This window comes from Chiloscyllium punctatum, chromosome 46 (assembly GCF_047496795.1).
Source record: "Chiloscyllium punctatum isolate Juve2018m chromosome 46, sChiPun1.3, whole genome shotgun sequence".
Lineage (NCBI taxonomy): Eukaryota > Metazoa > Chordata > Chondrichthyes > Orectolobiformes > Hemiscylliidae > Chiloscyllium > Chiloscyllium punctatum.
The window spans coordinates 18,853,891-18,998,069 of record NC_092784.1 but is presented as its reverse complement, the minus strand read 5'-3'; positions in this window follow the sequence as shown (position 1 = coordinate 18,998,069).

The following is a 144,179-nucleotide window of genomic DNA, read 5'->3' as shown; positions in this document are numbered from 1 at the left end:
AGGGTAGTGAGTGTGCGGATGAAAGTGAGCGTAATGGTGAGAGAGAATGCACGCGGATGAGCGTGATGCAGTGGACTGTGCAGTAGAGTGGGTGTGATGGTGCTGCAGTGTACGAGCAATGATCATGACGGTGGGAGACTGTGCGGGGTGATTGAGTGGGATCGTGGGGTAGTGTGCGCGAGACTGAGTGCGATGGTGGTGAAGTATTCTGCGGAGTGAACATGAGAGTGTGGGCATTTGCAGGGGAGAGAGCGTGATGCGGTATGAGTGTGTAGGGAGGGAGAGTAATGGCGTGGGGGTGTGTGGGGGAGTGAGTTTGACGATGACGTCGCATGATGGTGGCGAAATGTGCGGAGGGGTGAGGGCTATGGTGATGGCGTGGGAAGGATAGAGCGTGTCACAGTGGAATACAGTGTAGGGGAAATAAATATGATGATGAGAGACTATGTGGGGGAGTGAGTGTGATGGTGGGGAGTGTGCAGCAGGGTAGACGGTATGGGGATGAAATGTAAAAGAACTGAGCATAATGTTGGCGAACTGCGCGGGGGAATGAGCATGGTAATGTGGGCATGAGGGAGGAGAGAGAGCGTAACGTTGAGGGGAGAGGATGGGGAGGCAGTACGTTGGTCGTTGAATGCAGGGTGAGCGTGACGGTGACAGAGCTTGTGGGGGAGTCAGCTTGACAGTTTGGAAGTGTGCAGGAGTGTGAACATGATGGTTTGGGCGTGTGCTGGGAAGAGAGGGTGATAGTGAAGAAGAGTGTGGAGGGAGTGAGTGCGATGGTGGGGGAGTGTTCAGTGAAGTGGTGATGATGGTGCAGTAGTATGCAGGGGAATGAGTGTGACGGTGATGGAGTGTCTGGGGAATGAGTGTGATGGAAGCAAGTGTGTTGGGGAGATCGTAAGACAGTGGGAGAGAGAGCTGTGGAATGTGTGTGACGGCGGGTTTGTGCGTGGAAGAGTGAGCGGGACAGTGGGAAGGAGTGCAGGGGAATGTGTGTGACGGTAGGACAGTGTGTGGGGTATTGAGCATTATAATGTGGCGGTGTGTAGGGAAGTGAGCATTCGGTGGGGGCGTATGCTTGGTCGTGTGTGTGATTTTGGGAGCGTGTGCAGGGGAGTAAATGTGACCATGGCGAATTGTGTGGGGGAGTGAATGTGACCGTGGTGAATTGTGTGGGGGAGTGAATGTGACTGTGGGGAGCATTCAGTGGAATGAGCATGATTGTGGAGAATGTGTGAGTGAGTGAGGGTGATGGTGGGCATATGTGTGGGGAGTAGGATTGTCGGTGAGGCATTGTGTGGTGGAGCGAGCATGACAGTGGGGGAGTGTATGGGGGTGTGAACATGAAGGCGGAGGGATTTGAGGATGAGAATTAGATGTTGGGCAAACATGTGGGGAATAATTGGAATGGTAGTGGACTGTGTGAAGGTGTGAGTTTGACAGTATGGGAGCTTGCAGGAGATTAAGCATTACGATATGTGGGTGCAGGTGGAGTGAACGTTACGTTGGTATTTGTGCATATGAGCGAGCCTGTCCATAGGTGACAGTGCAGCAGAGCAAGTGTGACGGGGGGGGGGGAGTGTATGAGTGCATGCATGCCATTGGCAGAGTGTGCGAGGAGTGAGTATAATGGTGGGGCAATATGTGAGGGAGTGAGCGTGATGGTCGGGGCGTGTGTGGGTGAGTGAGTGTGATGGTGGGTGTGTGTGCAGAGGAGTGAGAGTGAAGGTGGAGAAGTGTGCAGGAGGAGAACATGACAGTGAGGGAGAGGAAGGCGGAATGAGCGTGATGGTTTTGGGAATGTGCAGGGAAGAGACAGTGACTGTGGGGGAGAGTATGTGAGAGTGGGTGTCCAGTGCGGGGGAGTGTAGGAGTGAGTGTGAAAGTGGGGATGTGGGCAAGGCAGTGAAGATGACTGCGAGCGTGACAGTGGACAAATGTGCAGGGAGGTGAATGAGAGTATGCAGGAATATTTGGGAGTGATTGTGGTGGTGGAGTGATTGCGGGAGTGTGTGTGACCATGGGACAGAGCGAAGGGAGTGAACATGATCATATTGGAGTATGCAGGGGAGTGAGTGTGATGCTGATGGAGACTCCTGCTGAATGAGTGCGACATTGCGGCAGTGTGAGGCAGTGAGCGTGACCATAGAGGGTGTGTCAGGAAGTAAGCATGACAGTGGTGGAGTCTGCGGGGGAGTAGTGTGACGGTGGAAGGTTGTGCTGGTGAGTAAGTGTGACAGTAGGGGTGTGCATGGAGAGTGAGCGTGATGATGGAACAGTGTTTGGGAAGGGAGTGTGACAGTGGCAGAATGCATTGGGGAATGAGTGTAATGTTGTCAGGATTTGTGGGGAATCGGCATGTTGATGGGCAAATGCGTATGATGGGAATATATGGGTGAGACTGATGGTGGGTGAGTGCGTGGGGGAATGGACATAACAGTCGGGAAGCAAGAGAGACTGCGTATGATAGTGGGGGATTGTGTGAGGGATTCATTCTGTCAGTGTTGGTGTGGGCGGAGTAGTGAGCATGATGGTGAGGGAGTGTGCAGCAAGTAGGCATGACGGTAGAGGATTGTGTCAGGAAGTCAGCGTCAGGTTGGGAAATGTGGGAGGAGTAAGCATGAAGGTGCGTGAACGTTTAGGGTAGTGACAGTGGGAGATTGTGCAACGGCGGGTGTCTCATGGTGGGAGTATGCAGGGGGAGAGAGGGTGACGTTGGAGAAGTGATTGGGAGCGTAAGTGTGATGATGCTAAACTATGCAGGTGAGTGAGTGTGACGGTGAGGGAGAGTGCAGGAAAGTGAGTGTGATGGTGGTGGAGTGTTGAGGGAATGACCGTAATGCAGAGTAGTGTGCGGGTCAGTGAGTGTGATGGTGGGGGAAGTGAACATGGTAATGAAAGCTCTGTAGTTGTGTTTGTGGGAGGGGAGTGATCGTAACGGTGGGGCAGTGTGCAGGGGAGTGTGTCTGATTGGAGAGTGAGCATGACCGTGGGGATGGATCCGGGACACTGATTATGATAGTGGGTTTGTTGTGTCGTGGATTCTGTGTGACGGGGGAGGGAACAATACAGAGGAGTAGGTGTGATGGTATTGGTGTGGCAGGGAGGTGAGAGTGACTGGGTAGTATCTGACGGGGAGAAAGCATGATAGCGGCAGTGTGCACGGAGACGTGAGCGTGATGGTGGAATGAAAGTAACACTGAGGCAGTGTGCAGGGAATATGAAAATAACAGTGAGAGAGCGTGCATGGGTGTGAGCATGAGATTGTCATGTATGTGGGGAGTGAGAGGGACTGTGGGGGAGTGAGTGGTGACGTGAGCTGGACGGTTGGACATCAAGTGTGGGAGTGAGCTGCACGGAAGTGGACCGTGCAGGTGACTGAGTGTGATAGTGAGTGAGTGTGCGGGGAAGTGTGCATGATGGTGGGTGAGTGTGCTGGCAAGAATGTATGAGGATGGATGAGTGTGTTCAGGACTCAGTGGGATGGTGCGTGAGGGTGTTGTGGTGAGAGTGTATCTGTGGAGGAGTATGCCGGGGAGTGGATGCAAAGGAAGTGGTGCGTGGGTGGAGGGAGTGTGATGGTAGGAGAGTGCGTGGGAGAGTTTGTGTAATGGTGCAAAGGTGGATCGGGGAGTGACAGTGACGGTGGATGAGTGTGGTGTTAACAGAGTGTGACACTGTGGCAGTGTGTGGGAGAGTGAACTTCAATGTGTGGGAGTGTGTGGGAGAGTGAGCGTGAGGGTGGGAGAGTGTGCGGTTGACTGAGTGTGACGGTGCAGGAGTGTGGGGACCAAATGAAAATGACATTTGGTGAGACTGCATGGGAGTAAGTGTGAAGGTGGGGGATTTTGTGCGAGAATGAGCATGTTGCTGTGGGTGTGTGTGGGGCGGTGAGCATGATGGTAGGGGCGTGTGCGTGGGGGTGCGATGGTTGGAGCGAGTGGGCAAGAGAGCGTTATGGTGGGGTTGTGAGAGTGTGAGGGTGGGGGAGAGTGGGGGAATGAGCATGACTGAGGGTCAGTGTGCAGGGTGGTAAGCGAGAGAGCGCGGAGATTGCAGGGGAGTGAGTTAGATAGTGGGTGAGTGCGCAGAGCTGTAACTATGACGTGGATAAGATTGTGGGGAAGTTAGCTTGATGCTGGGGGAAATGAGGCAGATGCTCGGGGAGTGTGCAGAAAAGTGATGGAGATGGTAGCGAACTGTGTAGGGGAGTGAGCATTGTGTTGGGGAGTGTGCCGTGAAGTGAGAGTGATGGTGGGCGAATGTGCAAAAATTTGAGCGTAACGGTGGAGGCGTGTGCAGGAAAGTGAGCATGACGATGGGGGAGTATCCAGGGGAGCGATCGTGATGGTTGGGGTGTGTGCCGGAAAGACAGTATGATGGCGGGACACCACTTGCATGAGTGAGAAAAAAACTGGGGAGCAAACAAAGAAGTGATCTTGATGGTGAGGGATTGTGCAGGTGAGTGACTACGACACTGTGTGCATGTACAAGAGAAAGAGTGTTGTGGTGGAATCGTGTGCTGGGGAATGAGTAAGAATGTAGGAGAGCGTGTAAGGGGATGAAATTGGTGCTTAGCAAGTGTGTGAGAGAGCGAGCCTGAGGGTAGGGAACCATGCTGGTGAGTGAGCTTTACAGTGAGGTATATGCACGGGAGTGAGCGGCACATTCGAAGATAAACCGTGAGATTGAGCGTGACGTTGGGATATCATGTGGGTTACTGATGAGGGAGCACAGTCGTGACAGTAATAGTGGGGGATTGAGTGAGGAAATGAGTGTGATGTTGCTGGGACGTGAGGACAATTCTGAGTGTGACAGTGCAATGAAGTGAGTGCGAATGTAAGCGAGAATGTGACAGAATGAGTGTGAGGGGGACAATGTGACAGTCCGAAAGTGAGTCTGAGAGGTTCAGAGTTACGTTCACTGAGCGAAAGAGACGAGGTCAGGGTGAGAGTGATGGAGTGAGTGTGAGGTGGTCAGGAAGACAGTGACAGAGTGACTGTGAGGGGGCAAGGTTGACGGTGATAGAGTCAGTGTCAGGGGATCAGGCTAAAAGTGAGTGTGTGAGTGTGAGGGAGTCAAGTTGACAGTGTTGGAGTGAGTGTGAGAGGTCAGGGTGTCTGCGATGTAGGGCGTGTATGAGGTTCACAGTCATGGTGACAGAATGTGCGTGAGGAGTTCAGGGTTACAGTGATGGAGTGAGTGTGAGGTGGTCAGGAAGAAATTGACAGAGTGTGAGGGGGTCACGGTTACTGTGATGGAGTGAGTGCATGGAGATCAGTGTAGCAGTGACGGAGTGAGTGTGTGGTATTCACGGTGATGATGACAGAGTGAGTGTGAGGTTGTCTGGGTGACAATGAGGGATTGGATTTGGGGGTTCGGGTGACAGTGACGGAGTGAGCGTGAAGGGGTGTGGGTAAAGGTGATGGAGTGAGTTTGAGTAGGTCAGGGTTCTCATAACTGAGTGAGTTTGAGGTGTTCATGGTGACAGTGATGGAGCGAGCGTGAGGTGACCAGGGTGACAACTTGAGTCTGAGTTGGCAGGATGACTTTGAAGGTTTCAGTGGGACGGAGCCAGGATGGTGGGGTGGACTGGGTGTGATTGGGGTTGTGTGACAGAGTGAATGTGTTGGGTCAGTGTGATGGTGACGAAGTGAGTGTGAGTTTGTCAAGGTTACAGTGATGGAGGGATTGTGAAGTAATCGGGTGACAATGAGGGATGGAGTGTGAAGTGGTCAGGATGAAGGGAATGGAGTGAGTGTTAGGGGTCAGGGTGACGGAGGGAGTCTGATGGGGACAGAGTGAGTGTGACAGACTGAGTGTAAGGAGGTCAGGATGAAAGTGATGGAGTGCATGTCAGTGGGTCAGGTTAGCAGTTACAGAATATGTTTGCGGATGATGGGGTCAGGGTGATGGAGACAGAGTGAGAGTCAGCGAGTGAGGGTAAAAGTGACTGAGTAAGTGTGATCAGTTTAGATGACGGTGACAGAGTGAGAGAGAGGCGTTCAGGGTGACAGTGACGGAGTGTGACTGAGGGCGTCAGCGTCATGGTGATGGAGTGTGTGTGAGGTAGTCAGAGTGACGGTGATGGAGAGAGATTGAGGGTGCCAACGTTACTGTGATGGCATGAGACTGAAGGGTTCAAGGTGACCGTGATGGACAGAGTGTGAGTGACTCGAGATGATGGTTACAGAGTGAGTGTAAGGGGTTCAGGGTGACACTGATAGAGTGGGAAAGAGGGGGTCAGTGTCACAGTAATGGAGTGAGTGTGAGTGGCTCAGGTTACAGTGATGGAGTGAGTGGAAGGAGACATTTGTGCTGGAACGGACTCAGTGTGATTGGGTTAGGGTGAAAGTGACAGAGAGGGTGTCAATGTGTGTGTGGACCAGTAAAAGACTGAGTGTAAAGCGGTAAGTATGACGGGTATGGAGTGACAGCTAATGGGTCAACGCAAGGGATTGAGTGTGAGGGGGTTATGGTTGCAGTGATGATGTGAATGTGATCAGATCAGGGTGAAGGCCATGGAGTGAGAGTGAGGTGGGTAAGGGTGATAGTAACAGAGTGTGTTTGAGGGGGTCATAGTGATGTTGATAGAGTAAGCGTGGGAAGGTCAGACTGACAACAGCAGAGAAAGTGAGAGGCGGTCAGGATGACAGAGTGAGTGTGAGGGGGTCAGGGTGACAGAGAGAATGTGATGGGTGATGGTGACGATTATGGAGTGAGTGTGTGAATATCAGGGTGACAAAGTGAATATCAGGGTTTCAGAGTAATGTTAAAAGAGTGAATGTTGGTGAGTCAGGGAGACAAAGGTGGAGTGAGTGTTAGGGAGTCAGTGTGTCAGTGACACAGTAAGTGTGAGGGGTCAGTCTGACGGTGATGGAGTGGGTGCGTGGAAATTAGGGTGATGGAGAAGGAGTTATTGTTACAAGGTCTAGAAGACTATGCTAGTTTGTGTGCGAGTGTGCCAGGGTGATGGAGCAAAGGGGTCATGGTGTAGGTGATGGAGTAAGATAGAAGGCGGGCTGACAGTGATGCAATGAGTGTGAGTGGGTCTTGATGACAGTGACCCAGTGTGTTTGAGGGGAAGGAGATTAGGCTGAGAGTGACGGAGTGAGTGTGAGGGGATCCCGGTGACGAAGGCAGAGTGCTTACGAGGAAATCGGGTTGATGCAGTGAATGTGATGTGGCAAGGATGACACAGATGAGGGTAAGTGTGATATGGCCAGGGTCACGTCAACGGAGTGAGTCTGATGGGTCAGATAAATAGTTCCAGAGTGAGTGGGGGTGGGTCAGGGTGATAATGCCCAAGCCTGTGAGTGGGTCTGAGTGACAGTGACAGAGTGAGCGTGAAGTGGCCAAGGTAACATTGACGGAGTGAGTTGAGGGGGCAGGGTGATAGTTTCGGAGTGAGTGTGAGGGCGTTAGGGTGACGGTGATGGAGTGAGAGTGAGGTGGACCGGTTGACAGTGACGGAATGAGTGTGTGAGGTTCAAGGTAACTTTGCTGGAGTAAGTGTGAGGTGGTCAGAGTTACAGCGATGGAGTGAGAGTGTGTGAGTAGCCAGGGTGACATTGACACAGTGAGTGTGAGGGTCCGGATTGTAGTTCCAGAGTGAGCGTGATGGATTCACGGGGATGGTGAGGGAGGGTGTCTGATAAGGTCAGGTTGATAGAGATGGAGTGAGTGTGAGGGATTCAGGGTTATGGCGATGATGTGATTCTGAGGGGGTCAGACTGACGGTGAGGAAAAGAATGTGAACGGGTTAGGGGGACTGTGCAAATATGTCGGTTGGCAGCGTAGGGGTGATGAAGTGATCAGCGGGGGGACAGGGTGCCAGTGAGGGCGTCAATGTGACTGATGAAGTGTGAGGAGGCCAGGATAGAAGTGATGGAGTATATGTAATCACGTCAGGGTGAGGGCGATAGAGTGCATGTGAGACGGGTCAGTGATAGTGGGCTAGTGACAGTGAGGTAGTCACTGTGACAGCGACAGAATCAGTGTAAATGGTCAGGGTTACAGTAACGGGGTCGTGTGGAAGGAGATCAGGGTGACAGTGATGGAGGGAGAGTGAGCGTGTCAGGGTAACGGTGACTCATTGGGAGTAAGTGGGTAAAGGTGAACTGTTACAAAGCAATTGTGAGGGGATCAGGGTAATGGTGACGGATTGGGAGGAAGTGGGTCAAGGTTACCTGTGACAAATTGAGTATGAGGGAGACAGGGTAACTGTGACTCAGTTGAGTGTAGGAGTGTCAGGGTGACGGTGATGGAGTGAGTGTGAGGAAAGAAATGTGACAGTGACGGTTATGGAGTGAGTGTGAGCGTTTCAGGGTTACGGCGATGGAGAGAGTTTCAGGATGCTCGTCTTACAGTGATACAGTGAGACTGAGGAGTCCAGGGTGACAGTGATGGAGTGTGACTGAGGATGTCAGGGTGGCAGGGATGGACTGAGAGTGAGGAGGTCAGTGTTAAGGTGACAAGGTGAGCGTGAGATGGTCAGGGTGACAATGGCGGACTGACTTTCATTGAGGTAGTGTGACTTGACAAGGTGAGTGTCAGGGAGTTGAGGGTGACAGTTACTGCGTGAGTGAAGAGGGATAGTATCATGGAAATTGTGTTAGTGCGAGGGGTCAGGGTGGCAGTGAGGGAATGAGCGTGATGGGGACACAGTGACAGTGACTGAGTGTTTATGAGGGGGTCAGGTTGCCTGTGACTGCGTGAGTTTGAGGGGTTCAGAGTGACAGCGCCTGTGAGTGTGAGGAGGCCTGTGTGACAGTGACAGTGTGTTTATGAGGATGGTCAGTGTGATGGAGTGAGTGAGAGGTCTGCGAGTGTCATTGACAGAGGAAGTGTGAGGGGTTTAGGGGGATGTTTGGGGATTGAGTGTGAGGGAGTCAGCGTGACAATGACAGATTGACTTTGAGGGTTCATGGTGATAGGGAGGGTGCATGTGTATGACCCAGTCAGAATGATGGTGTGAGAGTGAGCGATTCAGATTGTCGGTGATGGAGTGAGGGTGATGGGTTCAAGATGACTGTGATTGCGGGAGTCTGATGGCGTCACGGTGACGGGGACAGAGTGAGAGTCAGTAAGTGAACTGGTACCTGGGACTTCGATGTTGTGGCTATTACCGAGACATGGCTAGATCAGGGACGGATTGGCTGTTGCAGGTTCCAGGGTTTAAATGTTTTAGTAGGGTCAGAGGTGGGGGTAAAAGAGGGGTGTGTGTAGCTTTGCTTGTCAAAGATGGTATTACAGCGGTGGAAAGGAAGATGGACGAAGATTTGCTATCTGAGGTAGTTTGGGTTGAGTTTAGGAATAGGAGAGGTGAGGTCACCCTGTTAGGAGTCTTTTACAGGCCTCCTAATAGTCCTAGAATCGTTGAAGAAAGGATTGCGAAGATGATTCAGGAGAAGAGTGACAGTAATAGGGTGGTTGTTATGGGGGACTTGAACTTTCCTGATATTGATTGGGAAAGCGAGAGCTCAAGTTCGTTAGCTGGGTCAGTGTTTGTCCAATGTGTGCAGGAGAGTTTCCTGACACAATATGTAGATAAGCCAACAAGAGGAGAGGCCATACTGGATTTGGTTCTGGGTAACGAACCAGGCCAGGTATTAGAACTAGAGGTAGGTGAGGACTTTGGGGACAGTGACCAGAATTCGGTGATTTTTACTCTAGTGATGGAGAGGGATAAGTGTGTACTACAGGGCAAGAGTTATAGCTGGGGGCAGGGAAATTATGATGCGGTGAGGCATGATTTAGGATGTGTGGATTGGAAAAGTCGATTCCAAGGCAAGAGCGTAATTGATATGTGGAACTTGTTCAAGGAGCAACTATTGAGTGTCCTTGATAAGTACGTACCTGTCAGGCAGGGAGGAAAGGGTCATGTGAGGGAGCCGTGGTTTAATAAGGAATTGGAATCCCTTGTTAAATGGAAGAGGGCGGCCTTTGTAAAGATGAGGCGTGAAGGATCAATAGGAGCGATTGAGAGTTATAAGGTAGTCCGGAAGGACCTGAAGAGAGAGCTAAGAGCAGCAAGGAGGGGTCATGAAAGATCCTTAGTTGGTAGGATTAGGGAAAACCCTAAGGCTTTCTATAGGTATGTTAGGAATAAAAGAATGACTAGGGTAGTAATAGGTCCAATCAAGGATAGTAATGGGAAGTTGCGTGTGGAGGCTGAAGAGATTGGGGAGGCACTGAATGAATACTTTTCGTCAGTATTCACTCAGGAACAGGACATTGTTGTCGATATGAATACTGAGGCACGAATAATTAGAATGGATGGCTTTGAGATACGTAGAGAAGAGGTGTTGGAAATTCTGGCAAGGGTGAAAGTAGATAAGTCCCCTGGGCCTGATGACAATTATCCTAGGATTCTTGGGAAGCAAGGGAGGAGATTGCAGAGCCATTGGCCTTAATTTTTGTGTCCTCTTTGTCTTCAGGTGTAGTGGCAGAGGACTGGAGGCTAGCAAACGTGGTTCCCTTGTTCAAGAAGGGGAGTAGGGATAATCCTAGTAACTATAGGCCTAAAGTCTCACTTCTGTTGTGGGCAAAGTCTTAGAGAGCATTGTAAGGGATAGGATTTATGCACATCTGGATAAGAATAATGTGATCAAGGATAGTCAGCATGGTTTTGTGAAGGGCAGGTCGTGCCTCACAAACCTTATTGAATTCTTTGAGAAGGTGACTAAGGAGGTAGATGAGGGGAAAGCGGTAGATGTGGTATATATGGATTTTAGATTAGATTAGATTAGATTATTTACAGTGTGGAAACAGGCCCTTCGGCCCAACAAGTCCACACCGCCCCGCCGAAGTGCAACCCACCCATACCCCTACATTTACCCCTTACCTAACACTACAGGCAATTTAGCATGGCCAATTCACCTGACCTGCACATCTTTGGACTGTGGGAGGAAACCGGAGCACCCGGAGGAAACCCACGCAGACACGGGGAGAACGTGCAAACTCCACACATTTAGTCACCTGAGGCGGGACTTGAACCCGGATCTCTGGCGCTGTAAGGCGTTTGATAGGTCCCCCATGGTAGGCTACTGCAGAAAATACAGAGACATGGCATTGAGGGTGAGTTGGAGGTTTGGATTAGGAATTGGCTGGCTGGAAGCAGACAGAGGGTAGTAGTTGATGGGAAAGGTTCATCTTGGAGTACCGTCACTAGCGGTGTTCCGCAAGGATCTGTTTTGGGACCATTGCTGTTTGTCATTTTTATAAATGACCTGGAGGAAGGGTTAGAAGGTTGGGTGAGCAAGTTTGCGGATGGTACGAAAGTCGGAGGAGTTGTAGACAGTGAGGAAGGATGTGACAGGTTACAGCGGGATATAGAGAAGCTGCAGAGCTGGGCAGAAAGGTGGCAAATGGAGTTCAATGTACCTAAGTGTGAGGTGATTCACTATGGTAAGTGTAACAAAAAGATGGGGTACTGGGCTAATGGTCGGATACTTGGTAGTGTGGCAGAGCAGAGGGATCTTGGTGCATATGTACACAGATCTCTGAAAGTTGCCACCCAGGTAAATAGTGCAGTGAAGAAGGCATATGGCGTACTGGCTTTTATTGGTAGAGGAATTGAGTTCCGGAGTCTTGAGGTCATGCTGCAGTTGTATAAGACTCTGATGCGGCCACATCTGGATTATTGTGTGCAGTTTTGGTCGCCATACTATAGGAAGGATGTGGAGGCACTGGAACGGGTGCAGAGGAAGTTTACCAGGATGTTGCCTGGTATGGTAGGAAGATCCTATGAGGAAAGGCTGAGGCACTTGGGGTTGTTTTCATTGGAGAAAAGAAGGTTTAGGGGTGACTTGATAGAGGTGTACAAGATGATTAGGGGGTTAGAGAGGGTTGACAGTGAGAACCTTTTTCCACGTATGGAGTCAAGGGGGCATAGCTTTAAATTAAGGGGGGTAGATATAGGACTGATGTTAGGGGAAGGTTCTTCACTCAGCGAGTCGTAAGTTCATGGAATGCCCTGCCAGTAGCAGTGGTGGACTCTCCCTCTTTATGGGTATTTAAGCGGGCATTGGATAGGTGTATGGAGAATAGTGGGTTAGTGTCGGTTAGGTGGGCTTTGATCGGTGCAACATCGAGGGCCGAAGGGCCTGTACTGCGCTGTATTCTTCTATGTTCTATGAGCGTGACATGAACAGAGTAAGTCTGACGATGATCAATGAGAGATGGGCGTTTACGATGACGATAACTGAGTGAGTGTAATGGGGTCAGGGTGTCGGTGATGGAGTGAGTGTGCAGATGTCAGGCTGGTATTGAAGAAGTGAGTGTGATGGTGTCAGAATGACGATGACAGATTGAGTGTGAGGGTGTTAGTGTGTGACAGTGACAGAATGAGTGTTAGGGGATCAGTGTGTCGGTGATGGAGTATGCGTGTAAGATGTTAGTTTGACAGTGATGGAGACAGTTTGAGGGTGCAGGCGTTACTGTGATGAAGTGAGACTGAGGGCGTCAGTATGACACTGATGGAATGAGAGTGAGTGCATCAGTGTGATGGTGACAAAATGTGCATCAGAGGGTCAGGGTGAAAAGAGCGGAGTGAATGTAAGGGGTTTCAGTGTGACGGAGTGAGTGTGAAATCATGACGGTGACGGAAAGAATGTGAGGGGGTCTGGGTGACAATGACAGAGTGAGTGTGAGGGGGTCAGGGTGACAGAATGAGTGTTAGAAGGTCAGGGTGATGGTGTCAGAGTGTTTGGGAGAGGGTCAGGATGACAGTGGCAAAGTGATTGTGAGGGGATCAGTGTGACAGAATGTAGTGGCTGTGAGGCTGGGAAGTGGAACAGTTACAGAGAGAGTGTGAGGGTTTCAGGGTGACAGTGACTGACTATGTGCGAGGGGGTAAACGTTTGCTGAAGGAGTGACTGTGATGGAGTCAGGGTGATGGTGATTGACTGAGTGAGAGGGGGTCAGGATGGCAGGGAGGACTGATTGTGATTGGGACTGGGTGACAAAGTGAATGTAATGAGATCAGGCTGACAGTGACGGTGTGAGTGTGCGGGGTCATGGTGAGAGTCATGGAGAAGTGTGAGGTGGCCTGGGGACAGAGGAAGTTTGAGATGGTCAGGATGACATTGAGGATTTCAGTGTGACAGGGTCAGGTGGCGGGGTGCACTGAGTGTAATTGGGTCTGGGTTATAGTGATGGAGTGAGTGTGAGGGGGTCAGAATGAAGGAGTGAGAGCGAGGAGGTCAGGGTGACAGCGAACGAGTGTGTGTATCGGGGGGTCAGGGTGACAGTGAGTGAGTGAATATGAGAGGGCGAGGTTGATTGTGTCCGAGTGAGTGCCAGGTATCAGGCTGATGGTGATGGAATGAGTGTGAGGGGATCAGGGAAACGGTGACAGGGTGAATGTGAGGAGTATACGCTAATTGTAACTCAGTGACTGTGAGGGGTCAGAGTGCCTATGCCTGTGACTACAGGCTCAGGCTGAGGCAGGATGAAGGGGTTATTGTGAGGAGGTCAGGGTGACAGCGAAGGGGTATGTGGGAGAGGGTCAGGGTGACAGTGAATGAGTGAATATGAGGAGGTGAGGTAGATTTTGTATCAGTGAGTGTGAGGTATCAGGGTGATAGTGATGGAATGAGTGTGAGGGGATCAGGGAAACGGTGACAGGGTGAATGTGAGGAGTATACACTGATTGTGACTGAATGTGATGGGCTCAGCGTGACAGAGACAGAGTGAGTGTGAGAGTGTTAGGGTGACGGTGAGAGACTGAGTCTGATGGGATCAGTGTGTTGGTACCAATGTGAGTTTCGAAGGGAGGATGACAGTGACGGAGCGAGGGTAGGGGGAATAGCTTGAAGGTGAAGGAGTTAGTGCGAGTGGGTCAGGGTGACAATACCTGAGTGTGTGCGAGGAGGACAGGATGACAGTGATTGAATGAATGTGAAGCGATCAAGGTGCCTGTGACTGAGCTTGAGAACGTCAGGGTGACAGTGACAGAGTAAGTGTGAGTGTGTTCTAGGTAAAGGTGATGGAGTGAATGTGAGAAGTTAAGGATGAAAGTGACAGTTGAGTGTGAGGAGGTCAGGTTGAGGGGATGGAGTGAGTGTGAGAGTGTCAAGGTAACCCTGACGTAGTATGTGTGAGATGATCAGGGTGACAGTGACAGAGTGAGTGTGAGGGGATCAGGGTGATAGTGGTAGAGTGAGTGTGTGAGGCTCAGGATGATGGGGTTATTGCGAGGAGGTCAGGATGACAGCGAAGGAATGTGTGTGAGAGGGTCAGGGTTACAGTGAATAAGTGAATGTGAGGAGGTGAGGTTGCTTTTGTCTCAGTGAGTGTGAGGTATCGGGTAATACTGATGGAATGAATGTGAGGGGATCAGGGAAACGGTGACAGGTGAATGTGAGGAGTATACGCTGATTGTGACTTAGTGAGTGTGAGGGGTCAGAGTGCCTATGACTGTGACTACAGGGTTAATTTGATGGAGTGAATGTGATGGGCTCAGCGTGACAGAGACAGAGTGAGTGTGAGAGTGTTAGAGTGACGTTGAGGGAGTGAGTGTCATGGGATCAGTGTGACGGTACCAATGTGAGATTCGGAGTGAGTGTGACTGTGAAAGAGTGAGGGTAGCGGGATTAGGTAGAAAGTGATGGAGTTAGCGCAAAAGGGTCAGGGTGACAGAACCTGAGTGTGTGAGAGGAGGACAGGATGACAGTGATTGAGTGAGTGTGAAGGGCTCAAGGGGCCTGTGACTGACTTTGAGGGCTTCAGGGTGACAGTGACAAAGTGAGTGAGAGTGTGTTATCGGTTAAGGTGATGGAGTGAATGTGAGAAGGTAAGGATGACAGTAACGGATGAGTGTGAGGAGGTCAGGGTGAGGGGGATGGTTTGAGTGTGAGAGTGTCACAGTGACCCTGATGGAGTGTGTGTGAGATGATCAGGGTGACAGTGACGGAGTGAGTGTGTGGGGCTCAGGATGAAGCAGTGATTGCGAGGTGGTCAGAGTGACAGTGAAGGAGTGTGTGAGGGGGTCGGGGTGACAGTAAGTGAGTGAAAATGGGGGGATGAGGTTAATTGTGTCCGAGTGAGTGTGAGGTATCAGTTTGATGGTGGTGGAATGAGTGTGACGGGATCAGTGAAACGGGGACAGGGTGAATGTGAGTCTACACGGTGATTGTGACTCAGTGAGTGTGAGGGGTCTGCGTGCCTGTGATTGTGACAACAGGTTTACTTTGACGGACTGAGTGTTATTGGGGTCGACGTGACAGAGACAGAGTGAGTGTGAGGGTGTTAGGGTGACGGTGAGGGAGTGGGTCTGATGGAATCAGTGTGACGGTACCAATGTGAGATTGGAGTGAGGGAGACAGTGACAGAGCGAGAGTGGGGGAATAGCGTGATGGTGATGGTGTTAGTGGGAGTGGGTCAGGGTGGCAGTACTGAGTGAGTGTGAGGAGGACAGGATGGTAGTGAGTGCGAAGTGGTCAAGGTGCCCGTGACTGAGTTTGAGAGCGTCAGGGTGACAGCGAAGGAGTGATTCTGAGGGTTTCAGGGCAATACTGATGGAGTGAGTGTGAGGGTGTCAAAGGGTATGGTGTTGGAGTAAATGGGACCAGGTAAGGATGAGAGTGACGGATGAGTATGAGGAGGCCGGAGTGAGGGGGATGGAGTGATTGTGAAAGTATTATGGCTACCCTAGAGGAGTGTGCATGAGATGGTCAGGGTGACAGTGATGTTGTGAGTGTAAGGAGAAAAGTGTGAGGGAATCAGGGTGATGGTGATGGAGTGATTGTGAGAGGCTCAGGTTACAGTGATGTTGTGAGTGTAAGGAGAAAAGCGCGATGGAACCGCCTCAGTGTGATTGGGTCAGGGTGACAGTGAGAGAGCGCATGTCACGATATGCATGGGCCAGTGACATTCTGAGCAGAAGGCGGTAATTGTGATGGCAGGGAGTCACTCTCCCACTGCAACTCCCAGGTCATTTCCTCTGCTCTGAAGCTCTTCAACCATGTTGTGAAACAAACTCGGTACCACAGCCACATTTGCTTCCTCAGTGCATGCCTCCGTAACCAACTCATCCCACACGGAGTCCAGACCACCTTTAAACCAGCAGAGTTCAGACCCGAACAGGACAAACAGTACAGACTACAGACTACCCCCTCATCTTCCGCCTCGGAACACTTCAACCCCAGGGTATCAATGTGGAATTCAACAGCTTCCTCATTTCCCCTTCCCCCACCTCATCCTAGTTTAAAACGTCCAGCTCAGCACTGTCTCTTTAACTTGTCCGGACTTGTCCGATCTGCCTCTCTCCTTTTCCGCCTATCCACTCCACCCTCTCCTCCTTGACCTATCACCTTCATCTCCACCCCCACTCACCCATTATATTCTGTGCTACACTCTCCCCACACCCACCCTCCTCCAGTTTATATCTCCACGCTTCAGGCTCACTGCCTTTAATCCTGATGAAGGGCTTTTGTCCGAAACGTCGATTTCGCTGTTCGTTGCATGCTGCCTGAATTGCTGTGCTCTTCCAACACCACTAATCCAGTATTTGCTTTTCTGAATCTGCAGTCATTGTTTTTACCTTGTTGATTTTAACCCTACTGCGAATCCTCTTGCAAGGATGCCTGCCTTGAAGAAGTTTTCCTCCTCTCTCTACAAGAATCTCAGGGAGTCCCTCTCCCACTGCAATTCCCAGGTCATTTCCTCTGCTCTGAAGCTCTTCAACCATGTTGTGAAACAAACTCGTTACCACAGCCACATTTGCTTCCTCGGTGCATGCCTCCGTAACCAACTCATCCCACACAGAGTCCAGACCACCTTTAAACCAGCAGAGTTCGGACCCGAACAGGACAAACAATATAGACTACAGATTCAAAAACACCAGCAACAGTTCTCCTTCAAGATCCTCCACTACCTGCACATCAACTAATATCATTTATTGTATCTGTTGCTCCCGATGTGGTCTCATCTACATTGGGGAGACTGGGCGCCTCCTCGCAGAGCGCTTTAGGGAAAATCTCTGAGACCCCCGCACCAATCAACCAAACCGCCCCGTGGCCCAACATTTCAACTCCCCCTCCCACTCTGCCGAGGAGTGCCTCAGAGGTGGATTCTTAGGACAGTTGGTGCTGCAGCCTAACAGGGAGAGGGCAATTCTGGATCTGGTGTTGTGCAACGAACCAGATTGGATCAGGGACGTTGAAGTGATGCTGCCATTAGGAGGTATTGACCATAATATAAGAAGCTTTAATCTGCAATTTGAAAGGAAGAGAGTACAATCGGAAGTGAACTGAAGAATATTTCTGTTGAATAAAGGTAACTATGGAGCTATGGAGTTCAATGTTGCAATACCCTAACAGTGATGGATGGCACTGGAGCCAGGTATTTCCGAGTATACTGCAGAAGATGCAGGATCAGTTCATTCCAAAAAAGAAGAAGGATCCTAAGAGTAGGCAGGGATGGCCGTGGCTGAAGAGGGAAGTTAAGAAACATATAAAGTCAGAAGGGAAAAAGTATAACATAGCAAAGATAATTGGGACAACGGAGGACTAGGAAACGTTTAAAGAACAACAGAGGATAACTAAGAAGGAAATACGCAGAGAAAAAATGAGGTACGAAGTTAAACTGGCCAAAAATATGAAGGAAGATGGTAAAAGCTTTTTTAGGTATATGAAAGGCAAAAAATAGTTAAGACTATAATTGGGCCCTTGAAGACAGAAACGGGTGAACATATTACGGAGCACAAAGAAATGGCCGAAGAATTGAATTGGTACTTCAGGTCTGTGTTCACTGGGGAACACACTAGCAATCTCTCAGAGGTAATCGTGGCTGAAGAGAATTTATATTAGGCAGGAAATAGAGTTGGAGAGACTGTTAGGTCTGAAGGCTGATAAGTCCCTGGGACCTGATGATCTGCATCCCAACGTACTGAAGGAGGTGGCTCTAGAAATCGCGTATGCACTGGTGATCATTTTCCAATGTTATATAGATACAGGATCAGCTCCTGCAGATTGGAGAGTAGCTAATGTTGTCCCAATTTTCGAGAAAGGAGAGAGAGAAAAGCAGGAAATTGTGGACCAGTTAGTCTGACCTCAGTGGTGGGCAAGATGCTGGAGTCAATTATAAAGGGTGTAATTACGACATATCTGGAAAGCAGTGACAGGATAGGTCAGAGTCAGCATGGATTTATAAAAGGGTTATACATGCTTGACTAATCTTCTGGAATTTTTTGAGCATGTAACTCTGAAGATGGACAAGGGAGATCCAGTGCAGGTAGTGTACCTGGACTTTCTGAAAGACTTTGATAAAGTCCCACATAGGAGGTTAGTGAGCAAAATTGGGGTGCATGGTATTGGGGGCAAAATACTGACTTGGATTGAAAATTGGTTGGCTGACAGGAAACAAAGATTCGTGATAAAAGGCTCCTTTTCGGAATACAATGCAGTGCCCAGTGGGGTACCGCAGGGATCAGTTCTGGGACAGCTGCTTTGTACAATATACATTAATAACATAGATAATGGTAGTAAAAGTAATATTCGCATATTTTATCGATGATACAAAGCTGGAAGGCAGGGTGAAATGTGAAGATGATGTTAGGAGATCACAGGTGGCCTGGACAGGCAGGTTAGTGGGCAGATGCATGGCAGATCCAGTTTAATGTGGATAAATATGTTGTTGTCCACTTTGATGACAAGAACAGTAAGACAGATTACTACCTAAATGGAGTCAGGTTAGGTAAAGGGGCAGTACAACGAGATCTTGGTGTTCTAGTACATCAATCAATGAAAGCAAACATGCAGGTACAGCAGGCAGTGAAGAAATCTCATAGCATGCTGGCCTTCATATCAAGAGGAATTGAGTACAGACGCAAAGAGGTACTTCTGCAGCTGTACAGGGCACTGGTGAGACGGAACCTGGAATATTGTGTGCAGTTTCGGTCTCCAAATTTGAGGAAAATCATTCTGGCTATTGAGGGAATGCAGCGGAGGTTCACGAGGTCAATTTCCGGAATGGTGGGACTGTCTTACGTTGAACGATTGCAGCGACTGGGCTTGCATACCCTTGAGTTTATAAGACTGAGAGGAGATCTGATTGAGACGTTTAATATTATTAAAGGATTGGACACTCTGGAGGTGGGAAGTATGTATCCCCTGATGGCTGAGTCCCGAACCAGGGGACACAGTTTGAAAATAAGGGGTAGGCTATTTATAACAGAGTTTAGGAGAGACGTCTTCACCCAGAGAGTGGTGGGTGTGTGGAATGCTATGCCTGATAGGGCTGTGGAGGCCAGGTCTCTGGACACTTTCAAGATAGGGTGGCATAGAGCTCTTAATGATAGTCGAAGACGTTCAAGGGTTATGGGGATAAGGCAGGAACATGATACTGATTGAGGATGATCAGCCATGATCAGAATTAATGGTGGTGCTGGCGTGAAGGACAGAATGGCGTGCTCCTGCACCTATTGTCGATTTTCTATTGTGACAATGACGGATTGAGTGTGATGGTGCCAGGGTTATGGTGATGGAGTGAGTGGGATAGTGTGGTAGATTACGCTGATGGAGTGAATATGAGGAGGAATGGTGATAATGACGGATGAATACCAGAAGGCCAGAGTGATGTGTACAGGGTGACAGTGACTGAGTGAATGTGAAGGTTCCAGGGTGACAGTGATAGAGTGAGTGAAAAGGGTACCATGTGACAGTGATGCAGTTAGTGTGATTGGGTCAGTATGACGGAGACAAAGACTGTATGGGGGCCGCAGAGTAACGGAGGCAAAGAGATTGTGAGGGGCACAGGTTGACAGTGATGGAGTGAGCGTGACTGGACCAGTGTTTTGGTGATGGCATGACGGGGATTTAGTGATTGTGAGCCGGCCCGGGTGATGGTGACTAATTGCCCTGAGTGGTCTGGCTGATGGTTATGGAGTGAGTGTGAGGCGGTCAGGGTGACGATGATAGAGTAAATGTCTGTGTGTGCGTGCGTGTGTGTGACAGTGACATAGTGAGTGTGAGGGGGTCAGGGTGATGCTGATGGAGTGACTGTGAGGGGGTTTGGTTGACACTGACAGAGTGTGTGTGCAGGGTTCAGGGTCATGGTGCTGGAGTGAGTGTGATGGTGTCAGGGTGACAGTGATCAAAAGAGTTTGTTGGGTTCAGGGTGATGGTGATGGAGTAAGAGTGAGTGTGTCGGGGTAACAAAGATGGAGTCAGTGTGAGTGGCTCAGTTTGATCGGGGCAGAAAAAGTGCGCGGGGAAGGGGTGACCGTGCCAGGGTGAGTGTGCATGACAGACTGTGATGGGGACGAATGCACCTGTGTGCGTCAGGTTCTATTGATGCAGTGGTTATGAGTATTTAGGGTGATGGAGACGAAGTGATTGTGTCCCTGCCAGGGAAATAGTGATGTAGTGAGTGCGAGGGTGTCAGGGTGACAGTGACTGAGTGAGTGTGAAGCTTTCCGCGTGTCAGTGACTGAATGAATGTGAGGATGTCAGGGTGAAAGTGACAGAATAGTGTGGGGAATCTAGATGACAATGATATCGTGAGTGTAAGAGGGTCAGGTGGGAGTGAATGTGACGGGGTCAGTTTGACGGTGACCAAGTGATTTTGAGGGGTTTTGGGTGACGGTGACAGAGTGTACCCGAAAGGGTCAGGGTGACAGTCATGGAGTGAGTGTGAGGCATCAGGGTGATGCTGACAGATTGATTGTGCGGGGTGAGCGTGATTATGATGGAGCGAGTGTGAAGGTGACCGGGTGCTGGTCATGGAGAGAGTGTGAGAGGGATAGGGTGAAGACGATTGAGTAACTGTGATGGGGTCTGGGATCAGGGTGACGGTAATGGAGTGAGTGTGAGCGGGTCAGAGCGCCGGTGATGGAGTGAATGTGTGTGGGTCATGCAGACAGTGATAGGATGAATGTGATGGTATCGGGTTAAGAGTGGTGGAGTGAGTGTGAGTGATTCAGGGTGACAGTGATAGGAATAGTGCAATGGGATCAGGATTGAAGAGATGGAGTGAGTGTGAGGGGGTAATTTTGGGAGTGAGTGTGACTGCGTCAAATTGATGGTGACTTAGTGATTTTGAGGGGTTTCGGGTGAAAGTGCCAGAGTGTGTGAGACGTGGTCTAGGTTATGGTGCTGGAGTGAGGGGGATAGGGTGACCAGGTAACGGTCATAGAGAGAGAGAGTGAGGGGGTTGGGGTGATGGTGATGGAGTGAGCGTGAGGGGATCAAGGTGACGATGACAGATTGTGTGGGTGACGTTGTCAGGGTGACAGGGATGCAGAAAGTGGGAGGGATTAACAATGACGATGAGGGAGTGAATGCCATGTAGACACGTTTACTGTGACAGAGTGAGTGTGAGGTGTTCAGCGTGGCAGTGAGAGTTTGAATTGTTCGTTCAAGGAGACAGGGAGTTAGCAAGTGTGACTGGATCAGGGTGACCGCAAGAGAATGAGGGTGTCAGAGTGACAGTGAAGGAGTGAGCATGAGGATTTCAGCGTGACAATCAATGATTGAGTAGAAGGAAGTCAGGTTCATGAGAATGGAGTGAGATTAAGGTGTCAGTGTGACTGTGAAGGAGGGAGTCTGATGGGGTGTGGGTGATAATGGCAGAATGAGTGTCAGAGAGTTATGGTGGTAGTGTCAGAATGAGTGTGAGGTGGTCAGGGTGACAGTGAAAGAGAGAGAGTGTGAGGCGTCAGGGTGACGATGATGTGGTGATTGTGAGGGTGTCAGGTTAACGGAGACTGAGTTTGATGGGGTTATGTTTACGGTGCGACTGAGTGAGTGTGAAGGTGTCAGGGTGAAGGTGACGGAGTAAGTGTGAGGGGTAAAGGTGGCAATGAGCGTGTGAGTGTGACGGGTTCAGCGTGACCCTGATGGTGTGAGCGTGAGGGAGCCAGTGTTGCAGTTGCAGTGTGAATCAGAGCGGATCAGGGTGATACTCAGTGTGTGAGTATGAGGGGTTCAGGGTGAGAGTGAGGTTGTGTGTGTGTGTCTACGTTTCAGGCTGACGGTACAGAATGAGTGTGAAAGTATCAGTATGACGGAGATACAGTGAGTGTGAGGTGGACAGGCTAACGGTGATTGAGTGACTGCGACAGAGTCAGTGTGACAGTGATCCAGTAAGTGTGAGGGGGTCAGGGTGATGGTGATGGAGTAAGTGTCTGCCAAACAGGGTGACGGGGACAAAGACTGTGTGAGTGTTAGAAATCTTGGAATCCGTTTCTAAGGAGCTCTGTGCATTCGACCCTGCCACTTGGATCGAAGAGTCTCAAGGTGGCAGCTCTCTGTAACCTTGCCCATGGGTGTTGGGGATAACAAATAAACTCTCCACTTGCTTGTGCCTTCCAAAACACATAAACGAATACGCTAAAATACCAAGATATTTTATGATTTCACGGTTTGTTCTGAAGTCTCAGAAACGGAAGACCTTGTTGTCTGAGGGTGACCACAGTGGCATCAGGAGCGTGACGTGACATTGAGGCAACAATCGTATGTGTTTTCAAACAGTCAGAGGATTGATTGTGCGATGTCAATGCGACTGAGTTCAACATTTTCATGACAAGTTATAAAAAAGCAACACATCATCGATATCGGGGCGTCTAATATGGAGTCTGAGTAATTTCTCATTTACTGTCCATCACCAAATACTTGACAGTGCTCTGACACGGTAGCTATGTTGTTCCCATTCACATTAGACAATTTGTCATAGTTCAGAAAGAAGAGAAACTCAGTAGGTGTGGCAACATCTGAATAGATAGAAAATGAGTAAACGTTTGACTCCAATTTCAGAGTGTTCCAAGGGGACATAAATTTAAAGTGAAGGGTGGAAGGTATCGGGGAGATGTCAGGGGTGGGTTCTTTATATAGAGAGTGGTGGGGGCATGGAACGCGCTGCCCGTGGGAGTGGTTGTGTCAGAATCATTGGCGACCTTTAAGTGGCATTTGGATAGGTACATGGATGGGTGCTTAATCTAGGATAGAAGTTCGGCACAACATCGTGGGCCGAAGGGCATGTTCTGTGCTGCATTGTTCTATGTTCTATAACCTTTTCACAACAGCTTCATACGAAAGTCGATATGTTAACTCTGTTTCCGTATTCAGGTGTAACCTCATCTGTTGCATGTCTCTATCATTTCCTGTTTGTATTTCAGGTTTCATTATGCTTCGTGTTTTGGTGTATTTGATGAGCCAAAAGTTTGAACGTGGTTATATTTGTCCAAAATGGTCCGTGATTTGAGCTGATGTGCCGGTAACACTTGTATTTCCCAGGAGGCTGTGTCTTCTTTAAGTTCCAAGGAAAAAAGGTTTTGTTAAAATCCATCTAATATGGGAATCTCAGGATTTCGATTTTCCTTGAAAAGGCATTTTTCAGACAACTGCACTTCATGAAACAGCAGGAATAGATTATTGATGATGCCACAATCTATGGCCCTCACTGAACAGGGTTGTCTCCTCAGACTCCGAATGCTTTAAATACATATCAGAGAATAACTACAGCAAAACGGATTGATCCTTCAGACAACTACCTCTGCATTGGCACAGAGTGAGTTATATATCTGCTGTAATTATCGTGTAATCTCCCTGTAAACAGACATATTTTGTTTTCTCTGCCTGTTTTAATATTGAATATCCTATGAAGACATGAGCAATCTTATCAACCTGTTACCCTGCGATGAAAAAAGTGTGCCTGTTAAAATATATTGCCTGAATTGCATTTACAATTTTCCTGTTCTATTCAGATTATCAATTGACATTCCATCTCCCAAATGTAATCTGGCTTCTTGATCTGCATTATATTTCATTCCATCTGTCAGAAAGAGTGATGTTTGAATACTGGTGCCTGGAGGACATCATTGTACACCCCTCCAGTCTCCACTGTCAAAACCCCGTTCCTCCGTATGTCCGAGGCAATGTTAAATTCATTCTGTCCCTGATCCCTTACTAAGTCATGTTTTAATAAGCAAGATGATTGTACATATCAGATTTAGCTTTGGTCTAAAGTCAAAAATGTAAATATTGCTGATTTAAAGCAAATAAACTGCAATAAGATATTTGTTTTCTTTTTAAAAAGCTGAAGCACATTTTGTAGTGAAATTACAAAGTTGTCTTTTTAAGTCAGTGAAAGAAACATTCAGGCAAATCCATACTTCCTGCGCATGCTCAGGATAATTATGCCCATTGACAGTCTATTGGTTGGCGGTTGATCAGAGTGATCAGCACAGGAACGACCTCTTGATTGCTTTTTTTGAGGAGGGCTATTGGATGTAGCATTGTATATGAACAACGTGACAATCATGAGCAAAAAGCAAACGTCCGTCATTCTCCCTCCCCCACTGACTTCAAAATAACAATTTGTTTTGGGAGATAAGACCAATAGCCAGCGATGCCAACATCCTGTCCAGTTCATTTATTGTTGTGAACTGGAAGCGCTGTATTGAAAAGGGGTTCACTGGAAATGTTTATTCACTGACTGTGGTTAATGTTCATCCCCATGGAATCTAATTGTGTAACTGAAGGCTTTCCCTCTCTGAATAGTAAGTACTTCTTTCAATGCATTATCCAATTGTTTCTGCAACTGAATCACATCGACCACCAACTGCAGTTGCAGAGACAGGGATAGGAGAGATCAGAATATGAGAACAATGGACGGGAATGTTCCAACAATGGATCAGAATCGAAGAACAATACACTCGAACGTTCCAACATTGGACAGGAGTTTATCCTTGGGGCTTAACTTTCTTTCCTGGTCTTTATTATCTTTTCGGATAGAAGGTGTACTGCTGATTATTCAGGCGGGTCACTATCCCATCCTCGCTATTGTTGGTGTTCCTGGTTAGTCTCTTTATGTCTATCTCCATTCAATCATTCCCTGAACCATGTTGAACTCCATTGCTATTTCTGTTGTCTATATTTGACAAGGACAGAAACTATTAACTTCAGTTTCAATTAAAAACTCCATTCATTTTCCACAAATTTCAGACCCCTGCTTCACAAACATCTGGTTCCGAGTCTGCTCACAACGTCGAGGCACCTTTTTGCCCTGAACCAATTTGTGTCTTGGTATTGTGTCCATCATCCAATCCGTCCATTGCAGGCTCCATAATATCACCAGACTCCACCTAGTATTTCAGTACTGTTGATGAATAAACAAGTATCTAAGCCTTGGTAAAATTCAGATTTTACTGTCGCAACTCTCTTCTAGTCATGCTTCCAGTTGCAAATACTTTGATAACAAACTTGTTATTGCCACGAAAGTGATTCCACCGCAAGGACAATGTGTCAGAGTATTAATGTCACTAGAAGAGTAATTCGGCGCCTCAAACTAATTATCTGAAGACACTCATTCATATCAAACAACAACTGATAACAGACCTTAAATTGAAATGACTAGAATTGGAAAAAAATTGAATTTCACTAATAACAACCACAAGTCACCCAGGATTTTGTCTAAAAACCGAACTGTTTCGCTAATGTCCTTTGGGAAAGAAATCGAACATTCTTATCTGTTTTGGGTTAAGTGTGCCTTCAGACCCAAAACATTGTGCTTGGCTCTATTCTGCCTTGTGGAATGGCCTCACAGTCAAGGTCAATCAGTGATGGTCATGAATAGCTGTGCTTCCCAGTGATGCCGAAATTACTTGAAATTAAAAAAAAGAGTTAAATCAATCAAAGGAAGATGCTGCCATATGTAAACAAAAAGAAGTGTTGGGGGAAAAGATGATGTTTTCCTGCCTGTGTCAAGACAAATACGGAGTTTGCATTTCAAGTCCACTGACTGTACGTGAGAAGTGAAAGCAGCTGGGAAATATTGTGCTTATTTTAGTGAGAGAATTGTTTGTGTTCAAGGGGAGAATGAGTGAGTTGAACAGAAGGGGGATGGAGATGGAGAGAAAAAGAAGAAACCAAAGGGATTGTTGATCAGCTGGAATGGAACTTAGATGTGGCATCATCTGATTTATTTTTCGCCTTTTCCATACTCTTGAAAATCATTCCAAGTCGCTGTTTAAACGGAGTTATGCCCCTCTCCCTCTCTTCCCAGAGTGTTTTCATCTCCTTATATTCACTAATGGGACATGGGTATCGCTGACTGGGCCAGCATTTATTTATCCCAGCCAATTGCCCTTGAGAAGATGCTGCTGAGCTGCCTTCTTGAACAACTGCAGGTATTTAGGCCCATTCAGTTTCATTTCTTTGAGACTTTGTAGTGATTGATGCAGCTGATTGGTTGACTTGGCCATTTCAAAGGGCAGCTGAGAGTCAAGCCTGTTGCTGAGAGTCTGGAGTCAGATGTAGGCCAGACCAGGTGAAGGTGGTAAATTTCCTTCCCTGAAGGACATTAGGGAGCCAGTTGGGTTTTCCTCACAACAAACATTGGTTTCATTTGATTCATAATTTCAGACATTTGATTGAATTCAAATTTCAACATCTGCCCTTGGCTGGATCAAATCTGGAGTCTCGGTTATTACCTGGGTCCCTGGATTAATAGACCACAGGCTGGAGCATCGCCTTCCCGGCTTCTCTAATCACATCTGCATGCAATAGTGGTGCTACTGTCATCGTGACTGAGGGACAGAAAATGGTGTAATTCTACTTCTATGGAGACTGGAATTGCAAATATTTCAGGTCAGTGGGACTGTGAAGAGATGTAACAGTTCATCAGCAACCAACAAGAATCTGACAGCGAAGGCATTTTCAACAAAGTGTTGGTGTGCCATGTATACATGTATATGACCTGCTCCTGTCACTGGATCATCAGTGAAGGTTCTCTAAATGATTTACTCAGGTTTGTGTACCAGCTGCTGCACTCATTCAGGGGCAGCTGAGGGTCTGGTGAACGTACTCTTTACAAGGTGCGGGCAGGGCATTCAGTGTGTCGGGGTTTTCAGCACGGCTAACAAATGGAGCTGAGACTGCAGAGAAGAGAAGCTCAGTAAACAGTAGCACTACAGTCTCCACTGTTGGATTTTCAGGAATATGTTCCAGTGTTGAAACTATTCCAGGTGCAATGTGTGAAGCCAGTTTGTTTAGATAATGAGTAGGTCACAGGGCTGTATCATTTACTTCTGGTGTCACACCAGGAGAGGACTGTGCTGATACTAAAAATGAAATGAATTGGTTTGATTCTGAAACTTTCTGTGCATCAATTGGTGTCATATCCACCACGTGCCATCGTGCCATCCTCTGAGGTGTTCACGTGGACTTTCTCTGTCCCCAGATGTTGGCTCAATCTCCACAGAGAAAGGATTCGAAAATCTTGCAGAAATATTAGGGAGCAGGGTGACTGGTGAAGATGAGGAAGAGTAGGAAATTTGAATTATTAAAGAGCAATTACTTGAAGAACTGATTGCATTGAAGTGTGGTAATTGCTGCGCCAAATGAGTAATGAATCTCGAGGAGTGCGGAGATGGGGCTGCAGAACGAGCATGCTAGCAGCTCTTTTGGGAGTCGGTATAGAGATGATGTGTCAGTGGCCTCTTTTGGTCCTTTAATTCCTTGATTCTATGAAGCATTTCCGTGACTATTGAGGGAAGTCAAAGTTCGTCAAATCCCTTTCAATTCTGGGAAAGTTCCTGGAGATTAGTGAGTAAATGCTATGGCTGCAAATATGTAAAACTTGATGCAGAGGGAATTATTTGATGTCAGTTGATAGAAGACATTAGGACGTTTTGTGAGGAATGTTGTCACTGGATAATTGGAGAGTAATGATATGATTTAGCAGAGCCAGCCTACATTCAGTAATTATCTTTAATAAGTCTGCTGACGTTTGTGGAAGACGTTGTTTGTGACATCAACAAATGAGGACAGTGGAACTGGAACATTTCTATTTTTAGACGAATTTTGAAACGCTTGCACACTGGTGAGTGAAGAAAGTTAGAGCCCAGGTGTAAGCGGGAGATATACTACACGGTTTGAGTTACAGAGTGAAAGACTGTATGGCCAGTTTAAGAAAGACGATGCAGGAACCATGCTTTAGATATCTGGCTGCAGGAGCATCGGGTGTGTAGATGGCAGTACTGCCAGTGCCACAATTGCCACCTGGTCACTGAGTGGCAATGTATCATTGTAGTGCAGGGAGGGCTCCACAAACAGCAGCAGCGGGAGGAGAAAATGTGGATAACCGGCCCTTCTCTGGGGGCAGACGCCAGAAACACCAGGCTCCTGCCACGGGGCAAGCAACAGGCCAGCTCCCCAGCCCACTGTTGGAGGGAGACACCTCTGTCTCGGATAGTTATGGACCCTCAAAGGGGCAGCAGGGTAAACGGGGCAGTGTCGACAGGAACAACAGTCCGTCTGCCCATGTGGTCCACACTTCCGACTCCTTTGATCATCCTCCTCGATACCTGGAGGATTGAACTCGGTTTATCAAAGGTAACTCCCCACTCTTGACACCAACCTGTTTTAATGCAGAGGTCTAGCCCCTCTGCTAAGTAAAACCAACACCCCAGGAAAGCTCGCCTCACCTCGTAATCTGGTGAAGAAAAGACTGAGGGAGTGATAGAAAACTGCTGAGTTCCACTGTTTAAGGAAAAATAACAATTTCCTTTTCCTAACTCTAACAGTGGACACTAAATAACAAATCTGAGCCCACTTCTTCTTATCTAATCATACTTGACTTCAACTCTAAATATTCTCCTCCAATAACACAATTATTCCCCATTAAAGTAACTTAATCCCTCAAAGTCTATACACACCTCTTGCGCTCTCTTCCTTCTATCCTTCCAATTTTGCTGTCATTTCCCTGGACCGTCTTCTGACACATTTTCCTGTTTTCATTGGAATAGGTATGTTTGACAGATAGTGCATTCGGAGAGATTTCTTTGAGAGGGTTAAGAGCCCCTTCAGATGACATGTGCTCTGACTAATTTTCAAAACGTCCTTTCTTTTAAATGTCCAAGACTCATTTGTTCAAATGTTGTCAACACAATTAAATTCAAATTCAATTTTTTTTGGTATCCTGGGCATAATTTAAATTCATTGGTTAAATTGAAATCTGACTGCCTTGAAATCAAAACACAACCCCAAGCTAACGGTTACATTTTATCAATTTTCAGCATTCTCTACACTCACAGGCACATGGGCTGTCACAATCTCTCAGCTTAGAAACACACCCTCTCTTTTAAAGTAACCATACACTCCTTCGACTTTGTAACTATTGAGATTCTGTTAATGGAGAGAATACAGACAGTCGGGTTCTGAACTGGACTCAAGGTCATCACTGATGGGGTATCATCTGTATCAGTGCTTGGAGCATCGGGACTCACAAAGCAAAGGGATGATTGGGTGTGGGCAACAAATACCATCCTTCTGATTTTATATTGATTAGAAAGTGTGAGTTTGGGAAGTGTTGTTGGTGAAAACGAGCTGAATGCCTTTGGACATAAGTCACGGAGAGAATTCATATGGGGCAGCAAGCAATAAGGACAGTTAATAATATGTTGTCCTTTGTCGCAATATGATTCGGGTATGGGAGTAAAGACAGCTATCTGCTGTTGTCGAGTGTTGGTGAGACAGTATCTGCGGCACTGTGTACAGATTTTCTCTCCTTTATGAGGAATGATTTCCTAGCCACAGAGACAGTGTAAAGGAGGTCCACCAGAATAATCTGACTCTATGAGGAGAATGTGAAGGAAAAGAGGATATCATCTGTCGTGTTGGGAGTCAATAAGAGTTGGTGGTGCTAAACTGGAGGGTTATGGCCCAGCACCCATTATGTCCAAACAAATGACACCGAAAGCGTGAAAAATTGTACATTAATTTCATCCATGTATGTGTTTCCTGATAGTTTACATACCTCTGCAAAACTTCCATGTTGGTTGAGAGAGAGAGCTCCAGGTTCAGAATTATCTCTCACCTCCTCAGTGTGTGCTGCTGTGTGACCCTGACTTGAAAGTCACGTTGTACACAAATCTCTCAGCAGCCACATTGCCTTCCTCCTGAAGGAGTTAGCCGTACCCCCCAACTTCTGACCTCCACCGAGAATGCCAGTCTGTCTTCTTGGAGATGGAAGCTGTCCCCTTGAGACTTGGCACAAACCATCCCCTTGCCCTACTCACCCAATGCAAACCTCGGGAAAGCAGCAGATGCGTACCAGTGTCAATGGTGCTAGGTGGGACTATGTGGAAAGTCTGTCTGTGCAGTATCTGCTTCATTGGTTTGTCTTGTTGGAGCATCAATGACATCCTGCCTTGTTTGTCTAAGCAGCTTGAGGGGCTGAATGGCCTCTTCCTGTTACTGTGTTAAGGACTCATGCAGTGATTTGGGGATCGAGAGTGTGGTGCTGGAAAAGCACAGCATGTCAATCAGGTCTGAGGTACAGGAGAAGCGACGTTTCGGGCAGAAGTTCTCACTTTCTCTTCAAGATGTGAGTTGTCCTTGTCCCATGGAAGAAGGTCAATGAGCTGATTGGGAGATCGCTGGTTCCTGTTTCACGACTAGATGTGCAGAACAGACCTCTTTTTCCAGTCTTCTTCTTCTCCAATAGTTTCAATGTCATTTTCCTGTGAAATCAGCTTGAGGTGCTGAATGAGATCCTCTTCCTCTTCATGTGGAAATGGGCAGAGTCTAACAGTCCTGTTGAATGAATGTTACAGGCACTTTAACAGCACAATGTGAAATGTTGTCCAGCCCTTGCTGCACAAGGCCACAGGAGCTGAGAGCTGACAGATTGTTTTAAACACTGTGTAATCTTCAGTGAACATCCCCACTTCTGATCTTTTGTTGGAGAAAGACATTGATGAAGCAGCTGAAGATGTGCCGAGAAAACTGTCCTGAGTATCTCCTGCAGAAATCTACCGGGACTGAGACGATTGATGTTCATAGATCACAAACATGTTCATTTGTGATCTGATTGACTCCAACCAGTAGGGAATTTACAACTCATTCCTTTTAGGTTTAAATTTGTTTGCTTTTTCTTGCTGTCATCCTCATTCAATGTCCAGATACTTGATATTAACCCGTCGCCTATTTTCTTAGGATCTGTAGCCCTCTGCTCCCTGCCCAATCATGCATCTGTCTAGCTACATCTCAAATCGCACTATTATTCCCTTCTCGACAGCCTCCACGAGCAAAGTGTTACAGGCACGCACCAACCTCTGTGTAAAGACCTTTGCAAGCATATCCCCTCAAAAGCTTTCCCCTCTCACTTTGAACTCGTGACCCTGAGTAATTGGGTTCCGCACTCTGAGAAAAGCTTCTTGCTATTCACGTTGTCTGCACCTCTCATGATTTTGTAGACCTCAGTTAGGTCAGCCCTCACCTCTGTCTTTATAAAAAACGTCATAGACTCATAGAGATGTACAGCATGGTAACAGACGTTCGGTTCAAACCATCCATGCTGACCAGATATCCCAACCCAATTTAGTCCCACCTGCAAAAACCCAGCCCGTATCCTTCCAAATCCTTTTCTTTCATAGACACATCCAAATGCCTCTTAAATGTTGCAACTGGACCAGACGCCACCACTTCCTCTGGCAGCTCATTCCACATCTGTATCACCCTCTGTGTGAAAAAGTTGTCTCTTAGGTCTCTTTTACATCTTTCCCCTCTCACCCGAAACCTATGCCTTCTAGTTCTGGACTCCCTGACCCCAGGGCAAAAATTTGACAATTTACCCTGTCCAATCCCCTCATAATTTTGTAAACCTCTATAAGGTTACACCTCAGACTCCGATGCTCCATGTAAAACAACCCCTGCCTGTTCAGCCTCTCCCTAGATGTCTAATTCTCCAAACCTGGCAACATCCTTGTAAGACTTTTCTGAACCCTTTCAAGTTTCACAACATCTTTCCAATTGGAAGGAGACCAGAATTGCACGCAATATTCAAACAGTGGCCAAACCAATGTCCTGTTCACACGCAACATGACCTCGCAACTTCTGTACTCAAAGCTATGTCTAATAAAGAAAAGCATACCAAACGCTTTCTTCACTGTCCTATCTCCCTGCGATTCCACTTTCAAGGAGCTATGAAACTACACTCCAAGTCTCTTTGTTCAGCAACTCTCCCGAGGACCTTACAATTTTTCTATAAGTCCTGCTAAGATTTGCTTTCCATAAAAGCAGCACCTCGTATTTATCTGAATTAAATTCCATCTACCACTTCTCAGCCCATTGGCACATCTGGTCCAGTTCCTGTTGTAATCTGAGGTAACCTTCTTCGCTGTCCATTACACCTCCAATTTTGGTGGCATCTACAAACTTACTAACTGCACCTTTTCTGCTTGCATCCAAATCATTTAAGTAACTGACAAAAAGTCGAGGGCCCAGCACCAATCCTTGTAGTACTCCACTGGTCACATGCCTCCAGTCTGAAAAACAACCCTCCACCATCACACTCTGCCTTCTACCTTTGAGCAAGTTCTGTATGCAAATGCCTATTTTTCCCTGTATTCCATGAAACCTAACCAGGCTCAACGGTCTCCCATGGGGAACCTTGTCGAACACCTTACTGAAGTCCATATAGATCACATCGACTGCTCCGCCCTCATCAATCCTCTTTGTTACTACTTCAAAAAACGTGAATTTCCACGCACAAAGCAATGTTGACTCTTCAGAATCAGTCCTTGCCTTTCCAAATACATGTACATCCTGTCCCTCAGGATTCCCTCCAACAACCTACCCACCACAGAGGTCAGGCTCTATAGTTCCCTCCCTTATCTTTACCACCCTTCTTATATAGTGGCACCTCGTTTGCCAACCTCCAGTCTTCCAGCACCTCACCTGTGACTATCGATGATACTAATATCTCAGCAAGAGGTCCAGCAATCACTTCTCAGGCTACCCACAAAGTTCTCTGGTGCACCTGATCAGATCCTGGGTATTTATCCACCTTTACCCTTTTCAAGACGTCCAGCATGTATTAGATTACTTACAGTGTGGAAAAAGGCCCTTTCCCCCAACAAGTCCACACCGACCTGCCGAACACAACCTACCCAGACCCATTCCTTCATATATCACCCCTTCACCTAACACGACGGGCAATTTAGCATGCTCGATTCACCTAACCTGGACATTTTTGGACTGTGGGAGGAAACCGGAGCACCCGGAGCAACCACAAGCAGACACAGGGAGAATGTGCAAACTCCACACAGACAGGTGCCCAAGGCGGGAACTGAACCCGGATCCCTGGTGCTGTGAGGCAACAGTGCTAACCACTGTGCCATCATGCACTTCCTCCTCTGTAATCTGGATATTTTCCAAGATGTCACCATCTATTTCCCTCCAGTGAAAATCTTCCATATTCTTTTCCACAGTAAATACTGATGCAAAATATCCATATCGTATTCCCCCCACTTTCTGTGGCTCCACACTGAGGCCGCCTTGCTGATATTTGAGGGATCCTATTTAATCCCTAGTTGCCCTTTTGTCCTTAATATATTTGTAAAAACCCTTTGGATTCTCTTTAATTCTGTTTGCCGAAGCTATCTCATGTACACATTTTGCCCTCCTGATTTCCCTCTTAAGTATACTCCTGCTTCCTTTATACTCTTCTAAGTATTCACTCAATCTACCCTGTCTATACCTGACATATGCTTCCTTCTTTTTCTGAACCAAACCCTCAAGTTCTTTAGTCATCCTGCATTCCCTATACCTACCAGCCTTCCCTTTTACCCTGACAGAAATATGCTTTCTCTGGATTCTTGTCATCGCATTTATGAAGGCTTCCCATTTTCCAGCCGTCCCTTCACTTGTGAACGTCTGCCTCCAATCAGCGTTTGAAAATGATTGTCTAATGCCGTCAAAATTGGCCTTTTTCCAATTTAGAAATTCAACTTTTAGATCTGGTCTATCCTTTTCCATCATGATTTTAAAACGAATAGAATTATGGTCGCTGGCCTCAAAGTGCTCCCCAACTGACAACTCAGTCACCTGCCCTGCCTTATTTCCCAAGAGGAGGGCAAGTTTGCACCTTCTTTATTTGGTAATCCGCATACTGAATCAGAAAATTGTCTTGTACGTACTTAAGAATTTCCTGTCCATCCAAACCTTTCACACTAAGGCAGTCCCAATCTATGTTTGGAAAGTTAAAATCCCCTACCTTAACTATCCGATTGTTCTTACAGAGAGCTGCGATCTCCTTATAAGTTTGTTTCCCTCTGATTATTAGGGGGTCTAGAATACAATCCCAGATCCCAATTCCACCCCAAAAAATTCCATGTATGTACTTTCGGGAATATCTTCCCTCAGCACAGCTGAAATGCTATCCCTTATAAAAAATGCCACTCCCCTCCTCTCTTGCTTTTCTTTCTTTCCTTCCTGTCGCATTTGTATCTTGGAACATGAAGCTGCCAGTCCTGCCCATCCCTGTGCCAAGTTTCTATAATTGCTATGATATATCAGTCCCATGTTCCTAACCATGACCTGAGTTCATCTGCCTTCCCTGTTAGGCCCCTTGCATTGAAATAAATGCAGGTCAATTTATTCGTCACACCTTGTCCCTGCTGGACCTCACTGTTTGACTCACTTCAGCCTTCATTTCTTTAGCTTTGATGCACTCTCTAATTAGCAATGCTACACCCCCTCGTCGTTTTCCATTCTCCCTGTTCTTTTTAAACGTTCTAAAACTTGGAACATCTCGCCACCATCCTTGCCCCTGTGAAACCCACGTCTCCATTATGGCCTCAACATCATTGTCCAAAGTACCGATCCACGCTCTCTGTTTATCACTTTCATTTCTGACGCTCCTGGATGGACTGGCCCTGGAGTCTGATCAGAGAACTTTCACGAGAATGGCCTCAGGAATGATAAGCTTAATATATGAGGAAAGTTTCAGGAGTTCTGAGGATGGGGGGAAGCTAATTGAAATTTGGAATACTGTATGTCCTGGACAGAATGGATGTTCGGAAGATGCTTCCATTGGTAGGAAAGACTCGGACTGACAGCACATCTGTAGGGTAAAGCAAAGAACTTTTAATGGAGTCAAGGAGAAACGGCATCAGCCAAATAGTGATGCATCTATGGAATTCACTGCCTCAGATAGCGATGGAGGCCAGGACTTTGAATATATTTAAGACGTAGATAGATAATTCCTTAACTGCCAAGGAGATCAAGTATTACAGGAAGAATAAGGATGAGAAACGTAGCCGCCATGATTGAATAGTGGAGCAGGCTCAACAGGCTGAATGGCCGAATTTCTGCTTTTATGTCATATAGTTTTTTTTTGAAAAATGAAGAACAAAATAAGCTTGTAAAAGTAACAGCATTGTGACATCCAGATGCACTGATAAAGATATACATAAAGATACACAGAAACACACACACCAACACACATAAACGCACACATAAACTTGTTCACACACAAACACACTGACTCACACACCATACAGATACACAGAAACATGCACACAGACACCCACTGCCTCACTCATTTCTGCAGATCACCGAAACATATACACACAGAGACTGTGTTTGCAGTAAATGACACTTGCCTAGGTTTAACCATTTTAAAAAGGATTTGAGTCAATCTGATAATTCCCCGATTTTCCTGATGAAACATCAGTGAGAGAGTGAGACAGTGCTGTGATGTCCCTCAGCTATTGTCAGGGAATGGGTGAATGTGTCTAACAAACTCATGATCAATTGAAAAATGAACAAACGTCCACTGGTACAACAGATCTATTAGTCTCTTTGTGTCCATCTGTGAAATAGTTTGATGTTCACTCTCAGAAACTCAGTAACTTGACGGGTTAAGTTTATTCCCCTCATACCTTGTATTTGTCTGTGTGGAAATACGACGTTCCACTGTGGGATAAGTCTGTGTTAGCCTTGGCTGCAGAAGACTGTTGCCTTGTCTGAATAAAAGCATTTTGTAGCTGGTTTAAAACTGCAATTTGTCTCTGTGTGAATTTCAGGTCTAGGGTGTGTGTGCGTGTTGTGTGTTGTATGTGTGTTGTGTGTGTTGTGTGTGCACGCACGTGTGTGTGTGAAAGAGAGGGATTGTGGGTGCTGCTGGAAGCTCATTCCAGATTTGAACTTTTACCAACTCGTCTCAGAAACAGACCCTGTCTGAAGTGAACCCCAGGCGCCGTGTCTATCCCTCATGGGAGCGTAGGAATGTCAGAAACCAGCGAGAGAGAGAGAGAGCTGGGACCCACAGTGACGGTGAGTATCACATTTACAGACGGTGTTTTTCCAGAACTTCTGCCTGTCTCTAGCTGATTTCCCATATTTTCTAACAGTGTCACTTTCTGTCTCTTTGTTTCTTACATTGTGTCCCTGTATCTTTCTCTCAAAGTCTCTCCTCCTTTCTCTCTTTTGGTCTTTCTGTCTTTCCCTCCTGCGTCTCTGTCTGTCACACTCTTCAACTCTTTATTTCATTCTGCCTCTGTATGCCCATTCCCTCTAGCTATGCGTCCCCCTACCACTCTGTCTGCATTTGTCTGTCCCCCTTCTCCAGCTTTCTACCCCTCCCTCACTCTGCATTTTTCCTGCGCCTCCTCCAAATTTTTTCGCTGTCCAAAATTGCGGAATATGACTCCTGCCAAATGTTACCTCTCAAACTTTGTGTAATCCAATCCTGAGATCACATACACCCCCATTTCACACCCTCCCCTCATCTTTTCTGCTCCTGCAGATGTTCACACAAAACGTTCAACTACATCCCACTTTTGCACTTGTCTTTACTCCACAACTTTGTCCCACCCTCAAAATAATTTCCCCATCCCAAAATCTCGAGTTACCCCAAAAGAATATTACCCTCCCTCAGGTTGCACTCCCGCGGCACAAATATTTCGCCCACCATCTGCCAAATATTGTCTCGTCAAATGTAGTGTTCCCCTCAATTAAGTAGTCCCCAAAATAACATCCCAAAATTTCCCCTTCATCTCAGTTTTGGTCCTTATGGGAAGACCCATGCCATTAGTGACCAGGTCCCCAAACCTCTCAAAAGATACAGCACTACCCCTCACAGAGGAGGCTCTGCTGAATCAGGGCCAAGCCCTCAGTCGGGTCATTAACCTTCACCATGATTTGATAAAGGCAGCGAGGCCCACACCCCATCAGGAGACACTTCATCTGTTCCAACCTGGAGATTAAGTAATTATCAAATTACTGGGAAAAAGATTCTCTCTCTCCTCAGTGGAAAGGTCCAGATTTGGTACCTCTGGCAAACCCGACAGCTGTCAAACTGAAAGGAAAACCTGATTGGACACACAGGACTTGCTGAAAGTGAGTTCCGCCCCCAAATGACAACAATCAGTCAGCACAGCAAACGATAAGTCCACACCTCGAGGAAAGCTCCAGCTAACGGCCACAGCCATCACCATCTTTATACTCCCCCGAATATCCTGCCACAGGATGACTGGAACCAGGATCATGCAGTGAGACACCTTACCATTCGCGAGTCACTGGATAATACATTCCTCTGTGTGACATGTGTGTGTAAGCTCAGAGGGTCATCCAGAGTAGTTGGTGGGTTTGTGCTCATGTCCTCATGCAGTCCCATGGGGGCATTCCCCTGAGACCGTTCCCCTTTAATGAATCAGACATGGGTTAATTGTGAGTGGGACGGGACAGGTCCCCTGAAGTGACCTCTCTCAGCCTAGCACCATGAATGGGATCTTACAGAGGTAATTTTACAGCCTGCTGGAAATCAACAGAGTACCCGTTAATCAATTTTACGGTATGGTTCTATCCCTCATACAATCAACCCCATGAACCCCCGGCCCTACTCCTCACAGACACTCCCGGACAGGGCACACCCATCGGATCGACCTGACTCAAATGCAGCCAACCATCCGGATGGAATGCTGGCTGGAACCGGTGCACCAATTCCTTGCTCCTCACCCTGCAGCAATTCAGTCCATAGCAGAGGGCAGGACACTGAACCTTCACATCCTCAACAGGATCAGGCCAAACCCCACTTTCACCACCACCTGGACAGTGACCCAAACCGACCGCCTGAGAACCTATAATGGCACTTTATGTATTTACAGCCACAAAGCCATTCCTTGTTTCCTGTTATCCTGGACCAGGAGCTGCTACTTTGGATACGTGGACCAATTTGTATAACATTCCCAAGTCTTCTCCCTTCACGAAACTACCGTCTCGCATGAAGTGAACCCTCAACACCCTTGGCCAGATCGTCTCTGTCTTTTCAGCCACCATTGCAGCCATTCGATTGGAAATAGAAGCCCAGCTGCTGGCCATCCCCTTGGAGGATGTAGCCAATGCCACATCCAAAGCGTTCACCCAGCTGAATGCGGAAGTTGTTGCCGTTCACACTGTGGCTCAATAAAACAGGTCTGCCCTGGAGTATCTGTTGGCAGAAAACGGGGGCACGTGTGCCCTCATCGGCTCTGATTGCTGAAGTTACATACCCGGCCCCAGTGGGAACATTACTAACTCAGCCCGGCATATCGAACAGGCTGCAGCTGTAATGCAGGGCCAAAAACCAAAATGGGACCCATGGAACTGGGCAAGCTCCTGGATGGATTTCTGGGGCACAGCCTTGCTACAGAGACTCATAGTCCTCATTATTATCATTGTCGTTATTGCAGTTCTTCTCATGGCTATTAAAATGTGCTGTCTGAGCTTGTGCTCAATGCTGCTACACCCCTTCCATGACCTTAACGCCCAACTAGTGAAAGTCCACTGGGATAATAACTTTGTCACCAACACGAATTATGCAGTCTCAGACTCGGACTCCGAATCCGAACCCATTGATTCCGACTATCCCCCGGCTCTGGATACATTCCCCCCTTCACCTTGACGCCTAACTCAGTGCTTCCCTGACCAAAATTTAAAAAATGGGAATTGTAGGAGAAAGAAATAAACAACTCTGCCTGCCCACTACTTGTTCACAGAAACCATGTCTGTTCTTAGCGAAACAAAGCACACATATAATCCCTCAAATTGACTAAACCAGCTCAGGAACTAATCCGCCAAACAAGATATTACCTAAACAGCTTCCAGTCTGAAGGAATACACTCCTCAGATAGTTGGATAACAGACCTCCTACCTCACAATAGCATCACCGCTCCTGCAGCCCCGAGGGCATCCACAGTGCTCTCAGGTACTGAAACCCCACAAAGCCTCCCTAGACTGAGTGTCATTCAGATACCTGACAAGAATATGTATCACCCTGCAGGTCCGTTGGAACCAGTATACTGGACATTAGCAACTGCTCTGGCAGAGGAACGGCACATCTTGTTACAGTTATTACCTGATTGCTACGACAGGCCAGCTGATTGTATTCTATTGAATGTAATTTAATTCATCTTGTCTGGTAATTAACACTAAACAACTGTAACACTACTGTAACAAGATAAAAACTGTCTGCATCTGCAGCTTGGGGAAGAGAATCCTTGACTTAACTGGGCAAAGTGTCAGTTTCGTATGAGTCTGGTCAATTACTCATCCCCACGATATCGTAGAAATAAACTAGTGTTTATCAATTTCACAATATTGATGTGTGGCCTCTATTTATAAGTGGTTAGAAAGTGAGGACTGCAGATGCTGGTGTTCCAAAGTTGAAAAATGTGGTGCTGGAAAAACTGCAGGCCAGGCAGCAACCAAGGAGCAGGAGAATCGACGTTTCGGGCATAAGCCCTTGTTCACGAATGAGGTTGGTGTGCCATGCCGACTGTGATAAAAGATAGTGGGGAGGGAATTTGGGGGAGGGGCGCTGGAAATGCGATAGGTGGAAGGAGGTGATAGGCCAGAGAAGGAGTGGGGGTGGATTGGTCAGGAAGAAGATTGCAGGTCAAGAGGGCGGTGCTGAATCCGAGGGTTGGGACCGAGATAAGGTGGGGGAGGGGAAATGTGGAAGCTGGAGAAATCGACATTCATCCCGTGTGGTTGGAGGGTTCCGAGGCGGAAGATGAGGCGCCCTTCCTCTGGGCGTCGTGTGGCCAAGGTCTGACGATGGAGGAGGTCAAGGGCATGCATGTCATTGGCGGAGTGGGAGGGGTAGCTAAAATGTTCAGCCACGGGGTGGTTGGTTCGGGTGTCGTAAACGTGTTCCCTGTAACGTTCCGCAAGTAGGCGGCCTGTCTCACCAATGTAGAGGAGACCACATCGGGTGCAGCAGATACAGTAAATGATGTGTGTGAAGGTATAGGCGAAGTTCCGAATTTATAATAGGACGACTCTCCAACAATGCCCTATATTGCAACAAGTGGCTCAGGGTCAACATTTCATTGCAGAGGCTGTGATTTTACATTTTCTTTCTCTCTGTGTCCTGCTGTGTCCATTTCCTTCTGTCCGACCTCCCTTAGTCTTGGGTCTTCCTCCCCTTCTCTCCAGGCGAGGTGAGGACTGCAGATGATGGAGATTAGAGTCCAGATTAGAGTGGTGCTGGAAATGTACAGCCGGTCAGGCAGCATCCGAGGAGCTCTTTATCTTGATTTTCTGTTTCTCGGATGCTCCCTTTCCCTCTGTTCATCATCTGGTCATTTCTTTCTCTCTCCCCTTCTGTCTCTTGATCTGTTCCTTTCTGCCTCACCATCAGATTTCCTCTGTCTGGCATTTTCAACCTCCTACCCCATCAACCTCTCCAGACTGTTCCATCATTATAAAGCGTCAACGATGCAATGTTTCGGGTCAGGTTTACAAAAATGACAGGAGCCCCAGCATTTCAGAAACAGAGGTTTAAATCGGAGAGAGTTTTTATTCTTCATTTGTGGGATTTGGGCGTCACGAGCTGGCTAACATTGATTTGCCATTGAGACGGTAGTGGTGAGATGCCTTGTTGAATCACCGCAGTCCCCTTGCTGTGGGCTGACCCACCATGACTGGAGGGAGGGAAGTGAAAGGTTCTCACCCAACAATTGTGAAGGAATGGTGGTATATTTCCAAGTCAGGGTGATGAGTGGCTTAGAGGGGAACTTGAAGGTGGTGGTGTTCCCAAGTACCTGCTGCCCTTGTCTTTCTAGATGGAAGGAAGTGGGGATTTGGAAGTTGCTGTCTCAAGATCTTTGGTGAATTTCTTCAGTGCGTCTTGTAGATAGCACACACTGCTGCCACTGAGCGCCGATAATGGAAGAATTGAATGCAGATGTGGTGCCAATTAAGCGGGTTGTTTTGACCTGGATGATATGAAGCTTCTTGAGTGCTGTTGGAAATGCACGCATCCAGGCAAGTGGGGAGTATTATATCACACTCCTGGCGTGTGCCTTGTAGACAATGGATAGAATTTGGGGTGTCAGGACATGAGGTACTTAGATTAGATTACGCACAAAATGGAAACAGGCCCTTTGCTGCAACAAGTCCACAACGACTCTCCGAAGAGCAACCCACTCAGACCCATTCCACTACATTTACCCCTTCACCTAACACTATGGCCAATTTAGCACGGCCAATTCACCTATCCTGCACATCTTTGCACAGTGGGAGGAAACCGGAGCACCCAGAGGAAACCCATGCAGACATGGGGAGAATTTGCAAACTCCATAAAGACAGTTGTCTGAAGTACGAATCAAACCCGGGTCTCTGGCGCTGTGTGGCAGCAGTGCTAACCACTGTACCACCGTGCCAACCACTTGCCTCATCTCTGACCTGCTCTTTGAGCTGCTGGGTTCATGTGGTGAGTCCAGTTGAGTTTCTGGTTAATGGTAACCCAAGGATGTTGACAGTGGGGATTCAGTGATGGTAATATTGTTGAATGTCAAGGAATGGTGATTAGAGTGTCTTTTATTTGTGATGGTCATGGTCAGGCATTTGTGCGGCGTGAATGCTAATAGCCAATTGTTGGCCCAAGTCTGGATATTGTCCAGATCTTGTTTCATTTGAGCACAGATTGCTTCAGTATCTGAAGAGTCATGAATGATGCTGAAAACTGTGCAAATATCAGGAAACATCCCCGCTTCTGACCTTATGACAGAAGGAAGGTCATTGATGAAGCAACTGAAGATCATTGGGCCTAGGACACGACCCAGAGGGGCTCCTGCAGAGATGTTCTGGAACTGAGGTGACTCACGCGGCACAACCACAACCATCTTCCTTTGTGCCAGGTTTGACTCTAAACAGTGGAATGATTGTCCCTGGTCCCCATTGATTTCAGTTTTGCCGTGTTTCCTTGATACCTAACTGTTCAAATGCAGCCTTGATGTCAGTGTCTGTTACTCTCACCTAACCTCTATAATTCAGCACTTTTGTCCATGGTAGAACCGAGTCTGTAATGAGATCAGGAGCTGAATGATAATGGTGAAACCCAAACTGGGCATCACTGAGCAGTTCTTGCTGTTTGATAGCCCTGTTAATGATCCCTTCAATCACCTTACTGATGATGGAGAGTAAACTGATTGGCCGGGTTGGATTTGTCCTGTTTTGTGTACTGGACATTCCCTTGGCAATTTTCCACATTGTCAGGTAGATGCCAGTGTTATAACTGTACTGGAAGAGCTTGGTTTGAGGAACGGTAAGTACTGGTGCACGCTTCCTCAGTACTATTGCGAGAATGTTCTCATCCAATTTATACCATTCCATGATCATCCATACGTTTATCCATTGACTGTTTAAATACCTTTAAAGTTCGCAAGTCTGTTATTGTTGTAGGCAGGGAATTCCACACCCTTACCACTCTCTGAGTAAAGACACTACCTCTGACCTCTGTCCTCTATCTTTCACCACTCAATTTACAGTTATGTCCCCTCATGCTAGCCATCTCCATCTGAGGTAAAAAAAGCTCTCACTGTCCACCATATCTAATCGTTTCATCATCTTATATGTCTCTATTAAGTCACTTCTTAACCTTCTTCTTTCTAATGAAAACAGCCTCAAACTCCTCAGTCTTTTCTTATAAGACCGTCACTCCGTACCAGGCACCATCCTGGTAAATTTCCTCAGCACGCTTTCCAATGCTTTCAAATCAATTTGTACAATGTGGTGCCCAGAACTGTATGCAATTCTCCCAAGTGCGACACTACCAGAGTTTTGTACAGATGCAACATGACCTCAATCCCAATCGCTCTAAAAGGTAGCATACCGTATTACTTCTTAACAACCCTATCAACCTGGGTAGTAACTTTCATGGATTTATATACATGGTCCCCGAGATCTCTCTGCTCATCCACAATGCCAAAATCTTACCATTACCATAATCTGTATTCCTGTTACTCTTTCAAAGTTATTCACCTCACATTTTCCCACATTAAACTCCATTTGCCACCTCTCGGGCCAGCTCTGCAGCCTATCAATATCCCTCTGTAACCTGCAACATTCTTTAGCACTGTTCACAACTCCACCTTCCTTAGTGTCATCTGCAGTTTACGATCCCACCCTTTCACGCCCTGATCCAGGCCATTTTTATAAATGAAAAACAGCAATGACCCCAAAACAGATCCTTGTTGTACAACACTGCCAACCGAACTCCACGATGAGCATTTCCCATCAACCACCATACTCTGTCTTTTTTCAGCGAGCCAACTTCTGATCCAAACCGCTAAATAATCTACTCCCGTGATTTCTGCAATAGCCTTCTGTGGGGAACCTTATCAAACACTTTACTGAAATCCATATCAAAAGCTTTATCTCATCCATCTGATTAGTTACCTTCTCAAAGAACTCAATAAGTTTTGTGAGGCATGACCTGCCCTTCACAAAACCGTGTTGACTATCCCGACTCAAATGATTCCTTTCGAGATGATTATAATCTTATATATAATTATCTCTTGTAATCCTTTCCAACATTTTACCCACACCAGTATAAGTCTCACTGGTCAATTATGACAAAGATTGCACCTTCTTGAACAAGGGGGCAACATTTGCTATCGTCCAGTCTTTTCGCACTATGCTTGAAGACAATGACAGCATAAAGATCAAAGCCATTGGCACTGCAACCTCCTCCCTAGCTTCCCAGACAATCCGAGGATAAATCCCATCTGGTCAAGTGCATTTATCTATTTTTAAATTATTCAGAATTGTTAACACCTCCTCCTCATGAACCTCTCCATTCACTTCCTGTCTCTCCGATCTCCACAGATTCTGTGCACAACTTACCACTGCTGTCCTTGGCTGGCCGACCGAAAGCTGTTGTGTTCTCCTTGAACCTACCTGTGAACCACTTCTTGTGTCCCTCTTGGCTCTTCTCTGCTCTCTTTTTAAGACTTTCCTGGCTAACTTGTAATTCTCAAGACTCTCCAGCGAACCTTTATGTCTCATCCACACATTAGCCTCCTACTGTGTCTTGACAAAAGATTCTACTTCTATAGTAAACCATGGTTCTCTAACTCGAACACTTCCTCCCTGTCTGACAGATATATACTTCTCAAGGACACACAGTAGCTGTTCCTTGAATAAGCTCCACATTTCAATGGTGCCCATCCCCTGAATCTTCCTTCACCAACCTCTGCGTCCTAAATATTGCCTAATTTTATGACAATTGTCTTCCCCACAGCTATTAGCCCTGCCTGCGGTACATTACTATCCCTTTCCATCACTGAAGTAAACATAACAAAATTGTGATCGCTATCACCAAAGTGCTCACCTCCCTCAAAATCTAACACCTGGCCTGTTTCATTTCACAATACCAAATCTTAAGTGGCCTCTCGTTTTATTGGCCTATCTATATGCTGTTCAACTCTGCTCCCTTCTTATTACTCACCTCGCTAGCATGTGGTATGGTTAACAAACCAAAGATAACAACGATATTTGTCTAGCACTAAGCTTCCACCATAGTTCCCCGAATTTCTGCCTGAAATCCCCATCCATTCTTCAACCTACGTCATTCGTGCCGATATGGATCACAACTTGGGGCTGCTCCCCCTTCCACCAACACACCCTCCCCACGCCGCCCATCACTCCATACCACCAAACCCCTACCCAAGGATTCCGAAAACACGGTGCAAGACATCACTAATCACGGTACCTGGGAGGCATCACACCAAATGTTATTCTCCTAAGTTGCCAAGACATGTCCTTCCCTGCACAAAGCCATGTTGCCTATAATTGATTAGGCCATTTCCTTCCAAATGGCAATAGATCCAATGCCATTGGTTCCAATGTGGACAATGACATCTTGCTGGCCACTCTCCCCCGTGAGAACATTCTGCACCCTCTCTGAGACATCCTTGATCCTGGCACCAGGTTAACAACACACTATTCTGCTTTTTCTCTGTTGGCCACAGAAACTTCTGTTTGTACCTCTGATTACTGAATCGCCGAACACAATTGATCTCTCGGAAGCCGACATCTCCCTCGTTGCATTACAGACAGTCTCAATATCAGAAACTTGGCTGTTTGTGCGACGTTCCCCTGAGAATCCATCACACTCCACATTTTGCAAAACAGCATACTTTTTTATAAAGACGGAAGTTAGGGCTGACCTGACTGAGGTCTGCAAAATCATGAGAGGTGCAGACAACGTGAATAGCAAGAAGCTTTTCCCCGAGTGCGGAACCCAATTACTCAGGGTCACGAGTTCAAAGTGAGAGGGGAAAGCTTTTGAGGGGATATGCTTGCAAAGGTCTTTACACATAGGTTGGTGCGTGCCTGGAATGTGTTACCAGTGGAGGCTGTCGAGATGGGAATAATAGTGCCATTTAAGATGTATCTAGACAGATACATGATTGGGCAGGGAGCAGAGGGATACAGATCCTAAGAAAATAGGCGTCGGGTTAATATCAAGTATCTGGACATTGAATGAGGATGACAGCAAAAAAAGCAAACAATTTTGAACTTAAAAGGAATGAATTGTAAATTCCCTACTGGTTGGAGACAATCAGATCACAAATGAACATGTTTGTGATCTATGAACATCAATCCTCTCAGTCCCGGTACATTTCTGCAGGAGATACTCGTGACAGTTTTCTCGGCACATCTTCACCTGCTTCATCAGTGTCTTTCCCCAACATAAGATCAGAAGAGGGGATGTTCACTGAAGTTTACACAGTGTTCAAAACAACTTGTCAGCCCTCAGCTCTTGTGGCCAGTTGCAGCAAGGGCTCGACAACATTTCACATTGTGCTGTTAAAGTGCCTTTAACATTCATGTTTCAGTCAGGTTAGACTCTGCCCATTTCCACATTAGACAATATACGAAGATGAACACACTCTGGTAAGAGATGCAGAGGGGCAGAAATCCGTTTAAGCAGCGACTTGGAATGATTTTCAAGAGTATGGGAAAAGGCGAAAAATAAATAAGATTATGCCACATTTTACTTCCATCCCAGCCGACCAACACTCCCTTTGTTTGCTTCTTTCTCTCTCCATCTCCAGCCCCGCTTCTGTTCAACTCCCTCCTTCTCCCCTTGAAACAAGCAATTCTGTCAGTAAAATAATCACAATATTTCCCAGCTGCTTTCAGTTCTCACGTACTGTCAGTGGACTTGAAATGCAAACTCTGTTTTTCTCTTGGCACAGGCAGGCAAACATCATCTTTTTCCCCAACACTTTTTTTTGTTTACAAATGGCAGCATCTTCCTTTGTTTGATTTAACTCTTAATTTGTTTGATTTCATGGGAATGTCGGCATCACTGGGAAGGACAGCATTTGATGACAATCACTGATTGACCTTGACTGTGAGGCCATTCCACAAGGCAGATTAGAGCCAAACACAATGTTTTAGGTCTGAAGGCACACTTAACCCAAACGAGATAAGAATGTTCGATTTCTTTCCCAAACGATATCAGCGAAACAGCTCCGTTTTTAGACAAAATCCTGAGGGACTTGTGGTTATTATTAGTGAAATTCATTTTTTTCCCAATTCTAATCATTTCAATTTAATGTCTGTTATCAGTTGTTGTTTGATATGAATGAGTCTCTTCAGATAATTAGCTTGAGGCTCTGAATTACCCTTCCAGTGATATTAATACTGTGGCACAGTGTCCCTCTCATGGAGTAACTTTAGAGACAAAAACAAGTTTGTTATCAAAATATTTGCAACTGGAAGCATGACTAGAAGAGAGTTGCAACAGTAAAATCTGAATTTTATCATGGCTTAGATAATTGTTGATTCATCAACATTAGTGAAATACTGGGTGGAGTCTCGCGATATTATGGAGCCGGCAATGGACTGGTTTGATAATAGACACAATACCAAGACACAAATTGGTTCAGGGCAAAAAGGGTCCTCGACAGTGTGAGCAGTCTCGGTACCAGATGCTTGTGAGGCAGAGGTCAGAAATTTGTGGATACTGAATGGAGTTTTTCATTGAAACTAAAGTTAATAGTTACTGTCCTTGTCAAATATAGACAACAGAAATAGCAATGGAGTTCAACATGGTTCAGGGAATGAATGAATGGAGATAGACATAAAGAGCTTACCAGGAACACCAACAATAGCGAGGATGGTAGAGTAACCCGCCTGAATAATCAGCAGTACACCTTCTATCAGAAAAGACAATAAAGACCAGGAAAGTTAAGACCCAAGGATAAACTCCTGTCCATTATTGGAACATTCGATTTTTCTCAGATTCTGATCTCTCCTTTCCCATTCTCTGCAGCTGCAGCTAGTGGTGGATGTGATGCAATTGCAGAAACAATGGGGTGATGCATTGAAAGAAGCCCTTACTAACAGGTGAGGGAAAACCTCCAGTTACACAATTAGATTCCATGGTGATTGACATTAATCACAGTCACTGAATAAACAGTTCCAGTGAACCCCTTTTAAATACAGCACTTCCAGTTAATTTCAATAACTGGACTGGACTCGGTGTTGGCATCGCTAGCTATTTGTCGTATCTCCTAATACCAATTGTTCTTTTGAAGTCGGTGGGGAGGGAGAATGACGGACGTTTGCTTTTCGCTCATGATTCTGTCATGTTGTTCATATACAATGCAACATCCAACAGCCCTCCTCAACAAAAGCAGTCAAGAGGTTGTTCCTGTGCTGATCACTCGGATCAACCGCCAACCAACAGATTGTCAATGGGCATAATTACGCTGAGCATGGACAGGAAGTATGGATTTTCCTGAATGTTTCTTTCACTGATTTAATGAGGCAACTTTGTAATTTCACCACAAAATGTGCTTCAGCTTTTTAAAAATAAAACAAATGTCTTATTGCTGTTTATTTGCTTTAAATCAGCAATATCTACATTCTTTGACTTGAGACCAAAGCTAAACGTGACATGTACAATAATCTTACTTATTAAAATATGACTTATTAAGGGATCAGGGACAGAAAGAATTTGACATTGGCTTCGACATACAGAGGAACGGAGTTTTGTCAGTGGAGACTGGAGGGGAGCACAATGATATCCTTCAGTCACCATTATTCAAACATCACTCTTTCTGACAGATGGAATGAAATATAATGCAGGTCAAGAAGGCAGATTACATTTGGGAGATGGAAAGTCAATTGATGATCTGAATAGAACAGGAAAATTGTAAATGCGATTCAGGCAATATATTTTAACAGGAACACTTTTTCATCGCAGGGTAACAGGTTGACAAGATTGTTCATGTCTGCACAGGGTATTCAGAATGAAAACAGACAGAGACAACAAAGTGTGTCGGGGTGCAGGGAGATTTCAGGATAATTACAGTAGATTTATCACTCACTCAGTGCCAATGCAGAGGTAGTTGTCTGAAGGACCAATCCGTTTTGCTGTAGTTTTTCTCTGATATGTATTTAAAGCATTCGGAGTCTGAGGAGACAATCCTGTTCAGTGAGGGCCATAGATTGTGGTATCATCAATAATCTATTCCTGTTGTTTCATGATGTGCAGTTGTCTGAAAAATGCCTTTTCAAGTAAAATCGAATTCCTGAGATTCCCATATTAGATTGATTTGAACAAAACATGTTTTCCTTGGAACTTAAAAAAGACATAGCCTCCAGGGTAACACATGTGTCACCGGCACATCAGCTCAAATCACGGACCATACTGGGTAAATATAATCAAGTTAAACATTTTGGCTCATCAAATAAACCGAAACACGAAGCATAATGAAACCTGAAATACAAACAGGAAATAGTAGCGACATGCAGCAGATGAGGTTACATCTGAATAGGGAAACAGAGTTAACATATCGACTTTCGTATGAAGATGTTGTGAAAAGGTTATATTGGAGTCAAAACGTTTACTCAGTTTCTGTCTCTTCAGATTTTGCCAGACCTACTGAGTTTCTCTTCTTTCTGAACTATGACAAATTGTCTGATGCAAATGGGAACAACATAGCTACCGTGTCAGAGTACTGTCAAGTATTTGGTGATGGACAGTAAATGAGAAATTATTCAGACTCCATATTAAACGTCCCGATATCGATGATGTCTTGCTTTTTTATAACTTGTCATGAAAATGTTGAACTCAGAAGCATTGACATCGCACAATCAATCCTCTGACTGTTTGAAAACAAATAAGATTGTTACCTCAATGTCACGTCATGCTTCTGATGTCACAGTGGTCACACTCATACAACATGGTGGGCGGTACGGTGGCACAGTAGTTAGCACTGCCGCCTCACAGCGCCAAAGTCCTGGGTTCAATTCTCCGTCTCAGGTGACTGACTGTGTGGAGTTTGCACGTTCTCCCTGTTTCTGCATGGGTGTCCTCCGGGTGCTCCGGTTTCCTCCCACAGTCCAAAGATGTGCAGGTCAAGTGAAATGGCCATGCTAAATTGCCTGTAGTATGAGGTTAGGGGTAAATGTAGGGGTATGGTTGGGTTGCGCGTCGGTGTGGACTTGTTGGGCCGAAGAGCCTGTTTCCACACTGTAAGTAATCTAATCAAAACAAGGTCTTCCTTCAGAACAAACTGTGAAAACATAATATATCTTAGTATTTGAGCGCATTCGATTATGCATTTTGGAAGGCACAAGCAAGTGGATATTATCCCCAATAGCTATGGACAAGGCAACATAGAACTGCCACTTTGAACATCTTCTATCCAAGTGGCAGAGTCGAATGCACAGAGCTATTTGGAAACGGATTACAAGATTTCCAACAAATGATAGTGATGCAACGGTAAAGTAGATATAAGCAAGCCTGAAACGTACCTGAGGGATTATAACGTGTAATGTCAGAATGCGAATGCATATGATATATAGAAAGATCCCAAGACCTGGACATTACAGTGTCTGGTAAACACCATGAGATCATGGAACCTGGGGCTGTGCACAGGAATGTCCGTTATTGTTTTGGTTTCCCACACACCTGCGTCTGGTTCATTAATGTCCGTAAGGGAAGGAAACTGCCATCCTTACATGGTCTGATCTCCATGTGACTCCAGATCCACAGCAACATTGTTGCCTATTCACTGCACTCTTGGCAATTAGGGTTGGACATAAAATGCTGCCTCGCCAGCGGCTCCCTCATGCTGTGACTGAATAAAAAAGAATATGGTCACTGTAATAATTGTTCATTGCCAACGTTATTCCAGCTGTTTTCCACTATGAGTTTAACAACACCGATGCCATGGATACAGCTTTCAATTCATTATAATACAGACTTCCAGCTTAAGAGCTTTATTTTTCAAAGAAGAATAAACGTCTTATTTCCATACACTCACTGAACTTGTAAACTGCCTCCGTGATCAGGTTTCATGCTCTTGTGCCTCAAAGAACATACAACATAGAATGTTACAGTGTAGTGCAGGCCCTTCGGCCCTCGATGCTGTGCCGAACCGTGCAAATAATCTGATGCCCATCTAACCGACACATTCCATCATTATCAGTGTCTGTCTAATGCCCATTTAAATGGCTTTGAGTCTACTCCTGTTGCAGACATGCCGTTCCAAACACCTACTACTCTCTGAGCAAAGAAACTACACAATATCTGTCCTAAATTTATCCCACCCCTCAGTTGACAGCTACATCCCCAGTTGGTTGCCTTCATCATCCATGGAAAAAGGCTCTCACTGTCCAACATATCTAAATCCCTGATTATCTAATAAATCTCAATTAAGTCACCTCTGATTCTTCTTCCCTCCAGCGAAATCAGCCTCAGTTCCCTCAGCGTTTCCTCTTCAGACATTCCATCCATACCAGGCAACAGCCCAGTAAATCTATTCTAAATACTTTCCAAAGCTTCTACATCCTTGTATGCAATACTCCAAGTGCAGCCTTACCAGCGCCTTGTCTAACTGAAGCATGATTTCTTGGTTCTGAAACTGCACTGTACCTTTAAGGGAGCTGGAACCTCTGCTTGTCACAGAATGTGCTGAAAAATTTAAAAATGTAATATTTGGTTGTGAAACAAATAGCTGGAGCTAATTTGCCAACAAATTCAAATTTGACCAAACAATTTAAGTTATGCCCCGATACCAAAATCGAATTAAATTTTTATTTTAGCATTAAATGACATCGAACCAATGAGTTGGTCTGATTTTTCTAAGCATATAAAATCGGGGTATTTTTTTCCTTGGTGTGAGATCAGCAGCTCCTCTCAGAATCAACTGCAGCACCAAGTTGTGAATAAACTGGGTGAATCACAATGAGTTACTGGAGAGAGGGATCGAGGAGGTAGCTCAGGAATGAATGTTGTGGCAGGGACTGGAAACAGCGGTTTAATTCCTCTTTGTGTTTTCCTGGAGTTAGTTTATCAGCATGAAAAGACTCAGGCACCAGATGGAACATGAGAATTTTCTGGGGTCAATTTAGTTTCAGCTGAAGAGAAGTACCAGAAAGAATAGAAACCACCTTCACATGACTGGCTCCAGCAGTAAGAAATTTCCTTAAGAAAGTTTGATTGGAGAAGGCTGACAGATGATTTGAAAGATGATTTCAAAATCATGTGCAGCCTACCCAGAGTAGATAATGTGACACCATGCTGAGTAGTATATCGTGTCGCCATCGTCTTAACAGATCATAGGAGCTGCTGTCTCATTCTAGAGAGAAGCAACTGGTGATGATTTAATTTGAGGATCAACAAACCTCAGGCAAGGGAAGAAAGTGAGAAGGAATGCGCTTCATGGGAACCTGAAACTTGCAATGGGATTAAACCCATTGTTGACATCACACTGCTCTGCAAACCATTGACCCAGACAACTGGGCTTAACCAAATCCCTCCCAGTAGTAGAAGCATTGAGAATAAGAGGGTCGATTGCAAATACATTGCAAAAGAAGGAAATGGATTGAGAAAGAAACTTCACTCAGCGAGTCATTAGATCTGGAAGACATTGCATGAAACAATGTTTTCGGCAGGTTCAATCAAGGACATGAAATGATTACTTGATGATAAAAAATGTAAGAAAATGTCACATTGTCGGAATGATCATTTAGAGCTCTGCAGGTTCAATCAAGGACATGAAATGATTACTTGATGATAAACAATGTAAGAAAATGTCACATTGTCGGAAAGATCATTTAGAGCTCTGCATGGACACAACGGGCCGACTGGCCTGTTTCTGTGCTTTTAGAACATAGAACGTAGAAAGGTATAGCACAGCACAGGCCCTTAGCCCATGATGTTGTGCGAAGGGTAATCCTAATGTAAAATAAAATAACTTAAACACCGCACCCCTCAACTCAGTGCTCTCCATGTGCCTGTCCAGCAAAGGCTTAAATGTCTCTAATGACTCTGCTTTCACCACCACCGCTGGCAACGCATTCCATGCATTCACAACTCTCTGCATAAAGAACCTACCTCTGGTGTCCCCCTATACCTTACTTTTAAAAACTTAAAACTATGACACCTCATACTAGTCATTCCTGTCCTGGGGAAAAGTCTCTGGCTTTTGACTCTATTCATTCCCCTCATTATCTTGTATACCTCGATCAGGTCTCCTCTCTTCCTCTTCTCCAGAGAGAAAAATCCGTTCTTATTCAACTTTTCTTCATAAGGGAAGCACACCAGTCCATGCAGCATCCTGGTAAGATTTCTTTCCACCTTCTCCAAAGCCTCTCTATCATTCCTCTCGTAGGGCGATCAGATCTGGACACAGTATTCCAAGTGTGGTCTCACCAGGGACTTGTAGAGCTGCAGCAAAGCCTCGCAGCTCTCAAACTTGATCCTCCTGTTTTTGAAAGCCATATGTTTTTTTTCACAATCCTATCCACTTGAGTGGCAACTTTGAATGATCTATATATTTGCACACCAAGATGCCTCTGTTCCTCCACGCTGCCAAGAATCCTGTCTTTAATGCTATATTCAGCATTTGAGTTCGACCTTACAAAATACATCACTTCACATTTTTCCAGGTTGAACTCCATCTGCCATTTCTCAGCCGTGCTCTGCATCCTGTTTGTCACGCTGCAGACTGCAATAGCCTTCGATACGATCAGCGGCAACTCCAACCTTTTTGTCATCTGCAAATTTATTAACCCACACCACAAACTTCTTATCCACGTCATTTATAAAAACTACAAACAGCAGAAGCCCAAGAATAGAGCCCTGCGGGACACCACTCAACACTGTCCTCCAAACGGAATAATTGCCACTTACAACCACTCTCTGCCTTTTTGAGCCAGCCAATTCTGAATCCAGATAGCCAAATCTCTCTTTTGTCCCATACTTTCTGACTTTATGAATGAGCCTACCATAGGGAAAGTTGTCAGATGCCTTGCTGAAGTCATGTACACTTGATCAACTGCTCGAACTTTGTCGTCCCGTCTTGTCACCTCCTCAAAGTTAAAAACAAGATTTGTGAGACTTCACCTGCCCCTCACAAAACCATGCAGAGTGCCTTTCATCACACAATATTGTGCCAAATACTCATAAATCCTATCTCTCAGAATTCTTTCCAAAACCTTGTTGAACACAGCCTATGACTGAATGGTCTGTAATTGCCAGGGATTTCCTTATTACCTTTCTTGAAAAGAGGAACAACATTTGCCTGCTTCCAATCATCCGGTACGGCTCCCAGGGAGAGTAAGGCGGCAAAGATCTTTGCCAATGCCTTAGCAAACTCCTTTCCTGCTTCTCGGAACAGCCCAAGATAAATCTGGTCTGACAATGGGGACTTATCAATGTTAACGTTAAACTTTCCAGTACATCAACTTCATCAATCTTGATCTGGCCAAGACTGTATCCCAGCTCCTCAACATTCGCATTCACGACAAAGTTCCTTTCCTTAGTGAAACTGAAGCAAAAATACACATTTAGGGTTTCCCCTATCTGCTCAGTCTCCACGCACAAGATCGCTACACGACCCCTGATTAGCCCTACCTTCTCCCTGATCATCTCTTACTCATCACATTTGATTGAAGTGCCTTGGGTTCTCCCTAATCCTTCCTGCCAAGCCTTTTTTGTTCCCCCTCTTGGCTCTCCTCAGTCAATTTCTGAACTCCTTTCTAGCAAGCCTGTAATCCTCTAAAGCTGTGCTAGATCCTTGCTTCCTTGACCTTACGTCAGGTACCTTCTTGCTTTTGCACAGAAACTCCTCTTTTCTCGTCATCCAACATTCCTTTATCCTCCCCCTTCTTACCTGTCTCAGAGGAACAAATCTGTGCATTACTCGCAACAACTGTTCCTCAAACAGTCTCCACATGGCTGCTGTTCCCTTATTGAGTAACAATTGCTCCCAAATTGTACTTCCCAACTCCTGTCTGATCGTGTCATAATTTCCTTTTCCCCAATTAAATATCTTCCCTCACTAACTGCTCCTTTCCCTCTCTAAGGCTATGCTAAATGTGAGGCAGTTGTAATCACTGTCACCAAAGTGTTCCCCCACCGCGATATCTGACACCTGTCCTGGCTCATTACTGAGCACCACATCCAAAATGGCGTCTCCCTATGTCGGTCTGTCTACATACTGAGTAAGGAAACCACCCCCTGAACACACCTGACAAAAACGGCTCAATTCAAACCACCTGCACTTAGGAGATTCCAGTCGATATTGGGAAAGTTGAAATCACCCATAACAACAACCCTGCTACATCTGCATTATTGCAAAATCTGCAGGCCTATAAGTCCTTCGATCTTTCTACTGCTCTTCGAGATTCTGTAGAAAAACTCCAATTTGAGATGCCTGTTCCCTTGCTGTTCCTAACTTCCACCCATACTGACTCAGTCGACGAACCTTCGTCAACAACCATCATTTCAGTAGCTGTGATGCACTCTCTGATTCGCAATGATCCACCCCCTCCTGATTTTCCACCCACCCTGTTATTTTTAAATGTTCTAAACCCTGGCACATCAAGCAACCATTCCTTCCCCTCTGAAACCCACGTCTCTGTTCTAACCACAGAACAGTAGCCCCAAGTCCTGATCCACGTTCTCTGTTTGTCACTCTAATTTCTGATACGCCTTGCATTAAAGCAGATACACTTTAACTATTCCCTTTGTTTCATCGTGTGAGAAACCTTCCCGATAGATTCACTATATTCTGTAACTGCCCCATCGACAACTGCATATGTACCTCTGATTCCCACCCCTTACCAGGCTCGTTTAAACTCCCCTGAACGGCACGAGCAAATTTCCAACCAAGGAAATTTGTGCCGTTCCATTTCTGGTGCAACTTGTCCTTCGTGTCCAGGTCCCACCTTCCCCAGAGGGTATCCCAATGGTCGAGGTATCTGAATCTCTCCCTCCTGCATCAGCCTCACAGCCACGTGTTAAGCTGCATTCACTGACTGTTTCTCCCATCACTATCTCGTAGCAATAGATCACTACCCTCCTCGTCCTGCTCTTCAGTTTCCAACCTAGCTCTCTGTGGTCACTTTTAAGTTATCACCCACTTAAAAACTTCCCGGCAGCCCTCGTTTCTCTCTGCCCTCTCCCCTTACCACCCAGTAAAAAAAACAATTTTTGTTTGAACACACCTTCCCAGCCTTCATCTGCTCCTCCTCCGCAACTCTCAACAAGTGGAGGCCCCGACACCTGACGTAAAATAATTTAAACAGTTTACTTACTCTCCCAGCAGTCATCCAGTCCTCCTTCACATCTCTAGATAAAGAATCTGGAAATGGATAAGCAATGGGACAACACATTGGCTAATGGAATACGATGTTGGGAAAGGTGCAACTGTGACTTTTTCAGAAAAAAAATAAAAGACTGGATATTTCAGAAATGGAGAATTATCCTAAGAGTTAGTGCTACAGTGTTCAGTCCGACCCATTGGAGAGTTCAGTCCGACCCATTTTGACATCACTCCATCACCCTAATGTTCTGTTTCCAGTGGGTAAAAACAATGACTGCAGAGGCTTGAAACTAGATTCTGGATGAGAGTGGTGCTGGAAAAGTGGTTCAGGCAGCATCCGAGGATCAGGCAAAAGCCCTTCATCAGGAATAGCCCCTTTGCTCTTAGTACACAGGGGAGATTTTGATATGTTTGGTTGGTGGTACGGAGTTGAATGAAGAACAGAGCTTTGAAAACTTTACAAAGCTATGGCCTTTATCCAAGAGGCCATCCTTTCTTTCCACTTGAACACCCGAAGATGACGGGAATGGCTGACCGCTTCTGAATGAAGAGGCTGCGGTTAGGGGTATGCATCAACATTGTGTACTGAGCCTGGTCACAGAACAGCATTAATTGGACAAAATAGATTGGTATATCAAGACTAAGTTAATAACATCTTCATAGCCTGGTCCATCCGATAACTGGTTGTGAGTGCCGAAAGGTAAATTGCATCAAATAAGCAGAACAAAACCGGGCCATGCTGGTGTTTACACTTCGCCTACCTTTCTGCAAACTCTTACTATGCTCTCTGTGCCCTTTCTGACATCTAAAGTTCCCGCAAATACTGTACATCTGTGCTAATTTTCACAACAACCCCTGGTAGCATCGCGTTCTGCATGCTGACTGCTCTGACCAACAAAGCTTCTACTGCAGTTTTTATTGGCTTTATCCGTGACCATCTACATTTATGATGCAGCTGTTTATTGCCCCCATTCCCAACCAAGCAAGAAAGGCCCAACAATATAGAAAGGCTTTCATACAATTCCAACCCATTTCGCACAGTGCAATTATCCATCCTAAATTTTTGTCTGCTGTCAAAGTTGATCAAACCCTTCTGTAAGAGATAAAAAAGCCCAAAAAAAATCAGGACGTACAAAGGTTAAATAGTCCCAAACATTTGTGAAATTTGAAATATCAGAAGTGAAATACAAGTAAATTTGTTTCCTTATAAGTGTGTAGTCAAAAGTCAATCACAAATGATCTATCAAACTGACAGGTCAAATTTTTCACGTCAAAGAGAGTCCTTTGCTCCAGTGAACCGGATCAGTACCAAACTGATAGCATTCTTCATTGATCAACTGCTTTATAGGCAGTGGCATCCAGGTAACATATACACCTGTACAAAATAAAAAATGTTCAATGTATCCAAACTTGTGATGGCGCAGAAAAAAAATAAGTCTGAAAGAATCATAGATTCATAGAGATGTACAGCATGGAAACAGACCCTTCGCTCCACCTCGTCCATGCTGAATAGATATACCAACACAATCTAGTCCAACCTGCCAGCAACTGACCCATATCCCTCCTAACCCTTCCTATTCATATACGCATCCAGATGCCTTTTAAATGTTGAAATTGTACTAGCCTCCACCACTTCCTCTGGAAACTCATTCCATACACACACCACCAACTGAGTGAAAAAGTTGCCGCTTAGGTCTCTTTTAAATCTTTCCCCTCTCACCCTAAACGTATGCCCTCTAGTTCTCGACACCCCAACACAGGGAAAAGACTTTGCCTATTTACCTATCCATGTCCTTCATAATTTTGTAAAAGGTGAAGGAGTGGGTCTGGGTGAGATGCTCTTTGGAGGGTCGTTATGCACCTGTTGGGATGAAGGGCCTGTTTCCACACTGTCAGTAATCTAATTTAATGTATTATGCATAAGGCTAGTACATAATCAATTTTAGACAAGCTTTTGGCACTGGTCATTGTAACATTTCCGTTTTATGCGCAACTGCAGCTTATTCTTTATGTCATTCACTGCAATAGTCAGATTTGAAGATATTTTTGCATCTACAGGATGCACACAGACTCTTTCGTTCGGTTTACTTAAAAGAGCGAGAGCGATGAGAATAAAAGTTGCATTAAATTCTACAGTTAAACACTCTGTAGAAGATCAATTTTCTCGTTTTCATCCCTGGGTTAAGTTGGAAGCAAATTAATAAAAGAAACAACCACCGTTCTGAATATTGTTTTAAAAAGTGACGTCAAGTTGAAATAATGCATTGGGGAGAAAAGAATATGTTGTGTGCACTTGGTAGACATACAGAAATGCAGAGTGAATGCACTATATGAACAAGAATCTAGTGTTAATTTTAAAAGTAGGAGAAATCGTTTCTTAATTTTCAAAGGAAACAAGACCCAAGATTTCCTGAACAGTGATATTCGATTGTCCATTAATCTCACTTTTGCAAACACAGGCTTTTTTTGCCACTGATGCTTTGTCAGCCCGAATTACTCCTCGCCTTCCTACTCTTTCCTTTAACATATACTTCCCTTGCATTGCACGGTTTGCTGCAACAGACGCTTCCACTGACCATCTCCCTTCACACCTCCTACACTGTATGTCACTCCACTTCCCCTATAATCTAGTGCCTGTATTGAGTTTTCACATTCTTCCCTTCTTTGTAAGTGCTTCCTTTAGCTGCTCCCGATTCCTCCCACAGTCCAAACATGTAAATTTTAAGAGAATTGACCTTGTTAAATTACTCATCTGCAGCTAGTTGAGATGACTATCGAAGAACAGGGATAGTGGAGGTGGCAGGATAGTCTGAGGAGATACATGAATAGGGTAGCATGTGGTTCTGCGTACAGTGCACGTCAGAGGTCAGTGTAGGTTCGATGGGCCGAATATATCACTGTTACAATTTAGGATTCCACGTGAAAATTACAACAAAGGTGGCAGTTACTGAGATCATCATCTCTTCACCAGCTCGGAATGAGTTATTTCTTGATTGTTGGTGTTCTGTATTCTCACATGGCCCTGCACATTGTGTTCTCTGTGTCTGTGTTTTTAATTCCGAATATCCAATGCATATATGCTCAACCTTGTTGATCTGGATATCCAGTGATTAAAGTTAAAACATAACGTACTCTTCTCTCCTTTTAAACATATCCTGTTTGGTTCACATTGCATTACATTCTATCTGGCAGAAAGAGAGATGATGACTGGGGCAATATCTCCAGCCACTGTTCCCATTTGTTTCTGTCTCCGAGTTAATGGTATATACACTCTGTTCCTGAATCGTGAATCCATGGTTTTCAATGAACAAGGACTTTGTACATGCCAAGTTTGACTTTGCTCTGAAGTCAATAAAAGTCAATTATTGTTTTATAACGAGTAATGCAGCAACAAGATACTTGTCATGTTTTTAAAAAAAGTATCCTGACAAGTACTGTATGATGACATTACAACGTGGCCTTCTCAGGGCAATGAAAGAACGTCCAGAAAAATCCAAGCTCCTTCTGTAATGCCAGGGCAACTCTGTCATTTGCCAATCTTTTGGTTGGCACTTATTGCAGCGGAGGAGAGAGCAGCACAGTAACAACAACTTGATTGTGTGATTTTTAGGGAGGCAATCGATTACAGCATTGTAAATGGACAACATTCTGAATCATATAGACTGCGAAAAGAAAACATCCATCATTTCTCCTCACCACTAACTTCGCTAGAGCAATCATGTTTGTAGATTAAATCAATCGTTAGTGATGTTGACATCTAATCCAGTCCAGTTGTTAATGTGAGCTGGAAGTTCTGTAGTGAAGGGGTTAACTGGAACTGTTTGTTCAGAGACTGTGATTGATGTCAGTCTCCATGGATCCTAACTGTGTCACTGGAGGGTTTCTCTCTCCGATTAGTAAGAGGCTTCTTTCAATGTGTTATGCCATTGTAGAAAGAGATGCATCAATTCTGTCACCAACAGAGTTCATCAGCTGAAGAGACAGCGCAAGGAGAGATCAGAATCTGAGAACATTCGACTGGAATATTCTAACAATCGATCAGAATGTGAGAACAATGGACTGGAATGTTACAATTACGCACAGGCGTTTCTCCGAAGGACTTTCCTGGTTCCACAGATCTAAGTCAGATTTACCAAGACTGATATTATGTGTACTCTTGATTATTCAGGCAGGCTATTATCCAGTCCTCGCTATTATTGGTATTCCTGGTAAGTCCCTGTAATTCTGCTTATTTATTAATTACAGAACCATGTTGAAATTCTTTATTTTCTGTTTTGTATATTTAGTAAATAAAGAAACTGTTGTATTTAGTTTCATTATAAACTCCATTCATTATCTGTATATGTCAGAACTTTTCCTTACAAATGTCTGAGAGCAAGACAGCAAGCACCGTTTTTATCTTGAACTGAATTATACCTTGAATTAATGTTCCATCACCAAACTTGTCCACTACCTGTTTCGTAATAGGCTGAATATCCAACTCTTCGTCAGTGCGGTTGCTGAATAAACCATTATCTAAACCAAGGTGAAGATCAGACTTTACAGTTCCAGTTCTCTGCTGGTCACTGATCCAGTTACACATATTTCAATCACAAACTTGTTCTTGTCTCCAAATTTACTTCATAATGGGAACAATGTGTCAGAGTCGGAAAGTTGCTGGATGGATAATTCAGTGTCAGAGATCATGACACGAAAGACACTGTTTCAAATCCTACCACAGCTGGTAGCAGAACTTAAATTCAAATAATAAGAACCGAAATAGAAAAACACAAATTTGACGAACTGTAACCATAAAATCAGCATTTTTTTGTCTAATAAACTACTTGTTTTACTGATATCCTTTGGTCATAAAATACAACATTGTTACCGAGTTTGGATTAAGAGTGACTTCATACCCATAACAATGTGTTTCGTTCTATACTGCCTTGTGGAACCGTCATAGTCAACGGAAATTAGTGATGGTCATCAAATGCTGCCCTTGTCAGCGATGCTGAAGTCCTGTAAAATAACAATATAAAGGGTAAATCAAACAAAGAAAGATACTGGTGATCTGAAACAGAAATAAACAGAGTGCCGGGCAAACTGGACAGGTTTGGCAGCCTCTGTTGACAGATAAAGAGAATTTTGAGTACACTAATCACGGGTCAGGTCTGAAAGTAGCTGGGAAATAGTGTAATGTGTGTTGGTAGAGTGATCTAATATATGAAGAAATAGAGAGAAAGAAAAAGGAATCAGCAAAGAAATTGTTGATAATCATCTGGGATGGAATAAAAATATGAGATCAATATCACTGATTTTTCACTTTTTCCAATATTCCTGAGTATCATGCCAAGGTCAGTTTAGTCCAACTTTAAAGTGAGTTATGTTTCCTCTGTTTCTGTTCCTTGAGTGTGGACATCTTTTTTTATTCACTAATGGTCATCAGTGTTATTTCTGAGTCAGTATATGTTTGCCTTTTGCAGTTGCCCTTGATAAGATGTTGGTGAGCTGCTTTCTTGAACCACTGCAGGCTGTCAGTGCTTAGCCAGGAATACAAACTAATGAGAGGATGACATTTCTAACACTGAGCGGGTGTACCATGTACGTGAAGACTTGTTCCTGTTATTGGAAAGTCAGAGGAAGTTCACTGGAATGTAATCTTGGATTTGTGTGGTCAGCTGCTCTGATTGTTCAGGGAGATCTGAGGGTCTTGTTTCCCCACAATGGATAAGGTGTAGACACTGCATTTACAAATTGTCTGGGTTGCAGAGACGTCACAGGGAGGGCCAAGACACTCCACTATCATTTTAGCTAATTCCCAATGTTGTGTCTTATCCAGGTCCAAAGTGTTAAGCCAGTTTATTTCAACAATGTGGAGGTCACAGAGCTTTGTAACCTCATTCAGCATAACCTGTTGATTCATACCTGAGAGAAGACTGCACTGACAATACTCTACAATTGTTTTGATTCTAGAACATTCCGGACATGTGTGGGTGATTTATCCAATATGCCACCGTGTCATCCTCTCACGTGTTCTCTACGTGACAGAGGCCATCTCTGTTCGAGGTCAAAATGTTGGTTCTGTCTCCACAGAGGAAGCAACAGGAAACCTTTTTGGAAATGGGGTGTAGGTTTGCTCGCTGAGCTGTAGCTTTGTGTCCAGATGTTTCATTACCTGGCTAGGTAACATCATCAATGGAGACCTCCATTTTTCCTGCTTTCTATTTATATCTTTCTCCTGGATGGGGTTTTTGGGGTTTGTGGTGATGTCATTTCCTGTTCGTTTCCTGAGGAGCTGATAGATGGTATCTAGATCTATGTGTTTATTTAAGGCGTTGTGGTTGAAGTGCCAGGCCTCTAGGAATTCTCTGGCATGTCTTTACTTAGTCTGTCCCAGGATAGATGTGTTGTCCCAGTCGAAATGGTTTTTTTTTATCCGTGCGTAGGGCTACGAGGGAGAGGGGGTCTTGAATTTTTGTGGCGAGCTGGTGTTCGTGTATTCTCGTGGCTAACATTCTTTCTGTTTGTCCGACGTAGTGTTTGTGGCAGTCCTTGCATTGAATTTTGTAGATGACGTTGGTTGAGTCCATGGGTTGTACTGGGTCTTTTAAATTTGTTAGCTTTTGTTTCAGAGTGTTGGTGGGTTTGTGTGCTATTCGCATTCCTAGATGTCTTAGTAGCGTGGCTGTCACTTCTGAGATTTCTTTGATGTTTGGTAAGGTGGTTAGGGTTTCTGGCTGTGTTAGGTCTGCTTATCGTGGTATGTTCCTGAGGAATCGGTGGACTGTATTTTTTGAGTGTCCGTTCTTCTTGAATATGTTGTGTAGGTGGTTCTTCACTGTTTTCAGAAGTTTGTCTGTGCTGCAGTTTGTGGTTGCTCGTTGGAATAGTGTTCTGATACAGCTTCGTTTGTGTGTGTTGGGATGGTTGCTGGTGTAGTTAAGTAATTGGTCAGCGTTTCTCGGTTTTCTGTACAAGCAGATTTGCAGTTCTCCGTTGTCCATTCTTTCGACTGTGACATCCAGGAATGAGCGTTTGTTGTTGGTTCTTCCTCCTTGGTGAACCTTATGCTTGTGAGGGTGTTGTTGATGATGTTAAATGGCTCTTCTATCTTGTTTCGTTTTGTGATGACAAATGTGTCATCGAAGTAGCGGACCCAGATTTTTTGTTTGATGGTTGGTTGAGCTGTCTTTTCTAGACTTTTGGAAATGTTAGAGAACAGGGTGATTGGCGAAAGTGAGGAATTCAAAAAACTAGAGTTATGAAAGTTTATGTATTGGAAAAGTTCATGGTAATGAAGGTTGGTAAGCTGCTGGACAAGATGAATGATGAATTTAGAGGTCTAAGGAGATAGTGTTGGAGAATTGAGCTCGCTGGATAACAAGACGCGTCAATGGCCTCCTTCTGCACTGTTAATTCCTTAATTCTATGAGGGAGGAAAAAGTTCATCGAAACATTTCAGATGATGGAAAAGCATCGTACAGACTGTAAAGCAATCTGTCTAAAAGCAAAGTGGAAAAACAGAAAACCAAAAGGGAGAGAACTTGACGTCGGGTATGAGGAAAATATTCGCATTTTTTTTGTAATTAACGATAACCAGACCCTTGGTGAATGATTTAGCAGAGTCAGCCGAGATTCATGACACGGAAATTATTTTTGATAAAATAACTGGAGTTTATGGAGGATGTTGGTTGTGACATCGACGAATGAGAAGTGGTGGATGTGGTGTATTTTCATCTGAGAAGATATTTTCACATGGTTGCGCACAGGTGAGTGAAGAAAGTAACAGTGTAGAGTAAGAGGGAATATACTAAATGCATTGATAATTGAATGATGGACAGAATACCGGGAGCAGGGCCCTGTTCTGTTCTGAAGGCTACTACTCATTGGTATCGCATGCACGAGTCGTTGAAACACCACCATTCACAACGCAAATAAATGATTTGAACAAGAAATGATGTGAGTATCGTATACAGTCCTTTTCATTTTGTATTCCTTAGAAGGTGAAAAGTAGGGAAGCGCTTTTCTCGAAACGGACCTTGATGTCCTTGGTCATATGTCACTAACTGAAATCATGCAGGCCATCAATGAAGCAGTACAGTGAATTGTTTGTTTTCCTACATAACAAAATGAATCGAGGTAGAACTAAAGGCACATTCGTACAGCTGTATAGAGTTCTTGAAGCAGTATTTGGGGTATTCTGGACAGAGTTTCGCTCCTTTATAAGCAAACATCTCCACGTCACAGAGACAGTGCAAAGTATTTTTACCAGACTAATCCTTGTGTTGATGATACTATGAGGGGAGTGTGAAGGAAATAAGTGTTCAATTTGTAGCACTCTGACAGAATAAGAAGTGATTTATTAAATGTTGAAGTTTATGAACTCTGTCTTTCCCTCACTCTGTCGTTGGAAAGACATTGATAGCATAAGATATTGCATTTTCGCGATGATACCTGGCCTGATAGTTTACATATCTCTGTGGGGCCCCTATATTAGGCGAGACAGAGGTCCAGTCTCTGAATACACTCCCAATATCTCAATATGCAGTTGGTTTGTGACCTTTCACTGAACATCATGTTGTTCATAAATCTGCCAGCAGGCATAATGCCTTATTCTTGAAAGAGGTAGCAAGTTCCACCAGCTTCTGACCTCCAAACAGAACACTAGCCTGTCTTATGGGAGATGGAAGTTGCCTTCTTGTGACTCGGCACAAAACAACCACTGTCCGTCCTCACCATCAGCAAACCACTATAAAGTAGCACTGTGTACCATTAACACCGGAGCCAGGTGGAACAATGTGTAGCAGTCTGTCCGTCCAGTCTCTGCTTCTTGGTTTGTCATTTTGGGGCGTTGATATCATCCTCCTATTGAGGGGCCTGAGAGACTGAAGCCTCCTGATCCAATTGAAGAAGCTCAAGGACATGATTTGGCGACCGCTCAACATTTTGACGAGTTTCTTTCTCTTCCTGTTTAAACAGCAGGAGGGAGAGAATGGGCTATTCCTCTTATCTAATAGTTGAGGGGCTGATTCGTTTCATCATATTCTTATAAATAAATCTTGAGCTGCAAAATGAGCACCTTACTTTTTCTGGGGAAATATGCACTCTTTAGCAGTACTATTACATGAATTTTACCCACAGCTTAACAGTACAAGCCTGAATGTTGTCCGATTCTTGCCGCACATGAACATACACCACTTCAGGAGATGAGGGGGTCACATTGTTGTGAACATTGTGTAATCTTCAGTGGCCATCCGCACTTCTGATCTAATGATGAGCGTAACACATTGATGAAGCAGCTGAAGATGTTTATGTCGAGTAATCTACCCTGACGATCGCCTGCATAAATGTCCCATGACTGAGATGGCAGATGTCCATGAACTGCAAACATTTCCTTCGTGTTCTGAATCACTCCAACCAGTGGGCAGATTACTCCTGGTTGCCATTAAGTTCAATTTTCTTCGAGTTTCTTGATACCAACCTCAGTAAATTCTTGCTTGATATAAGAACCTGGCACTCTTCCCTTCTGTGCATATATTTTATTCATGTCAATAGGTCACGGTGTACGTGCAGTGAGTGCTTCGTTTTTAAAGATGGTAGTGACGGTCAGGAATCTCCTCTTCAGAGAGTTAGGGGACATCTATCACTGAGAATTTTGGAAGACAGGTATCGATAGATGTTTGACATGTCAGACAATTCAGGAGTTGGGGCCGAGAGCAGATTAGCCATGATCTAATTGAAGGGAAAGTTAGACTTTAGGGGCTGAGCGACCTACACCTGCTTCTTATGTTCTTTCATTCTGTTATTAGTGGTTTCACTGCTTTTATTTTCCCTTACGTCATGTTAAGGAATTTTGCAGTCAGAGAGACCGAACGATTTTACGAGTAATGACTGGTTGCGGCATCAGGCATGTTGTCATCATGAATCTGGGTGTACAACATGGCTAATAAATTGAGACAGGGGAGCTTCTGCGAAACGAAACGAGGGGAATGTTTCACTGTAACACCTGTTCTTCCCCCACGAACGTTTTCCAATCCATATTAAACTATGCTTTACTGTGAGCAGGGGCTGAATTTTCTCCACTTTCTTATCTGTGCATCAGTTACAAGGAGAAAGTGGTCTTCAACTGCTCCTGTCTTGCGATTTTGAGGAGCTGACTGAACTGAGGTGACGTAGAACTGAGGAGCAGGAGTTGTTCTATGTTCCACCTGGCACAAAGATTGTAGCCGATCAGATTGTGGCTTCACTTTCCCATCTGTGGTTCATTATATCGTCGAGTCACTTTTCCGAAAAATATCTAACTAACGCGCAGCTTTGAATCAATGTACACACACAGGCATCACAGACTTGTGAGGAAGAGAATTCCCATCAAACGGTCTTATAGAATTTCTCCTGATTCCTCTTCCTACTGTAGTTGGAGAGTCACAGTTTCCTTTTCTAGTCCCACTTCTCCCTAGATCCCAACAAATTCGATAGTTGACCAAATGTGTCTTGTGGGCGTTGATATCGGTCTCAGACTGTGTCAGGTTCAATGTTACTAGCATGTCATGCAGACTGTTAAGTTTTTAAAAGATAAGTTCTAAAACAAAGTTACTCGAGCTACGATGGAAAGATAAATGAGAAACAGTTTGGATATTAACAATATGTACATCAATATTTATTTTTCTGAGATACAGAAATGTGCACAATCCTGCAAAATATTAGTTCAGAAGAGCTTCGTCCAAATAATAGTCAATTTCATGACAAAAAGAAAATTGCGAATGTCTTAGTTGTTATTCTTCGTCTGAAGTTATTCTGTTCACACAAGCTGCTCGCATTGGGGTGTCTTCGTGGAACAGTTTGATTTAGCTGAATTTCCTTTGCTGCAGGCAGTAGAGATATTTCATTGAATCCTCAACAGGGATCCTCCATCAGTGAAAAAGATGTCTGATTGGTTTTCAGCTCTCATCTGTTGCTCTTCCGCAAAAATCAACCGGAACTATGTACAGTCTCGTTGAAAGTTCCACTGACTGTATGAGTACATCATTGGTCTTTCTCATTTTATGAGTGATTCATAGTTTAAAACGAAAATACATGTTTACATGTGCCTGCATGAATTTATTTACAATAAATTCATGTCTTCATGGTACCTGCCATAAAATTAATGGAGGTTTTCTTAAAATTGAGTCTTTAGTTTCATTTTCTCATCCATCGGCTACGCTTCTGATGCACTCTACTCAGGTTAGATGGTTCGATACGAATATCTCCCCGTGTCTGCGTGGGTTTCCTCCGGGTGCTCCGGTTTCCTCCCACAGTCCAAAGATGTGCACGTCAGGTGAATTGGCCATTCTAAATTGACTGTAGTGTTAGGTAAAGGGGTAAATGTACAGGAATGGGTGAGTTACGCTTCGGCGGGTCGGAGTGAACCTGTTGGCCGAAGGGCCTGTTTCCACATTGTAAGCAATCTAATCTAATCTCCCACTTTCATAGCTGAACTTCCATGGACTTGTATAGGCCACGAGGGATTTAGATACGGTAAACAGCTAAGGTTATTTTCAGAGTCGATAAACTCGAGGGCAGAAATCAAGTTGATTGGGGCAAGATTTTCATGCAGAGGGTAATGTGCGTATGGAACAAGCTGCCAGAGGAAGTGGTATAGTTGGATACAATCACAAACGTTATGAGGCATCTGGATGGGTATATGAATAAGAAGAGTTTAGACGGTTATGTGCCTAATGCGGCAAATGAAATTACATCGGATGGAAATAATTGGTGGGTGCAGATGAGCTGGACCGACTCGTCTATTTACTAGCTGTATGACTCTATGCATCCATCACACCTTCATTTCAGTAACGAGTAAATTGCAACATCTTTGAAAATCTTCTAAATCAATTGCATATGTTTCTAACAGTATAGGGTGTCAGAACTTCACTCAATGCATCAAATTATAATCGAAGCATTACAATGCACAAAGGAAATAAAACATCCCATGATTATACTTGATAGCCTTTGTAGGAAACTGCATCATTGCATACATTTTCTTCAGCATTTGCTAAATCTCCTGATTAAGTTTAAGTGATTCTTGTACTGGAACATACAAATCCCTGAGTACCACAGAATATTGCGTTTTTTTTCTCCATTTAAGCATTTCAATATTGTTTTGTACGTACGTCACAGCACGACTCGTTGTTATACCATTACTGCTGAAGATTTTCTCACTAACCTCCCCTGTCTTTTTTTGCCCATTGCAGAGTCTCCATGTCCAATTAAATGACTATCTTAGTGAATGAACTAATTGAGCTCCAATCCAATCAATCCCCTCGTCCAATTCATTGGTATAGATTATAAATAGTCGATTGCCTCACACTGATTACTGAGGCACTCCATTACGTTACTGCTTCACAACATGAAAATAAACATCTATCGTGAATATTTCTTCCCTTATAATTAACCAGGCTCACCTGTTGCAGGACGGCTGACGAGAAAATTTGGCTCCACCACCCCCCCCCTCCCACCGCCCAGCAACCGATACTGTGTAATATACATAAAGGGCTGAATTATTTCAAACTAGTCTTGTGTAAATCCATCGAGGGCAGAATGGATGAATGGGATCGCCATCTACCGCTTCAACAGCCATGATAAGCGCACATGGGTGAGGAGAACCAGTTATCCCTTCAGTTTGTCGATCCTGCTACACCATTCAGAATGCTCATTGTTGATGTGAGTTTGGCTGAACATCCCTTTTGGGCCTGTTGTCTTTTTCATCAAAGGCCTCTGGAACCCAACCTTGAATGTTTTCAGTCACCCAGTCCTCACAGTATATTGAAAATGAGAACACCACGGATTGCACAATCCTAAAGAGAAAGGAACATCTCTATCCCAGTCTGAAATGGGAATGCCTTATTCTCAAAGATTGTTCCCTTGCAATCAATCACTGCCCTTTTGAAACACAACAATTAGGAACAGATATAGACCATGCAGCTCCTCAAACCTGACCACACTCCCATTAATGCGCTTCACTCAAATACTTTCCAAATTCAGCCTCCACTTAATTCGCAGAAAGACAATTCTGTACACCATAAGTTCGTCTGTGAATGAGAAACTGGAGCAGAATTAGGCTATTCGACTTATTATTACTGAAATGATTTTCCAAGTCATTCACCTGCCTTGTCTGAATGATCATTGATTGGCTATTAATTGTGGTGTCGTGTTCGTCTTAGCAGATCATAGGGTCTGGTCTTTTATTAGCGAGAAACAACTTGTGGTGAGTTAACCTGAGGGCCACCAGACCGCAGGTGAGGGAAACGGTTGCGAAGGAGGGTCCTTCATGTGGAACTCAAACCGGGAATGGGAATTGATCCCATACTGTTGGCGTCACTCTGCTCTTAAAACAACATTTCTGCCAACTGAACTAATCAAATTCACTGCCTATTGAACTTACTTGTATATATATGTATATACACACACGTATTTCTATACACACACACACATATACCCCTGTGTGTTTGTGGGTGCGTGATTGGGGGGAGGGGATTCAGGTGTTTGTGTGTATGTGCCCATATTTGTGTGTATCTCTTTGTGAATGTGTTCTGTGTATTAGTATCGGTGTCTCTGCTTATGTGTACTTCTGTCTGCATCTCTGCAATCTTGTTTTCCGAGCAAATCCATTAAAATTGTAATCAAAGTCTCCCACCCGTCTCTCTGAAGGTCCGTTTTATAATATATTCATACAACACTACACTCTGCTGGTGACCCCACACGATTGCATGAGTGGCAATTTTTTCTTCGAGAAGACACCAAATGATGTGAATCTCGAACATTGCACAGTTGCTTCGTTTTCCAAATAGTATATGTGGAAGCACAGAGCAGTTTTGATGATAGTAAGTGATGATGTTTGTGCGATATTCTGACCACTATTGAGCCTTTTTACACACTTTTTGATTCTTTCTCAGCCATTGTTTAAGCATTAGAAAACATTGCAAGTTACTAAATGTGCAATAAATTATCTCATCCCTTGATAACATGGTTCAGTTTGAGGTGCACACTTCTACTCTGACGGACTCAAGTCTATTTGCAACTCTTCTGTATGTACGTTTGTTTGTGTGTGTGTATGTGCACTCGCGCTGTCAGGTTGGATGGTGCTGTGACGTGCAATCCTCCCTGTCTGCATCCCAGACTGAACAATTGAGGCCTCTCACCCTCTGCCCCTGTCGTTGTGGGCGACGTTGTATCTCGTTTAGCATCACGTAGACTGCCAGACCTGCATTCAGATGCAGACTCACGCAGAGACAAATACATATATACGTTCACAATCAGGTACCCTGCCCACCTTCCAAGGACCCCTTCGCCCACCTCCAACACACTGCATCCACCTGGACACGCCGCGCCTATTACCTGCCCTTAGCCTCTTCATTTCCAACTGCCGCCGGGACATTTACCACTTCAACCTATCTACCCCACTCCCCCAGTCCAACCTCTCGCCTCACAACGCACAGCCCTCCAATCCCTCTGCTCCAATCCCAACCTCACCATCAAGCTGGCAGAAAAGGGGAGCGCAGTGGTAGTCTGGCACACTGACCTGTACACCACTGAAGCAAAACGCCAACTCGAGGACACCTCTTCCTACCGTACCCTCGACAATGACCCCACTCCCCCATCAACAAACCATTATCTCCGAGACCATACAGTACCTCATCAGCACATGAGATCTCCAACCCACAGCTTCCAACCTCATACTCCAGGAACCCTGCATTGCCTAGTTCTACCTCCTTCCCAAAATCCACAAGCCTGACCACCCTGGCTGACCCATTCAGCATGCTCCTGGCCCACTGAACACATCTCTACCTATCTCGAAAATGTCCTATCCCCCTTAGTTCAGGAACTCCCCACATATGTTTGATACACCACCCACGCCCTCCATCTACTCCAAGACTTCCGTTTCCCAGGCCCCCAACGCCTTATCTTCACCACGGATATCCAATCCCTCTACACCTCCATACGCCATGACCAAGGCCTCCAAGGCCTCCGTTTTTTCCTCTCCCGACGTCCCCAACAGTACCTTTCCACTGACACTCTCATTCGTTTGGCCGAACGGATCCTCACCCTTAACAATTTCTCCTTCGTATCTTCCCACTTCCTCCAGACCAAAGGGGTAGCCATGGGCACACGTATGGGCCCCTGCTATGCCTCTCTCTTTGTTAGCTACGTAGAACAGTTGATCTTCCATAATTACACTGGCACCACTCCTCACCTCTTCCTCTGCTACGTTGATGACTACATTGGCGCTACCGCATTCTCTTGCGAGGAGGTTGAGCAATTCATGAACTTCACCAACACATTCCACCCTGACCTTAAATTTACCAGGACAATCTCAGACACCTCCCTCCCCTTCCTGGACCTCTCCATCTCCATTAATGACCACCGACTTGACACTGATTTTATTACGAACCCACCGACTCCCACAGCTACCTGGATTACACGTCTTCCCAACCTACCTCTTGCAAAAATGTCATCCTGTATTCCCAATTTGTCCGCCTCGGCCGTATCTGCTCCCAGGAGGACCGGTTCCACCACAGAATACACAAGATGGCCTCCTTCTTCAGAGACCACAATTTACCTTCCCACGTGGTTAAAAATGCCCTCCAACGCATCTCATCCACATCCCGCGCCTCCGCCCTCAGACCCCACCCCTCCAACCGTAACAAGGACAGAACACCCCTGGTGCTCACCTTCCACCCTACCAACCTTCGCATAAACCAAATCATCCGGCGACATTTCCGCCACCTCCAAACAGACCCCATCACCAGGGATATAGTTCCTCCCCTCCTTTTTCCAACTTCCGCAAAGACCATTCCCTCCATTACTACCTGGTCAGGTCCACGGCCCCCTGCAACCCACCCTCCCATCCTGGCACCTTCCCCTGCCACCGCAGGAACTGTAAAACCTGCGCCCACACCTCCTCCCTCACTGCCATCCAAGGCCCAAAAGTAGCCTTCCACATCCATCAAAGATTTACCTGCACATCCACAAATATCATTTATTGTATCCGTTGCTCACGATGCGGTCTCCTCTACATTATGGAGACTGGACTCCTCCGAGCAGAGCGCTTTAGGGAACATCTCCAGGACACCCGCACCAAACAACCAGACCGCCACGTGGCCCAACGTTTCAACTCCCCCTCCCACTCTGCTGAGGACATGGAGGTCCTGGGCCTCCTTCACCGCCGCTCCCTCACCACCAGACGCCTGGAGGAAGAACACCTCATCTTCCGCCTCGGAACACTTCAGCCCCAGGGCACCAATGTGGACTTCAACAGTTTTCTCATTTCCCCTTCCCCCACCTCAACCCAGTTCCAAACTTTAAGCTCAGCGCTGTCCCAATGACTTGGTTTGACTTGTCCTACCTGCCTATCTTCTTTTCCACCTATCTACTCCACCCTCCCCCGCCCCCGACCTATCACCTTCATCATCTCCCCCACGCACCTATTGTTCTCTATGCTACTTTCTCCCTACCCCCACCCTCCTTAGCTTATCTCTCCAAGCTTCAGGCTCTCTGCCTTTATTCCTGATGAAGTGCTTTTGCCCGAAACGTCAATTTTACTGCTCCTCGGATGCTGCCTGAACTGCTGTGCTCTTTCAGCACCACTAATCCAGACACATATAAATATACCTAGGCTTAAATACACATTGATACAGATACAGAAACACAGGTATACACAATAATGCCGTGACATTTATACAGACGTAGGGAATCTGTAAATATATCCTTTGATCTTTGGTTTTTTTCTCACTATTTCACTCGCTGTGTCGTGGTTTCTCAGCATTACTCTTAGGTGTTTGAGTGTGCCAGTATGTCAGTTGTCTTGCCTGGAGCACGATGTAGTAAAGTTTCCATGCTTGCAGATATGTGACAGATGAGGATCAAAGTAAACCTTTGTAATGTGGTGTACTTTTGTAGGAATGACTTTGAAAGACAGCATAAAACAATCTGTATCTTTCTCGACGGGGTCCAAGAGCAGAGGATCCAGTGTGTATATGAGCACAGATTATTGGAGATGCCAGGACAGATAGGGAGAGCAGTAAATACCACAGATACGTTTCAGCTTCTGAGCTGTTTACAGTAGGATGCGTAAGAGAGTGCCACCATTCTTCCTTCCTGGGAGTTGTTGGAGACAATGTGTTGTGAGCACACCCTCATGCCCACTGAGACAATGGGGATTCCATTTGTACCAACTCAACACAAAAGGTAGATGGCTTCAGGGCCACACCTTCTGAGGAATGCTGTGGGTAAACGGAACTGCCAATAGATTTAAAGTGAGAATTGTCCCTCAATGAGCATTGCTTTTGACTCAATTGTAGGGCGTGGATAACTCCGAATCTCCACGCGAGGCATCCTACTCCTCTCCGAATCCCCTCCACATGGTGGCAGGAAGGGGATGAGGACACAGATACCGGGCACTCCAACAATTGGCTTGGCACTTTCCGTCCAATTCCATGCTTTTTCTTCTGGAATGGGAAATAGGAAAGGAGGGAGTGAGTGTGGGAATGAGTGGCCGTGCTGTTTGTGTTGGCATGTGAATTGGCGTAGTGTCTGTACATAGTCAGTCCACAGTGTTGAATCCATGCAGTATTATTAATGTGGGAGGATAGCAGAAGGTTGTTTGGGGATTGGAGAGAAAGTGAGAAAAAGAGAGAGAGTTAGGAAAGATGCTATATGCAGTGGAGACAGTGGTGGAGAATGAGCCTTATTCACGGGGCAGGTGCTACAACAGAAATGCAGTGAGCATGAGGGAGTAGAAAGAATATGATGAAGGTCATTGATGCCTGTCTTGTCTTGCTGGGCATTTCTTCAGACTGCAGATACTGCACTGGGCTGGGTGGTAATCTCAGACCATGCTTTGTGGGTCTGGTAGTGTGGCCCACTCTGGGAAGAGAATGGTCCTCTTCTGTATTATCCCATCCACAAAGATATCGGTGCCCCCGTCGACAAAACGTTGTGTAATTGCTGCTTATCTGGAATGCTCACGGTAAACTCTGCAGGATATCTTCCAACTGAGAAACCTCCGTTGTCCTTATAAGGATAGCGTCAGTGCTAGGGATCGCGGGATACCCAGGAACATCCGGTGATGGTGAGTATCAGCAGCCATTATGGGTGGGAGAATTGAACTGTCATTGAATGAGAGGGACAGAATGGAGCGGTATATGTAGTTATTGAAGTGAGTTCAAAAGAAAACTAGCTTGGCCTCGTGCAGACGGATTCCCTATCGCACTCAATGAAAACGTGACTTAGACAAAGTATTGCTAAATTCAGCACAAAGAGACTTAGACTTTGCTGAGTCCACCCCCCCCCCCCGCCCCCCACTCCCTCCGCCGTTTCAAAGCTGCCGGTGCTTGTCCATTACTCGCTATCACAGAGAAGGACCTAAACGTGTCTTACCTTTGGGTGGTGGGGGAGGGGGAAGCGCACTATTTGTGGCAAGTCATCATAAATCTATTAGTTTAAAAATTGAGTTGGAAACAGAAGAACTGAATCTGAAAGGTAAAGTTCGAAATTGGAGGAAAGTCAAATTTGATAATATTAGGCACGAACTTTCAAAATAAGATTGGACATCATAGTGGCAGGTAAGTGGCCAGCTGGGAAAGGGGTCGCCTACAAAAACGAGATGACAGGAGTTCAGAATCAGTCTGTCCTGTTAGGGTGAAGGGTAATGGTGGGAGGAGTGAGAAATGCCGGATGACTCGAGAAGTTGAGGTTCTGTTCCTGGATAAGTGGTAATCATATGTCAGATGCAGACAACAGAAATCGAGTTTTTTACAACAGTCATGTGATGAAGTATCATTGGGTAGACAAAATTTATTGGCCATCTCTAATTTCCCAAAGGATAGTTCATAGTTAAACACATTGCTCTGTGTTTGGAGACACATGTAGACCAGACCAGGTAACTTTTGCAGTTTGCTTCCTCAAAGGATATTCGTGTATCAGATGGGATTTCCAAGCAATTGAAAATGGATGAATCATCGTCATTAGACTCTTAATTCCAGATTTAAAGTGAATCGCCAGAGGAGTCTAAAGGCAGTAGGAATGCACCTCAGAAGGAAATCAGGAGGGCAAACCGGGTACATGAGGTAGCTCTGGCAAGTAAAGTTAAGGGGAATCCAAAGGCACTCCAGAAATGAAATAAAGAGAAAAGAGCAACTATAGAGATCAATAACGTTGCCGATGTGCAGAACTGCAAGCGATGAAGGAGGTATTAAAAAAGCATTTTGTATCATATTGACTGTGCAGGAGGATATTGAAGCTATCAATAATCAATGACATCATGGAAAGTGTCTGTATTACAGAGGAGTTCTTAAAACGGATAAAGTTGGAAGAATCTCCAGGCCATAATCAGATGTACCCTAGAAGTCGTGGAACGGTAGGAAACTGAATGCTGGGCCCCATGCTGAGATATATGCATCATGGATGGCCACAGGTCAAATGTTGGAAGACTAGAGCTTGGCGAACGTAGTGTCACTACGAAAAGAATCTAAGAAGGGCGATAAGGAAAAGCGGTGAGCCTGACGCCAGTGGTGGACAAGTTGTTGGGAGAGAATTATGAGGCACAGGATTTGCATGGATTTTCAAAGGTATGGACTGATTAGGAATAGTCAATATAGATTTAATCATGGGAAATCCTGTCTCGCTAACTTGACTGAGTTTTCTGAACAAGTGACTAAGATGCTTCATTGATGCAGTGAAATGTACATTGTTGAAATAGACATCAGTAAGTGATTTGACAACTTTCCACGTGGTAGACCAGTTAACAAGATTAGTACATATGGAATACAGGGAGAACTAGCCATTTTATTAGAAAATTGACCTGAAGGTATGAGTTGAGGTGTAGACTTTTTTTTGTACTGCTCGTGTGTGACCAGAGGTGTGCCACAAGGATTGGTGCTGATTCCACTGGTTTTAATTGCGTATATGAATGTATTGGATGTAAGCATAGGAGGACCAGGTGGTAAGGTTGAAGATATCACTAAAATCTATGGTGTAATGGACAGGGAAGACGGTTACCTGGACATGACAATTAATGTCTCTGCTCAGAGACTGGTGAACCTGGGGGACTCTCTCGCACATAAGGCTGTGGAAGTCAAGATACTGAATATAAATGAGGATTTCTATATACTAGAGGGAATGAACAGGCTGATGGCGTGGAGATAGAGCAACAGCCATCATTTTTGGATTATGGTAGAAAACGCAATGAACCAATGAATCATTATGGGTGGAAGCATCTGGCATCGAGCCTTCCAAATGTCTATGGTTATATTTTTATAATAGTTAATCATATTAAGGAATTTGCACATTGGGTGGACAAAGTGCATTGATACGATATTCTGAAATGAACTAGAATGTGTGGAGGCTCAATGTGTTGAATGACCAACTGCTTTCCCGATGTTCCTGTGCAGTCTGTGGAAAAACTCTGTAAATGTTGTCACAAGCTGTCACGTGTTCCGAAGGAGGGCTCTGCAGGTCTACAGGACTGTGTATCCGGATACTTTTCCAAACTCTGAGCCTGGCGATGGTTGTTCTATCTGGTTTGTTCTTGAAGACCTCAGAACAATGTGATATAGTTGATGGTCTCGCTTGGCCCTTTGTTAAACTATTGAAGAGTTCATCATATTTCTGCGTGTCTGACATCACGTTTAGACCAGACCAGGAAAGCACTCGTGATTTGATTCCTGAAAGTACACTGGGGAGAAAAGTGATGCCTCCAGTCGACACTGAATTCAGGGTCACTATTACTGACACTAGATTTTAGATCTCGATATTTTATTAAATGTTTTTTTAACTTCCACCAGCTGTCAGAGCATTAGCCTGGCCTGGTTAGTAATCCAATGACATTTCCACAACAGCACCATTTCAATATGGGAACCTATCAGAGACCACAGTGAGCAAGATATTTCTGAGCTGCTTGACAGCTCTGTCAAAAAGAGGTCCCACCAATGTTACTGTCTTGATGGGACTGAAGCGGTGGTAATTGGTCAATTTGTAATTATTCTTCTCTGAGGATATACGACACAGCTAAATAATTTTCCACGTTGTTGGGGAGCCGTAAGAGTTGGAGCTGGATTTAAACAGTCTGACCAGGGACAATATGCAACAGACGTTTTCAGTCGTATTCCAGGAACGGTGTTATATCTATTTTGTTGAGCTGTTTCTTCACGTCAGGTGCAGTGAATCGAATCGGTTGAACATGGAAATCTGTGATACTGTGGGTACCCTGGCGGGGGTGAGGTGGATCATCGACTGAACACTTCTGACAGATGATAGTGCAAATACTGCATGCTTTGCTTTTACCCTGATGCGCAGGGCTATTTCTTTCTTAATAATTGGAACATTTGTGGAGCCATCCACTCCAGTAAGTTGTTTATTCGTCCATCACCATGTATGACTAGATGGGGCAGGATTGAAGAGTTTCGATCAGATCTGTTGCTCTTGAAAACATTTCACCTTCTCTTTCAGATGTTAGTTCTGCTGTTTGGAATGCAACCAGTCCAGTCCAGTAAGTTTAACAGATTGTGATCACGTTTCAGGCCATAAGTTTCCAACCCTGGCATGTGCAACACACTCATCGCTGAATTATTGATTGGCTTGTTGGTGATGGGAGACTGAGGGAGTATACCGGGCAAAAGGTTGCAGGTTGGGGTTCAATACCATGTTGCTGCTCCTGCTGTGTCTCACATTACGACATCAATGTTAAGAATGTTATTTTCAAAGTAAGAGGAGCACGATCTTTGAAGAGGCTTTTTGTCCTAGAAATGAGCTGAGAGCAACAAAGCATTGGTGATGAAAGAGATTGATAATGTCATAGGGTCTCATATTCACACAATATACAAAGAGACCCTTCAGGCCAACGTGTCATGCTCACCAGTTTCCTCAACTGAAAGAATCTTGTTTGCCTGCATCGAGCATATAGCCTTCCAAATCATTCCTACTCATGTATTCATAGAGTTGGATGTTAAATGTTGTAATTGTATTTCCCTGTACCGCTTTCTCTGGCAGCTCATTACATATACACAGCAGTCTGTGCGAAACATCGAACTCTTCGATTTCTTTTACATCTATCCACTCTTACCTTAAACCTGTACCTTTGATTTTGGACACCTCTTCCCTGGGGAAAAGACCTTGACTATTTACTCTACCCATGTCATCATTATTATAACACTCTGCAAGTTCACCACTCATCATGATACGCAAAAGGGAAAATAATTCCCAGAAAATCAGAGGCGGTGACCTCGGGATTACTCCCGGTTCCACGTGCTAGCCAACATAAAAATGAAAGAATAGGCAGAATGAACACGTGGCTTGGGGGATGGTGTAGGAGGTTCAGATTTGTTGGACATTTAGACCGGTTCTGCGGGAGTTGGGACTATTAAAAATTGGATGGTCTACACCTGAACTAGACTGGAACTAATGCCCTTGGGGGAGTTTTTGCTCCTGCTGTTGGGGAGCTTTTAAACTCATGTGGCAGCAGACTGGAAACCAGAACAGCAGAGAAATTGACAACAAGGTCGAAACTGGAGACTACAAGAATCATGAAGTTAACACTAATAAGGGGAAGGGGAGGCAGAGAGCAGACGAACGCAAAGAACTGGTCGCCTCAAGTGCAAATACTTTCATGCAAGGAGTATTTTGGGGAAGGCAGATGAACGTCGGACTTGGGTTGGTGCCTGGAATTAAGTCGTTATTACAGTCACAGAGATTTGGTTGAAAGAAGGGCCTGATTAGCAACTAAATGTTCCAGGACATAAACGCTTCAGACAGGGCAGGGAGAGAAGTAAAAAGGGTGGGGAGGAGTTGCATTTTCTGTCTGGGATGATAACTCGGCTCTGCAAAAGCAGGGCATCATGGTGGGCTTTAGTAGTGAAGCATTATGGGTGGAACTGAGAAATAAGAAGGGTGCAATTCCATTGTTGGAGCTATATTACAGACCTCCCAACAGTGTGAAATTTTAGGACAAATAGGTGAACAGACTATGGAAAGATGTCGAGCCCACAGTGTGGTTGTGATTAGACATTTTAATTTTACTAACATTGAATCGCAGGCAATTAGTGTCTGTGGTATGGATAGGATAGAATTTATAAGAAGCGTCCAGGAGAGTTTTCTGGAGCAGTATGTCAATAGTCCGACGAGGAAAGAGGCCACATTTGACCTGGTGTTGGGAAATAATCCAGGCGAGGTGGTAGAAGTTGCTATGGGGAATTTCCTTGGGAACAGTGCCCACAATTCTGTAGGCTTTAGAATGCTCATTGACAAGGATGAGAGTTGTTCTAAGGGAAACGTACTAAATTGGGCCAAGGACAATTATGTAAAAATTATGCAGAACCTGGAAAATGCGGATTGGAGCACCTATTTGAAGGGAAGTCCACATTTCATATGTTGGAGAATTTCAAAAATAATGTAAAGATAGTTCAGGATAAGCATGCCCCGTTGAAAGCAAAGGATGGGGAAGGCAAGATTCGTGAACCGTGAATGACAGGAGAAATGGTACGAGTAGCCGAGAGGATAGGGAAGCGTACATAAAGTTCAGGTAGTTAAGAACAGAACTGGCACTCGTGGAATATCGGGAGAGTAGGACCAATCTTAAACGAGGAATTTAGCGGACAAATAAGATTGAAGAATTCATTGTTGGGCAGCTTCTGGAAAAATGCAGATGTAGCAAAGTTGTTGTCATGGGTGATTTCAACTTTCCCAAAATCAACTGGAATCTCCTTGGAGAAGATTGTTTGAATGGAGCCGTTTTGGTCAGGTTTGTTCAGGAGGGGTTCCTTATTCAGTATGTAGACAGGCCGACGAACGGAGAGGCTATTTTGGATTTGGTGTTCGGAGGTGAGCCAGAACCGGTGTCAGATCTCGCGATGGGAGAACACTTTGGTGACAGTCATCATAATTACCTCACATTTATCAAAGTCTTGAAGAGGGAAGACAGCAGTTACAAGTCGGGAAGATACTTAATTGGGGAAATGATGACGCTCTCAGACAGGAGTTGGGAAGTACAGCATGGGAGTTATTGTTCCACCGAGAGGGCATAGCAGAAATATTTAAGGAGAAGGTGTTACAAGTGATGCAAAAATTTGTTCCTCTGAGACAGGTAAGAAGGGGACGACGAGAACAGATGAACTTAGCATCCATTGGAAGAAGGCAGCTTATGCAAGGTGGAGGAAGCAAGGATCTACCACAGGTTTAGAGGATCACAGGCTTGCGAGAAAGGAGGCCGGAAATGGACTGAGGAGAGTCAGGAACGGGCACGACAAAAGCATTTAACTCATACGTGAGGAATAAGAGAATGATCAGGAATAAATTAGGGTGGATCAGGGACAGCGTAGGGAAATAGTGCGTGGAAAATGAGCAGACAGGGAAGCTCTAAATGAGTCTTTTTGCTTCGGTTGTCACGAAGGAAGGTGAATTTGTTTGGAATGGGAGCTTTGCGGAACTCATATACAGGCTTGATTCGATCAAGATCAATGTATCCGATGGGCTGGAAACTTTGGCAAGCATTAAGATTGGTGAGTCCCAGGTCAAGGCCAGATTTATCATAAGCTACGCCGGGTAGCGAGAAAGGATGTTGCTCCACTTTTCAAAAAGGGTAATAGGAAAATCCCTGGCAATTACAGACCAGTAAGTCTTACGTCTATGGTCAGCAAAGTTTTGGAAAGAATTCTGAGGGATAGGATTTATGACTAGGAGAAAGTGAGGACTGCACATGCTGGAGGACCAGAGTGGAAAAACGTGGAACTGGAAAAACACAGCAGGCCAGGCAGCATTCGAGGAGCAGGAGAATCGACGTTTCGGGCACAAGCCCTTCTTCACTCCTGTGAAGGGCAGATCATGCCTCACAAATTTTATTTTTCTTTGCGGAGGTGACAAAGCAGGTAGATGAAGGTCGAGCAGGAGATGTGGCATTTGATAAGGTTCCCCATGATAGCCTCACTCAAAAAGTCAGGAAGTATGGGATACAGAGAGACTTGGCTATCTAGATTCAGAATTGTTTGGATTACAGAAAGCAGGGAGTGCATGTAGATGGAAAGAATTCTGCCTGAAGGTCAGTGTTGAGTGGGTCCCACAGAGCTCTGTTCTTGGGCCTCTCGTCTTTGTACATTTTATAAATGAGTTGGGTGAGGAGGTTGAGGGTTGGTGAGTTAATTTGCAGAAGACACATATGTTGGAGGTCCGTTTATAATATCGAGGGATACTGCAGCTCCAGCGTGACATAGGCAAAATGTAGTGCTGGGCTGACAATGACAAATGGAGTTCAACCTTGACAATATGAAGTGATACATTTTGGAAGGTCGAACTCGAAAGCTGAATATCGAATTACAGACAGGATTCTTGGAAGTGTGGAGGAACAGAGAGATCTTGGTGTTCAAGTTGATAAATCCCACATAGTTGCTACCCAAGTAGGTGGGAGTGTTAAAGCGCGTATGATGTTTTCGCTTTCATTAGCGGGGGATCGAATTTAATGCCACGAGGTTTTGTTACAGCTCTACAAGTCACTGGTGAGACCACACATAGAGTATTGTGTCGAGCTCTGGTCACCCTATTGTAGGAAAGGGACAGAGGCTTTGGAAGCGGTGCAACAAAGGTTTACCAGGATGCTGCCTCGACTGTAGGGCTTGCCTTGTGGAGAGAGGTTGACCAAGCTCGGACTTTTACCTCTGGAGAGGAGGAAGAGACGTGACCTGATCGAGGTACGCAATGTAAAGAAAGAAATAGATATCGTCAATAGCCAGAGATTTTTTCCTCGTGCAGGATTGACTGGTACTAGAGCTCATAGTTTTTAGGATATTAGGAGAAAGGTATCGATGGGATGTCAGAGGAAGGTTCCTCCTGCAGACAGTTGTGAATGCATGGAATGCGTTGTCAACGGTGATGGTGGAAGCAGAGTCATTCGGGACATTTAAGCGACTGCTGGGCATCACGTGGAGAGCACACAACTGAGGGGTGTGTAGCTTATGTTATTTGATTTTACATTAGGATTAATACTCGGTACCACATCGTGGACCAAAGGGCCTACGTTTCTATGTTCTCTGTTCGATTAAAAATGGTCAAGAAATAACGTTTGTGAGCACAAGTAATGAGTATCCCAAAGCCTTTTATTCGAATAGAAGAATCAAGCGAGTAATTGGAGAAAGGATTGGTCCACTAAATGATAAGGAAGGAAGGAAGGCTGCATTTTGAACCTGAGAAGATGTGTGAAATTCTGAATGATTACTTTGCATCAGTGTTCACTGAGAAGAGGGACATGATGAATATTGAGATTAGAGATTGAAGATAGATTACTCTGGATCACTTTCACAACAGTAGGTACGATGTGTTTGGTAGGCTAGAGCTTATTAAGATGGACAAATCCACAAGACCGGGTGGGATGTAGTCCAGGTTGCTAAGGGAGGCAAGAGAGAAAATACCTAGGCCCTGTCAGCTAACTTTGTAGCATCCTTAAACACAGGTGAGGTGCTGGAGAATTGAAAAATTGCTCATTTGCCCTCCTGTACAAGAGGGTACTAGGAACATTTCGGTTAAGTACAGACGAGTTAGCCTGACATCAGTGGTGAGAAAGTTGCTGGAGAAGGTAAAATCGATGTATATTTCGAACAGAATGTACCTAGCAGTGATGAGCAAAATGATTTTGTGCGGGAGAGATTGTGCCTTACCAACTTACTGGAATTATTTGGGGAAGTAACCGCCTTGATAGATGAAGGAAGGGCTGTAGATGTCATATACATCGACTTTGACAAGGCGTTTGATAAGGTTCCCATAGTCAGCAAATGGAGAAAGTGAAGTCATATGGCGTGCAGAGTGTTCCAGCTAGGTGGATAAAGAACTGGTTGAAAAACAGGACACCGAAAGTAGTAGTTGAAGGGAGTTTCTCGAAATGGAGAAAGGTGACGAGTGGTGTTCCACAGGGATTAGTGCTGGCGCCAGTGCTGTTTGTGTTGTAAATCAATGATCTGGAAAAGGGCAGAGGTAGAGAGGCAGGCACGTTATATTCATTTCACATGCGTCTGAACAGAAGGATGATTAAATGGGGAGCAGAGGGATATAGATGCTCAGGAATTGGACGACAGATTTACGCAATGGATTTGGATTGGCTCAGGATTGGAGCGCCAAATGGCGTCCTGGCCTGTACATTTTCTTTGTTCTTTTCTCTTTATTCTATCCAGGCCACCCTTATACCTCAAGACCACCTGTCTCTTTCAAATCAGTGTAAATATTTTGCACCCTTTCCGGTTTATAACATTCTTCGTATATCAGGGCAACACGAATTGTGCACAGTACTCCAAATTTGACCCTAATGTCCTCTTGTACAGCCACAGTATCATGTCCCTGTTACTATATTCACTGCTCTGACTGATGAAGGTAATCGTACCTACTGACTTCCACACCACCCGTATTAGCAAATTGTTATTTTTATCTCAGGATTAGATTTAGCAAAGTATTCTCTTTCAGATTTCACACCAAATGCAAATTTTGTTCATTTCCCATTACATCTCTCCATGGAAAATGCTGGCACTTTACAGCAATGACAAAAACAACAAAAAATCTAGACAAAACGAGATAGCTCTACATCAAAATTTTGTAGGTAGCACTAGGCTTTTCCTCAGACACCACCGACCTGTAGCACAGCTATGAGTTTGTGTCATCACTTGCCCTTGCGTGCACTGTACACAGCTAATTTTCACACGTCATAGTCTGTTGTTCTGAGACTCAGAAGGGAAAGGGGGAGAGGAGGAGAGCGCTAGTTATAGGGGACTCTCTATTTACAGGGACGGACAGGGGGTTCTGTGGACATGGGCGAGACTCTCGGATGGTTTGTTGCCTCCCGGGTGCTAGGGTCCGAGACGTCTCAGACCGTGTCTTCAGAATCCTTAAGGGGGAGGGTGTGCAGCCAGAAGTCGTTGTACACATTGGCACCAAGGACATAGGTCGGAAGAGGGGTGGGGAGGTCATTCAAGAGCTCAGGGAGTTAGGCTGGAAGCAAAAAGCTAGGACAGACAGAGTCATCATCTCTGGGTTGGTGCCGGTGCCACGTGACAGTGAGGCAAAGAAAAGGGAGAGAGTGCAGTTGAACACGTGGCAGCATGGATGGTGTAGGAGGGAGGGCTTCAGATATTTGGACAATTGGACTGCATTCTGGGGAAGTTGGGACCTGTACAAACAGGACGGGTTGCACCTGAATCAGAAGGGCACCAATATCCTGGGGGGAAGGTTTGCAAGCACTCTTAGGGGGGGTTTAAACTAATTTGGCAGGTGGATGGGATCCGGACTTGTCGTCCAGCAAGTAAGCGAGCTGTGTGTCAGGATGCCCAAGACTGGAGGGAGGCTGTGGAGAAGGTAGCACTGACAGGGACTACTTGCGGACACAGAGATGGGCTCACGTGCGAAAACTTTAACGCAAGGAGTATCAGAAATAAGGTGGGTGAACTTAAGGCGTGGATCGGTACCTGGGACTACGATGTTGTGGCCATCACGGAAACATGGATAGATGAGGGACAGGAATGGCTGTTGGAGGTTCCTGGTTACAGATGTTTCAGTAAGATTAGGGAGGGTGGTAATAAAGGAGGGGGGGGTTGCATTGCTAATTAGAAATGGGAGAACGGCTGCAGAAAGGAAGTTTGAGGGGGATCTGCTTCTGGAGGTAGTATGGGCTGAAGTCAGAAATAGGAAAGGTGCAGTCACCTTGTTGGGTGTTTACTATAGGCCCCCCAATAGCAGCAGAGATGTGGAGAAACAGATTGGGAAACAGATTTTTGAAAGGTGCAGAAGCCACAGGTTCGTAGTCATGGGCGACTTCAACTTCCCAAATATTGATTGGAAGCTCTTTAGATCAAGTAGATTGGATGGGGCGGTGTTTGTGCAGTGTGTCCAGGAAGCTTTTCTAACGCAGTCTGTAGATTGTCCAACCAGAGGGGAGGCCATATTGGATTTGGTACTCGGTAATGAACCGGGACAAGTGGTGGGCTTGTTAGTGGGTGAACATTTTGGTGATGGTAACCACAATTCTGTGACTTTCACCTTGGTTATGGAGAGAGATAGGTGCGCACAACAAGGTAGATTTTACAATTGGGGGAAAGGAAATTACGATGCTGCAAGACAGGATTTGAGGAGCATACGTTGGGAGCATAGGCTGTCAGGGAAGGATGTGGTGGAAATGTGGAACTTTTTCAAAGAGCAGATACGACGTGTCCTTGATATGTATGTACCTATTAGGCAGGAAAAAAATGATCGTGTGAGGGAACCTTGGTTGATGAGGGAGGTTGAATGTCTAGTAAAGAGGAAGAAGGAGGCTTACAAAAGGTTGAGGAAACAGGGTTCAGACAGAGCAGTGGAGGGATACAGGATAGCCAGAAGGGACCTGAAGAAAGGGATTAGGAGAGCTAAGAGAGGGCATGAAAAATCCTTGGCGGATAGGATCAAGGATAACCCCAAGGCATTTCATGCATATGTGAGAAACCTGAGAATGACGAGAACGAGGGTAGGTCCGATCAAGGACAGTAGTGGGAGACTGTGTATTGAGTCGGAAGAGATAGGAGAGGTCTTGAACAAGTACTTCTCTTCAGTATTTACGAACGGGATGTACCGTATTCTTGAAGAGGAGAGTGTGAAACTGACTGTTAAGCTAGAAGAGATACCTGTTAGGAAGGAAGATGTGTTGGACATTTTGAACAACTTGAGGATAGACAAGTCCCCCGGGCCTGACGGGATATATCCTAGGATTATGTGGGAAGCAAGAGAGGAAATTGCAATACCGTTGGCAATGATCTTCTCGTCTACACTGGCAACGGGGGTGGTACCAGGAGACTGGAGAGTACCGAATGTTGTGCCCCTGTTCTAAAAAGGAAATAGGGATAACCCCGGGAATTACAGGCCAGTTAGTCTTACTTCTGTGGTAGGCAAAGTAATGGAAAGGGTACTGAGGGATAGGATTTATGAGTATCTGGAAAGACATTGCTTGATTCGGGACAGCCAGCACGGACTTGTGAAGGGTAGGTCTTGCCTTACAAGTCTTATTGAATTCTTCGAGGAGGTGACCAAGCATGTGGATGAGGGGAGAGCAGTGGATGTAGTGTACATGGATTTTCGTAAGGCATTTGATAAGGTTCCCCATGGTAGGCTAATGCGGAAATTCCGGAGGCATGGGATAGAGGGAAATTTGGCCAATTTGATAGAAAACTGGCTAACCGGTCGAAGGCAGAGATTGGTGGAAGATGGTAAATATTTAGCCTGGAGCCCAGTTACAAGTGGAGTTCCGCAGGGATCAGTTCTGGGTCCTCTGCTGTTTGTAAGTTTTATTTATGACTTAGATGAGCGAGTCGAAGGGTGGGTCAGTAAATTTGCAGATGATACGATGATAGGTGGAGTTGTGGGCAGTGAGGAGGGCATTTGTCGTTTGCAAAGGGACTTAGATATGATGCAGAGCTGGGCTGAGGAGTGGCAGATGGAGTTCAACCCTGCCAAGTGTGAGGTTGTCCATTTTGGAAGAACAAATAAAAATGCTGAATACAGGGTTAATGGTAGGGTTCTTAGTCAGGTGGAGGAACAGAGGGATCTTGGGGTCTATGTACATAGATCTTTGAAAGTTGCCACTCAGGTGGATAGAGTTTGTAAGTAGGCCTATGGAGTATTATCGTTCATTAGCAGAGGGATTGAATTCAAGAGTAGTGAAGTGATGTTGCAGCTGTACAGGACTTTGGTTAGGCCACAGTTGGAGTACTGTGTGCAGTTCTGGTCGCCTCACTTTAGGAAAGATGTGGAAGCTTTGGAGAGGGTGCAGAGAAGATTTACCCGGATGTTGCCTGGAATGGAGAATAGGTCGTACGAGGATAGGTTGAGAGTTCTCCGCCTTTTCTCGTTGGAACGGCGAAGGATGAGGGGTGACTTGATAGAGGTTTATAAGATGATCAGAGGAATAGATAGAGTAGACAGTCAGAAACTTTTTCCCCGGGTACAACAGAGTGTTACAAGGGGACATAAATTTAAGGTGAAGGGTGGAAGGTATAGTGGAGATGTCAGGGGTGGGTTTCATTACCCAGAGAGTGGTGGGGCATGGAATGCGCTGCCCGTGGGAGTGGTAGAGTCAGAATCATTGGCGACCTTTAAGCGGCATTTGGATAGGTACACGGATGGGTGCTTAATCTAGGTTAGAAGTTCGGCACAACATCGTGGGCCGAAGGGCCTGTTCTGTGCTGTATTGTTCTATGTTCTTTGTTCTATAGTCGTCACCGTCACGGTATGGTGTGGTCCTCGCAATCGGATCCTTGTGTTGCGGGGCCACTGAGTGTTTTACCATTTGGAATCCCACTGCACTCAAAAGGAAACGGCATTGCCAGATATACAAGCAGGCTCCGATACAAAGCATTATGAGTATTACCAGTCCTACAACTATTAGAACATGGAGTATCCAATACCCCCAATTCTCCCCAGAGGGAGTTGAGCCATTTCTGCAAATACACGTTTCTCCCCTGCCTTCCACAATATGGAAGGCTATTGTCGGAAACGTCTCAGCCTTGGGACTGCAGTTGGCCTTGTTTTCGAGGGGTGACGGGAGCATTGCCATAATTGCTTCCTTTATCAGGGGCAGGGTAGTAGCCGCCCGTGGAAGCGGAGAGCTAACTTTTCACGCCAGGTTCTCTGTAATTCGTTCAGCAGTCCACCGTTGGGTAGTTTAGCCAGAAATGGCTGGCGTGTATCCACGTAGCCAACGTTTAATTTCCGGTGTTGTATTCCGGTCAAAGCACATGCTCGGTTCTCTTCACATCTCGCAAAGTCCTACGTTTCTGACACATTTACGCCATTTAATTCCTGCAGGGCCAATTCCAATACCGACTTCGCTGATGACTCCCTCCGGGTTCTGGCGTGACAGTAGTGCCCTCTGCCCTGCTTGGGCTTAGGTCCATGATTTGATTTGGTTGATTGCCATGCCTCGGTGCTACTATATGCAGGACTTGCTGCACTACATCTCGGCGGGGTGTGGGGTGACTCAGCCACTATATTCACCTGCCTATAGATGTCAGAGAAGGATCTATCTATTTCACCAGACTGCCTCATCGCTCTTCTGAGTCTTGGATATTATCATCCCTGCCCTGGCACCGCTTACCTTGATAATAGAATACTAGTTCCCGGGTCAGTTGAGCCTATAGCCATGGTAGCTACTTCTAAGTGCCAGTAACTGGTGCCACCACAATCCCTGCATAAATATTTATTAACCAATTTACTCTCATCCTGGTTTGTAAACGGCCATGGGTCACATGTGAAGGTGCTTCTTGTACCTTCAGTTAAGATTACCATCTGCGGCTGTATCCCAGATGCCAGTACTACCAGGGTGCTTGCTAACAGTGCGAACTGGGGCATCTCCATATGCGTACGAGGTTTCTCACGACTTCTTGTACTGAATTGGTTCCGGTGCTGTCCGATGTCTCCTCACGCCCAGTTACACGTTTGCAATGGCTGGCGTGTATCCACGTAACTCTTTTGGCGATCTGAACAGCTGTCTGTGTCGTGAGGAACACTTGAAACGGTCCCAGCCATCCCTTCGCCTTCAGCTTTTCGACCTGAGGTCATTCAACACTATCCAGGCTCCAGGATCTCGATCGTGCAGTTTCCCTTCTGCTGGTTGGGGTCGTGCTGCTTTCAGTTCATTCCGCATTTGAAACAAAATTATAGAGAGTTTCATACAGTAACAGAACATTTCACCCTCACAGTGGTCTGTTATTTGTCTTACCGTGGGTCTTTCTCTAATTCCTGTATTGGGAGGCCTCACAAACAAAATCTCAGACTGGCTAAAATTAGCTCTCCCTCTCCTCTTGGATCTCATGTCATTAACATAATTGGAAGTGCCTTTGTCCATGTCACACCGAGTTCCTCACAGCATTTTGTCAAATTATTTTTTAGGGTAACATTTTCTCTTTTACTGCCCCATCGCTCGCTGGGTGATGGGCGCATGTTGTTTCCTGTTTGTTGCAAAATAATCCCTGATTTCCTGTCGGTCATTACTGACAAATGGTGTCCCATTCTTACTACTTAGCCTTTCAGGGTTGCCCCATCTCAGAATTATTGAAGTTAGCAAAACCTCGCCTCCTGCACTGGCATCATGTTTTGACGTGGGGAACACTTCCATCCATGTGGAAAACATCAACATTTACCAGATTATACCCACTCCCCTCGCTGAGTGTTGGTTCAATAAAATCCATCTGTAAATGTTCGAAGAGTATTTGGGGTTGGGGGTGTGCTGCCTGACTCATCTGCATTCCCCTTTACACATTATTAGTAGCACAGGTAACACATCATTCACAATATTTCTGGGAGTAATGATTAAATCCCGTTGTGTACCATTGTGCCGAAATACTGTTATGCATCCCCCTTTTCACACATGGTCCTTACGTGTGTCAGTTTGGCATAGAATGGAAACAATGATGATGGTAGACAAGGTTTACCACTGGGGCCTCACCATACCCCTTCCCCCACGCTGGGCCCTGCTTTTGTCCACTCACGCTTTTCTTCCAGCGAGGCCCATGACTGTAACTCCCGTACATCTGCTGTTCGGGTACAAATTTTTGTCATACACATATCAAACTGATCACCTGTCGGCTGCTGCACTGCCGTCCTTACCGCTGCCCCTGCCCCTGCATTGCCTTAAGAAATAAAATCGGTATTTTAAGTGTGGGCCTCATATTTTCACACAGCGATTGGTTTAGGCAATACGACCGATTCCACGAGGTCAGACATCAGGCCACGGTGTGTGACGGGCTTTCCGGTGGAGGTCAAGAAGCCCCTGTGTTTCCACGGGATTCCAAAATTATACACCACCCCGAATGTGTATCTGCAACCGGTGTAAATATTCAGTCTCTTCCTTGAGCCAATTAACATGCCTCAGTCAAGACAATCAGCACTGTTACTTCAGATGACAGATGATAAGGGAGTGATCCAGCTTTGACTCTCTCGTCGGTAGTCACTACAGCATACCGACTACAATTCTGGTTTGTCTCCTTGCTCCTGAATGCTGACTAATCCACAAAAACCTTCATATGCGGATTCTGAAGTGGTGAATCCTTCAAGTCTGGTCTAGGGCGGAAAATTCATTATTCACAGCGACACAAGCATGTGGGTCTCCGCCTCCTTATGTGTGGAGAAGGCTAGCACGGCTAAGGACGTTACATCTCTTTATTGTAATGTTAGGCATCTCCAATAATACAGTATTGTATCTGAGCTAATGTGTTTCCGACATGTGTGCTCTCTTTTTCTCGGAAAGCATTAAGGATTAATTAACCAGAACAGAATATGTCTCTGTATGCTACAACAGCCTTTTCAGTTGCAGTCATGGCTCGCATGCATTTAGGCAATCCTGCTGCTACGGAGTCCAGCTCAGCTGAAAAATAAGCTGCCAGCCTCAATTTCCCCCCATGATCGTGCAACAGCACAGATGTCATGCATCCACACTTCTCATCTACCGTTGGTACAAAAGGTTTGCTTGGATTCGGAATCCCTAGTGAAGGTGTAGTTTGGAGCGCCTTTTTAATTCAACAAATGAACTCTCAGTTTCTGGGGTCCATTTCAATGGACCCAGGCTCTGAAAACCTTTCTCATCAGCAATGTCACTTAGGGGTGCCTCAGGGGGTGTGGAATGTGGAGTAAACATTCTACAGTAGGAGCTCATGCCCAAAAAGGATCGCACTTTGTATCTTCGTTTGAGACTTTGGAATTTGCTGGATTGCTTGAACTCTGTCTTGACCAATGGCCTTCCCTTTTGCAGATATTAAGTGACCTAAGAACTTCACCAGTTTTGCACAAATTGTTGCTTTGCGAGACTAGCTTTCTGCCCTTACCTCGCAAGATGGTGGAGAAATGCAAGTGTATCCTTCTCACATTGTTCCTCTGTCAGTGCTGGTATTATACTGCAGAAGCGTGGACCCCGGGCTTAAAACTAGAGTCTCCAGACTCCTGCGTAAAACCTCATTGCATATCGTGGGAGACTCACAGTAACCTTGACAAAGTTACGTGAAGCTGTATGATTTCCCTTTGAATGGAAAAGCGAATCACAATTGACCATCTGAATGTACCAGTACATGAAAGAAGGCATTGCAAAATCAACAACAGAGAACTATTTACAGTCCGATGTAACTTGGATTACTATTGTATAGGGGTTGGGAATAGTTGGAGCGTGCTGGACAACAGCGTTATTGATTGTTTGCAGGTCTTGAACAACCCTCGATTCGTCCTGTTCAACTGGAATGTTTGCCTTTTAGACCGGAAAAATGGAGGTTCTCAACGGTGAGTTTTCACAGTGGATTATCACTCCAGCCATTAGGAGTGATTCAAAGACTGGAATAATTCTTTCTATGGCCTCGGGCTTTAACAGTTATTGTGCTCTGCAAGCACGATACTCGGACTTCGGGCTTATTCTTAGTGTTCACAGCCTCTTATGAGCCCCAAACCATGTTTGCCTTTTACCCACAACTCATTAGAAGTCGTTTTTCATCTTGGGTCCGAGACTTCTATCTTGAGGAAACGCTAGTCTACCTTCCAACGCTTTTCAGGTATAGTGGGCGTTATCTGGACTGTTTGATCTGCCTGAGTGAGCCAATTTATTTTCTTCCTATATGTCCGCATATTGTCATTGATACAGATACCCACATCGTCCCTGAAGACCCAACCTGTGTACCTTTTGCACTCATGGTCCCAATTCCTGCCACCTGTCGCTGGGCGCCTTCGTCAATGACATGTGAAAAAAAAGAGCCTTGCACATCAAAAAGGAAGTGCCGTTAGTGATATTTTAGATAAGGTCACACTGTGATCATCCCAATAAATTTCGCACAATAACAAATAATCTGGTTTAACGAATCTCCTGAACCAATCCTTTCCATGTGATTCGTAAGGGCCATGCGGTGGATATGTGCTGTGCAGTGCAGCATGTCCCCAGCAAGAAAATAGGTGTTAATCGGATTAATATGGTCACTTATTTCCAGGGCGAGTGAATCATTCACTGAACTTATCACTCTTTGGCTTAATCACCACTCATAGACATACAGCAGGATTCGTGGGACGTATGTTACAGCCTGCACGGGCAAATATTCTCTTTGAATTACGTGTTAACATTTGGGGTACTGAGCAAATCCAACCCCATATTCACTATGAGATCCCGACTCATCAAATGTAAAGGACAGAATTCAGATAACAAAAATGAGCATTGGAATGCTTCCCAGGTACTACGTTCACAAATTTCGGTTGACGAATATCTCTCTCATATCACGAGTTCGGATGCACCCATTGTATTCAGGGACCTTCCACTCCTCTTTTTTTCCGTCCTTTCTCTGAACTGGCTTAATTTAAGGACTGAATTTGTTGCCCCTATATCTACCAAAGAGGTAATTGATGTTCTTTCCACATATAACATGGAGGAAGGCATCGACTTATACACATCACAGTTATTTTGAACATACAGTCCACACTTCGCAATCTCAGTACTCAATATGGCCTTGGAACTTGTTTCAGTGCCCGTACTTTTAGCAGAAGAGATTAGCATAAGCGAGCCTTCGTTGCCAAGCATAAGGGAAAGAAGCTTTCCTGTACCTTATGCGCTGCCCACCTCCACCTCAGCATTCCCCATTCAGTCACCCTGCTGTCCAACCTCCAGGGCCAATTGGGATTGTCTGGACGGACACTGTCTTGCCCAGTGGTCCATTGATCCGCTAACAATGTAGCGCCAGATCTACCTCTGCCAGCGCCTATTCCATGACCCCTTCATCTTCCTCTTCTGCGACCTCCAGCAGCACCTCCCTCTAACGGCTGACCATTCGCATCAAAGTAAGCTGAGGTTTTTGTGCTTGCTGTTCCATCTTTAGTTTCTGCTTATCCTTCCCTTGGGCCTGCATTTTTTTCAGCATATATCGCATGTTGTTCTATCAAATTCAACTTTTCAGTGTCCCAGGTAATACATGTGTCTTTTACCTTTTTGACTACTTCGTCTTTCATTCCATTGATGGAGCTGTTCCTCAGGTTGCTTCATACGGTGTAACTTCTGCTGTCATCATGTCCTCGTGTGGTCTCCGTCCACCATGTGCGTTATGGACTTCATTGAGGCACGTAAGGTACTGGGAGACTGTCTCACCTTCTAATTGTTTACACATTGCAATTTTGTTCGCGTCCATTTGCACTGGGAATGCCTCCCAACAGGCGGCTGCCAGTGTGGAGCAAAATCATTTAAGTCTCTGTTCTCTTACGCTTGCAGCTTGGTTGATCTGGCATGGACGTTTATGGCTGACCATTTATACTTGATTTTGGTGACATCGGCACCAGTGTTTGTCCCAGGAGATGTCTCATCTCATGCGACTTGGGACGGAACTCAACACAGAATTTTGTTATTTTTCAGCAAACTTATTTCCTCCAACCTCTCGTGGGTCAGGCAACTGCCCATAGGCAGTTTCCAAATCCTTCATGCTCCATGATCGGTGGACCAGCACTGGGCGCCCTTCTGGACCTGCAACCTCAACCATTGGTGCTTGCAGAACGAGTTCTTTCGATGATCGGACGTCAGTACTCTCGCCGTCTAACTTCGCATCCGTTGTGGACTGAATATGACAAAAATGTAATCTGTTTCTTGCAAAGTGATCGATGATGAGGGACAACGCAGAGCCTTCAGAAAGTCAGCGGCCTCACTGTGATTCTGTAATGAGGTTGTTGTCACATTCACCTGACGTGGGAAAAGTCCCAAGATAGAGGCAAGTGTGTGCTGATCCTTTATTATGCAGGCAAAGTTCTAAGACCAACATTCTGTCGCTCAGTCGTTAGCACTGCTGCCTCTCAGCGCAAGAGACCCGCGTTCAATTCCCACCTCAGTAAACTGTCTGTGTGGAGTTTGCACATTTTCCCCGTGTCTGTCAACGTTTCTACTTGATATTTCAGTTTTGAGCCACAGTCCCAGAATAGGTGGATTTGCTATGCTAAATTACCCAGGATATCCAGGAATGTGCAGGCTAGATGCATTAATCATGGAAAATGCAGGGTTATGGGGATTGTTTGTGCGATGGCAGTGTTTCAGATTGGGATGTGGTGGTCTCCTGAGGCTCAAAGTGGGGTCGATGTGTCAAATGGACAGCTTCCACACTGTAGAGATTCTATGATTAAAATCTTCACGGCAGAAATAAGTAAGGGAACAAACTCTTAGTTAATTCAAATATCCTTTCCTCAGTGTGGAGATTAAATCTGTACACGCTACTCCAGGTATGATCGCACTAAGATTCTGGACAGCAGCAGCAACACATTACCTGCCTGCTGTCAGGTTCCCACCCAGGTTAGAGCGGTCTCAGTTGCCTGGGGGAATGCACAGTATTGTTGAAATATTTTACTCTTCTCTACTTCACGAGTATAATGGGAGAACTGGTGAAAATATCAGAATGACACTTGTGAAGAGCGGTAGGTTGCAGCGAGATACTTCTGGATTAGTGGTGCTGGAAGTGCACAGCAGTTCAGGCAGCATCCAAGAAGCTTCGAAATCGACGTTTCGGGCAAAGGCCCTTCATCAGGAATAAAGGCAGTGAGTCTGAAGCGTGGAGAGATAAGCTATAGGAGGGTGGGGGTGGGGAGAAAGTAGCATAGAGTACAATGGGTGAGTGTGGGAGCGGATGAAGGTGATAGGTCAAGGAGGAGAGGGTGAAGTGGATAGGTCGAAAAGGAGATAGGCAGGTAGGACAAATCCGGACAAGTTTTGGGGACAGTTACAGAGCTCTTGCACATCCACGAATATCATTTATTGTATCCGTTGCTCCCGATGCGGTCTCCTCTACATTGGGGAGAATGGGTGCCTCCGAGCAGAGCGCTTTTGGGAACATTTCCAGGACACCCGCACCAATCAACCCGCCCTGGGGCCCAACATTTCAAATCCCCTTCCCTCTCAGCAGAGGACATGGAGGTCCTGGGCCTCCTTCAGCGCCGCTCACTCACCACCAGACGCCTGGAGGAAGAACACCTCATCTTCCGCCTCGGAACATTTCAACTCCAAGGCATCAATGTGGAGTTCAACAGTTTCCTCATTTCCCCTTCCCCCACCTCACCCTAGTTCTAAATTCCAGCTCAGTAACTGTCCCCATGACTTGTCTGGACTTGTCCTACCTGCCTATCTCCTTTTCCACCTATCCACTCCACCCTCTCCTCCTTGACCTATCACCTTCATCCCTCCCCCACTCACCCATTGTACTCTCTGCTACTTTCTCCCCACCCCCACACTCCTCTAGCTTATCTCTCCACGCTCAGGCTCACTGCCTTTATTCCTGATGAAGGGCTTTTGCCCGAAACGTCGATGTCGAAGCTCATTGGATGCTGCCTGAACTGCTGTGCTCTTCGAGCGCCACTAATCCAGAATCTGGTTTCCTGCATCTGCAGTCATTATTTTTACCCCGCAGCGAGATAATGTTAATGTTCAAATATGCCTGTGCCAAACATTTCGCCTGAATCGGCTATTAATTTTCCTCGATCCCATGTCGCTCAGATTCCACAGAATCTGCTAAAGTGGAGCTTAGAAACAGCAAGGATAAACAAATATTGATAAGAGGTATTTATTAACCTCAATGTTGTGACACAAATGCTGCGTATGTTACAAAATAGGAAAATAGAAATGCAAGATTTTGGGTACTGCGGTAATTATGGAGACATTAAAATCGCATCTAAAATGTGAATGAAAGTTAATGTTAATGCTGCGAAAATGGGTTCATGAGTGCGTATCTGCTGCTTTCCTTGAACAATATGTTGAGCAGTGAACTCGAGATCACGCTGTTTAGCAGTTGCTGTTGTTTGATCAGAAAAACTATTAGAAAACCTTGCGTAAAAGTAGCTTTTGGGAATAACCATCTTAATATATTGAATTTTACACGACGGCTGAATGCAAACTACTTTTTAAAATTAAATTACGTGTATCTGACTGGACTCATGAATGCATGAGGAGCAAGGTGGCAATTCTAAATGTGCATCCGAGAGATCCTGTGGAAGACAGGCACTTTCTGTTGATTACATTCCCTACAGTATGGAAACAGGCTCTTCGGTCCAACAAGTCCAACCCACGCACCCCTACACCTAACACTGTGGACAATTTAGAATGACCAATTCACCTAACCTGCACATTATTAGACTGTGGGAGGAAACCGAAGCACCTGGAGGAAACCCACGCAGACACGGGGTGAATGTACAAACTCCACACAGACCATTTCACGAGGCGGGAATTGTAACCGGGTCCCCCGTGCTGTGAGACAGCAGTGATAACCACTGAGCTACCGTGCCACCCTTCATTTATCGAAACACTATAAGTTGCACAGTATGCGTATATCCTCAAAGGCACAATTATCAAAAGGGTAAGGTGACTCAACCATGATTAACAGACGAAGTTAAAAATTGTATTATATCAAGGGAAGTCATTCAGGAAAGTGGAAGACAGTATGGATTCATTGGAACGAAGGAGGACTAAGAAATTGATAATGAGATTAAAAAGACATCAAGAGTGCAAACTAAGAAGAAACTTACAGACTGATGCAAAGCTTCTCACAATATTTGAAAGGAAATTGAAAGCCACTTGAAATGTTAACCAGTGTGGAACAAATGTGGACAGGATAATTTATTGCTAATAAAAGAGAAATTGGAGGGAAAGTAACTCGTTATATTGTGTCTGTCTTCATGGAGCAATACGTAACATCTCCCAGAAATACAAAGTGACCATGAGACTTGTGTAACTAAAGACTAAATTCATTCATATTAGTAACGAGGTGTGTTTGAAAAAAAGCCGGGTTAGTGATTGATAAATCTGACAGACCAAATGTACTTCATAATGAAATTTCAGAGAGAGAGAGAGAGAGGCAATACACTGATTGATTGCATTGGACATTACAGTACTTGTCCTGTGCATTTTGGAAGGTTATAAGTGCATTCCGGAAGGTTATAAGTGCATTCCACGATCCAAAAAGGGAAGAAGAGCATGAGTAGGGAAGTATAGACCAAGTAACTTGCCAGGCACAGGGGGGAATCGGTTTATAGAACATAGAACATAGAACATAGAACAATACAGCACAGCACAGGCCCTTCGGCCCACGATGTTGTGCCGAACTTCTAACCTAGAATAAGCACCCATCCATGTACCTATCCAAATGCCGCTTAAAGGTCGCCAATGATTCTGACTCTACCACACCCTCGGGCAGCGCATTCCATGCCCCCACCACTCTCTGGGTAAAGAACCCACCCCTGACATCTCCCCTATACCTTCCACCCTTCACCTTAAATTTATGTCCCCTTGTAACACTCTGTTGTACCCGGTGAAAAGGTTTCTGACTGTCTACTCTATCTATTCCTCTGATCATCTTATAAACCTCTAACAAGTCACCCCTCATCCTTCGCCGTTCCAACGAGAAAAGGCCGAGAAGTCTCAACCTATCCTCGTACGACCTACTCTCCATTCCAGGCAACATCCTGGTAAATCTTCTCTGCACCCTCTCCAAAGCTTCCACATCTTTCCTAAAGTGAGGCGACCAGAACTGCACACAGTACTCCAACTGTGGCCTAACCAAAGTCCTGTACAGCTGCAACATCACTTCACGACTCTTGAATTCAATCCCTCTGCTAATGAATGATAATACTCCATAGGCCTTCTTACAAACTCTATCCACCTGAGTGGCAACTTTCAAAGATCTATGTACATAGACCCCAAGATCCCTCTGTTCCTCCACCTGACCAAGAACCCTACCATTAACCCTGTATTCCGCATTCTTATTTGTTCTTCCAAAATGGACAACCTCACACTTGGCAGGGTTGAACTCCATCTGCCACTCCCCAGCCCAGCTCTGCATCATATCTAAGTCCCTCTGCAGCCGACAACGGCCCTCCTCACTGTCCACAACTCCACCTATCTTCGTATCATCTGCAAATTTACTTACCCACCCTTCGACTCCCTCATCTAAGTCAAATCTGTTATAACAAATGTGGTATTGGTAATTTAGAAAGTAATTGCAAACTATAACAGAATGCATATATGAAAGGGAAGTTATAATTTTCAGACATTTTTTTCTTGCAGATATCGCTTGTAGATATAAACAAAGGAAAACCAACAGATATGATATAATTGTATATTCGGGAGGAGTCTTTTTAAAAGAAATGTCACAGAACTCTATTAGAAAGAAACAGAACAATGGGTATTGGAGAAACATGTGGAAACATGAAGATATATTTTAAGTTTACCTTTATTTAATGGCAATCAGAATGTAGATGATGAACAGTCACCCAGAATGGAAACATTAGCTTGCTCCCTCTCCATTGGTGCTCTCTGAACAGCTGTGGTCTTCAGCATTTCTTGTTTTCAGTACAGATTCCAGCATCTGCAGTACTTTACTATTATTGAAGGTACACATGTCTTGCCTCGATTACGCCTAGTTTGCTGAGACTGTGCATTTAATACTGTGTAAAGTTTTGATGTCCTGATCGAGGGAAGAATATACAGCAAACATATACTGAATGGACATACTCCAGATTAATCCCACAGATGGCAAGATTGTCAGTGAGGGAACTCGGCCTGGGTGACCTTGAGATTCAACGATTGAAAAGCAATCTTAATGAAAACGAGAAAGTTCACACAGAAAGGGCTGAATAAAACAGGGACTTGGAGAAATGGGAGCAGGCAAGACTGGGGAAAGTCCTAAGATTTTCCACAAGGACATCAAGCAGAATAATATTACAAGCGAACAGTTAGAACCCATTAGAAACCAAGAGACCATTTTCTTGTGAAGAAGGAAGCATGGACAGCATTTGAGAAGATGGACTGGGAATCTATTGAGTAAATTGATATAAGATGGGATCATGGATTGATGGTTTTAGCTGGTCTAAAAATAGGAAAAAATGATCTGGATGCGTTTTATCCCAGGCTGCTGTTGGAGATAAGGAAGAAAGGGACCTGACCAATTTACTTTTACAGAATCTGGTGACAGGAGAGATAAGCTAGAGGACGGATGCGGTAACGCTGTACTGGATGAGTGTTGCAGAAAGACTCGGGCACTGTAGATCAGTGAGTATCAGTTCACTTTTTGGGAAGCTATTGGAGAATAAAAAGAACGGGAAAATGGATCTCCATTTGAGAGACAATGTTTCACCAAGGACAGTAACCATGGCTTTATCGGAGGGACCTCATGCCGAATGAATTTCATTGGAATCTTTCAAGGAGTTCTTCTAGTGGTTTTCTCACCAAATCCATTGACAAAGCTTCGAATGGGAAATTGATAAATTAATTAAAATCTTATTGTATCAAGATTAACTTGGCAAGTTATATTCAAAACTTTCTCAGTGGAAGGAGAAGGAGGGTAGTGGCAGAAGGCTGTTTGTGTGACTGGGGACGGGTAACACAAGGACGTGTGTCACTTACTATTTGGGGTACTCTAAAATAATGGAGATGTGATTGTTGAGGGTCGTGAGGGAATGTGGTTAATAGGTGTTAGTTTGACAGTGAGGAGGAAGGTCTTATGTAACAGGTGCATGTCGATGGAATGGCCAGATCAATGACAGATGCAATGTAACACAGATAAATATGAGGTGATGCACCTCAGAAGTAAACACGCAGACAGGGGAGTACTCAATGTATGGCAGCAAACTAAGAAGTCCGAAGGGGGCTTCTGCACTGATCCCTGAGTGTGAGAACACACGTTTGGAGGTGGACATATCGTGGTGTGTGACAGGAATTGGGAATTTGGCCCCAAGTATTCCCAATACACCTCAAACATGGGATTGTCGGACCCAAATGCAATAATTCCAAGCCTGCTTACAGCACTAACCGGTGTCTGACTGTGAGTGGGTAAGGAGGATATCAAAATGCTTCAAAGTGACTGAGAAAAGTGAAGTGAATGGACAAGTACATGGTAGATGGAGACCAATATGTTTAAATGTGATGTTGTGTACTTTGGTGGGAACAATACAAGAGTAGCCTGCCATTTGAAAAGGGACAGGTTAAATATATTGTTTTCCAGGGACTTACACGGATTTTCTTATTTTCATCTGCACAGACCGTCGAGGTTAATGCACAGCTGTGAGTTATGGCGCCAGAGATCAGTACTGGGAATGGCATTGACACAGTTACATGTGTACATATACCCACGAAGTGGTTAGCTGTAAGATTGGAAATAATCAGGATCTTCTTGTACACTCGTCACTGAAAGCAACATTTAGGTAGATAAATAATGTGTTAACCGTCATTTTAAGGGACTTTGAATACAGGAGTAAGTGTGCCTTACTGCAGCTGCAATTTGGTGAGAACCCTTGTCTAAAACTGTGCAACATTATGTGCAGGTTTGATTTATGTACCTAATAAAGGACAAAACTAACCTTCACGGAATGTAATGAAGGATCTCTGGGATATCTGGCGAGTTGTGGAACATTATTTGTGTGGTCTGAGCCTGTATTTCAAGGGGTTTAGGAAAATGAGTGGAGATCTGAGTAAATAATGTAAACCTGCGATGGTGAGACAGATTCGAAACAAGGATGATAATTGTCCTGGCTGGAACGTCTGAAACAAGAGGCCACATTATGAGGTACAGCTTGGACACTCTGCATTGAGACGAGAATAAATATCTGCACCCAGAGACTGTTGAACTGGGGAATTCTCTCCCACTCAAGCCTGTAAGATCAAACACACCTAATATGTATAGACACTAAACAAGAAGAGAGAGCGCAAGACCATATTTTGAAGATAAAGGATCAGACATCATTCCATTGAATGGGGGTACAAAACGATGGATCGAGTGGACTGCTGAAGTTAATAATTAATATTTTCCAATGGTTGATAACATTAAGGGATGCATATATTTTGGGGGAGAAGTACATGAGGGACATGTTCATGAACTGAAATGGCGATACTTAATGTGTTGAATGGGTCACTCGTTTCCTGATCTTTCTGTGCAGTGTTTGGGGAAGCTCTGGAAAGGTTGTCACAAGTTGTCCGATGTTAGGAAAGAGGCCTCTACAGGGTCGGTAGGACTGTACTTCCCATTCCATCTTCCAATACAGAGGCTAAAGACCGTTACTGTATCCAGGGTTAAGAAACAAAAACTCCAAATGTACACAACACGATGAAGGAGCAGCGCTCCGACAGTGAGTGCTTCCAATTAAAACTGTTGGACTAAAAACTGGTGCTGTGTGAATTTTTAACTTTGTAGACCCCAGTCCAACACCAGCATCTCCAAATCATGAATTCCATCTGGGTTTATCCTTTCGATCTCGGAGCAATTTGATACAAGTGATTGCCTTGCTTGGCCGTTTCTGTGTAGCTCAACAGCTGTCAAGAAGAACTTCCACGAAATTAACTGTCGTGATGAGTTTGAGGGTGTGGCACGTGTTCTTATTGAAATTATTCCCCTCTTGGTGAATAGGAGACAGTTGAGTAATTTTAATCATTGCCGGGAGAAAGCAGAGTTGGAGCTGAAATGAAACAGCTTCCCCAGTGACACGGCTTGTTGTGCAGCCCAAGTCTTCAGTCCTTTTGCAGGAATGATGTCAGGGCCCATTGACTTTGTCAGGTTACTGTGTTCTGTCGTTTTTTCACGTCACGTGCAGAAAATCGAATTGATTTCAGACTGGCATCTGTGATGCTGTGGGCATCATGTGGGGGTTAGGTAGATCAATGATTAAACACTTCAGGCTGGGAATGCTGCAGATGCTACTTCCTTGTCTTTTACACTGAGCTGCAGGGCTGTTCCATTATTTCCAATGGGGATATTTGTGACCCATCTCCTACAGTGAGTTGTTTAACCGTCCATCACCACTTATGACTGATGTGGCCAGACTGTTGGTCTGTTGGTCTTGGGGTTATTTCGCCCTCTCTATCAGATGTTAGTCCAACTGTTTGGAATATAAAAAGTAAGTGAGATAGCTTTAATGGTTTGCCATCAGTTTAGGTAAACATGGTTTTGTCTCGAATGTTCACTCACTCTCATCACTGGACCATAGATCGGCTTAGTCGTGAAGGCAGACTGAGGGATTAACGCCAGAAGCAAAAGATTGTGGTTGAATATGATCATGCTCCTGCTGCTGCTGCTGAGGTCTGTAGCACCACATCAGCATCAGGAATTCTCTAGACCATGTTTCCTTAACTGAACTAGTTCAATTTTTCTGCTTTTGGCACGTACTCTTCCAGTTCTATCCTATACATGTATCCATCCAATTGTCTTGTCAATGTTGTAATTATACTCAGCAATACCAGGTCCTCTGATAGCTGGCTACATATACATACAACCCTCTGTGAGAAACAACTGCCCCTTAGTTCCCTTTTCAATATATTCCCCCACACCTTAAACCTATCGTCTCTGATTTCAGACACACTTACTGTGGGGAAAAGACCTTGGCCGTGCATCCTACCTGTGCCCCTTGTGATTTTATAAACCTCTATAGGGTAACCTCACATCCACCGACGCAAAAGGAACAAAATCACAGACTTGCCATATATCTCAAACCTCCCGTCTCCACCAAATAATTGAAAATATTTCATCCCCTTTCCAGTTGACAACATCCTTCCTATAGAACGGCAACAAGAATTGTACTCAGTACACCAAATGTGTCTTTACCATTCTCTTGCACAGCCACAACATGATGTCCCAATTCCTACACTCAATGGTGTGTCATTTGAAGGTAAGCATGCATAATACCCTCTTCCCTACCCTGTCTACCTGCTACTCAACTTTCAAAAAACTATGTACCTGCAACCTCGGTTTCTCTGTTGAACAACACTGCCCAGGGCCCAACCGTTAACTGTGTAAATCATGCGCTGGTTTGTCTAAGAAAATGCAAAATTTCACATTTAACAGAAAGAAGCTCCATCTACCATTCTTCGGCCCACCGGCCCAGCAGATCAATATTAGATTATCTACAGTGTGGAAACAGGCACTTCTGCCCAACAAGTCCACACTGACCCTCGGAAGATTAACCCACCCAGACCCATTTCCCTCTGGCTAATGCTCCTAACGTATGGGCAATTTGGCATGGCCAATTCATCTGAAATCATCTGACCTGCACATATTTGGATTGTGGGAGGAAACCGGAGCACCCGGAGGAAACTCGCTCAGATATGGGGAGAATGTGCGAATTCCACACAGACAGTTGCCCGAGACTGGCATCAAACCTGGGATCCTGTTGCTTTGAGGCAACAGTATTAACCAGTGAGCCATTGTTCTTTACCGGAACCTTTTCACTATTCACTATAACAAATAATTTTGGGGGTTTCATCGTCAAACTTCCAAGATTCCTACATTCCCATCCAAATCATTTACAAAAACAATGAGAAAAGCATCCTGTTCCTTGTGGCACATCGCTGATCACAGGCGACCGGTACAAACAACAAATCTCTCCCAGCACCCTCTGCCTCCTACTGTTAAGACAATGTTGTGTCTAATTGGCTAGATCTCCCAAATGTTGGGGCTTGCTAAGGTCCACGTGGACAATGTGTACTGATTGCCCTTCATCTATCTTCTTGATCACCTCATCAAAAAATGTAAGCTACTTTTTGAGACCAGTTCTCCCACACAAAATGCCATGCTGTCTATCTCGAAACAGTCCTTGCTTTTCCCAAAGCACGTAAATCCTCTCTCCCGGAAACTCCTATAAACATTTAGCCTCCTCTGACGTCAGAGTCACTGGTCTGTAGTTCATGGCAACCTTTTTAAAAATAATGTTGCCACATTAGCTGTCTTCAAATCCTTCAGTACCTCACCCGTGACTGTCAATAATACAAATTTCAAAAATTTTAAAGGACTGCAGATTCTGTAAATCAGTAAGACGGACAGAAGGCGCTGGGAAAGTTCAACAGGTGTGGCAACATCTGTGCAGAGATGTCCGAATTACCGATCCAGTAACAGTTCACCAGAACTCTGAGAAATGATCAGCCCTTACGAGCACAGTTTCTTCCCCAACTTCATTCAATGATTCCGGGATACATTTGAACATGTCCCAGGTTTTTTATCTACGGTTATGCATTTTAAGACCGTCAGTTCTTCCGCTCGTGTAATGTGGTCTCGTTTCAAAGATCACTTATTTTTATTTCCCTGACTTTCCTCTCTTAAGCATTTTTGTCTCGGGTAAATACCGACGTGAAGTCTTTGTGTGGGACCTCATCCATCGAGCAGAAACAGGCTATAAGGCAGCGGAGTGGGGGTGGTTGAGTCCTTATGGTAGAGCGTGAACCCAGCATGGTCAGACGCTTATGGACTCTGTTGTTGAACAATGAACTAATTGTCTGTGTTTTTCCACTACTACAGGAACGGCCGTAATGTTTTACATTTAATTTTGTTTTCTCTATTTTTCTGATTTCTTCCAAGGTTTTGTATCTTGAAGGTGAGGGGCGGGAAGCTTTGTATCTCAGATTGTGTCACATGTGTCGATTTGTAAACCTTTCACTGTCCTCACGTGAGTACATGTGACAATAGACCTACTGAACCTCATTCATCTCCTGTGGAGCCAAACGTAAGATGGCGGATTGATTTTTATGGCGTCCTAATGTCTCTCTATTTTCTCTTTTGTCGTTAATATATTTGTCGAATCGCTTTCAAATCTCCTTAACCTTATCAGCCAAAGCGACCTCATGCACCCGTTTTGCCCTCGTGATTTCCCTGGTAAGTATTCTCCTACACTCCGTATGCTCAAGACCTTATAGACCACTTGCCTGTACCTGACATATGCCTTTTCTTTTCCTTGTGCAAAGCCTCAATATCCCCTGACATATCCTGTGCCCTACTCCTGGTAACATTGCCCTTTACACAGACGGGAAAATGTAATTCCTGAAGTCTCCCTATCTCGCTTTTGAATGACTCCAAATTCCCTGACGTCCATTCGCCTTCAACAGCTTCCACCAAACATCCTCTGAAAGTTGTTCCTCAATTCCATCACAATTTGTCTTGCCCCAAATTATAACGTCAACTTGTGGAGAAGGCACATCCTTTTTCAGGACTATTTTCAAACTGATAGAATTATCTTCACATGTCCCAAAATGCCCTCATTCTCACATGAAAGCCACTTGCTCTGCCTTATTTCCCAGGAGGAAATAAAGGAGAGGCCATGATCAGATCAGCCACGGAATATCAATACACGCATGAAGGGCTGAATATCTCCATGGGTCTGCGCGAATATGGTGTTTGTGTGTGTGTTTGTGTGTGCGTGTGTAGATGTGTGTGTGTATGTGTGTGTGTGTGTGTGTGTGTGTGTGTGTGTGTAGATGTGTGTGTGTGTGTGTGTATTTGTGTGCGTGCGTGCGCGCGCATTCATGTGTGCTTCAGTGTATTGATGTATGTAACTCTGCATCTGCGACTTGAGCATTTGGGTTTCTGTACTTTGGGAGTAACTTCATTGAAATGGGAACCAAAATGTATCCCCCCCCACCCACCCCACCCCCCCCCCCCCCCGCCACTCTCTCGCTGTCTGTCTCTTCCTCTTGTGTTTAAAATAAAGTCATAAAATTCTCTCCGGACGCTCCATGTCACTGCACAAGCAGCAGGTTTGTTTGGAAGGACCATCAAAGACAGTGACTCACTCACATTTGAATTGAATTGGCTTCATTGTCACGTGCAGTTTAATGATTGCAGCGGAATGTTTGCAATCACTTCACTGACGCACCATCACATGTACAAGAAATCTAGGTGTAGATTCTTAAGAATTTGGTACAAAATTGAAAGAATAATAAGCGAAAGTCCAGCAGAAAAATTAAATAAAAGAACGAACTGACTCGAATAACAACACAGTCTGTGCCAGCAACAAGTATCCAGACAGCACTGGGCCCAATCTCCAGACCGCACCAGGCCCAGTCTCCAGACTGCACCAGGCCCAGTTTCCAGACTGCACCAGGCCCAGTCTCCATGCTACACCGGGCCGACACTCATAGAACATAGAAAGTTACAGCGGAGTAAAGGCCCTTTGGCACTCAATGTCACCGAACAGTGAAAATAATCTGATTCACCTTTAACCTACACCATTCCTTTATTATGCAAATGTCTATCCGTGGCCCATTTAAATGCACTTTATGTCGGCGACTCTACTATTGTTGCAGGCAGGTCATTCCTGGCCCCTGTTGCACTCTGAATGAACAAACTGCACCTAATATTATTCCTTTGTCTATCACCCCTGAATTTAAAGCTATGCCTCCTCATGTTCGCCTTCACCATCCGAGGATAAAGATTGCCTCTGTCCATTCTATCCAACCCTCTGATTATCTTGTTCATCTCGATGAAGTCACCTCTAAACCTTCTTCTCTCCGACGGATACAGCATAAGTCCTCACTCATCCTTTCCTCGTAAGACCTTCCTTCCATGACAGGCAGCATTCTCGTAAATCTCATCTGGAAACTGTCCAAAGCTTCCACATTGTTCATATAATGCACTGTCCAGAACTACAGGCAATAATCCAGGTGCAGCCTTACCAGCGTCTTGCTCAGTTGAACCTTGCCCTTTTGGCACCGAAACTCATCCACCTACGAATAAACGCCAACACACCATATGCCTTCTTCACAACCCTATAAACCTGAGTGGCAACTTTCAGTTATGTATGCACCCGGACACCGAGATCTCTCTGTTCATCTAAAATGCCAAGTCCTTTATCATTAGCTCAATAATCTGCATTGTTGTCATTTCTTCCTAACTGAACTACCTCAAACTTGCCTGCATTAAACTCCAATTGCCACTTGTCAGACGAGTGCTGGTTCTTATGTACTCGTCAGAACGATCCACAACTTCGCCTCCATTCGTGCTGCCTGCAAATTTACTAAACCATCCATCTTCGCTCACATCCAGATCATTTATAAAAATGACAAGCTGCAGTGGTTTCAAAACAGATCCTTGTATCACACCACTGGTAACTGATTTCCCGAATGAGCAATTTCCACTAAGCACCACCCTATGTCTTCATTCAGATCGGCAATATCTGATCTAAACCGCTGAATCACCTTGAATCGCAAAACTCCATACTTTGTGCAATACCCTATCATGTGGAATCTTATCAAATATTTTACTGAAGTCCTTGTACACCACATCAACCACGTTACCTTCACCCACCTGATTTTTCACCTTTTCAAAGAACTCAATAAGGTTAGTGAGACACGACCTACCCTTCATAATATGATGTTGACTATCTCTAATCAAATTATTCGTTTCCAGATGATTACAAATCTTATCTCTCACAAAATTTGCCAACATCTTACTGACAACTGATATAAGGCGCACTGCCCTTTAGTTACCAGGGTTGTCCCGACACCCCTTCTTAAGCAAGAGAACAACTTTTGCTATCCTCCAGTCTTCTGGCACTACTCCTATCGACAATGATGACATATATTTTGAGGTTAAAGACTCTGTAATCTCTTCCCTGGCTTTCCAGAGAACTCGAGAAAAAAATATCGCTGGCCCAGCCTTAATACCTATATTCAGATCTTCCAAAATTGCGAAAAACACTCCTTAGTCAACATCAATTCTATAAAATCTTGTAGCCTGTATCTCCGTATTCTCAATAACATTGCTATTTTCCAATGAGGATACTGACAAAAGTATCAAATAAGTGCTTCCCCAAGTCCTCAGATTCAACTAACAATTCCCACTTTTACCTTTAATTGGTCAAAATATTACTGGCGACATCATACAATATGTAGTCTCGAGACTGTCGACCACACCAGGTTCAGTCCGCAGACCACACCAGGCTCAGTCTCCAGACCGCACCATCCTCAGTCTCAAGGGCGCACGGGGCCCAGATTTCAGACTATACCAGGGCCAGTGTCCGAAGCACACCTGGCCAAGTCTCCAGACCGCAGCAGGCCCAGTCTGCAAGAACCAGCAGACCCAGTCTCTGGGACACACTGGGCCAGACTGCAGAACATTCCGGGACCATTCTCCAAACTGCATCGGGCCTGTTGTCCAAGCGACACTGGGCCAAGTCGCCAGGCCACACTTGGCCCAGTCTCCAGACCGCACGGGGCCCAGTCTCCAGACTGCAGCAGACACAGTATCCAGACCGCACTTGGACATGTCTGCAGTCGGCACTGTTCTTTAAATCTTGAAGCCTTCATTCCCCTCGCGATCCTCTGGTCTAGACTCACTTCTTCCTTTCCCAAAGCAGTCACGTTAAAAAGATAATAGTTTGGCAAGAAAATACTCTCCAGAAAATAGAATATTTAAGAAAGACACAAAGTGTGGGCAGAGCATCGGCGTTCAACCTGGAACATTCTGACCCTGCCACCACCTTTACGACATTCTACGCTGTTTTCTTCTTCAAGGCATGTCTTGGAAGAGTCAGAGCAGTTTTCTACGATTCCTTGCAACGTTTTCCTTGAGATAATAGTAGAAAGAGATAGACATGTCTTTTGGTGGCCCGCATGTTGCCATTTGGGTTGTCTCATGACTTTACAATCTATTTTCACTATACTTTCAAAGGTATATCCAAAAAAACATCCCAAGTTGGAGAAAGCGAACTAAAATTAAACTCATCCTCTCCTAAATTGTTCCATGCAAGGTGGCCTCGATGCAATTTAACCGCTGTGGTCTGAATAACTCATGTGTTGGACAGATATCGAGTCCACACGTGTCGGAAAATGCACTGCTCTGGTCTGAAAAGATTCTGATGCTGGACAGATGATTTGTACAGGCCTATAGATCAATGCACTACGCTGGTCTGCTTAGCTCCCCATGCTGGACAGATATCTTTTCCAAGTTTATAGATCACTGCAGTGTTGCCGTCCCAGTGCTGGACAGAGAACTATGAGAAAGTGAGGACTCAGATGCTGGAAATCAGAGTCGAGAGTGTGCTGCCAGGAATGCACAGCAGGCCAGTCAGTATGCAAGGACAAGAAGAATCAACGTTTCTGGCATAATCCCTTCTTCTGGAATCGGATCAGGGCTTCTGCCCGAAACCTCGATTCTCTTGCTCTTCGCATGCTGCCTGTCATGATGTGCGTTCCAAGCAGCACACTGTGGACAGATACCGAGTTGTGGGTTTATAGGTCAATGCACCGCTGTGTTCTGCATAGCTCTCGGTGCTGGACAGACATCTAAACCGGTTTTGTCGATTTGTGCTCTGCATAGATCGGCGTACTGGACTGATAACAAGTCTCTGTTTCAAGACTGCTGGGATGGACTAAGCAGATCTGGATCGGCACACTGTTGTGTGCTGGAGAGTTATCTCCTCTGATTTAATGTTTCGCTGTTATGGATTGAAAATTATACCTAACATTTTCAGCTGATCTGTAATGCCTTTCATTCTCTGAGCAGTCCACTTCTGATTTTATGATGGGGGGAACGCCACTAATGTTGCAGCTGCTGATAGCCCATGTTGCCTCATGGAGGACCAGTTTCCATTGGCTTGGTCCTTTCGAAGTATGTCCTACTTCACAGGAGGGAATGCCACATAACAGAATGGGCAGGACCTTCCAGATAAGGCGGCTGAGGTATTCCCTCCACCAGGACTGTGTGCTGGCTGCTCCAACAAATACTGTTAGAGACAGATCCATCTGGAAAAAGGAGTTTGGTGAGAATGTTTCCTTCTTTTTGCTTCCCCCATCACTTCCCCAGTCTGATTGTTGTGTATCTGATGTCTCTCCCTGCTCAGTCAGTGGTGGACCTGTGGAGACACACTTGGTGATGGCCATGAAGTCCCAGACCCAGAGTACGTTCTGTGTCCTTCTCACCTGCAGTACTTCCTTTGATTTGTTTTCAAAGTCGAGGGGAACTGAGTTACCACTGATAGGTGGGGTGGAGGGGAGCAGGATATATCCATCCACAGGCGATATCCTTGACCATATTTGACCTGTTAGCATGAGATTTACCAAGTCCTGAAATCAATGTTGGGGAATTGCAGGGTAACTCCTCCCCGATCTGTATCCCAGGGAACCACCATCACTTTTGGGTCTGTCCTGCCGGCGGCACAAGATATACACAGGGATGGTGATAGTGCTTCATGAAACATTACCCATCAGGACTGATTCTTTGAGTAAGATGGTGTTAGACTGTTTTCTAACTGGAAATGTAACGCTCGGAAAGCACAACAGGTCAGGCAGCATCCGAGGAGCAGGGGAATCAACTTTTTAGACATCAGCCCTTCATCAGGAATAAGGCTTCTGGGCTGGGTGGCTGAGAGACGAATGGAAAGGGGTTGGGGCTGATGGCAAGGTAGCTGAGAATGTAATAGACAGGTGAAGGTGGGGGAGAAGGTGTCAGGTCAGAGAGAAGAGCGGACCAAAAAAAGGGAAAGATGAAGAACAGGTCAAGGGTACCGTGCCGAGTTGGTGGCTTCGGATTGAGATAACATCGGGGAAGAGGAACTGCGGAAAATGATGAAATCTCCATTGACCCTGTTCAATTGCAGTGTCCAACGGCAGAATATGAGGCGTCTTCCTCAAGGTTTCGGCTGGTTCTTCTTTCTCGATGAAGAAGCCAGGACCTGCATGTCCTTGATGAAGTAGGAAGCGAAGTTGCAGTATTCAACATGGGGCGGTGGTGGTGAGTGATGCGGGTGTCCCAGAGATGTAGTCTGAAATAATCTGTAAAATGGTGTCCAGTATTCCCAATGTAGAGAAGACCAAATTGGGTGCAAATGATACTGTAGATGACATTGGCGGAGGAGCAGATAAATTTTTGGTGGATGCAAACGGATCCTTTGTGACCGCAGATGGATATGAGATAGGGGTTGTGGGCGCAGCTTTTGCAGGTCTTGCGATGGCCGGGGAAAGTGTCGTGAGTGGGATGAGGGCTCGTGGCAGGCATCAATCTGACGAGGAAGTCGCGGAGGGAATGGCCTATGATCAAGGTCTGGAGGGAACTAGATTCCAAGTTGTGGGGTCTGTTTGTATATAGCGTAAATGGCAAAGGATAATGCGATATATGCAGAAGTTCGTGGGGTGGAAGGTAAAGGGTGTCTGTCCTTGTTGCATTGGGAGCACTGGGGTTGGATGGCGCAGGTACAGGACATGGAAGAGATGCGCTAGACGGCATCATCAAATCTGTGGGAAGGGAAATTGTAATCATTAAAGAAGGAGGCTAACTGGTTTCTTTGTGAGATGTAATTGGTCCTTCTAGGAGCAGTTGGCACGGAAATAGACAATTGTGAAAAAGAAATTGCGTTTGTCCAAGAGGCAGGGTAGAAGGAGGTGTGGTACAAATGTAGGTCAGTGCGCTTGTAGGAAATGTTCTTTGTCAATTGGTCGGCAGAAATGGAGATGGCGAGGTCTCAGCAGGGATTAGATGCCTGAGATGGTCGAGGTGAAATTGAGGTTGGCTATAATACATTTGTGAAGGTGATGGGCTGTTCAATCTCCTCGTGTGAGCACTGTATTGGAGTCCAATACAGTCACCAATGGAGCGGAGGAAAATATGGGGAATGGTGCCGAAGTAGCAGTGGAAGATTGCCCGGAATATTCTGTACCCTATATTGTATAAAGGACCTTCCCCGAACATTCTATCCTGGACATTATTTGTGAACGGCCAGACTTCAATGAATTGCACAATTGGTCAGATGCCGAGGGAAAGGATCGCTTTCCAGGGAGAAAGAGACTGTTCCGATGTCCCTCAGGCAGTGAAATTGGTGAGTACGTTTTCCCTGCGTTTACATTTCTTCACGACACAGGATCGACCACAACTTAGATTAAAAACCAGAAATTTCGAAACTTCTTTTTTCTTCAAGGAACTGGGAATGAATCCTTGGGAACATCAAATTTTTCACCATCCATATTAGGACCTGGACAGAAGTGACCTGTGCTTGCTCTCTAGTGATCGAGTGTGTGGGAATGTTTCAGAAACCACCTGTTCTTATCGATGTGTCTCTGTGTGATTGGTGAGGGAGGGTTTCATGTGACTTGTGAGACTTTTGTCAGTAATTGAGAATTTCCCATTTGTCATTGCAGCTCCAATTATTTCAGTAATAGTTCTCTGTGTACAGTGACTCGTTTGATAATCTCACTGGGTTCTCAGTCAGATTAGGAAAATTGCGTCCAGGCTGATGGATAATCTGCTTGTTTTCCTTCCTCACAGTTAACGCACTGACAATCTACGTCCTGCGTGAGAAAGATTGTGGATTGTCTCCACGTGTGAGACGTTACCTGGTTGCCATGGCAGCGGCAGATCTACTGGTCCTTACCTTCGACCTGACACTGAGAAGGATTCCAGTTGTTTATGGAGAGCTGTTTTATTTTTACACGTCCATCCCCGTGTGTAATATCCACGCCGTCCTGATTTATGCATCCATTGACTGTTCTGTCTGGTTCACAGTCACTTTCACCATTGATCGATTTGTGGCCATTTGTTGCCAGAAACTGAAAAGTAAATACTGCAGTGAGAAAACATCGCTCGTGGTGCTGGGAGCAGTGGCTGTGCTGAGCTGTTTAAAGAACATTTTCTGGTATTTTGTGCTCACAACTCGGTATGTGATGATAAACCGCCACTTGGTTTGTTATGCAAAAGATAGTGTTCTTTTCTCCCATATCTGGGTCACAATCCAATCCATCCACTACACTGTAACCCCGGCTCTCCCATTTCTCCTGATTCTGCTGCTCAATGGTGTCACCGCCACAAACATTTTAGTGACCAGCAGAGCCCGCAGGAGATTCCTAGCTGCCACCAATGGCGACGCTCAGTCGGACACAGAAATGAGAAATCGAATTAAATCCATCATTTTACTGTTTTTGATCTCGGCCAATTTCATCCTGCTGTGGTCAATATTTATGCTGTATTCTATGTGGATCCGGATTGAGGACATTATGAATACCGTTATATATCTCCATCCTTATCTGCGGGAATTGGGCTATATGCTGCAGCTCCTCAGTTGCTGCACAAACACTGCGATTTATGCAGTGACACAGAATAGGTTCAGACAGCTTCTGAAGAATGTGCTGAAATATCCATTTACCTAAATTCATCACTAAATCAAATTCAGTCGTTAAGCAGTCCATCCAGGATTTCCTCATATCAGTTCAGAGTTTTCAGGGATGAAGCAGTCAGTCTCGATGTTAACAGACTGAGGGTAGTGCTTGTCTGTCCAACATTACCCCACAGTTGGGTTACAGGGAAACATAAGAATGTTTCTTACAACCTAAGGGCCAATGGGCAACAGCAACATCCCACTGACTGTACTCCGTCACTTCAATTTGTAAACGACAAATAATGTTCATTAAAAAGCGCCAAGCAGCAGAGTGAAAGGTACAGTTGTTTGCTTTTGCTTTGAAGAATCTGGGCTGGAGAGAGACAGACTCAGCCACAAGTCCTGGTCCACAGGTAGGGGAGGGAATGGGCCTGAACTCAGCAGGTGGGTTTAAGTCACTCTGTCCTTGCTTTCACCTCTGTGTCCCCCCACTCTGACCTGGCATTCTGCACAATTCATCTCTCTGCCTTTTTCCCTCTCCATCCATATCTCCCTCCCATGCTCACACAGTTCCTCTGTGTCTCTGACTCCGTCTTCTATTTACAATCTATTTCACTCTCTATCCATTCCCCACTCTCCTACGCTCTCTGCGTTCTGCACTCGTTACCTCCCAAACTCCCTCTCTCCAATTCTCTCATCCTCGAATCCTCTCTTTACATTCCGTTGCTGGGGGAAAAGAAGAGGGGTGTGGATATTCAGGCCACTGCTGGGGGAGCAAAGATAAATGAAGCGTATCAGGCTGTTCCTCACTTAATAGCCTGGGGCTTGGGACAAACGTCTTTGCTCGGTGAATGTGAGAGCATTAGTCGTAAGAAGGAGGTAAAAATGGGGGAGGCACCATCGGCTGCGGCAAGGGCTAAAGGGTGGGTGTTGGACAACCGACTGCTTCATACGGCAGAGACTGTGTGGAACCCATTGTTGATGCTCATTGATCTGAGTGGGAATGTGATCAAAGGCCAGTTCGAGAGAATGAACTAGGGATGGGCACATGACCAATGCTTAGGGTAGTGAGTGTGCGGATGAAAGTGAGCGTAATGGTGAGAGAGAATGCACGCGGATGAGCGTGTTGCTGTGGACTGTGCAGTAGAGTGGGTGTGATGGTGCTGCAGTGTACGAGCAATGATCATGACGGTGGGAGACTGTGCGGGGTGATTGAGTGGGATCGTGGGGTAGTGTGCGCGAGACTGAGTGCGATGGTGGTGAAGTATTCTGGGGAGTGAACATGAGAGTGTGGGCATTTGCAGGTGAGAGAGCGTGATGCGGTATGAGTGTGTAGGGAGGGAGAGTAATGGCGTGGGGGTGTGTGGGGGAGTGAGTTTGACGATTACGTCGCATGATGGTGGCGAAATGTGCGGAGGAGTGAGGGCTATGGTGATGGCGTGGGAAGGGTAGAGCGTTTCACAGTGGAATACAGTGTAGGGGAAATAAATATGATGATGAGAGACTATGTGGGGGAGTGAGTGTGATGGTGGGGAGTGTGCAGCAGGGTAGACGGTATGGGGATGAAATGTAAAAGAATTGAGCATAATGTTGGCGAACTGCGCGGGGGAATGAGCATGGTACTGTGGGCATGTGGGAGGAGAGAGAGCGTAACGTTGAGGGGAGAGGATGGGGAGGCAGTACGTTGGTCGTTGAGTGCAGGGTGAGCGTGACGGTGACAGAGCTTGTGGGGGAGTCAGCTTGACAGTTTGGAAGTGTGCAGGAGTGGGAACATGATGGTTTGGGCGTGTGCTGGGAAGAGAGGGTGACAGTGAAGAAGAGTGTGAGGGAGTGAGTGCGATGGGGGTGTGTGTGCAGTGAAGTGGCGATGATGGTGCAATAGTATGCAGGGGAATGAGTGTGACGGTGATGGAGTGTCAGGGGAATGAGTGTGATGGAAGCAAGTGTGTTGGGGAGATGGGAAGACAGTGGGAGAGAGAGCTGTGGAACGTGAGTGACGGCGGGTTTGTGCGTGGAAGAGTGAGTGGGATAGTGGGAAGGAGTGCAGGGGAATGTGTGTGACGGTAGGACAGTGTGTGGGGTATTGAGGATTATAATGTGGCGGTGTGTAGGGAAGTGAGCATTCGGTGGGGGCGTATGCTTGGTCGTGAGTGTGATTTTGGGAGCGTGTTCAGGGGAGTAAATGTGACCATGGCGAATTGTGTGGGGGAGTGAATGTGACCGTGGCGAATTGTGTGGGGGAGTGAATGTGACCGTGGTGAATTGTGTGGGGGAGTGAATGTGACTGTGGGGAGCATTCAGGGGAATGAGCATGATGGTGGAGAATGTGTGAGTGAGTGAGGGTGATGGTGGGCATATGTGTGTGGTGTAGACTTGTCGGTGAGGCAGTGTGTGGTGGAGCGAGCATTACAGTGGGGGAGTGAATGGGGGTGTGAACATGAAGGCAGAGGGACTTGAGGATGAGAATTAGATGTTGGGCAAACATGTGGGGAATAATTGGAATGGTAGTGGACTGTGTGAAGGTGTGAGTTTGACAGTATGGCAGCTTGCAGGAGAATAAGCATTACGATGTGTGTGTGCAGGTGGAGTGAAAGTGACGTTGGTATTTGTGCATATGAGCGAGCCTGTCCATAGGTGACAGTGCAGCAGAGCAAGTGTGACGGGGGGGGAGTGTATGAGTGCATGCATGCCATTGGCAGATTGTGCGAGGAGTGTGTATTATGGTGGGGCAATATGTGAGGGAGTGAGCGTGATGGTCGGGAGTGTGTGGGTGAGTGAGTGTGATGGTGGGTGTGTGTGCAGAGGAGTGAGAGTGAAGGTGGGGAAGTGTGCAGGAGGAGAACCTTACAGTGAGGGAGAGGAAGGGGGAATGAGCGTGATGGTTTTGGGAATGTGCAGGGAAGAGACAGTGACTGTGGGGGAGAGTATGTGAGAGTGGGTGTCCAGTACGGGGGAGTGTCGGACTGAGTGTGAAAGTGGGGATGTGGTCAAGGCAGTGAAGATGATTGTGAGCGTGACAGTGGACAAATGTGCAGGGAGGTGAATGAGAGTGTGCAGTAATGTTTGGGATTGATTGTGGTGGTGGAGTGATTACGGGAGTATGTGTGACCATGGGACAGAGCGAAGGGAGTGAACATGATGATATTGGAGTATGCAGTGGAGTGAGTGTGATGCTGATGGAGACTCCTGCTGAATGAGTGCGACATTGCGGCAGTGTGAGGCAGTGAGCGTGACCATAGAGGAGTGTGTCAGGAAGTAAGCATGACAGTGGTTGAGTCTGCGGGGGAGTAGTGTGACGGTGGAAGGTTATGCTGGTGAGTAAGTGTGACAGTGGGGGTGTGCATGGAGAGTGAGCGTGATGATGGAACAGTGTTTGGGAAGGGAGTGTGACAGTAGCAGAATGCATTGGGTTATGATTGTAATGTTGTCAGGATTTGTGGGGAATCGGCATGATGATGGGAAAATGCGTATGATGGGAATATATGGGTGAGACTGATGGTGGGTGAGTGCGTGGGGGAATGGACATAACAGTCGGGAAGCAAGAGGGACTGCGTATGATAGTGGGGGATTGTGTGAGGGATTCATTCTGTCAGTGTTGATGTGGGCGGAGTAGTGAGCATGATGGTGAGGGAGTGTGCAGCAAGTAGGCATGACGGTAGAGGATTGTGTCAGAAAGTCAGCGTCATGGTGGGAAATGTGTGAGGAGTAAGCATGAAGGTGCGTGAACGTTTCGGGTAGTGACAGTGGGAGAGTGTGCAACGGCAGGTGTCTCATGGTGGGAGTATGCAGGGGGAGAGAGAGTGACGTTGGAGAAGTGATTGGGAGCGTAAGTGTGATGATGCTAAACTATGCAGGTGAGTGAGTGTGACGGTGAGGGAGAGTGCAGGAAAGTGAGTGTGATGGTGGTGGAGTGTTGGGGGAATGACCATAACGCAGAGTAGTGTGCGGGGCAGTGAGTGTGATGGTGGGGGAAGTGAACATGATAATGAAAGCTCTGTAGTTGTGTTTGTGGGAGGTGTGTGAGCGTAACGGTGGGGCAGTGTGCAGGGGAGTGTGTCTGATTGGAGAGTGAGCATGACCGTGGGGAAGGATCCGGGACACTGATTATGCTAGTGGGTGTGCGTGTGTAGTGGATTCTGAGAGACGGGGGGGGAAAATACAGAGGAGTAGGTGTGATGGTATTGGTGTGGCAGGGAGGTGAGAGTGACTGGGTAGTATCTGATGTGGAGTAAGCATGATAGCGGCAGTGTGCACGGAGACGTGAGCATGATGGTGGCATGTGCGCGGTGGAATGAAAGCAACACTGAGGCAGTGTGCAGAGAGTATGAAAATAACAGTGAGAGAGCCCAACAAGTCCACGCCGCCCGCCGAAGCGTAACCCACCCATACATCTACCCCTTCCCTCACACTAGCGGCAATATAGCATGACCAATTCACCTGACCTGCACATCTTTGGACTGTGGGAGGAAACCGGAGCACCCAGAGGAAACCCACGCAGACACGGGGAGAACGTGCAAACTCCACACAGTCAGTCGCCCGAGGCGGGAATTGAACCTGGGTCTCTGGCGCTGTGAGGCAGCCGTGCTAACCACTGTGCTACCGTGCCGCCGATAGTGGGTGAGTGTGCGGGGAAGTGTGCATGATGGTGGGTGACTGTGCTGGCAAGAATGTATGAGGATGGCTGAGTGTGTGCAGGACTCAGTGGGATGGTGCGTGAGGGTGTTGTGGTGAGAGTATAACTGTGGAGTAGTGTGCCAGGGAGTGGATGCAAAGGAAATGGTGCGTGGGGGGAGGGAGTGGGATGGTAGGAGAGTGCGTGGGAGAGTTTGTGTAATGGTGCAAAGGTGGATAGGGGAGTGACAGTGACGGTGGATGAGTGTGGTGTTAACAGAGTGTGACACTGTGGCAGTGGGTGGGAGAGTGAACTTCAATGTGTGGGAGTGTGTGGGAGAGTGAGCATGAGGGTGGGAGAGTGTGCGGTTGACTGAGTGTGACGGTGCAGGAGTGTGGGGGCAAATGAAAATGACATTTGGTGAGACTGCAGGGGAGTAAGTGTGAAGGTGGGGGATTTTGTGAGAGAATGAGCATGTTGCTGTGGGTGTGTGTGGGGTGGTGAGCATGATGGTAGGGGCATGTGCGTGGGGGTGCGATGGTTGGGGAGAGTGGGCAAGTGAACGTTACGTTGGGGTTGTGAGAGTGTGAGGGTGGGGGAGAGTGTGGGGGAATGAGCATGACTGAGGGTCAGTGTGCAGCGTGGTAAGCGTGATAGCGTGGAGAGTGCAGGAGAGTGAGTTAGATAGAGGGTGAGTGTGCAGAGCAGTAACTGTGACGTGGATAAGATTGTGGGGAAGTTAGCTTGATGCTGGGGCGAATGAGGCAGATGCTTGGGGAGTGTGCAGAAGAGTGATGGAGATGGTGGCGAACTGTGTAGGGGAGTGAGCATTGTGTTGGGGAGTGTGCCGTGAAGTGAGAGTGATGGTGGGCGAAAGTGCAAAAATTTGAGCGTAACGGTGGAGGCGTGTGCAGGAAAGTGAGCATGACGATGGGGGAGCAAACAGAGAAGTGATCTTGATGGTGAGGGATTGTTCAGGTGAGTGAATCCGACTCTGTGTGCATGTTCAGGAGAAAGAGTGTTGTGGTGGAATAGTGTGCTGGGAAATGAGTAAGAATGTAGGAGAGCGTGTAAGGGGATGAAATTGGTGCTTAGCAAGTGTGTGAGAGAGCGAGCGTGAGGGTAGGGAAGCGTGCTGGTGAGTGAGCTTTACAGTGAGGTATATGCACGGGAGTGAGCGACACATTCGTAGATGTACCGTGAGTTTGAGCGTGACGTTGGGATATCCGGTGGGTTACTGATGAGGGAGCACAGGAGTGAGAGTAATAGTGGGGGATTGAGTGAGGAAATGAGTGTGATGTTGCAGGGGCGTGAGGACAGTTCTGAGTGTGACAGTGCAATGAAGTGAGTGCGAATGTAAGCGAGAATGTGACAGAATGAGTGTGAGTGGGACAAGGTGACAGTGCGAAAGTGAGTCTGAGAGATTCAGAGTTACGTTCAACGAGCGAAAGAGACGAGGTCAGGGTGAGAGTTTTGGAGTGAGTGTGAGGTGGTCAGGAAGACAGTGACAGAGTGACTCTGAGGGGGCAAGGTTGACGGTGATGGAGTCAGTGTCAGGGGATCAGGCTGAAAGTGAGTGTGTGAGTGAGGGAGTCAAGTTGACTGTGTTGGAGTGAGTGTGAGAGGTCAGGGTGTCTGGGATGGAGGGCGTGTATGAGGTTCACAGTGATGGTGACAGAATGTGCGTGAGGAGTTCACGGTTACAGTGATGGAGTGAGTGTGAGGTGGTCAGGAAGAAATTGACAGAGTGTGAGGGGGTCACGGTTACTGTGATGGAGTGAGTGCATGGAGATCAGTGTAGCAGTGACGGAGTGAGTGTGTGGTATTCACGGTGATGGTGACAGAGTGAGTGTGAGGTGGTCTGGGTGACAATGAGGGATTGGGTTTGGGGGTTAGGGTGACAGTGACGGAGTGATTGTGAAGGGGTGTGGGTAAAGGTGATGGAGTGAGTTTGAGTAGGTCAGGGTTCTCATAACTAAGTGAGTTTGAGGTGTTCATGGTGACGGTGATGGAGCGAGTGTGAGGTGACCAGGGTGACAACGTGAGTCTGAGTTGGCAGGATGACCTTGAAGGTTTCAGTGGGACGGAGGTAGGATGGTGGGTTGGACTGGGTGTGATTGGGGTTGTGTGACAGAGTGAATGTGTTGTGTCAGTATGATGGTGACGAAGTGAGTGTGAGTTTGTAAAGGTTACAGTGATGGAGGGATTGTGAAGTAGTCGGGTGACAATGAGGGATGGAGTGTGAAGTGGTCAGGATGAAGGGAATGGAGTGAGTGTTAGGGGTCAGGGTGACGGAGGGAGTCTGATGGGGACAGGGTGAGTGTGACAGACTGAGTGTAAGGAGGTCAGGATGAAAGTGATGGAGTGCATGTCAGTGGGTCAGGTTAGCAGTTACAGAATATGTCTGCGTCTGATGGGGTCAGGGTGATGGAGACAGAGTGAGAGTCGGCGAGTGAGGGTAAAAGTGACTGAGTAAGTGTGATCAGTTTAGATGACGGTGACAGAGTGAGAGAGAGGCGTTCAGGGTGACAGTGACGGAGTGTGACTGAGGGCGTCAGCGTCATGGTGATGGAGTGAGTGTGAGGTAGTCAGAGTGATGGTGATGGAGAGAGATTGAGGGTGCCAACGTTACTGTGATGGAATGAGACTGAAGGGTTCAAGGTGACCGTGATGGACAGAGTGTGAGTGACTCGAGATGATGGTTACAGAGTGAGAGTAAGGAGTTCAGGGTGACAGTGATGGAGTGAGAACGAGGGGGTCAGTGTCACATTAATGGAATGAGTGTGAGTGGCTCAGGTTACAGTGATGGAGTGAGTGGAAGGAGACATTTGTGCTGGAACGGACTCAGTGTGATTGGGTTAGGGTGAAAGTGACAGAGAGGGTGTCAATGTGTGCGTGGACCAGTAAAAGACTGAGCGTAAAGCGGTAAGCATGACGGGGATGGAGTGATAGCTCATGGGTCAACTCAAGGGAGTGAGTGTGAGGGGGTCATGGTTGCAGTGATGATGTGAATGTGATCAGATCAGGGTGAAGGCCATGGAGTGAGAGTGAGGCGGGTAAGGGTGATAGTAACAGAGTGTTTTTGAGGGGGTCAGGGTGATGTTGACAGAGTAAGCGTGGGAAGGTCAGACTGACAACAGCAGAGAAAGTGAGAGGCGGTCAGGATGACAGAGTGAGTGTGAGGGGGTCAGGGTGACAGAGAGAATGTGATGGGTGATGGTGACGATTATGGAGTGAGTGTGTGAATATCAGGGTGACAAAGTGGATATCAGGGTTTCAGAGTGATGGTAAAAGAGTGAATGTCGGTGAGTCAGGGAGACAAAGGTGGAGTGAGTGTTAGGGAGTCAGTGTGTCAGTGACACAGTAAGTGTGAGGGGTCAGTCTGACGGTGATGGAGTGGGTGCATGGAAATTAGGGTGATGGAGAAGGAATTATTGTTACAAGGTCTAGAAGACTATGCTGGTTTGTGTGCGAGTGTGCCAGGGTGACGGAGTAAGGGGGTCATGGTGTAGGTGATGGAGTGAGATAGAAGGTGGGCTGACAGTGATGCAGTGAGTGTGAGTGGGTCTTGATGACAGTGACCGAGTGTGTTTGAGGCGAAGGAGGTTAGGCTGAGAGTGACGGAGTGAGTGAGGGGATCCCGTTGACGAAGGCAGAGTGCTTATGAGGAAATCGGTTTGATGCAGTGAATGTGATGTGGCAAGGAAGACACAGATGGGGGTTAGTGTGATATGGCCAGGGTGACGTCAACGGAGTGAGTCTGATGGGTCAGATAAATAGTTCCAGAGTGAGTGGGGGTGGGTCAGGGTGATAATGCCCAAGCCTGTGAGTGGGTATGAGTGACAGTGACAGAGTGAGCGTGAAGTGGCCAGGGTAGCATTGACGGAGTGAGTTGAGGGGGCAGGGTCGTAGTTTCAGTGTGAGTGTGAGGGCGTTAGGGTGACGATGATGGAGTGAGAGTAAGGTGGACCGGTTGACAGTGATGGAATGAGTGTGTGAGGTTCAAGGTGACTTTGCTGGAGTAAGTGTGAGGTGGTCAGAGTTACAGAGATGGAGTGAGAGTGTGTGATTAGCCAGGGTGACATTGACACAGTGAGTGTGAGGGTCAGGGTGGTAGTTCCAGAGTGAGCGTGATGGATTCACGGGAATGGTGAGGGAGGGTGTCTGATAAGGTCAGGTTGATAGAGATGGAGTGAGTGTGAGGGATTCAGGGTTATGGCGATGATGTGATTCTGAGGGGGTCAGACTGACGGTGAGGAAAAGAATGTGAACGGGTTAGCGTGACTGTGTGAATATGTCGGTTGGCAGGGAAGGGGTGATGAAGTGATCAGCGGGGGGACAGGGTGCCAGTGAGGGCGTCAATGTGACTGATGAAGTGTGAGGAGGCCAGGATAGAAGTGATGGAGTATATGTAATCACGTCAGGGTGAGGGCGATAGAGTGCATGTGAGACGGGTCAGTGATAGTGAGCTAGTGACAGTGAGGTAGACATTGTGACAGCGACAGAATCAGTGTAAATGGTCAGGGTTACAGTAACGGGGTAGTGTGGAAGGAGATCAGGGTGACAGTGATGGAGGGAGAGTGAGCAGTTCAGGGTAACGGTGACTCATTGGGAGTAAGTGGGTAAAGGTGAACTGTTACAAAGCAAGTGTGAGGGGGTCAGTGTAATGGTGACGGATTGGGAGGAATTGGGTCAAGGTTACCTGTGACAAATTGAGTATGAGGGAGACAGGGTAACAGTGACAAAGTTGAGTGTGGGAGTGTCAGGGTGACGGTGATGGAGTGAGTGTGAGGAAAGAAATGTGACAGTGACGGTTATGGAGTGAGTGTGAGCGTTTCAGGGTGTGCGGAGTGTGCATGAGATGGTCAGGGTGACAGTGAAGTTGTGAGTGTAAGGAGAAAAGTGTGAGGGAATCAGGGTGATGGTGATGGAGTGATTGTGAGAGGCTCAGGTTACAGTGATTTTGTGAGTGTAAGGAGAAAAGCGCGATGGAACCGCCTCAGTGTGATTGGGTCAGGGTGACAGTGAGAGAGCGCATGTCACGATATGCATGGGCCAGTGACATTCTGAGTAGAAGGCGGTAATTGTGATGGCAGGGAGTCACTCTCCCACTGCAACTCCCAGGTCATTTCCTCTGCTCTGAAGCTCTTCAACCATGTTGTGAAACAAACTCGGTACCACAGCCACATTTGCTTCCTCAGTGCATGCCTCCGTAACCAACTCATCCCACACGGAGTCCAGACCAACTTTCAACCAGCAGAGTTCGGACCCGAACAGGACAAACAGTACAGACTACAGACTACAGACTACCCCCTCATCTTCCGCCTCGGAACATTCAACCCCAGGGCATCAATGTGGACTTCAACAGCTTCCTCATTTCCCCTTCCCCCACCTCATCCTAGTTTGAAACTTCCAGCTCAGCACTGTCTCTTTAACTTGTCCGGACTTGTCCGACCTGCCTGTCTCCTTTTCCGCCTATCTACTCCACCCTCTCCTCCTTGACCTATCATCTTCATCTCCTCCCCCACTCACCCACTGTACTCTGTGCTACACTCTCCCCACACCCACCCTCTTCTAGTTTATCTCTCCACGCTTCAGTCTCACTGCCTTTATTCCTGATGAAGGGCTTTTGCCCGAAACGTCGATTTCGCTGCTCGTTGCATGCTGCCTGAACTGCTGTGCTCTCCCAGCACCACTAATCCAGTATTTGCTTTTCAGAATCTGCAGTCATTGTTTTTACCTTGTTGATTTTAACCCTACTGCGAAAGCTCTTGCAAAGATGCCTGTCTTGAAGAAGTTTTCCTCCTCTCTCTACTAGAATCTCAGGGAGTCCCTCTCCCACTGCAACTCCCAGGTCATTTCCTCTGCTCTGAAGCTCTTCAACCATGTCGTGAAACAAACTCGTTACCACAGCCACATTTGCTTCCTCGGTGCATTCCTCCGTAACCAACTCATCCCACACGGAGTCCAGACCACCTTTAAACCAACAGAGTTCGGACCCGAACAGGACAAACAGTACAGACTACAGATTCAAAAACACCTGCAATAGTTCTCCTTCAAGATCCTCCACTACCTGCACATCAACTAATATCATTTATTGTATCTGTTCCTCCCGATTTGGTCTCCTCTACATTGGGGAGACTGGGCGCCTCCGAGCAGAGCGCATTAGGGAACATCTCTGAGACACCACCACAAATCAACCAAACCGCCCCGTGGCCCAACATTTCAACTCCCCCTCCCACTCTGCCGAGGAGTGCCTCAGAGGTGGATTCTTAGGACAGTTGGTGCTGCAGCCTAACAGGGAGAGGGCAATTCTGGATCTGGTGTTGTGCAACGAACCGGATTGGATCAGGGACGTTGAAGTGAAGCTGCCATTAGGAGGTATTGACCATAATATAAGAAGCTTTAATCTGCAATTTGAAAGGAAGAGAGTACAATCGGAAGTGAACTGAAGAATATTCTTGTTGAATAAAGGTAACTATGGAGCTATGGAGTTCAATGTTGCAATACCCTAACAGTGATGGATGGCACTGGAGCCAGGTATTTCAGAGTACACTGCAGAAGATGCAGGATCAGTTCATTCCAAAAAAGAAGAAGGATCCTAAGAGTAGACAGGGGTGGCCTTGGCTGAAGAGGGAAGTTAAGAAACTTATAAAGTCAGAAGAGAAAAAGTATAACATAGCAAATATAATTGGGACAACGGAGGACTAGAAAACGTTTAAAGAACAACAGAGGATAACTAAGAAGGAAATACGCAGAGAAAAAATGAGGTTCGAAGTTAAACTGGTCAAAAATATAAAGGAAGATGGTAAAAGCTTTTTTAGGTATGTGAAAGGCAAAAAATGGTTAAGACTCTCATTGGGCCCTTGAAGACAGAAACGGGTGAACATATTATGGAGCACAAAGAAATGGCCGAAGAATTGAATTGGTACTTCAGGTCTGTGTTCACTGGGAAGACACTAGCAATCTCTCAGAGGTAATCGTGGCTGAAGGGAATATGTATTAGGCAGGAAATAGAGTTGGAGAGACTGTTAGATCTGAAGGCTGATAAGTCCCTGGGACCTGATGATCTGCATCCAAATGTACTGAAGGAGGTGGCTCTAGAAATCGCGTATGCATTGGTGATCATTTTCCAATGTTCTATAGATACAGGATCAGCTCCTGCAGATTGGAGAGTAGCTAATGTTGTCCCAATTTTCGAGAAAGGAGAGAGAGAAAAGCAGGAAATTGTGGACCAGTTAGTCTGAACTCAGTGGTGGGCAAGATGCTGGAATCAATTCTAAAGGATGTAATTACGACACATCTGGATAGCAATGACAGGATAGGTCAGAGTCAGCATGGATTTATAAAGGGGTATACATGCTTGACTAATCTTCTGGAATTTTTTGAGGATGTAACTCTGAAGATGGACAACGGAGATCCAGTGCATGTAGTGTACCTGGACTTTCTGAAAGACTTTGATAAAGTCCCACAAAGGAGGTTAGTGGGCAAAATTGGGGTGCATGGTATTGGGGGCAAAATACTGACATGGATTGAAAATTGGTTGGCTGACAGGAAACAAAGATTCGTGATAAAAGGCTCCTTTTCAGAATACAAGGCAGTGCCCAGTGGGGTACCCCCGGGATCAGTTCTGGGACAGCAGCTTTTTACAATATACATTAATAACATAGATAATGGTAGTAAAAGTAATATTCGCATATTTGCTGATGATACAAAGCTGGAAGGCAGGGTGAAATGTGACGATGATGTGAGGAGATTACAGGTGACCTGGACAGGCAGGTTAGTGGGCAGATGCATGGCAGATGCAGTTTAATGTGGATAAATATGTTGTTGTCCACTTTGGTGACAAGAACAGTAAGACAGATTACTACATAAATGGAGTCAGGTTAGGTAAAGGGGCAGTACAACGAGATCTTGGTGTTCTAGTACATCAGTCAGTGAAAGTAAACATGCAGGTACAGCAGGCAGTGAAGAAATCTAATAGCATGCTGGCCTTCATAACAAGAGGAATTGAGTACAGACACAAAGAGGTCCTTCTGCAGCTGTACAGGGCACTGGTGAGACGGAACCTGGAATATTGTGTGCAGTTTCGGTCTCCAAATTTGAGGAAAGTCATTCTGGCTATTGAGGGAATGCAGCGGAGGTTCACGAGGTCAAATTCCGGAATGGTGGGACTGTCTTACGTTGAAAGATTGGGGCGACTGGGCTTGCATACCCTTGAGTTTATAAGACTGAGAGGAGATCTGATTGAGACGTTTAAGATTATTAAAGGATTGGACACTCTGGAGGTGGGAAGTATGTTTCCGCTGATGGGTGAGTCCCGAACCAGGGGACACAGTTTGAAAATAAGGGGTAGGCAATTTATAACAGAGTTGATGAGAGACGTCTTCACCCAGAGAGTGGTTGGTGTGTGGAATGCTATGCCCGATAGGGCAGTGGAGGCCAGGTCTCTGGAAACTTTCAAGATAGGGTCGCATAGAGCTCTTAATGATAGTCGAAGACCTTCAAGGGTTATGGGGATAAGGCAGGAACATGATACTGATTGAGGATGATCAGCCATGATCAGAATTAATGGTGGTGCTGGCGTGAAGGACAGAATGGCTTACTCCTGCACCTATTGTCGATTTTCTATTGTGACAATGACGGATTGAGTGTGAAGGTGAAAGGGTTATGGTGATGGAGTGAGTGGGATAGTGTGGTAGATTACGCTGATGGAGTGAATATGAGGAGGAATGGTGATAATTACGGATTGATACCAGAAGGCCAGAGTGAGGGGTACAGTGTGACAGTGACAGAGTGAGTGAAAAGGGTACCATGTGACAGTGATGCAGTTAGTGTGATTGGGTCAGTATGACGGAGACAAAGACTGTATGGGGGCCTCAGAGAAATGGAGGCAAAGAGATTGTGAGGGGCACAGGTTGACAGTGATGGAGTGAGCGTGACTGGATCAGTGTTTCGGTGATGGCATGTTGGTGATTTAGCGAGTGAGAGGGGGCCCGGGTGATGGTGACTAAGTGCATTGAGTGGTCTGGCTGATGGTTATGGAGTGAGTGTGAGGCGGTCAGGGTGACGATGATAGAGTAAATGTCTGTGTGTGTGTGCGTGTGTGTGACAGTGACATAGTGAATGTGACGGGGTCAGTTTGACGGTGACCAAGTGATTTTGAGGGGTTTTGGGTGACGGTGACAGAGTGTACCCGAAAGGGTCAGGGTGACAGTCATGGAGTGAGTGTGAGGCATCAGGGTGATGCTGACAGATTGATTGTGCGGGGTGAGCGTGACGATGATGGAGAGGGTGTGAAGGTGAACGGGTGTGGTCATGGAGAGAGTGTGAGAGGGTTAGGGTGAAGACGATTGAGTAACTGTGATGGGGTCTGGGATCAGGGTGACGGTGACGGAATGAGTGTTAACGGGGTCAGAGCGCCGGTGATGGAGTGAATGTGTGTGAGTCATGCAAACAGTGATAGGATGAATGTGATGGTATCGGTTTGAGAGTGGTGGAGTGAATGTAAGTGATTCAGGGTGAGAGTGATAGGAATAGTGCAATGGGATCAGGATTGCAGAGATGGAGCGAGTGTTAGGGGGTCATTTTGGGAGTGAGTGTGACTGCGTCAGGTTGATGGTGACTTAGTGATTTTGAGGGGTTTCGGGTGAAAGTGCTAGAGTGTGTGAGACGTGGTCTAGGTTATGGTGCTGGAGTGAGGGGGATAGGATGACCAGGTAACGGTCATAGAGAGAGAGAGTGATGGGGTTGGGGTGATGGTGATGGAGTGAGTGTGAGGGGATCAGGGTGACGATGACAGAGTGTGTGTGTGACGTTGTCAGGGTGACAGGGATGCAGTAAGTGGGAGGGATTAACAATGACGATGAGGGAGTGAGTGCCATGCAGACACGTTTACTGTGAGAGAGTGAGTGTGAGGTGTTCAGCGTGGCAGTGAGGGTTTGAATTGTTCGTTCAAGGAGACAGGCAGTTAGCACGTGTGACTGGATCAGGGTGACCGCAAGAGAATGAGGGTGTCAGAGTGACAGTGAAGGAGTGAGCATGAGGATTTCAGCGTGACAATCAATGATTGAGTATAAGGAAGTCAGGTTCATGGGAATGGAGTGAGATCAAGGTGTCAGTGTGACTGTGAAGGAGGGAGTCTGATGGGGTGTGGGTGATAATGGCAGAATGAGTGTCAGAGAGTTATGCTGGTAGTGTCAGAATGAGTGTGAGGTGGTCAGGGTGACTGTGAAAGAGAGAGAGTGTGAGGGGGTCAAGGTGACGGTGATGTGGTGATTGTGAGGGAGTCAGGTTTACGGAGACTGAGTTTGATGGGGTTATGTTTACGGTGCGACTGAGTGAGTGTGAATGCGTCAGGGTGAAGGTGACGGAGTAAGTGTGAGGGGTAAAGGTGGCACTGAGCGTGTGAGTGTGACGGGTTCAGCGTGACCCTGATGGTGTGAGCGTGAGGGAGCCAGTGTTGCAGTTACAGTGTGAATCAGAGCGGATCAGTGTGATACTGAGTGTGTGGATATGAGGGGTACAGGGTGAGAGTGAGGTTGTGTGTGTGTGTGTGTCTGCGTTTCAGGCTGACGGTACAGAATGAGTGTGAAAGTATCAGTATGACGGAGATAGAGTGAGTGTGAGGTGGACAGGCTAACGGTGATTGAGTGACTGCGACAGAGTCAGTGTGACAGTGATCCAGTAAGTGTGAGGGTGTCAGGGTGATGGTGATGGAGTAAGTGTGTGCCGGACAGGGTGACGTGGACAAAGACTGTGTGAGTGTTAGAAATCTTGGAATCCGTTTCCAAACAGCTCTGTGCAATCGACCCTGCCACTTGGATCGAAGAGGCTCAAGGTGGCAGCTCTCTGTAACCTTGCCCATGGGTGTTGGGGATAACAAATAAACTCTCCACTTGCTTGTGCCTTCCAAAACACATAAACGAATACGCTAAAATACCAAGATATTTTATGTTTTCACGGTTTGTTCTGAAGTCTCAGAAACGGAAGACCTTGTTGTCTGAGGGTGACCACAGTGACATCAGGAGCGTGACGTGACATTGAGGCAACAATCTTATTTGTTTTCAAACAGTCAGAGGATTGATTGTGCGATGTCAATGCTACTGAGTTCAACATTTTCATGACAAATTATAAAAAAGCAACACATCATCGATATCGGGACGTCGAATATGGAGTCTGAGTAATTTCTCATTTACTGCCCATCACCTAATAGTTGACAGTGCTCTGACACGGTAGCTATGTTGCTCCCATTTACATCAGACAATTTGTCATATTTCAGAAAGAAGAGAAACTCAGTAGGTGTGGCAACATCTGAATAGATAGAAAATGAGTAAACGTTTTGACTCCAACTTCAGAGTGTTACAAGGCGACATAAATTTAAGGTGAAGGGTGGAAGGTTTCGGGGAGATGTCAGGGGAGGGTTCTTTACATAGAGAGTTTTGGGGGCATGGAACGCGCTGCCCGTGGGAGTGGTAGAGTCAGAATCATTGGCGACCTTTAAGTGGCATTTAGAGAGGTACATGGATGGGTGCTTAATCTAGGATAGAAGTTCGGCACAACATCGTGGGCCGAAGGGCCTGTTCTGTGCTGTATTGTTCTATGTTCTATGTTCTACGTTCTATAACGTTTTCACAACAGCTTCATACGAAAGTCGATATGTTAACTCTGTTTCCCTATTCAGATGTAACCTCATCTGTTGCATGTCTCTATCATTTCCTGTTTGTATTTCAGGTTTCATTATGCTGAGTGTTTTGGTTTATTTGATGAGCCAAAAGTTTGAACGTGGTTATATTTGCCCAAAATGGTCCGTGATTTGAGCTGATGTGCCGGTAACACTTGTATTGCCCTGGAGGCAGTGTCTTCTTTAAGTTCCAAGGAAAAAAGGTTTTGTTAAAATCCATCTAATATGGGAATCTCAGGATTTCGATTTTCCTTGAAAAGGCATTTTTCAGACAACTGCACTTCATGAAACAACAGGAATAGATTATTGATGATACCACAATCTATGGCCCTCACTGAACAGGGTTGTCTCCTCAGACTCCGAATGCTTTAAATACATATCAGAGAATAACTACAGCAAAACGGATTGATCCTTCAGAGAACTACCTCTGCATTGGCACAGAGTGAGTTATATATCTGCTGTAATTATCCTGTAATCTCCCTATGAACCGACACATTTTGTTGTCTCTGCCTGTTTTCATTTTGACTATCCTGTGAAGGCATGAGCAATCTTATCAACCTGTTACCCTGCGATGAAAAAGTGTGTCTGTTAAAATATCTTGCCTGAATCGCATTTACAACTTTCCTGTCCTTTTCAGATTATCAATTGACATTCCATCTCCCAAATGTAATCTGGCTTCTTGATCTGCATTATATTTCATTCCATCTGTCAGAATGAGTGATGTTTGAATACTGGTGCCTGGAGGATGTCATTGTACACCCCTCCAGTCTCCACTGTCAAAACCTCGTTCCTCCGTATGTCCGAAAAAATGTTAAATTTATTCTGTCCCTGATCCCTTAATAAGTCATGTTTTAATAAGCACGATGATTGTACATATCAGATTTAGCTTTTGTCTAAAGTCAAAGAATGTAAATATTGCTGATTTAAAGCAAATAAACTGCAATAAGATATTTGTTTTCTTTTTAAAAAGCTGAAGGACATTTTGTGGTGAAATTACAAAGTTGCCTTTTTGTGTCAGTGAAAGAAACATTCAGGCAAATCCATACTTCCTGCGCATGCTCAGGATAATTATGCCCAGTGACAGTCTTTTGGTTTGCGGTTGATCAGAGTGATCAGCACAGGCACGACCTCTTGACTGCTTTTTTTGAGGAGGGCTGTTGGATGTAGCATTGTATATGAACAACGTGACAATCATGAGCAAAAAGCAAACGTCCCTCATTCTCCCTCCCCCACTGACTTCAAAACAACAATTTGTTTTGAGAGATAAGACCAATAGCCAGCGATGCCAACATCCTGTCCCGTTCATTTATTGTTGTGAACTGGAAGCGCTGTATTGAAAAGGGGTTCACTGGAAATGTTTATTCACTGACTGTGGTTAATGTTAATCCCCATGGAATCTAATTTTGTAACTGGAGGTTTTCCCTCTCTGAATAGTAAGTGCTTCTTTCCATATATTATCCCATTGTTTCTGCAACTGCATCACATCTACAACCAACTGCAGCTGCAGAGACAGGGAAAGGAGAGATCAGAATCTGAGAACAATGGACTGGAATGTTCCAACAATGGATCAGAATCTTAGAACAATACACTCGAACGTTCCAACATTGGACAGGAGTTTATCCTTGGGGCTTAACTTTCTTTCCTGGTCTTTATTATCTTTTCGGATAGAAGGTGCACTGTTGAGTATTCAGGCGGGTCACTATCCCATCCTCGCTATTGCTGGTGTTCCTGGGAAGTCTCTTTATGTCTATCTCCATTCATTCATTCCCTGAACCATGTTGAACTCCATTGCTATTTCTGTTGTCTATATTTGACAAGGCCAGAAACTATTAACTTCAGTTTCAATTAAAAACTCCATTCATTATCCACAAATTTCAGACCCCTGCTTCACAAACATCTGGTTCCGAGTCTGCTCACAATGTCGAGGCACCTTATTGCCCTGAACCAATTGTTGTCTTGGTATTGTGTCCATCATCAAATCCGTCAATTGCAGGCTCCATAATATCATCAGACTCCACCTAGTATTTCAATACTGTTGATGAATAAACAAGTATCTAAGCCTTGGTAAAATTCAGATTTTACTGTTGCAACTCTCTTCTAGTCATGCTTCCAGTTGCAAATATTTTGATAACAATCTTGTTATTGCCACGAATGTGATTCCACCGCAGGGACAATGTGCCAGAGTATTAATGTCACTAGAAGGGTAATTCGGAGCCTCAAGCTAATTATCTGAAGACACTCATTCATATCAAACAACAACTGATAACAGACCTTAAATTGAAATGACTAGAATTGGAAAAAAATTGAATTTCACGAATAACAACCACAAGTCACCTAGGATTTTGTCTAAAAAACGAACTGTTTCGCTAATGTCTTTTGGGAAAGAAATCGAACATTCTTATCTGGTTTGGGTTAAGTGTGCCTTCAGACCCAAAACATTGTGCTTGGCTCTATTCTGCCTTGTGGAGTGGCCTCACAGTCAAGGTCAATCAATGATTGTCATCAAATGCTGTCTTTCCCAGTGATGCCGAAATTCCTTGCAATTTAAAAAAATAAGAGTTAAATCAATTAAAGGAAGATGCTGCCATTTGTAAACAAAAAGAAGTGTTGGGGGAAAAGATGATGTTTGCCTGCCTGTGTCAAGACAAAAACGGAGTTTGCATTTCAATTTCACTGACTGTACGTGAGAAGTGAAAGCAGCTGGGAAATATTGTGCTTATTTTAGTGAGAGAATTGTTTGTGTTCAAGGGGAGAATGAGTGAGTTGAACAGACGGGGGATGGAGATGGCGAGAAAAAGAACAAACAAATGGATTGTTGATCGGCTGAGATGGAACTTAGATGTGGCATAATCTGATTTATTTTTCGCCTTTTCCCATACTCTTGAAAATCATTCCAAGTCGCTGTTTAAACGGAGTTATGCCCATCTCCCTCTCTTCCCAGTGTGTTTTCATCTCCTTATATTCACTAATGGAACATGGGTATCGCTGACTGCGCCAGCATTTATTTATCCCAGTCAATTGCCCTTGAGAAGATGCTGCTGAGCTGCCTTCTCGACCAACTGCAGGTGTTTAGGCCCATTCAGTTTCATTTCTTTGAGACTTTGTAGTGATTGATACAGCTGATTGGTTGACTTGGCCATTTCAAAGGGCAGCTGAGAGTCAAACCTGTTGCTGAGAGTCTGGAGTCAGATGTAGGCCAGACCAGGTGAAGGTGGTAAATTTCCTTCCCTGAAGAACAATAGGGAGCCAGGTGGGGTTTCCTGACAACAAACATTGGTTTCATTTGATTCATAATTTTAGATATTTGATTGAATTCAAATTCCAACATCTGCCCTTGGCTGGATCAAATCTGGAGTCTCGGTTATTACCTGGGTCCCTGGATTAATAGACAACAGGATTGGAGCATCGCCTTCCCGGCTTCTCTAATCACATCTGCATGCAATAGTGGTGCTCCTGTCATCGTGACTGAGGGACAGAAAATGGTGTAATTCTACTTCTATGGAGACTGGAATTGCAAATATTTCAGGTCAGTGGGACTGTGAAGAGATGCAACAGTTCCTCAGCAACCAACAAGAATCTGACAGCGAAGGCATTTTCAACAAAGTGTTGGTGTGCCATGGAAACATGTATATGACCTGCTCCTGTCACTGGAACACCAGTGAAGGTTCTCTAAATGATTTACTCAGGGTTGTGTACCAGCTGCTGCATTCATTCAGGGGCAGCTGAGGGTCTGGTGAATGTACTCTTAACAAGGTGCGGGCAGGGCATTCAGTGTGTCCGTGTTTTCAGCACGGCTAACAAATGGAGCTGAGACTGCAGAGAAGAGAAGCTCTGTAAAAAGTAGCACTACAGTCTCCACTCTTGGATTTTCAGGAATACTTTCCAGTGTTGAAATTATTCCAGGTGCAATGTGTGAAGCCAGTTTGTTTAGACAATGAGGAGGTCACAGGGCTGTATCATTTACTTCTGGTGTCACACAAGGAGAGGACTGTGCTGATACTAAAAATGAAATGAATTGGTTTGATTCTGAAACTTTCTGTGCATCAATTGGTATCATATCCACCACGTGCCATCATGCCATCCTCTGAGGTGTTCACGTGGACTTTCTCTTACCCCAGCTGTTGGCTCAATCTCCACAGAGAAAGGATTCGAAAATCTTGCAGACATATTAGGGAGCAGGGTGACTGGTGAAGATGAGGAAGTGTAGGAAATTTGAATTATTAAACAGCAATTACTTGAAGAACTGATTGCATTGAAGTGTGGTAATTGCTGCGCCAAATGAGTAATGAATCTCGAGGAGTGCGGAGATGGGGCTGCAGACCGAGCATGCTGGTAGCTCTTTTGGGAGCCTGGAAAGAGATGATGTGTCAGTGGCCTCTTTTGGTCCCTTACTTCATTGATTCTCTGAAGCATTTCCATGACTATTGTGGGAAGTCAAATCCCTTTCAATTCTGGGAAAGTTCCTGGAGATTAGTGAGTAAATGCTGTGGCTGCAAATATGTAAAACTTGATGCAGAGGGAATTATTTGATGTCAGTTGATAGAAGACATGAGGACGTTTTGTGAGGAATGTTGTCACTGGATAATTGGAGAGTAATGATATGATTTAGCAGAGCCAGCCGACATTCAGAAATTATCTTTAATAAATCTGCTGACGTTTGTGGAAGACGTTGTTTGTGACATCAACAAATGAAGACAGTGGGACTGGAATGTTTCTATTTTCAGACGAATTTTGAAACGCTTGCACACTGGTGAGTGAAGAAGGTTAGAGCCCAGGTGTAAGCGGGAGATATACTACATGGTTTGAGTTCCAGAGTGAAAGACTGCATGGCCATTTTAAGAAAGACGATGCAGGAACCATGCTTTAGATATCTGGCTGCAGGAGCAGCGGGTGTGTAGATGGCAGTACTGCCAGTGCCACAATTGCCACCTGGTCACTGAGTGGCAATGTATCATTGTAGTGCAGGGAGGGCTCCACAAACAGCAGCAGCGGGAAGAGAACATGTGGATAACCGGCTCTTCTCTGGGGGAAGAATCCAGAAACACCAGTCTCCTGTCACGGGGCAAGCAACAGGCCAGCTCCCCAGCCTAGTGTTGGAGGGAGACACCTCTGTCTCGGATAGTTATGGACCCTCAAAGGGGCAGCAATGTAAACGGGGCAGTGTCGACAGGAACAACAGTCCGTCTGCCCATGTGCCTCCTTTGACCATCCTCCTCGATACCTGGAGGATTGAACTCGGTTTATCAAAGGTAAATCCCCACTCCTGACACCAACCTGTTTTAATGCAGAGGTCTAGCCCCTCTGCTAATTAAAACCAACATCCCAGGAAAGCTCGCCTCATCGTAATCTGGTAAAGAAAAGACTGAGGGAGTGATGTAAAACTCCTGAGTTCCACTGTTTAAGGAAAAATAACAATTTCCTTTTCCTAACTCTAACAGTGGACACTAAATAACAAATCTGAGCCCACTTCTTAACTAATCACTACTTGACTTCAACTGTAAATATTCTCCTCCAATAACACAATTATTCCCCATTTAAGTAACTTAATCCCTCAAAGTCTATACACACCCGTTGCGCTGTCTTCCTTCTATCCTTCCAATTTTGCTGTCATTTCCCTGGACCGTCTTCTGACACATTTTCCTGTTTCCATTGGAAAAGGTATGTTTGACAGATCGTGCCTTCGGAGAGATTTCTTTGAGAGGGTTAAGAGTCCCTTCACATGACGTGTGCTCAGACCAATTTTCAAAACGACCTTTCTTTTAAATGTCCATGACTCATTTGTTCAAATGTTGTCAACACAATTAAATTCAAATTCAATTTATTTTGGTATCCTAGGCATAATTTAAATTCATTGGTTAAATTGAAATCTGACTGCCTTGAAATCATTCACAACCCCAAGCTAACGGTTACATTTTATCAATTTTCAGCATTCTCTGCACTCACAGGCACAAGGGCTGTTACAATCTCTCAGCTGAGAAACACACCCTCTCTTTTAAAGTAACCATACACTCCTTCGACTTTGTAACTATTGAGATTCTGTTAATGGAGAGAATACAGAGAGTCGGGTTCTGAACTAGCCTCAAGTTCATCACTGATGGGGTATCATCTGTATCAGTGCTTGGAGCATCGGGACTCAAAGCAAAGGAATGATTGGGTGTGGGCAACAAATACCATCCTTCTGATTTTATATTGATTAGAAAGTGTGAGTTTGGGAAGTGTTGTTGGTGAAAACGAGCTGAATGCCCTTGGACATAAGTCACGGAGAGAATTCATACGGGGCAGCAAGCAATCAGGACAGTTCATAATATGTTTTCCTTTGTCGCAATATGATTCGGGTATGGGAGTAAAGACAGCTATCTGCTGTTGTCGAGTGTTGGTGAGACAGTATCTGGGGCCCTGTGTACAGATTTTCTCTCCTTAATGAGGAATGATTTCCTAGCCACAGAGACAGTGTAAACGAGGTCCACCAGAATAATCTGACTCTATGAGGAGAATGTGAAGGAAAAGAGGATATCATCTGTCGTGTTGGGAGACAATAAGAGTCGGTGGTGCTAAACTGGAGGGTTATGGCCTAACACCGATTATGTCCAAACAAATGACACCGACAGCGTGAAAAATTGCACATTAATTTCATCCATGTATGTGTTTCCTGATAGTTTACGTACCTCTACAAAACTTCCATGTTGGTTGAGAGAGAGAGCTCCAGGTTCAGAATTATCTCTCACCTCCTCGGTGTGTGCTGCTGTGTGACCCTGCATTGAAAGTCACGTTGTACACAAATCTGTCAGCTGCCACATTGCCTTCATCCTGAAGGAGTTAGCCGTTCCCCCCAGCTTCTGACCTTCATCGAGAATGCCAGTCTGTCTTCTTGGAGATGGAAGCTGCCCCCTTGAGACTTGGCACAAACCATCCCCTTGCCCTTCTCACCCAATGCAAACCTCGGGAAAGTAGCACATGCGTACCAGTGTCAATGGTGCGAGGTGGGACGATATGGAAAGTCTGCCTGTGCAGTATCTGCTTCATTGGTTTGTCTTGTTGGAGCATCAGTGACATCCTGCCTTGTTTGTCTAAGCAGCTTGAGGGGCTGAATGGCCTCTTCCTGTTACTGTGTTAAGGACTCTAGCAGTGATTTGGGGATCGAGAATGTGGTGCTCGAAAAGCACAGCATGTCAATCAGGTCTGAGGTACAGGAGAAGCGACGTTTCGGGCAGAAGTTCTCACTTTATCTTCAAGATGTGAGTTGTCCTTGTCCCATGGAAGAAGCTCAGTGAGCTGATTGGGAGATCGCTGGTTCCTGTTTCACTGCTAGATGTGCAGAACAGACCTCTTTTTCTAGTCCTCTTTTTCTCCAATAGTTTCAATGTTATTTTTCTGTCAAATCAGCTTTAGGTGCTGAATGAGATCCTCTTCCTCTTCACGTGGAAATGAGCAGAGTCTTACAGTCCTGTTGCATGAATGTTACAGGCACTTTAACAGCACAATGTGATATGTTGTCCAGCCCTTGCTGCACATGGCCACATGAGCTGAGGGTTGACAGATTGTTTTGAACACTGTGTAACCTTCAGTGAACATCCACACTTCTGATCTTATGTTGGGGAAATACATTGATGAAGCAGCTGAAGACGTGCCGAGAAAACTGTCCTGAGTATCTCCTGCAGAAATCTACCGGGACTGAGACGATTGATGTTCATAGATCACAAACATGTTCATTTGTGATCTGCTTGACTCCAACCAGTAGAACATAGAACATAGAACAATACAGCACAGAACAGGCCCTTCGGCCCACGATGTTGTGCCGAACTTCTATCCTAGATTAAGCACCCATCCATGTACCTATCCAAATGCCGCTTAAAGGTCGCCAATGAATCTGACTCTACCACTCCTACGGGCAGCGCATTCCATGCCCCCACCACTCTCTGGGTGAAGAACCCACCCCTGACATCTCCCCTATACCTTCCACCCTTCACCTTAAATTTATGTCCCCTTGTAACACTCTGTTGTACCCGGGGAAAAAGTTTCTGACTGTCTACTCTATCTATTCCTCTGATCATCTTATAAACCTCTATCAAGTCACCCCTCATCCTTCGCCGTTCCAACGAGAAAAGGCCGAGAACTCTCAACCTATCCTCGTATGACCTACTCTCCATTCCAGGCAACATCCTGGTAAATCTTCTCTGCACCCTCTCCAAAGCTTCCACATCTTTCCTAAAGTGAGGCGACCAGAACTGCACACAGTACTCCAAATGTGGCCTAACCAAAGTCCTGTACAGCTGCAACATCACCTCACGACTCTTGAATTCAATCCCTCTGCTAATGAACGATAATACTCCATAGGCCTTCTTACAAACTCTATCCACCTGAGTGGCAACCTTCAAAGATCTATGTACATAGACCCCAAGATCCCTCTGTTCCTCCACCTGACCAAGAACCCTACCATTAACCCTGTATTCCGCATTCTTATTTGTTCTTCCAAAATGGACAACTTCACACTTGGCAGGGTTGAACTCCATCTGCCACTCCTCAGCCCACTCTGCATCATATCTAAGTCCCTCTGCAGCCGACAACAGCCCTCCTCACTGTCCACAACTCCACCTATCTTTGTATCATCTGCAAATTTACTGACCCACCCTTCGACTCCCTCATCTAAGTCATTAATAAAAATTACAAACAGCAGAGGACCCAGAACTGATCCCTGCGGAACTCCACTTGTAACTGGACTCCATGCTGAATATTTACCATCTACCACCACTCTCTGACTTCGACCGGTTAGCCAGTTTTCTATCCAATTGGCCAAATTTCCCTCTATCCCATGCCTCCTGACTTTCCGCATAAGCCTACCATGGGGAACCTTATCAAATGCCTTACTAAAATCCATGTACACTACATCCACTGCTCTACCCTCATCCACATGCTTGGTCACCTCCTCGAAGAATTCAATAAGACTTGTAAGGCAAGACCTACCCTTCACAAAACCGTGCTGGCTGTCCCTAATCAAGCAGTGCCGTTCCAGATTCTCGTAAATCCTATCCCTCAGTACCCTTTTCATTACTTTGCCTACCACAGAAGTAAGACTAACTGGCCTGTAATTCCCGGGGTTATCCCTATTCCCTTTTTTGAACAGGGGCACAACATTCGCTACTCTCCAGTCCCCTGGTACCACCCCCGTTGCCAGTGAAGACGAGAAGATCATTGCCAACGGTACTGCAATTTCCTCTCTTGCTTCCCACATAATCCTAGGATATATCCCGTCAGGCCCGGGGGACTTGTCTATCCTCAAGTTGTTCAAAATGTCCAACACATCTTCCTTCCTAACAGATATCTCTTCTAGCTTATCAGTCCGTTTCACACTCTCCTCTTCAACAATACAGTCCCTCTCGTTCGTAAATACTGAAGAGAAGTACTTGTTCAAGACCTCTCCTATCTCTTCCGACTCAATACACAGTCTCCCACCACTGTCCTTGATCGGACCTACCCTCGTTCTCGTCATTCTCAGGTTTCTCACATACGCATAGAATGCCTTGGGGTTATCCTTGATCCTATCCGCCAGGGATTTTTCATGCCCTCTCTTAGCTCTCCTAATCCCTTTCTTCAGGTCCCTTCTGGCTATCCTGTATCCCTCCACTGCTCTGTCTGAACCTTGTTTCCTCAACCTTATGTAAGCCTCCTTCTTCCTCTTTACTAGACATTCAACCTCCCTCGTCAACCAAGGCTCCCTCACACGACCATTTCTTTCCTGCCTGATCGGTACATACATATCAAGGACACGTCGTATCTGCTCCTTGAAAAAGTCCCACATTTCCACCACATCCTTCCCTGACAGCCTATGCTCCCAACGTATGCTCCTCAAATCCTGTCTTACAGCATCGTAATTTCCCTTCCCCCAATTGTAAAAACTTCCTTGTTGTGTGCACCTATCCCTCTCCATAACCAAGGTGAAAGTGACAGAATTGTGGTCGCCATCACCAAAATGTTCACCCACTAACAAGCCCACCACTTGTCCCGGTTCGTTACCGAGTACCAAATCCAATATGGCCTCCCCTCTGGTTGGACAATCTACATACTGCGTTAGAAAAGCTTCCTGGACACACTGCACAAACACCGCCCCATCCAATCTACTTGATCTAAAGAGCTTCCAATCAATATTTGGGAAGTTGAAGTCGCCCATGACTACGACCCTGTGGCTTCTGCACCTTTCCAAAATTTACAACTCATTCCTTTTAAGTTCAAATTTGTTTGCTTTTTCTTGCTGTCATCCTCATTCAATGTCCAGATACTTGATATTCACCCGTCGCTTATTTTCTTCGGATCTGTATCCCTCTGCTCCCTGTCCAATCATGCATCTGCCTAGCTCCATCTTAAATAGCACTATTATTCCCATCTCGACAGCCTCCACTGGTAACACATTCCAGGCACGCACCAACGTCTGTGTAAAGACCTTTGCAAGCATATCCCCTCAAAAGCTTTCCCCTCTCACTTTGAACTCGTGACCCTGAGTAATTGGGTTCCGCACTCGGGGAAAAGCTTCTTGCTATTCACGTTGTCTGCACCTCTCATGATTTTGCAGACCTCAGTTAGGTCAGCCCTCACCTCTGTCTTTATAAAAAAAGTCATAGACTCATAGAGATGTACAGCATGGTAACAGACGCTTCGGTCCAAACCATCCATGCTGACCAGATATCCCAACCCAATTTAGTCCCACCTGCAAGATCCCAGCCGGTATCCTTCCAAATCCTTTTCTTTCACAGACCCATCCAAATGCCTCTTAAATGTTGCAATTGTACCAGCCGCCACCACTTCCTCTGCCAGCTCATTCCACATCTGTATCACCCTCTGTGTGAAAGAGTTGTCTCTTAGGTCTCTTTTACATCTTTCCCCTCTCACCCTCAACCTATGCCTTCTAGTTCTGGACTCCCTGATCCCAGGGCAAAAACATTGACTATTTACCCTGTCCAATCCCCTCATAATTTTGTAAACCTCTATAAGGTTACACCTCAGCCTCCGATGCTCCACGTAAAACAACCCCTGCCTGTTCAGCCTCTCCCTAGATGTCTAATTCTCCAAACCTGGCAACATCCTTGTAAGACTTTTCTGAACCCTTTCAAGTTTCACAACATCTTTCCAATTGGAAGGAGACCAGAATTGCACGCAATATTCAAACAGTGGCCAAACCAATGTCCTGTTCAGCCGCAACATGACCTCCCAACTCCTGTACTAAAAGCTCTGACTAATAAAGAAAAGCATACCAAACGCTTTGCTCACTGTCCTATCTACCTACGATTCCACTTTCAAGGAGCTATGAACCTACACTCCAAGTCTCTTTGTTCAGCCACTCTCCCTAGGACCTTACCATTTTTCTATAAGTCCTGCTAAGATTTACTTTCCAAAAAAGCAGCATCTGGTATTTATCTGAATTAAATTCCATCTACCACTTCTCAGCCCATTGGCACATCTGGTCCAGTTCCTGTTGTAATCTGATATAACCCTCTTCGCTGTCCATTGCGCCTCCAATTTTGGTGGCATCTGCAAAGTTACTAACTGCACCTTTTCTGCTTGCATTCAAATTATTTCTGTAAATGACAAAAAGTAGAGGGCCCAGCACCAATTCTTGTAGTACTCCACTGGTCACATGCCTCCAGTCTGAAAAACAAGCCTCCACCATCACACTCTGCCTTCTACCTTTGAGCAAGTTCTGTATCCAAATGTCTATTTTTCCCTGTATTCCATGAAATCTAACCTTGCTCAACGGTCTCCCATGGGGAACCTTGTCGAACACCTTACTGAAGTCCATATAGATCACATCGACTGGTCTGCCCTCATCAATCCTCTTTGTTACTTCTTCAAAAGACATGAATTTCCACGCACAAAGCCATGTTGACTCTTCAGAATCATTCCTTGCCTTTCCAAATACATGTACATCCTGTCCCTCAGGATTCCCTCCAACAACCTACCCACCACAGAGGTCAGGCTCGATAGTTCCCTCCCTTATCTTTACCACCCTTCTTAAATAGTGGCACCACGTTTGCCAACCTCCAGTCTTCCAGCACCTCACCTGTGACTATCGATGATACAATTATCTCAGCAAGAGGTCCAGCAATCACTTCTCAGGCTACCCACAGAGTTCTCTGGTACACCTGATCAGATCCTGGGTACTTATCCACCTTTGCCCTTTTCAAGACGTCTAGCATGTATTAGATTACTTACAGTGTGGAAAAAGGCCCTTCGGCCCAACAAGTCCACACCGACCTGCCGAAACACAAACTACCCAGACCGATTACCTTTTATATCACCCCTTCACCTAACACGACGGGCAATTTAGCATGATCGATTCTCCTAACCTGGACATTTTTGGACTGTGGGTGGAAACCAGAGCACCTGGAGCAAACCCATGCAGACACAGGGAGAATGTGCAAACTCCACACAGACAAGTGCCCAAGGCAGGAACTGAACCCTGGTCTCTGGTGCTGTGAGGCAACAGTGCTAACCACTGTGCCATCATGCACTTCCTCCTCTGTAATCTGGATATTTTGCAAGATGTCACCATCTATTTCCCTCCAGTCTATATCTTCCATATTCTTTTCCACAGTAAATACTGATGCAAAATATCCATATCGTATTCCCCCCACTTTCTGTGGCTCCACACTAAGGCCGCCTTGTTGATATTTGAGGGATCCTATTTTCTCCCCAGTTGTCCTTTTGCCCTTAATGTATTTGTAAAAACGCTTTGGATTCTCTTTAATTCTGTTTTCCGAAGCTCTCTCAGGTACACCTTTTGCCCTCCTGATTTCCCTCTTAAGTATACTCCTACTTCCTTTATACTCTTCTAAGGATTCACTCAATCTACCCTGTCTATACCTGACAATGCTTCCTTCTTTTTCTGAACCAAACCCTCAAGTTCTTTAGTCATCCTTCATTCCCTATACCTACCAGCCTTCCCTTTTACCCTGACAGAAATATGCTTTCTCTGGATTCTTGTCATCGCATTTATGAAGGCTTCCCATTTTCCAGCCGTCCCTTCACTTGTGAACGTCTGCCTCCAATCAGCTTTTGAAAATGATTGTCTAATGCCGTCAAAACTGGCCTTTTTCCAATTTAGAACTTCAACTTTTAGATCTGGTCTATCCTTTTCCATCATGCTTTTAAAACGAATAGAATTATGGTCGCTGGCCACAAAGTGCTCCCCCACTGACAACTCAGTCACCTGCCCTGCCTTATTTCCCAAGAGGAGGGCAAGTTTGCACCTTCTCTATTTGGTAATCCGCATACTGAATCAGAAAATTGTCTTGTACGCACTTAAGAAATTCCTGTCCATCCAAACCTTTCACACTAAGGCAGTCCCAATCTATGTTTGGAAAGTTGAAATCCCCTACATTAACTATCGGATTGTTCTTCCAGTCCTCCCCATCCCTGTGCCATGTTTCTATGATTGCGATGATATATCAGTCCCATGTTCCTAACCATGCCCTGAGTCCATCTGCCTTCCCTGTTAAGCCCCTTGCATTGAAATAAATGCAGTTTAATTTACTCGTCCCACCTTGTCCCTGCTGGACCTGACTGTTTGACTCACTTCAGCCTTCATTTCTTTAGCTTTGATGCACTCTCTAATTAGCAATGCTACACCCCCTCGTCGTTTTCCACTCTCCCTGTTCTTTTTAAACGTTCTAAAACTTGGAACATCTAGCCACCATCCTTGCCCCTGTGAAACCCACGTCTCCATTATGGCCTCAACATCATAGTCCAAAGTACTGATCCACGCTGTCAGTTCATCACTCTTATTTCTGACGCTCCTGGATGGACTGGCCCTGGAGTCTGATCAGAGGACATTCACGAGAATGGCCTCAGGAATCGTAAGCTTAATATATGAGGAATGTTTCAGGAGTTCAGAGGATGGGGGGAAGCTAATTGAAATTTGGAATACTGTATGTCCTGGACAGAATGGATGTTCAGAAGATGTTTCCATTGGTAGGAAAGACTCGGACCGATAGCACAGCTGTAGGGGAAAGCGAAGCACTTTTAATGGAGTCAAGGAGAAACGGCATTAGTGATGTATATATGGAATTCACTGCCTCAGAAAGCTTTGGAGGCCAGGACTTTGAATATATTTAAGACGGAGATAGATAATTTCTTAACTGCCAAGGAGATCAAGTATTACAGGAAGCATAAGGATGAGAAACGTAGCAGCCATGATTGAATAGTGGAGCAGGCTCAACAGGCTGAATGGCCGAATTTCTGCTTTTATGTCAGAAAGCTTTTTTTTGAAAAATGTTGGACAAAATAAGCTTGTAAAAGTAACAGCATTGTGACATCCAGATGCACTGATAAAGATATACATAAAGATACACAGAAACACACACACCGACACACATAAACGCACACATAAACTTGTTCACACACAAACACACTGACTCACACACCATACAGATACACAGAAACATGCACACAGATACCCACTGCCTCACTCATTTCTGCAGATCACCGAAACATATACACACAGAGACTGTGTTTGCAGTAAATGACACTTGCCTAGGTTTAACCATTTTAAAAATGATTTGAGTCAATCTGATAATTCCCCGATTTTCCCGATGAAACATCAGTGAGAGAGTGAGACAGTGCTGTGATGTCCCTCAGCTATTGTCAGGGAATGGGTGAATGTGTCTAACAAACTCATGATCGATTGAACAATGATCAAACGTCCACTGGTACAACAGATCTATTAGTCTCTTTGTGTCCATCTGTGAAATAGTTTGATGTTCACTCTCAGAAACTCAGTAACTTGACTGGTTAAGTTTATTCCACTCATACCGTGGATTTGTCTGTGTGGAAATACGACGTTCCGCTGTGGGATAAGTCTGTGTTCCTTGGCTGCAGAAGACTGTTGCCTTGTCTGAATAAAAGCATTTTGTAGCTGGTTTGAAACTGCAATTTGTCTCTGTGTGGATTTCAGGTATAGGGTGTGTGTGTTTGTTGTGTGTTGTATGAGTGTTGTGTGTGTGTTGTATGCGCGTGCGCGTGTGTGTGTGTGTGAGAAAGAGAGGGATTGTGGGTGCTGCTGGAAGCTCATTCCAGATTTGAACCTTCATCAACTCATCTCGGTAACAGACCCTGTCTGAAGTGAACCCCAGGCGCCGTGTCTATCCTTCATGGGAGCGTCGGAATGTCAGAAACCAGCGAGAGAGAGAGAGAGAGCTGGGACCCACAGTGACGGTGAGTATCACATTTACAGCCTGTGTTTTTCCTGAACTTCTGCCTGTCTCCAGCTGATTTCCCATCTTTTCTCACAGTGTCACTTTATGTCTCTTTGTTTCTTACATTGTGTCCCTGTATCTTTCTCTCAAAGTCTCTCCTCCTTTCTCTCTTTTGGTCTTTCTGTCTTTCCCTCCTGCATCTCTGTCTGTCACACTCTTCAACTCTTTGTTTCATTCTGCCTCTGTCTGTCC